General features: G+C 44.6%; 2 protein-coding genes, 1 long non-coding RNA gene, 1 other non-coding gene and 1 pseudogene across 6 annotated transcripts in view; all 5 read right to left on the bottom strand.

Annotated features, from left to right (window-relative positions):
- Synj2 (synaptojanin 2) overlaps positions 1–468 on the bottom strand; it is a 99,186-nt gene extending 98,718 nt beyond the window's left edge. The window contains 1 exon segment of the mRNA XM_027401066.2: positions 206–468. Within this exon segment, the coding sequence (XP_027256867.1) occupies positions 206–332 (127 nt within the window). The 5' untranslated portion in view covers positions 333–468.
- A 5,682-nt stretch (positions 469–6,150) lies between these two features.
- Positions 6,151–8,365, bottom strand: LOC100774185 (annotated as a pseudogene).
- An 852-nt stretch (positions 8,366–9,217) lies between these two features.
- On the bottom strand, positions 9,218–9,290 carry Trnak-uuu. Its single transcript has one exon. It is a non-coding gene; the product is annotated as a tRNA-Lys (tRNA).
- Positions 9,291–12,024: 2,734 nt separating this feature from the next.
- On the bottom strand, positions 12,025–90,483 carry Snx9 (sorting nexin 9). 3 transcript variants are annotated; one of them, XM_035440425.1, is made up of 18 exons: positions 90,265–90,483; positions 54,329–54,415; positions 49,742–49,816; positions 47,813–47,938; positions 41,096–41,261; positions 37,445–37,595; positions 35,240–35,324; positions 33,130–33,255; positions 32,915–33,032; positions 24,468–24,598; positions 22,108–22,211; positions 21,614–21,717; positions 19,548–19,625; positions 18,205–18,281; positions 17,053–17,142; positions 15,339–15,453; positions 14,610–14,701; positions 12,025–12,496 (listed from the first exon to the last, which is right to left on the bottom strand). In XM_035440425.1, exons 1-18 carry the CDS (start codon positions 90,466–90,468, stop codon positions 12,449–12,451), a joined length of 1,977 nt encoding a protein of 658 aa, XP_035296316.1. In that variant the 5' UTR covers positions 90,469–90,483; the 3' UTR covers positions 12,025–12,448. The 3 variants fall into 3 exon arrangements, with proteins under 3 accessions (XP_035296316.1, XP_027256866.1, XP_035296317.1); XM_027401065.2 differs by lacking the exon at positions 90,265–90,483 and adding an exon at positions 89,719–89,959; XM_035440426.1 differs by lacking the exon at positions 90,265–90,483 and adding an exon at positions 88,197–88,334.
- A 4,478-nt stretch (positions 90,484–94,961) lies between these two features.
- Positions 94,962–108,937, bottom strand: LOC107978467. Its single transcript, XR_003482373.2, has 3 exons — positions 108,573–108,937; positions 96,514–97,040; positions 94,962–96,060 (listed from the first exon to the last, which is right to left on the bottom strand). It is a non-coding gene; the product is annotated as an uncharacterized LOC107978467 (long non-coding RNA).
- Positions 108,938–127,763: the final 18,826 nt, after the last annotated feature.

Genomic DNA, 127,763 nt, shown 5'->3' with positions numbered 1-127,763 from the left:
AGCTCTCTGGCGTCCCCTGTACCACGTACTCTCGTGAACAAGCTCTCTTGGCGGTCCCCAAGCCACCGTAGCCCGCCCCGTCGGGGAACAAAGACCTGCTGGTTCCCAGGTCTCCACTAGTGAAAGAGGTCGCCCTCATTAACTCCCTCCTTCCCCGGCGTCGCCCCCGGCGTGGGGAGCACTGGGGCGGGGGCGCGACACTTACCCAGCGTGGCCACCGCGCCGGCCTCGAAGAGCAGGCAGTCGCTACGGCCGCGCGCCTCCAGCAGCACACTGCTGGGGCCCGTGGGGTCCAGCCGCGACAGCAGCCGCAGCCCTTTGCTCAGCGCCATGGGCACCGGGCACTGACGGGAGCCCGGCCCGGGTCCCGCCCGAGGGCGCGCAGGTTCCAGGAGTTTCACTTTGAGCCGGGCTCTGGCGCCGCGGGCTCCTCCCTGTCCTCCTCCTCCAACTCCCGGCCCAGCCGCGCTGCCCGGGGCAGGTGAGGTGGCGCCGCCACCCGGCCGCTCCGACGACGGCCGCGCTCCCCCAAGCGGCGAGGCAGGAGTGTGCGATCCACGGTGGGGACTGAAGCCGGCGTGCGCCCCGAGCGCACCGCGCGCGGGCTGCGTTCACCCGGGCCGGATGCTCCGGGATGGTCCTTCCCGCGGTGGGCGGCCGCGAGCGAAGGAGATTCCACACATTCCTGGCCGCCGAGGAGGCTGCAGGCGCGGGGAGCCTCCCCAGCCCGGACCCTGCCTGGATTCCCGCATCCTTATATGGGCAGCCGGGGGGCTGCGGACTGAGCAGGGGCGGGAAACCCCACCGCCGCCTCCCATCTTCCGGGTCACGCCCGGCGCAGGGCCCCCTCCCCAACAACCCCCATCCGTCGCGTGTGCAACCCCCGATGGGACATTTGGGCCCTGTGCCTCGGTCTTCCGGGTGGGACTGCAGAAGCTTAAAGTGGCCTTCATGGTGAGGCGACGATGGTGACGATTGAGTTCACACTTGTGAGTGCTGTGTGTGCCCGCGCGCATCTGTGCCTCACACACTCCTTAAATGCGGTCTTCTCCCGGGGGCTTCAGTTCACCATCCAAGGCAGACTAAGTGTTTGGAGGCAGCGGTTGTGTTGTGTCTGCGAGAGCAGGGATGTGACACAGACCTTAGTACCCCCATTTACCACGTGACCTTGACCTCTCCGAGCTGCACCTGGCCTTGCCTATGATTGTCTTGTGGTGAACAGTGCTTCTCGCACCTGATGATCTCAGCATGTGTTCCTCCTTAGTGTAGTTTGTGATCTGCAACCTTTAAGCAACCTGAGGCAAGGAAAATCCCTTGGTCCTGGAGTCCCAGTGGGTCCATCCGGATTGATCTGCCAGGGAGGGGAAAGGGCATCTGGATGGAATTGGAAGCACCTTTAAGTGGGTTTGAAGGTTTCTGTTTCCTTTTCTAGTGTGATGGCCCCAGAGGTCCTCACCAGCAAGTTCTCATCAGGCCACCCCGTTCTGCTGTGTTAAGAACAAGAGGGGATCATGCTTGGCCTTCGGAGGCTTGTTCTAGACAGCTTCTTTCTCTGAGGTAGAGATATTACCACTTCCTGTAAACAGTGTGACACTTAAGTTTAGCAAACTCAGCTGGGCAGTGGTGGCACACACCTTTAACCCCACACTGGGAGGCAGAGGCAGGTTGGACCTTTCTGACTTGGAGGCCATCATGGTTTACCGAGGGAGTTCAGGACAGCCAGGGCTACACAGAGAAACCCTGTCTCAAAAACAAACAAACAAAAATACAACAACAACAACAAAAAGTTTAGCAAATTGGCCTTTGTTCCACTTTCCCTTTGAGAGGTCAACAGCTCACCATAATGTGGTATCCCTGGTGACAGTGTCTGTGTACACTCAGATGTATATATGGTCATGTCACTTGCTCATTCTGCTTGAGTGTTTTTTAATGTTTTTGTTTGTTTGTTTGGTTTTTCCAGACAGGGTTTCTCTGTGTAGCTTTGGAGCCTAACCTGGTACTCGCTCTGGAGACCAGGCTGGCCTCGAACTCACAGAGCTCCGCCTGCCTCTGCCTCCCAAGTGCTGGGATTAAAGGCGTGCGCCACCACTGCCCGGCTCCGGCCACTGTTTTTTAATGTTTTTATTTTATGTATATGTTTCCCTACATGTTTGTAATATATACCATGTGCATGCAGTACCCAGGAAGGCCAGAAGTACCCAATAACATGGGATCCCCTGGAACTGGAAACACAGATGGTTGTGAGTGACTATGTGGGTGCTGGGAACTGAACCCCAATCCTCTGCAAGATCAGTGAATGCAATTCACTACTGAACTATCTGCTCTAGTTTTGTCTTCTATTGTTGTGATACATGCGATGAACAAGAACAATTAGGTAGAAAGACTTTATTTTATCTTACAAGTCACAATCCTTCATTGAGGCAAGTTGGAGCAGGAACTCCAGGCAGAGACCATGGAGGAATGCTGCTTACTAGCTTGCTGTCTATGGCTCACTCAACTTCCTATTTTTTTGGGGTGGTGGTGGTGGTGTGGGAGTGTATCCCTGGCTTTCCTGGACATAGCTCTGTGGACCAGGCTGGCCTGGAACTCAGGGATCTGCCTGCCTCTATCCCCCACCCCTGAGTGCTGGGATTAAAGATGTGCTTCACCACACCAGGCTTTCAACTTCTTTTTTAAAATAACAAACCTAGGACCACCTGCCCACTCATGGTGTCACGCACAGTGGACTGGTGCCTCCTACATCAAGCATTAATCAAGAAAATGTCTGTGGCAGCCTAAGGCTCAAGGCTCAGGAACAATGGAAGTTTGCTGTCTTACTGACCTAATATCTTTACTGACCTAAGACCCTGTAGTCTCCTGGTGTCCATCATTACAAACACAGTTACATCGTGGCAGAGTCTACCCCATTTATGTTAGCAGGAGCCATGTGGCATGGCAGGGGAGCTGAAAAATCACTTGTCCCAAAGGCTTGGAAACCTTGTCTGGGCCTGTTGGTTGGTCTGAACAGGTGATAGGAGTGTTGACAGGAATGGCTGGTTTGGAAGTGCGGTTTGGCATTACTTGTTTAAAAAATAAAAGGCATATGGAAAGAATAGTGATAATCACTCTAGACCCATCTACAAACATAAGGCACACACAACTCACTGGGTGTATGCTCCATGACTTTCCAAGTTAGTAGAAACTTCCAGAAGGCAGCCTCTCTGCGGATGGCACCAGAGTCAACCCAAGATACAAAAAAAAAAAAAAAAAAAAAAAAAAGCCCACCCAGGTGTGCTTGGCGGTTGTCACACAGACCACAGTGTGTGTGTTTGTAAGGTTGGACCCCAGAGCTCCTTCTGCCCACAGGGCAAGTGCTTGTCTTTCCTCCTTGTCTATCCCTGAAAGTCAGCAAACCTGTTAGGTGGGGACGGAGGGTATGGAGACTGTGGTTGGCTGGCGTGGGCACCTGTAGCTCTAGGGCATATGGGGACCTAATTAATTCCCTTCTGAGGCTAAGACACAGCGGTGATGGGCTGGCACGCAGACCTTGAGTGCCCTCTGTATCACATCTGGAAAAACAATCCAAAGCTCACAAGCACATGGACTTTCACATGCCAAGAACAGCAAGGTCTGCCTATGTTCAGAACAGTTTAGATTCAGGGAGAACTCCCAGTGGCCAGGGCTACTGTCTGACTGATGTCCAGATTGATAGACGCCAGGCAGAGCCTCCAACAATGCCAATCTGTTCCTAACAAAGTTAGGGGTGATGGGCACAGCTGCCAGGGCCTCCCTGTTGTTTTCTACACAATGGGCAGAAGGACTCCACAGGTGTACCCGTTTGGGGGGGGGGTTATCTTTCCTGTTCTGACCCTCCTTACTGGGAACAGCTGCTTTTAGACTGGGTTGTAAGATCCAAGCACAAGGAAAATTTCACAAAACGTCTTAGAAAAAACCCTGTAGTAGTCACCCCAGAGCAGCATTAAAAGTTACAGGAAGTTACAGGGATGGTGGTGGGGGCACACACCTTTAATCCCAGGATTTGAGAGGCAGAGGCAGGCAGATCTCTCGAATTTGAGGCCAGCCTGGTGTACACAGGGAGTTCCAGGTTAGCCAGGGCTATACAGTGAGACCCTGTTTCAAAAACCCAGCCAAACAACCAACCAACCAACCCTCAGAGCATTCCCTTTGCCTTTACTGGGCAATGGTGGTGCATACCTTTAAACCATTCAGCTCTCTCTCACCCAGAGGCATGCCCATTGCTGTAGGTTCCAGGCCAGTCTGGTGTACAGAGCAAGTTCTAAGACAGCCAAAGCTACACAAAGAAACACTGTCTTGAAAAACAAACAAAACAACAAAAAAGGTACAAAAGTTGGAGTTTCTGGCCCAACAGACCTATCCAGAGATGGCTGGGGTGTCAAGAGTCTGCCTCACATAGGAACAAGCTTCTATCCCAGGAAGGATTAGAGGCTGAGTGCTGACCTCTGGGTACATGAGCAAAACATCATACAATGCTTTGTATTATGTGGTGATTGTCTTTCAGATAAAATCAATTCAGTTAGGTGTACATACACACACAACCAATCAACTATCAATGACTTTTTTTCAGAGACATAGTCTTGCTACTAGCCCAGGCTGTCTTTCCTGCACAAAAGACTAATTAAGACCTGAGAACTGGATGTAAGGCAGCCTAACAAGTGCTGGGATTAGATGCTTTAGCCTGGCTTTCAAACTCTTACTAAGTCTCAAAGCGGCTAATCAGGGACTGGATAGCTGCTCAGCAGTCATCAAGGATTTGGACTAGTTTATTCTTTTTAAGCATACTGGCTTCTTGCTTCATGATTTCAAAATTGCTGCTGCAACTTGAGGTATCACCTGTTTATTCCAGGTAGGTATGACTCCAGGAATTAAAACTGGATGCAACTGTTTGTAAGAAAAAGGCAAAAATCCGGCCACAACTATGGTTACATGGTCTTGGTGAACTCTGACTTCTTTGGTTCCTTTAATAGAGGTGGACAAAAGTAGAGGGCACAGAAGAATGGGTTTGGGTTAAATAACCAGACTGCCACATGAGGCCCATCCAGCACTGGAGAGCAGAAGAAGCTGAGTGAAGTTCTGAGTGAATGTGTATTGCTGACATGAGCGCATCCATGTCAAGAACCCAAGAGGCTCTTTCCACGGGGAAAATGGCAAAGCTTTCCCCATGTCCAAGTGTGTTGATATTGACAGTGTGTGCAGAAATGTCTACCGTAACATTGTACTCCCATGTCTATGGATTGAAGACTCCTACAGATGTTAGCTAACTGAAGGATAGGGTATAGGTGTGAAGCATCTCCTTGCTCCAGGTGTGTACAATAAAGCCTGCCTCCTTGTTCATCTGTGTACAATAACCCCACCTCCCTGTTAACCTCTACACAATAAATAATGGTGAGTTTCTGGGGTGCTGCAGCTTTTCTGCATCAGAGTCCAGTCCACCAGAACCCAGCTATTTTTGTCTGTCTGTCTGGTCTTTATTCCCCCCACACCCCTAGTCAGGTCAAGTGCCTGGAGACCATGCAAAGGTCAGTACACTATTCATCTTTTAGCATAAAGCTAAAGTTAATTTTCAAGCCTTTCTCTGAACAGGTCATAAGAATTGATGTAGCATTGTTAAGAGGCTGGAGAGATGGTTCGGTGGTCACAGGTTCTGGCTGGCCCTCCCGAGGATAAGGTTTGTTCCCCAGCACCTACATGGCAGCTCATACCCAACTGTAACAGCAGTTAACAGGATCCGATGCCCTCTTCTGGTCTCCACGAGCACCAGGCAAACAAGTGGTGCACACGCAAAACACTCATACACATAATTTACAACACTTAAAAGAGTGCAAGATGTGCGAATTAAAGATATTTTCATTTCCTACTGTGGCTGGCAGGTGAGGCGGACAGGTCTGGAGTCTGCCAGTTTGCTGAGGATCACACTGGGCCAGTTAGGCCTGCACAATCCAGCTCCTCACCCTGCCTTCTCACCTCCTCTGCTTTGCCCCCTCTTCTGATGGAGCTAGTTAGGCTTCTAGGGGTTTCCTGGCTAGTGACAGGACATATAGGAAGGTCATGTTGTTTCTTCCAGCTGGGCTCCAAAAACAGGACCCTGTTTTTAGAGATAGTGGCTTCCTCAAACACTCCCTAGCTCCTCCCCCCAACTCTCTCCAGACACTGCCCCTAAGAAAGCCTGCCAAGAGTCATCCCCACCCCACCCTATAGGCTACAGAAGACCTGGTCCCATACCTGTGTGTGCTCCCGTGCTCTCTCCCCTGCCTTCCTTGATCCTATCTCCTCCTCTGGCTTCTTGGGTCTATGATGCCACCATGAGGGATCAGGTGTCACTGTCCTCATATGCACCCAGCTGGCTCTGGAAGGGGGCCCTGGGTGTCTGGAGTGCAAGGTTGGCTGCCTTCCTGTTCTGGGGGGGCACCTGCTTCGGGCATCCAGACCTGCTCTGAGCCCCAGTTGGCTTCCACTTTCAGCTTCTTTGGCACAACCAGGCCGGGCAATTGTGCCCTGCTGGCCACTGCCTTTATCTTCCCTTTGGCCTTCGGCGCCTTGTCCAGGATGGCTGTGGGGTTGGATCTTGCTGCTGCCGGTGGTCGGGAAGGGGGAGCTTTGCCTTCTGAGTCAGAATCGTCCAGAATCCTGCGGTGTCAAGCTTCCTCCAGCAAGGCTGCGGTCTCATGCTCGTCTTCTTCCTCCTCCTGCCCTTGCACTGCTCCTGCGACACGTGGTGCTGCAGTGGCATGGCCTGGAATTCCACGTGCGCCTGCTGTTGGTTCAGGTCCCTCAGCCCCTGCAGGTTTTCCACCACCTCCATCTCCAGCTTCCAGTCCTTCGTGTGGTTCTCTAGGACCTCCATGGGGTTGTTGAGCTCCTCATCCTCAAGCTCCTTCTGTGCACGCTCCTCCTCCTCTGGGAACCCGACCTGGAAGTTGTGTGTGGCCCCATGCTCCACAGTGTAGTCCGTGTTCTCTGGGTCTGTCTTGGAGGTAATCTCCGCCAAGCAGCTGTGCACTTGCTGTAGAAGTGGAAGATAGGACTGTCTCCTTTCGTGCATTGGTACATTCCCCTTGTGTTGGAGGAGGGCCATCAGCCAAACCACATACTGCTGCTGCTCCTTGGATAGCTTGAGTTTCCGGATCTTTGACGGGTCGAAGTCAGGTGTGTAGTATTTGTTTAGAACTTGCCCATCCAGACACCTTTGAATCCTGAGCATCACATAAGCGAAGAAGCAGTTCGCTTTGGTCCTCTCAGTTTATTCGATCTGCTGCAATTCTCTTGACATCACTTTCTCGGCTGTCTTATTGGCTGTAGCTTGCAGGCTTTAGCGTTCTCGTAGGCTACAATCTCTGTTGATCAAGGTCTCAAGTGTGTGCATTCCCTTCCTGAGTGCCACACAGCAGCAACCTCACACTGGAGATTTTATTGGGAGGGAAAAAACCAGGGGACACTGGAGGTCCTTGAGGGAGTGGCCTGATCACTCTTGTGACTCGAGGGGCTTATACAGGGCTATACAGAGAAACTCTTGAAAAAAAAAAAACAACACCCCCCAAACAAAACAAACAAAAACAAAAGTACCCCCTCTGCAGTAGCTGGAATGTAAATCCTAATACGAAAGGATTCCCCATTTAGGAAATGGGAGCCGACAGGACAGAAACAGACTAAGTGCCCATGGTTCTTTAGGGACAAAGTGTAGCTCAGAGTCTTGTCCTGTGTGATAAACCTGTCATGAAAGCCAATCTGCTATTCTCCATAAACATTAGGGTTGTCCAGACATAAACTGTTTCAACACTCTGGACACATCACATACACAAACACTAACAGAAACTGATGCGCAAAGGGTCTGTCCATAATTTCACGTGACGAACTCCTACGTATATGCAAAACAAACCTCAAATAATCCTATCGATTGCTAGGCAGTAGTAGCCCATGCCTTTAATCCTAGCACTCCAGAGGCAGGTGGAGTGCTTGAGTTCAAGGCCTGCCTGGTCTATGGAGTGAGTTCCCAGACAGGTTACAGAGAGAGAGAAACCTGTTAACCAGGTCCCAAGTCTGTAATCACTACCAAAAAAATGAACAACATCCCTGAGTAATAAAACTTCATTGAAGCTTTGGAGGTTTTTAACTACAAAACTTGAAGAAGGAAACATAAACCAATGGGCTCTTTGACATCCTATTTGAGAAACAGATGCATCAGTATATTTGATAGATGTAGCTTCCCTTGTCTCTGAGGTGTCCATCTGATCTGGCTCTAATTTTATTTGTTATGCTTAGTTCTAGAGAATGGCTCACAAACTTAGGCACTGCCCAAAAGTGATGCCCCAAATAAGGATTTTTTTCTTTCTTTCTATTTTTTTTTTTTTTTTTTTTTTTGAGACAGGGTTTCTCTGTGTAGCTCTGGCCCTCCTGGAACTTGCTCTGTACCAGGCTGGCCTCCAACTCAGTGATCTGCCTGTCTCTGCCTCCTGAGTGCTAAGTATAAAGGTGTGCAACACCACCACCTAGCATTTAAGGTATGACCTTGAAAAGACATTGCCTCTGGGAGATAGGACCTAGAAAAGTCTGGTAAAGAGACATAATCTTTTTTTTTCCCCCAAGTTGACTGTCAGATCATAGCTCTATGTATTCCATTTGAAAAGTAGGGAATCATTTATGTTGACTGAAATGGAGAAGCAAATATATCAAAAACACTATTTTCTCAGAAATTTGGCAATATTTTCCAAATCTTTTTTTATATATTTGAATTATATATATTTTATATATTTGAATTACAAACAAGATTGAATTACATGACGATCCCAGTTCCCTTTTCCCTCCCTTCCTCCTCTACCACCCCCCCAACAAAAATCCTATCATGTCCTTTCTTCTAATCTACACCTGACTCAAAATTTCTGCTTCCTCTTGACCTCTGCATCCTTCCTTTTCTTCCCTTCTCACTCTCGTAGCTTCCTCCCCCCTCTTCCCATGTTCTCAATTTTATTTTCTAACTCTTACATCAAATTGAAAAACAGGACTAGGGCTGGAGAGATGGCTCAGAGGTTTTTTTTTTTTTTTTTTTTTTTCCCCGAGACAGGGTTTCTCTGTGTAGCTTTGGAGCCTATCCTGGCACTCGCTCTGGAGACCAGGCTGGCCTCGAACTCACAGAGACCCACCTGCCTCTGCCTCAAGTGCTGGGATTAAAGGTATGCACCACCAACGCCTGCCTAAACACTGACACTCAAACAGGGACTTGAACCCTAGACCCTCAGATTAAAAGTCTGATGTTCTACCAACTGAGCTATCGGGGCGGCTCAGAGGTTAAGAGCACTGGCTGCTCTTTCAGAGGTTGTGAGTTCAATTCCCAGCAACCACATGGGTGGCTCACAACCATCTGTAATGTGATCTGGTGTCTTCCTCTGGTGTGCAGATAGACATGGAAGCAGAATGTTGTACACATAATAAATAAAATCTTAAAAAAAAGAAAAACAGGACTATATATTTCTTGATGTTTACAGGAATGTGTTTAGCCTATCAAAATGCATAAAATCATATGTCTTAATTTGGGCTTGCTGTAATCTTAGTTTGATTTGGAATGCTACTGTAATTTGAAACACTAAATGGTAAGCTGGATTTCACCTTGAAGATCCATGTTTAACTCGTTTAAATGTGAGGCTAAGTGAGCTGTTAAAATCAGTTTTCATTGTCAAGTTCTGGCACATACCTTATTTCTGATATCATAAGCAACTTGAGAGCATGTTGCAAATCATAAAATATTTTCAGCATTTGTGGACTGGAGAGATGGCTCACCAGCTAGGGGCTCTTATTGCTCATTCAGAAGGTGCAGGTTCAGTTCCCAGCACCCACATGGTGGCTAACAATCATTTGTAACTCTAATTCCATGGGATCTGAGCCCCCTCCTCTGCTTCCTGGGCACCAGGCACATACATAATACAAACACATATGTGCAAACAAACACTCATAAATCTAAAAATTACATTTTCAGTATTTGGCCACAATTTAGTCATCTTATTTCCAAAAAGTAACTGATGTTGACATAGCATCAGAACATAGCATCAGAACTTTAAAAAAAAAAAAGATTTTGCCAGGCGTCGGTGGCACACGCCTTTAATCCCAGCACTTGGGAGGCAGAGGCAGGCGGATGTCTGTGAGTTCGAGGCCAGCCTGGTCTTCAGAGCGAGTGCCAGGATAGGCTCCAAAGCTACACAGAGAAACTCTGTCTTGAAAAACAAAAAAAGATTTTATTTTCTATGTATGTGTGTGTTTGCCTACATATGTGTATGTATACCACATACATAAGCAGAGCTCTCAGAGGAACTGGCGTTACAGTTGGAAGCCACTGTGTAGGTGCTGAGAACAAAACCTGGTTCTACAAGAATGGCCAGTGCTCTCAACAGCTGAGCCCTCACTCTAGTCCATCACCATTTTTATGTCACTGAATTACTATAGCTCTTCTGTGATATCTAAAAGTTGATGCAAGGGATTAAGTCAGACATCAACACAAAAGAACCACCGGAGACGAGGAGACACACTGCAGCATTTCCATTTTTCCCTGTGAAGGAGACTCTTCCAAATGCCAGCCTCCACTGGACTGTGTCTGATTTTCACATTCTCTTTTCTTTCCCCAGCTCACAGGCAACTACCATCACTTCCTGCCCCTTCGCATCAACTCTTCTTAGATGCCTTCCCACTTGCCTGGCTCTTTTCTCCTTAGGGCACTTGGGAGGGGGGCTCAGGGCCTCTGAGCTCGTGGTACACTTGCAGGATGGGCAGCAGGTCTAAGGGAGCAAAGTGACTAATGTCAGGAGAGAGGTGTGTTGGAGAAAAGTTCATTCCCTCCCTGGACAACATTCAGCAGCTGGAATAAAAAGCCGTTCATAACAACAGAACCTGGATCACACAAAAATGCCAAGAAGTATTCTGAAAAAGTGGTTTGGGAATTTGCTTTACAGTTTTTTAAACAATTTATTTATATATTGGCTTCTACATGCTCTTACATTTATGTAAAATATTTATACATATTCTTTACAATTTGTACATATATTAAATGGTTGTATCATAAACACTGTTATATGGAATTTTATAAAAGAAAAATCAAGTAGGGAAAAATTACTTATAAAACATTAACAAAAACCCGTGATATTGAGGAACAAGAAGCTCTCATATTCATGTTCACTGGATTTTCTCAGCTACTTATTTTTGGTTTCATTTATTTACGTTGGCCCAGACTTCTCATTCTCTCTAAAATAATCACCAGGTCAGAAAAGTGAAAGCAGTGGATCAAGTCATAAGGCAACTGTGGAGGGGACTGCCATTTACAGGAGGGAGACAGTGTGTGCTCTTGCTGTCAGCCCATGAGCCAGGATCAGGAGCCTCTGACGTTGGGGACACAGCCACAGACTGTCATGCTCCGGTCACCATCAGCTCGACCGCACATCCTTCAGGCTGCTGCCCATTTCAGTTCTTTCCCATTCTCCGGGGTGGGAACAGGTGCTGAACTCCAGTTTCATCCTTTGAGAGAATACCGACCAGCCTGCTGCTTCAAAGCAGGAGGTCACCAACACCTCTTCTATCGTCCATGTGTGCGCGTGCGACCTGGTAGACAGCTGAGCGACTTAGAATGGAGGGGTGGGCGCTCTCGAAGAGGCTGACTGATCCTTTCCCTAAGGAGCTCCTTGGCATAGGAATCAGTGTGGCTACCCACCTGGGGTAGCGGGCACAGAGCCCTCACCTTATCTGACTCGAGGCTCTAGCATAAAACATGCCTTACTGTGAACTAGGAAGGAGTGCGCAGCACAGGAAAACTGACCCCGTGGGCAGCAGTGGGTAGGTGGGGTCTATTCACCAGCTCTGCCCACCAAATGGGACCTGTGGTGGGCCACCCACCATGCACCTTGAGGGTGTAGGTGATCTGGGAACCCTCTCTGCTCCCCCGCTACTGTCAGCACTTGAATTGTAGCTATGCCACTGGAGGGAGTGCAGACTTCTTTAGACAGACAGGGACCCCAAAAGGACTAAAAGTTATAAAAATATATAAAGATATATTTTTTATTCTGGCATATTTCATATTTTTAAGAAAGCAATTAGTATTAATTATCTGACATTGGGTAGAACTGGAAGATCATGGGTAATGTATAAATTACGATTCTGTGTAAAATACCAGGAGGAGGAACCCCTATTTCTCCATTCAAAATCTTGATAAATTTAAGTATTTTCCAAAAATAGACATTTTTCATTGGGTAGCTAATATGTGTAGAAATGAACCAAAGAAGGCCATCCTTAACTAACTATTCATTTAGTCTGGCTAATGGCAGAGACAGGTTTTAGTTAACTTATTTCCTTTTGGTTTTCTTCCTTTCTTTCTCTCTCTTGTGATGGGGAAAAATGGAATTGCATTGGCCCAGGTCAGAGGAAGCACTTCAGAGTCCATGTTGTGTTCTGTCCTGGTCTACATAACAGGGAAGCGGCCGAGGGCCTGCCTCAGCTTTTCTGCGATCTGGTGAGAAAACAGACCAGTTGAGATATTATCACCCTGATCACAACTTCACAGGGTTCTATCCACCCTCCTGAGTTAAACATTATAAACTTGTCAAATACACAGATGGTCTGTTTGTCTCTTCTGTACACACTGGGACGACCTTTGCCACTACAGCCCTGCTGCTCACAGTGCTCCCGACAGTGCATGGGAAATGCCCCTTCCTGGCCCCACCTGTCCATCCAGGCTCTGCTGCATGATGGGGGCTACATTTCCAGACTAGCTCCTTCTCTTCCAGAGAACAGGAGGATGGCTTGGATACTTTGCCTACCCTGACTCCCTTTCTTTTCTGGGCAAGAATGATCACTCGAGACTCCCCATCTTGTTACCACGGTATGTGGAGAATCTGCATCTCTGACAGCCCAGCATGAACTGCGAAACTGTTATGTGCCTGTATCGTCCATAAAGACGCTAAGTGTCCCCTGAAGGCTCAGATTGCTCATTCATCTTGGCATCTTAAACATGTGCAGTAGGTGCTAAGTATACAGTAGGTGCTAAGTATACAGTAGGTGCTCGTGCATGTTTACTCTATGAACAAAAATGTAAGTTTTAATAATTTATATTTTGCTGTAAGACTTGATTATCAATATAGAACCCAGGGCTATTATATTAACCATTTAAATTTATGCCAAGACAGTGGCAAAGTACATGGTTTTCTATTTTGAATTACAAGGTCAATAATTATACATGTAGGGGCTGGAGAGATGGCTCAGGGTTTAAGATGGTTCAGAGTTTAAGAGCACTGTTCAATTCCCAGCAACCACATGGTGGCTCACAACTACCTATAATGAGATCAGGTGCCCTCTTTTGGTGTGCATGCATACATGCAGGCAGAACATTGTGTACATAGTAAATAAATAAATCTTAAAAAATATTATTCATGTATATTTGATAATTAACAAATCAACATTATAAGAACCTTAGGAGCTGCCTTGCTAGTATTTTCTTGGAAATAAATATAACATACTCCACAGCAACTGACATCAACATTTAAAGGACACAGACCCCCATTGTGAGGGAGAACACTTTTGAAGGAATTCATCCCATGACAGCGTCCTCCAAACCAACAGTTGCCAACACATAATTCACAATTATATATAAAGTACATTAAACACAGCCTTTTCAAGAATTCAGAAGGTGTTTCTGTCCCTGTGCTACCCTGAGTGCCATATGCAGGGATGTGAGCTGAGGGCTGGCCTGCATCATCTCTGAGTGCAAGGGGATCAGCAGCATGGATGAGAGAGACAGGACACCTCAAGTGTTCACTCTACAGCTGCAGTGCTGCTCTCCGAGTGTCTGAGTCTCATCTCCACCCACAGGATGTGTGGAAACACTGTACTGGATGAACGCACTACAAGTTCTCAGAATGAAAATGTTTAGAATACTGTTTTTCTGTGGTTTTCCTGAAGAGACTCCTTTGGTAACTGGGAAACCAGGCTGTCCCGGTTTCCTTCCCTAACTGAAGGGGATGGAACATCTGGGTGGTAGGGTGACCTCATCTCATTAAGCACTGTCCCTCTGCATGGAAAGGCTCAGAAAGAAGGAAGCCGCACAACCAGGACTGCTCAAGGCTACAAAACTGGTATCCAATGCCTGCTCCTCAAAGGAAAACTTAGCATTACCTAAATTAGATTGACAGATTTTATCTTATATGTGACTTTTGCCTGTATGTATGTACGTATTTACGTATACATAGCACGTGAGTTGTTGGTGCTGCAGAAGTCAGAAGAGTGCATCAGATCCCCTGGAAATGGAGTTATGGATGTTTGAGAATCCCAATGTGGGTGCTGGAATTGAACCCTGGTCCTCTGCAAAAGCAACAGATGTTCTTAACCACTAAGCCATCTCTTCAGCCCTAGGAAGACTTTTTGACTCACCATTACTCAAAAGGGATGAAGGATATGGAATTCTTAAAGATTTACAAACAAAAAACCATACCACCAAACTCTGTTCACAATGCACCCCCTTCTTACTCAGGAGTACAGATCACAAATAGCTTGTCTCTGTATGGTCAAGGTCACAGCAGGAAGCCTTCTCTCCACATGTGCACAGGCCTGGGCTGGGAGCCACTTACCGTTTCATAGAACTGCACTTGCTGCTCCAGGTAGAGGCGGATGACACTGTTGTAATCATAGATCCGGTTACTGTGGAAGTGGTTCATCTCAGCTACAACAAAATTATCCCAGGGATTAGTTCCCAGCAAGATTTCAAATGACAACATGCGATTTCTCTGCTTGATCTGGCTGGCTTGTTCTCAGAACAACTCTGTTAAGAGCCTGGAAACAGGCAGACGCCAACAGCCAGAGCCACTTTCTAGTAATGGATGGCTGTCATTGATTAGTGTGCTGAACACTGCTGATGGCCTCCAGTCTGCCAAGGCACATGTGTCACCCTTTCACCAAACACAGAGATGGCCACTTACTGCTCTTGTCTGCTCTCACATAGGCAAATCTCTAGAGATCAGCTAATGCTTTCTTTTTACTAGCAGTAAGTCACGCCTAAATGATTCCTACAGTCCTGGGGCACAGAGGTTACACACTTCTGGAAGCTGGAATTTAACAGAACACTATGATAGTAAAGGCTACTAAAGGGGTCTTGATGTCTCCGAGAAGTTATAAGATGTACAGGTTTAACCAAGCTTTCACTCACAGCTATTCCAAGTCTGTCTGTAAAATAAAATGCTACCTGTAAGCAAGACAGACATTCCAAGTTAGCTTTGACTTTCACAGGGGCTCACACTTGGGGTTTAATGCTGCAGGGGTGGGAGTGGCTCTCCACTGGTTACTCATGACCTCTCTCTTACCTTGTAAAGCATAAGACATGGTGCCGACTCGCTTCACCATCGTCTGTTTGTCTTGGGGGGTGATTTTACTAGTTGCAACCAGCTTATCACTTTCTTTTACTTTTTCTATTGCTCCCTGGAAAATACATACATGCAACAGTATTTAAGAAGACAAGCAAAAAAGCACTGATTTAACACAATGCTGACATTCTACAGACTTGGTATTGAAGAGGAAAACTGCAACACTAAGGACAGAGAGTGTCAGCACCTGAGTCAACTTCCTTCAAGTCTCTCGGGAGCAAAGGATGTCACTCTTAAAAATGCAACAGCACTAGAACCTGCAGTTTTATGCACCAGGAGAAGAGAAACAGGCTGTCCGTGTAAGTCTATGCTGCTGGTGTTTCAAGAGTACAGAGGAGAACAGGCTTGATGGCCGGAAAGCCACATGGAGGTGCATGTAGCTGGTACACAGTACACGGGCTCGTATCCTTTCTCTCCTGTTAGGAAACACTGTTTTATGCATTGGTGCTTGAGTGTACACACTGGCTTTATTCTACCTTTTGTAAGAGGTGCTGAATCAGCTTAAACTCCTTCTCAGATGGAAGTAGCTGTAAATGCTGCCAAGGAACCTCATTCCGGCACCACCACACTGCTCATTATTTGTGACTGCAAAAAAAAAATCCTCTACCTTTATGTGTAAACTAGGCTCTGTGCCTAACACTCCACTCTGCTGCTGCATAAATTCTGACAAGGGCGATCCTCCTGAGTGAATACTCACTACAGTACTGAGTTAGCGGAACGACACAAAGGTTGTTTGTATGTGTTGCTCTTCCTGCAGCAGTGCTAAGATCACAGACCAGCCCTTTGCAGAGATTTTCCTAATAAATCCAAGGATCCTCAGGACACTAAGAGTGCCACAGAGGAGCTAGTAACAGGATTAAAACACGAAGATGTACCAAACCACTTATTAAATTTAGTTTTAAAACTTTATTGATGGGGAATGTACTGTGTATGTTTATCTTATTGATTGTTAAATAAAATACTGTTTGGCCAATGAGACAGCAAGTAGATGGGACTAGGAGTCAAAGAGGATTCTGGGAAATGTAGTAGAGAAGTGATGATCCAGGCAGGAAGTGACATAGCAAGAAGACTCATATTTACGCAAAGGAGAAACAGGAAGGGCTCTCTTTTCCCCTCCGCTCCTGCTCCAGTGGTACAATGTGAACCACTGGCAAGGAGGGACGCCAATAAGGCGTCTGATAAGATAAGTCTTATAAAATATATAGATTTATGATAATTAAGACTGAGCTAGCAGATGAGAAGTCCTAGTCATTGGCCAAGCAGCATTGTACCTAACACAAGTTTGTGTATTCATTTGGGCCCTAACTCGGGCGGGCAGCTTGCGTAAAGCGTACACGTGGCGGTGGGCTCAGTGGCTTTTGGCGGAAAGATTTATCGTAACACTTTATGGTGGGCATTATAGCTTACCACTACTTCTCCTTCTTTTTGAGATGGGGGTGTCTCATTTTGTAGTCCTGTCTGGCATAGAACTTACTTTATAGACCAGGCTGGCCTTGAACTTGCAGAGACCTGACTGCCTCTACCTCCTGACTACTGGGATTACAGGCTTGTGCCACCACATCCAGGTAGTTTCTTTTTTCATGGATAAAAGTAACATCTAAACAACTGTGACAGTGCTGTATGTCTGGCAGCTCCTCCTAACACTGGCCCTTACCTTGTGAGCACCAATAATGTCCGGGAAGCAGCCCAGAAAGCCTTTGTATTCGTGGTTGCACTCCATCAGGAAGTGGAGGTCCTTCTTTGGCTGTAACAAGACATAGGCTGGCTGTTACTGGTGGAGGAATTTTTAAAAAATCAAGGAGAAGAAACTAATGAGAAGTGTACATTTGTTCCAAAATTAAAAGAAGTGCCAAACTCTATCCTACTCTTTCCTTCCTTTTTGTCTATCCAAATCCCTGGCTTCTCTAAGGCTACTTATGGTCAGCTAGTTGCTGGCTCTGCCCCTTGATTCAAGGTTAACTTTATTAACAGTCTCAGAGTGGCACAGTGTGATCAAATATCCCACAACAATCTGATTGTTAACTGAAAAGGGGGGCCCCAGCTCGGCAGCACCATCCCTCGGCAGATGGTCCTTGGCTGTGTAAGAAAGCATGAGCTGCAGAGTGAGCCAGCAAGGAGCCTCCATGGTTTATGCTTAGGTTTCTGTCTTCACTGACTGTGACTTGGAAGTATGAGCCAAATAAATCCTCCCCTTCCCAAGTTGTTGGTCAGAAATGTCCTTTTTTTATTACAGTATTCTGCCTGCACACCATAAGAGGGCACCAGATCTCATGACAGATGGCTGTGAGCCACCATGTGGTTGTTGGGAATTGAATTCAGGACCTCTGGAAAAGCAGCCAGTGCTCTTAACAGCTGCACCATCTCTCCAGCCTCCCCAGAATGTCTCATAACAGCAACAGAAGGCAAACTAGAACACTCAATGTTAAGCACTTAGGATTAGTTTTCCTAATAGAAAACAGTCCTTGGGGGCCCCACAAGTATTGAAGAACAATCTAGGCCATTTACCACTGAGCCACAGACCCAAACCTCATTTAGATTTTTTCTTTTGTCTTTTTAAGAAAGGATCTTACTCTGTAACTAAGATCAGCTTAGAACTCACTATACAGCCCAGGCTAGCCCTGAACTCAAGGCTATCCTTTACTCCAGCCTCCCAAGTTCTGGTCTTACAGGTATGAGCTACCACACCTGGATTCACTGGAAAAACCATTATCACTAAAAATTAACAGGAAGCCACAGAAGCAGAAAAGAGGGTGTCTATCAGGATTTAAACAATGGACGTGGGTTGGGAAGTGTGGTTATGAAATACCTGCTCTGCCACGAGGCTGGCAATCTCTTCATACGTCTTCCCAGCTTCTGTTATTGCATCGTTCAGATCTGTTTCCCCTGAAATGAATTGCATGCTGTCTTGTAAACAACTAGTGTTACAAATTTTTTCTTTATACTTACAGGTTTTGATATATACTTTATTGATAGCCTTTAGTTTAGGAAATTTAAAACACCGTCAAAATTGGCTAAACCAGATCTAGAATCAGTTTCTGGTTAATTCTAGTTTTCACACTGCCAGAAGTGAGTGTGATCATCTCTACACCATTGTCTACATCATTCACTCACTCTTCATTAAACAGCTTCTGTAGGGAGAACCCTTTCTTTGCCAAGCCTTTGCTTACTATTAGGTGTAATCTGAATTGGGAACGCAGTGCCAATGCCTGGGTCCTTTACAGTTTCAGGACCACAGTCAGAGCCCACTGTCCCCCACGGTAACTGGGATTAAATTACAAGTTAATAACTCTGGGTGTACAAATGTGTGCTATGTTAATAACTCTGGGTGTACAAATGTATGCTAGGCTTCCTTCCATGGCAATTACTGTTTTTCACCAGCTTTCTTCCTTTGCCCAGGGGAAGGCCCCTCAAATGGGCATCTGAGGCACCCGGCTCAGCTGGCAGAAGAGTGTGCAGGAAGACATGCTTGACTCCTGGATGTAGGAACTGTCCTTAGGCCGTCTCACGATTCTCTTACCAAAAACATATGAGACTCCCCAAGACTACAGAACATTTCATGGGGGGGGGGCATCCTAGCAATCCTTACATTGTCCTACTGTAACCACCCACACTGTCAGGGATGCAGCAAAAGAATTGTCTGATGTAATTAAGACAGCCTTGGGAATCAAGCTCACTTACATGATTTTGAGAATAAAAACTGTTTAGCACTGCTCTGAGACTGTGCTCAACAACACTGACCCACATCTCCTTGGAACAGATGCCCATTTAGAGGAGCTTGAATGGCTTTAAAAACAGCAGTTTTAGTAAAGTGAATGATATTCAAAATACAATATACTAAGCATTTTAATACTTGCCACAGTACCACATGCAATATAAATACGCAATCACATACTAACTGACAGCAATGACAGCCCAGAAAACAGGCAGCTCACAGCACGGTAACCAGCTCACCAGAACCTACTGTGGACATTGCTGGGCCCACAAGACAAAGTCGTCAGGGCTTATGCTTAAGGAATTCTAAGTTGAGCAAACACCCCTTATCCTGATATGCTCACCACACAACACATACAGGTACTGAAGTAATTCAAGAATGTGGACAATTATTATGCTCTTATCAGCAAGAGAAATTCTAAACAAATACAGATGTACCTTGGTAACCACTGGAGCTGAACACTGTTGCTAAACTCTGCAAGGCCTTCCCGATCTTCTGATACTCCTTGGGTAAGGCTGGAAAAGAATCGTTAAGCTCATCAGTCCTCAGAGCAGTCTGAAACGCATCCCACAGTTTCCTGGAAGTGACACATAATAGAAGGCATCCAAAATGATTTAAAATAGTGCCTACTACTTAATGAAATACTGATGAAATGACTTTTCAACTAATGATTTCTTTAAATATGATTTTAACTGATTGCTCAATTAGCAGCGAGTAGTATTATGAACAACCCATCCCCACGCTCATTCACTGGACAGAGCAAAGGGAAAGAACCCATGTACAGGACTTCTCGCTCCAAATCCCACTCCTGTGCATGTAGCATCAAAGTAGTACTCAGAAGAAGTTACTATAGCATCACAGTAGCCCCGGATACCAGAGTCACCATCTCCATATGGAAGGTTTGACAAATACAACTAAGTGTGGCAACAAAGGCTCACCCAGGGGATGTGAGGGCTTCCTAATTCATCCCAAAGGTTCTGGGCTTGGATTTGAGGACCATTCTGGAGAACCCACAGAAGTCCTTAGGCCACCAGGCATCTGCACAGACCCCCTCCCTCAGGAGGCACCTGTGGCCTTCTGAAAGAAACCACTGCTTGACCTCAGCTGCAGGGTAATGTCAGTGACACGTTTACTCTGGATCTATGATTTGCCTGCTTCTGTGGTTAAAGACATTCATGTTATTTGCACACACAGTTTTCACTGTACAGCTTAGAGGTTTGAAAAAAAAAACTGTAAACAAGAAAAGAAGATATCAGCCTGGTGGTAGTGGCAAACGCCTTTAACCCCAGCACTCGGGAGGCAGAGGCAGGTGGATCTCTGTGAATTTCAGGCCAGCCTGGTCTATAGAGTGAGTTCCAGGACAGGCTCCAAAGCTACACAGAGAAACCCTGTCTTGAAAAAAACCAAAACCAAAAACAAAAGAAAGGAAGAAGGTATCACTGAGTTAAACCCCAAACAAACAACTTCCTCTCTCCTCCACTCACAAAGAACAGCCTTGTGTCAGTGTTCCTTGCTGATAATTGTGGTCTGAGTTATTTAAGGCACAGAACTTCCAGCCATCAGACAGAAGGGATTTAATTCTATCAGAGAGCATCCATTTAAAAAGTTTGCTATCTCGGCCTTCTACAAAGGTGCAACTAAAATAACTCATTCCTTTTAAAGTTGAATTCTTTATTTATATTTCCTTTCTCTCTCTTTTGTGTCAGTGCTAGGGACTGAGCCCAGGGTCTCCCTACGTGCTGGGGAACTGGCTCTGCACCATACTCCCTTCCTAGGCTTCATTTACGGGGGATGGTGTCTCTGCATGCTTCACTATTCTATCCGGGGACACCACAGCTGCACAATTCAGGGAACACAAGAAAAAAGCTCAGCAATGTGACAGGACACACATCATGGACAGTAATTAAGAAATTCTTAATCCTAGGGAGGGTGATCAGAGCTGCAGCTGATATATCATGTCCCTCTGAAGTGGCCTAAAGTCTTTCTTTATATTTTATTGTATACATATTAATATCAATCATACTTTCTACCAAGTATGTAGGTTATTACCTAAAAACTATGGCTTTAGTCAAATATGTCACATCCTAAAAGAGGCACATGAAGACTAAAAGGAAAGTCGTGAGCTGGGCCTCATGCCACATGCTTGTGTGTCACTTGAAAGGGTCAAGTCAGACCACGCCTCAAAAATTAAAGCAAAGCAAAACAAAACCAACTAAACAAGAAGTACCCCTCTAAACTGCAGAAAGATTAATTTTCCCAAGGTTACGAAATTCAAAGACCCATCATTAAACTCAATTTAGTGTTTTTTTTTTAATTTTTTTTTTAATGATACTTCTTGAGCTACCTTTGTTAGGCTCAATTTTCTGGTTTTAACTGGTGTGGAGAAGTGAGGTCAGGGCAAGGGTTTGAGAGTGGAACTAGGCAGCTCAATCCTGCCCCTCGTGTGTGGGACAGGGTCCCCATGAAGACTGTGTCACAGCTTAGTCTGGGGGACAGCACTTACGCCCCGTGCATCGCTTCCAGTGCTCCTGTCCCACTGTAAGCAGCTCCTTCACCCCGTCATCCATGGCCTTGGTGAACTTCCCCACGGCATCACACTTCTGTTCTCTGGGACCAGAGACAGCTGTCAGTCACATCAGTAATATCAGAGACAAACACAATACCTAGACTGCTTGAAGCCATGGGTTTGATCCTAAGTGCTGACACAAAGTGATCTGCTTTGTTGGGTGCTGCATGGATGTGGGTGGCTACTGACACCTTGTCTCATCACTTTATTGAAAATAACTAACATTATGCTAACAATGAAACAGAACCCAGGGAAGCAGTGATTAGCCAGCTATGATGGGACTTCCATGGACAACATCTGACTGCAAGCCCCACTCAGATAGAAATTCCTTTCTGAAGATGTAAATTACAGCTGTTGCAGCCCTGGCCCAGACCGTGAGCCAAAGGAAGTATGAGCAGACTGAGTAGCAGGAAAGTCAGGCAATGGCTTACATTTCTATCAAGTCCAAGTCAGGAGCCTCAGGTTCCATTGTGGAAAATATCATAACACCCACCAGCTCATCTTTCTCAGCCTTCCTCTTTCCAGTTTTCCATTCCTGTAAGAAAGAACATGGCAGTGTTGCAGCTGCCAGCAGGGCTGATCCGTTCTTCCAATTCCCTGAGCAGAAGCAGAAGCAGCTGAGGGACTGCTTCCTCTTTTCAGGAAGTAGCATGTCCACCCCTCATCCTCAGCAACACAGGCCGATGCCTAGAAAACCACAGCATTGCCGTACAGGCTGTTCTTAGGAGACCGAGTCTCTTGTGAGTGAACAGACTCAGCCACATTACTTTTGCAGTGGCTTCCAACAGACTGACAAAATTAACTGCTTTAACTCTTTTAAAGATGAGTTTTTTCATGTTGTATGTATGTGGGTCTGAGTGTATGTTCATGCACCATGTACAGTGTCCTCTGAGTAAGAGTGCATCAGATCCACGGACCTTCATTTTTGAAATTGTGTCTCTGGGGCTTGCAGACTGGGTGAGGCTGGCTGGCCAGTGAGCTCCAAGATCCACTTTTCCCTGCTTCCTCGGCTCTGCGATTACAGGAGCCTGTGCCCAAGCCTGACTTGCTTTTTTTGTGTCTGTTCTGGGTCTCCTTAGCCCCACTGTTAAGCCCCTCAGCTACTCTTTCCCTTTGAGTTTTCACAAATGACATCTTAGGTCCTTTTTGAAATTTCTGTCAAATTCTCATAGTCTTACAGATAGGCTCTTTGTGTATTTTCTTGTATTTATTCCTAAATATTTGATAATTTTGCAGTTGAAAGATTTTTTTAACCTAATGATTTGATGATAAAAATGCAATGACTTTATCCTTGATAACCACTTATTTCTAGTGATTCTAGGCAGTCTCAGGGTTTTCTCTATTCACTGTTGTGTTAGCTACTGACAAGCAGAGCATCCCACCATTCTCTAGTCCTACAAAGTCTCTGGCTGGTGAGGAAGCTGTGGTCTCACAAGGATAATGCTTTACCAGGCCCACAGCGACAAACAGGAAAGAAATGAGGCTGGGGGTGGGGGTGGGAACATGACACACAGTGGATAACTCCAAGTTCATTCTTTTTTCTTTTCTACCACTTTTATGGTGAGTTATCAATGCTGTGAGGCAGCTTCATGTAAAACAAAACAACCAATGTCTAAGATTTATTCTTCTTAAGCAATTTGTAAATGTATCGCTTCTCCCAGGCAAAACTCTATGAAATTTAGCAAGGACATCTCTCTCTGAAGGTTCCAATCAGAGATAAGGTATTCTATGAGTAGACGAAAGACAAAAGTAACTTAGTAATGTTTTCCCTGGGTCATACTGTTAGCATTTGCCGTTGCTTCTGAACTGGCTCATGTTTTCACTCTCAGTGTTTTATGAAATTTGCAATACTTGCTCTCTGTAAAGTTACAGAGAAAACAAGTTTGGAGAATAAAGGATACAGTGAGGAACATCGAGGAATCCACTACAAGCTTATCAAGAGACGGCTACTTCCAAAGCTGACAAGGAGGTGCCAAGTAGGAGCTTTGCCTTGGTTTTCACAAGGAACAGATAACCACGGGCAGAGCAAAGCTGAGGGAGCAGGCAGAGAGCAGCATTTACTCTGGTTTAGGACCTCTGCTCCCAGAAGGACTTGGCTCTGGGATGAACAATCAGTCTCTGATTGTACTCTCCTACACGGTGCTTAGGTATCAGGAGACCAAAGACACGGAAGGCTCACATAGCCCATTCGTCTTTAGGCCCACATTGCGGGGTTTATTCTGTCTGTCTGTCTGTCTGTCTGTCTGTCTGTCTGTCTCTCTCTCTCTCTCTCTCTCTGTGTGTGTGTGTGTGTGTACATGTGAGCCAGCACATATGTGAGAGGCCAGAGGTGGGCCTTGGGTATCCCGCTCTATCACTTTTCATCGTATTCCTTTTAGATGCCTCTCACTGACCCCGGTAGTCAGCGAGTTCTAGCAGTTCTGTTTCCACACCACACAGAGCTGGGGTTACAGTGTGTCCACGTGGGGGTGGGGATCTGAATTCAGGTCCTCATGCTGTGCACCAAGAGCTCTTCCCAAGCCCCACGCCCATTTTAAAGAGCACTCTGGAAAATACTGCATCTAAGCACACTCTTCACCTATGCCACCCACAGGGGGCTGATGTCCCCAGTCTACACGACACACTTCCTGCATATGAGATTAGGTTTCTGTCCTTTCTTGTTTTGTTGGGAGGACTGACAAAAAAAAAAAAAAAAAAAAAAAAACACTGCTGTGGCTCCTTCCAGATGTGCATTTTCTGTGAATGTGCCAGCACCCACTTCCCTGTGACCACAGTGCCAGGCGACACCTGCCTTCTCGTCCCGGAAGTTCAGGAACTGCTGGAAAACTTCACTCTCCGACACCACCGGGTGCCGGCACATCCTGGTCATCCAGGCCTGGAGCCGCTCCATGCGCATCTTGATAAATTCCTCCTCAAAGCGACCTACAAGAGACAACACTCACGGTGACACACAGCTCTATCAACTGTAAAGAGAATTAACATGCTGCAGCTCCTGTGACTACTGGATACTAGGCAGAAAGCCATTTGTAACAGGCTCAGAAACTCGCAAGAGGGATGTGTGTATGTGTGTGAGTACAGTGCATGTGCACGATGCATGGAAAGAGCGTGTGTGTGCGAGAGGGCGCATGGAGGCAAAGGAAGCGCTGAGTGTCTTGTGCTATCACTCTGCCTTATTCCGTTGAGACAACATCTTTCACTAACCTACAGCGAGGCTTGCAGGCAGCACGCCTCAGCCATCCTCCTGTCTTCACCGCTGTAGTGCTGGAGAGATGGCTCAGCAGCAAAGAGCACTAACTGCTCTTCAGATGACCCCAGGTCAGTTCCCAGCACCTACATGTTGGCTCAGAGCCACCTGTAACTCGAGTGGTCTGAAACCTCTTCTGACCTCCGTGGGCTGGATCCAGTGCCTCTCATGGGCTCCTGGGTGCGCATCATGCACATATATACACTCAGGTACATTCAAGCGCAAGTGCCTGCACGCATACGCACACACATGCATGCGCACACACAAATTAATTTTTATAAAAGAATGAAATTCCAATCTACCACATTAACAAATACTTTAATTTTGTTGGCAAGACTAACAAAGTTAGCTGCAAACATGTTTCAAAGAACTATTTCAAAATGGAAAACTGCCTGTAGCTTGGAAACCATCCTTAGGCCGGTTTCTGGGCAGGCACATGAAGCTTTATAGGCAATAGAGGTGTGGTTAGTGGAAGTTGCTGTGCCGTTCTTAGGAAGTAAATGACAAACATGCTTAGCTGCAATGTAATAGTCAAGTGTATAAGTACTAAACACTTGCACTCAGACCTGAGCAAGAAGCCCTGAAGCCACACACACATCTGTGACCCAACACATGGAGCTCTCAAAGCACTGGGAGCTAGTGGCTAGCCTAGGTTACCCAGAAAAACCTTACCTACAAATTAAACAAACAACCCTCCCACCAAACACACACACACACACACACACACACACACACACACACACACACACACACACACACACACACTCATTCTCTCTCTCTCTCTCTCTCATTTAGTTTTGTTTTGTTTTTTTAAAATTTTTACACATGTGAATATTTGCCTGCATATGTGTCTGTGTACCACATGTGTCTCTGGTGCCCAAGGATGTCAGAAGATGGTGTCAGATCCCTTGGAACTAGAGTGTTTGGGCAATTGTGAGCCACCACCTAAATGCTGGGAACTGAACCCAGGTCCTCTGCAAGAGCAGCAAGTGCTCTTTACCACTGAGCCAGCTCTTCAGCCCTTCTATTTTGTCTTATAAAGTCAAATGGCAAAGATGATTATCCCTTGACATACCTACCCCAGAGCTAACAGCCATGCTAAAACAATGCTTATTGAGCAACTATTCCTGTTTTAGAAGTAGAGAGCTTGGCAAGCATGACACAGCCAACATCAAATGAGCAGAGACTTTATGCTCTTACCAAACAAACTCAGTATCACCTGACAGCCTAAAGGTGGAAATTATGACACAGCCAGGTGAGGACCTCAAGTAACCCTATCCCCAAGAATCAATAGGAAGCTATACAATGTCAACAAAATAATCACAGCCTGCTCTGGAGATCATTGAAGACAAACAGCCACCTGACAAGTGTCTGCTGGAAAACTGCTCAACTTCCACCAAGAACATGGAGAATTTGTGGCATTCTGTCTAGGGCTGCTCCATCCCTCTGCTGCAATGTACACTCCTCAGAGGCCACACCTGGCAAAGCAGGTTGTGGAGATCAGCTGCAGCATCCTTGCCACAGGAGGAGGCTCACTTGATTTGGAACAAGGGAGATGCCCATTCTTGGGAGTACTGGTGGCCAGGTCAACCTCAGAGGTGAGAGGAAGAGCAAGTGGCTGTGCTTAGCAAAGACGGCAGAAACAAGCACATTCTAGGATGAAGCTGTGCAAAACAGTGAGGACCAGAGGGTGCCTAAGTCACATGCTCCTGCCCAACCAGGAGACTACACATGAGGGACAGAACAGGGTCTAGGTAGCAAGAGAGGCACAGTGTCATTCCAGCTGCACAGCAGATTAAGGCAGCAGGGTTATCTGAGTCCAGAAGTCTGGGACAAACCTGGGCAAAACACTAAGATCCTGTCTCCAGAAAAAACAACAAAACAAAGGACCAGGAGAAAGAAAGGCTGGGACAACCTGAAGGGATCCCAGCTTTGAGTGCCTTCTTCTATTTATAGTTACATCAAGAGATGAAAGAAACTGCATTGGCACAGGCTCTGTCTAATCAATCCCAGGCTTCTTGCCAGTCTATGTGGAGAAGCAAATCTTAGGATGCCAATCTTTACTATACAAACATGAAAACAACTGAGCTGCAAGAGAGATGTTGTTCTGAGATTCTGAGATTGTATAAGGCCAGTTCCCTATGCAAGCAAAAAACCAACAGCAACCTTTGGGAAGGCAACAGCAGAATCCAGAGCTGCTAAAACATAGGGCCAATGTTCATTTAAAACAAAAACAAAACAAACACACAGACAAACAAAAAACCAATTAGAGTTTGGCCAACAAGATGCAAGATAGGATCTGTACTGAAGAAAAAAAAAACCAGTCAGCAGAAATTGTTACTGTGTGTAGCTAGATATTGAATTTAGCTGACAAAAATCAATTTCTGTAAGTATTTGCAAAGAACTGTTAGAAAAATTAAAGCGCAACGTGACAGTAATCAACAACCAGAGACCCTAAAGGAGACAGAGTTGCAGAAAGAATTCAGACAGAAAATTCACATCAGCAATCAGAAGAAATGCAAGATGGCAAAGACAGGATTGGGAGTCAAAAGAGCTCTATTCTTAGACGCAGCAGAATCACACTGCTCAGAGAAGAAAAGAAAGCCCAGTGTCAAAGCAGCCAGGTTGGTGCTTGGGTGGGAAGAAAGAATTAAGGGCTGACTTGTCGTGTGGACAGTGCAGGACAGAAGGCAATGAGAAGTTGCTGGCTGTGCAGCATGGAAAATTAGCAGCTGAGGATCCATGACCAGCAACCTACCCTTCAAAACTATACACAGAGGGGGTGGGGAGATGGCTCAGTGGTTAAGAGCACTGGGTGCTCTTCCAGAGGACCTGGGTTTGAACCCAACATGATGGTTCATGACCATATGTAATTCCAGCTCCAGGAAATTCAATGCCCTCCTCTGGCTGCTATAGGCATGAAGCATGTATGCACGTAGGCAAAAGAGCCATAGTCATAGAAATAAATACATTAAAAAAGAATTTATCAGTCTGAGAATGTGCACTATCTGATTTGGCAACAGCAATCAACACAGTGTGGTTGTAGATGAATGTCGAGGAGTCCAGAAACTAATCATACAGATGGTCAGTTGAGTCTGTACAATCGGGATGCTCACAGCACACAATAACCACAGACAGACACATCAGACACAGATGCAGACCCTCAAACCATCACACTTTTAGGAAGATGTGTCCCGAAGTACAGGTAGACAGAGGCTTCAGACACAACAGCAGGGGCACAATTCATAAAGCCCTGGTGTGCTGGACACTAAGGCCAGATGAAACGCTTTTCACAGGTGCTGGTGTTCAAGGCTAAGTTCCTGGCTTGTGGGACTTGAGGTGGCTGGGTTCACTTGGGTGGAGTGGGTTACCAGAGGTACCCCCTCAATCCACTCTCTGCTCTGCTGTGACAGGCACAGTGAAACCTCTACCACGTGAGCCTACCTTTCCCCTTTAATTAAACTATCTCTTTCAGATACTTGTCACTGCAAGACATTGATTTCTTCAAATTAATGGCTTTTGGTACACATTTTCTAGAGAACAAAAAGGTAAGCTATAGTTGGAGCAAGCATGTGCACATATACACCTGATGGAGAATGTTTCTAGAACATACAGAACAAATTCAGCAATAAAAATAGACTAGCAACAACAACAACAAAGAACCAAAGTTTTGAATAGACATTTCAGGACTAAGTGCATGAGAAGATACTCTACACAACCCACCAGTATGGAATGAAAACAAAAACAAAATACACCACTACATGCCTACAAGACTGGTCAAGCAAAATCAATGAAAAAACAGACATTACCAAGTGTGGGTAAAGATGTGGACTCATGGACAGGTTCCGATATCATTGATGTGGATTCCAAAATCATAGCCAATTTGACAAAGTCATAAGCACAAAGCAAACCAACTGATCTATTGGTTCTACTGGTGGGAATTTACTCCAAAGAAAATTTGTTCATGTTCATATAATAATCTATTTTCTAGGCTTCAAGTCATAATGTGTCTGTAATCACAGTACTGGGGGGCTGAGGCAAGAGGAGTACCACATTGAGGCCAGTTTGGGTTATGTAATGAGTTTCAGGCCAGCCTGAGCTAACAGTGAGCTTCTGTCTCAAACAAAAATAAGAACAAAATATCTATACTGGTAATGCTACAATTACCTGGAAACAGCAAGTCCAAATGGTTTTCAATGAATGAAAGATAAAGAATTAGTGTATCCACACACTCTAATAACAGCAATAAAGGAGAATTTTGATCCAACAAAAAAGAATGAATCTCAGCTGTACTGTTTCCACTCATGATGGATTCTAGAAAAGGCAAAATTACTGTTTTTTGGTGTTTTTTTTTTTTTTTTAGTTTTTTTAAAGTGGCGGGGGCAGGGTTTCTCTGTGCAACAGTTCTGGCTGTACTAGAACTCGCTTTGTAGACCAGGCTGGCCTTAAACTCACAGAGATCCACCCGTTTCTGCCTCTGCTTCACACCTGCTGTCCGAACAAGCAGAATTATAGCAACAAAGAACTGATCAGATATTTTCAAGGGCAGGACTGGAGGAAAGAGTTGGAGATAAACGCTAAGCACCATGAAGCTTTGTGAAACAACAGAGCTATCCTGTGCTGCAAATACAGCAGGGGCTACAAGATTATAAAAGTAGTTATCAAGACTTATAGGACTGTACACCAAAGAATGAACTTACTGCATGTAGTAACCCACTCCACCCAAGTGAACCCAGCCACCTCAAGTCCCACAAGCCAGGGACTTAGCCTTGAACACCAGAACCTGTGAAAAGCGTTTCATCTGGCCTTAGTGTCCAGCACACCAGGGCTTTATGAATTGTGCCCCTGCTGTTGTGTCTGAAGCCTCTGTCTACCTGTACTTCGGGACACATCTTCCTAAAAGTGTGATGGTTTGAGGTTCTGCATTTGTGTCTGATGATTTACTGCAAGTAAATTTTCAGAAAATGCAGCCTCAACTTTCCTCCAGGAGCATACACTCATGAGTCAATCTTCCAGTAAGATGTACCCATCTACCAACAGTGGCACATGAACACCATGGGCTCACTCAAAGCCTCTCGAATCTGCAAGCACTTCCACCGCACACTCAGTAGGAGTGCAGGGCATGTACTATAAAAGCTTAATGGTTTGGAATTCAGGCTCAGCCTTGGGAAATACGGTGGCCTCCTTCAATGACAGAAGAGCCTGGCAGGTGTACAAACTGGGATACCCTGAACTCCTCCTGGAGCAAAAGAATCAGGGCCATTACTATCCAGTGACTGAAACTTACTATTCCTCCTTATGAAAATCCTTCAGACACAACTGGCTCAACTAGGACTTTGCATAGTATTTTATGCTGACCAGGTCTTTATACCAGGTTCCAGAGACTTGTAACCAAGGAGGTAGAAGGGACTTATGTTTATCCATTTTCCATAAGCCTCACCTACATTTTCACTAAGAATGTGAAAATAATCTTTTGGAACCTAAAACATAAGCTGGCTGCTTCTGTCCTGTTTTTACAAAGAATGAAATCTGTGAACAAATGTGTCACCTATGAACTTGCATGGACAAGTGTTGTGATGTCATTTCCCAGACTTCCTCTTCCTTTTCTGGGAGATCAGTGAGGGAGTCTATACACAGCACTAATCTTGTGGGTACCACAGGCAGGAAGAAGGGGAAATAAGGCTGTTGTGTGCCTCTCAGTGTCTTCTGCACGCCTCCAGAATGTGGTCAAAGCCTGACTTTCTTCAGATGGAGACTGCTGTTTGCTTTGCTGTACCATTGTACCATGCCCCTGGCTACATGCGCTGCCCCCCCCCCCGTAAAGACAAACCTTAATATGGAAGGACTGAGAACTCTAGGATGCTTTAAATCAATACTGAATTATTTGGATGAAAACCCTGGTCTGTTCATTTAAGAACCATGAAGTACATGCTGTTCTACTCTATTGGAGAAGAGTATAAAATTCAAGGGCACAGACTGAAATGTATAACACGAAGAAAGAACTAGAATCAAATCTAGAGTTTTAAAAGAAAGCTCTGGTTTAAAGCAAAAGGGATAATCTGAATGGGGTGTAGAGCAGTTTATGAGTATGTTGACACTGAGTGGGATGGATGTGCTATGTATGGAAACACTGCAGCATCACTCTCGGGGCTGCTGGGATGGATGCGCTATGGAAACGCTGCAGCATCACTCATCACAGACGGGCTACTGGAGCAGTACAGCACTCTCCATCCCACTGTGACAATATCTGCAAGTTAATCCAAGCCCCAACGACTTCTTTTAAAACTAAAAAAAATTATCTACACAAAACGACAAAAAGACAAAACAAAAGCTTTTCCAGAGGAAAGTAAACAGAAAACAATGTAAAATATAAAGTTTTAAGGAGTATGACTTATGTATCTTGAAGATAATAATTCTAGCTAAAGGTTCAATCTCATAACTTCAACATAGAAAGCTTCAGGATCAAACACAACCCCCACACCCCCTTAGCAGGACAGAAGAGCCTGTCGGATGCTTTGGGTTCTGTTTCCCTGCTGTGTGCTATGAAGACCAAAGTGCCTACCTGTAAGCACAGAAAAGGCACCCAGGACTAGCCCCCGAGACAGGGTGGGCTGCAATGCTCAAGTCTCACCCAGGCAGTGCCATCTGGCAGGATAAGATGATTTGTGGTCCCTCCCTAAGTTCCCAACTCTTACTGAGGGTTAAGCCTTCTTTGGCCTTCTCTTTGGGAAGGGCCTTGCTTCCTCCCAACCCCTCTGTCCTCTGTCCCAGGTCCTTCTAGATCCGACTGGCTAAGTCTCACAGTCACCCTCCACTCATTCCTTTCTACGTGGACTGGTTTTGTCATGTGAACAGTTTCTACCTCTCTACTGAAACTCTCAGGTTTTGGGAAGCTCAGCCTCTTTATAAATCCTGTGTCCTAAGTTATGATCACCAAGTCCTCAAACACTCATCCCTGGTCCCACACTAGAGGACTCCTGTTCTGAGATGACAGTTTCTAAGGACAGGGGCAACAAACTCTTTCTGCCCAGATGCATGGGGAGGGGGTGTCTGGTGACAGGTGGACTGCTTAGAAGAGAGTTTTTCGTTTTTTTTTAAAGATTTTATTTGTTATGTATACAATATTCTGCTTCCATGTATATCTGCACACCAGAAGAGGGCACCAGATCTCATAACGGATGGTTGTGAGCCACCATGTGGTTGCTGGGAATTGAACTCAGGACCTCTGGAAGAGCAGTCAGTGCTCTTAACCGCTGAGCCATCTCTCCAGCCCGTTTTTCATTTTTAAAAGATAATTTTATTATTTTAAATCATGTGTGTGACCTCGTGCATCTGTGTGTAGGTATGCACACATGAATGCAGGTGCCCGTGGAGGCAAAGCTGGAATTGTGGGCAATCATGGGGTGCTAGAAACTAGCATGGGGTGCTAGTTGGTCCTCTGCAAGGGCGGTGTACATTCTTAACTGCTGAGCACTCGCCAAAGCTTACTTACCACAAGATTTTTAAGGGCAGGACAAAGTGGAAGAAATGCGACACTTTTTAGTAAACAAGAAAAGGGAGAGGGTTTGAGTAAGCAATGAAGAATTCTCCATCATGAACGACCCAGAGGCCCTGGCTTCTCCGTGTGTTCCCCATACACAAAAGAGCAGGGCGGCAGAGCAGTCTCCTGTCATTTGGGTCTCAAGCTTTTGTTTTCATTTTAGGCTGTTCAGATAATTTTTATTTCTAAGGTTCTGTTTCTCACATGTAAAAAAAATGTATTTCTTTTTTTTTTCTGGTAGAAGGAAATAGAGACAATGACTTTTCTAGAATTCAAGGTGTGGACACAGCTCTCTGATGGCAAATTTTACCATAAGTTTCTATGAAATATTCAGGCAAGTTCCACATTTGTCCAGTCTTCACAGGCATGAGTGACCACTTGCACTCTTGCACATCAGGAGTATAACATAACTGGCTCTCCACCTGTCATCTAAAACACCATTGCTCATGCTCACCTGTCACCTGCTTGTCTGGAAGAGAAGGGATCGGAATGGCAGACCCAAATTTAACTAAGAGACGCTCATACAACCAGTCAAAGTGCTTGTATCTGTGGTTTACAGATCGATTAGTGTTCTGCAAAATAAGGGAAAAAAGAACAAAGCATTACGGATGCCAAGTACTGAAAAGGAGAACAAGAGCTGTGGCAGCTTCATTTAGAGCAGGTACTCACGGTAGGTGTTAGCTGATACTCAATGTAGCTCTTCAGACCGTACATTTTGGAACCTTTCCGGGGATCTGCTACCACACAGTCAAAAGTAGAGGTAGGGTAAACCCACATTGGGCCATAATCTCCAACCTAAACAATGATCCAGGACAAGTTAATTCTGTATTTTCTTGGGAAAATGGTAATACAATTGCAGTAAGGCAGGGAACAATTCCTTTCAGAACTGCAGTCCTATGGCAGAAGGGAGGACTGGTCTGTCGTTCACAGACACTGTATCTGCAAAAGCACAGTTGTTCAGAAGAACCCATCCATCTTTTCCATGTGGGCATCTTGTCTCACTCAGGATGAAGAGAAACCGGCTCCCATCTAGGGAGCTGAGCTCAGAAGCACTGCCTCCTTTAGACCACAATTTAAAGCTAAATTGAGCTAACTTCAAGACAGTATGAGGCTGGCCACAGTCTGACAACCACTATTTCAACCCTGGTTAGAAGTAAAAGAAAAGGAAGAAGACCAGCAGTTGGGCTGAAGAGAGATGTGTGAGCTGAGAATTCCACAGCAAGGCCAGCAGGTGCAAGGAGACAAGAATGCCCATCTCATTCTGTCCAGAAGTGGTGGAGGGGATGCAGGATGGGTACAGAAGTCCAGGCAGGGGTCACTAAGGAGGATGGATGACAACTGGAGATGATTAATAAGGCACTAAAGAGATCTCTAAGAATACACAATTAAGCTGCCTCAGGGGCGATGTCCCGGAGGTTCTACTAAGCCTTCAGGACAGCAACTGAGGCCCATGTGGAGCAGCAATCCTCTGTGAAGAGGACAGAGAGCAACTGCCTGGTCCCCAAACTTGCCAGGCCTATATTATCAGTGAGCAATGCTATTTTTTATCCTAAGCACACAATGGGTCTCTGCCCAGGGGTTTTGGCAGATAGACCCCTGTGCCTGAGGGCAGGCCTGACTGACCAGCTTCTCACACAGCAAAAGAAATGGTCTTCATCTCCTGAAGACTCAATGGCTTTCCCATTTCTTTTGCTATGTGAGAACAAACAAAAAGACTCAAATCTTCTTCTTCTTCTTCTTTTTTTTTTGGGTGGGGGAGGACGGGATTTCTTTGTAGTTTTCGAGCCTGTCCTGGAACTCGCTCTGTAGACCAGGTTGGCCTTGAACTCACAGAGATCTGCCTGCCTCTGCCTCCTGGTTGCTGGAATTAAAGGTGTCCACTACCACCTTTCAGCTCAAATCTTAAAATCAAATTACTCAGAAGATAATTGCCCCAAATATGCTGTGAGGGACAAAGGTTACAAGGGGCTTTGGGATATTGCACTTCTATTAGATGGTTCCTAGAATTTTAAGCTTTTTATGGATGAGGAAAAGTAATTAAAAGATCTATTATCATTCCTGGTTATTTTATCACAGGCAGGTGGTTCCTTGTGCTTGCTTCCAGCCATGCAGATTGCATCCAAGGCCTCCACCAGCTACAGGTTAAGTCACTAGGGTTACAAAACAGTCATAGATCTTTTTTCCCCTAGAACTTCACCTAGATAGAAATATATTAACAATCAAAGTATGGGATGAAACTGAAGAGCATTTGTCATATTTAATAATCATTTCACCAAGACAGATTAAACTGTTAATGGTGTCATTAACTCCCAGATTTATTTGCTAGCCCCTTAACTTCAGCTGTCAGCTGGTTTCCTGGAAGAAATCCTATTGTCAGGGTATTGGGAAAAGCACCCTGTCCTAACGACTTGCTCTTCTTTCACCAGGGCAGAAACCAAAATATTCTAACCGAGCTCATTGGCTAAATAAATAAGGCTGGTAGAAAGACAGAATGTAAAATATGTATTACAGTCTAAGACATTTTAGAAGAGAAAAAGTTTTAAAGTGCACAAGCGATGGTTGAACATTAATAGTTGAAAGATAAACATGGAGAAAACTGAGAAGCAGTGACAATCATTAACTTATACTGACTAGTTTTAGCACTCCTAATGACGTTATCAACATGGGACAGTGTAAGCATGCTTAACAACACTTCCAAAAAGACTAGCCTTCTTAGCTCAGGCGTTATAAAACACTTTAATTAGAAATAAAGCAAACTCATGAGAACAAACAAACTTACAATGATGGGGATTTTCTCTTTGGGTTTTGCTAGCTGCTTGGCCAACAAGTATTGTTCCATGCCAGGCTTTGCAAATCCAGGAAACCTGATAATGAACATAAGTACTGTGAGTCTCAGTCCTTCCTCATACAAATTCTACAGTTCTCACCACGTGGCCTCAACACACCAGTTCTAACCTTGTTCTGTCGTTAAGATGAAAACCATAAAGTATAATCAGGTGGCCCAGAGGCCAGTTAGCCACTCAGGGAAGCTTGAGCAGGGGAAGGAAGCATTGGCTCCAGCAGGTGTAGTGTTCACTGGTATTCTGCCTGCTTAACAAGCTGTTACCAATAACAGAGGGACGGGCAGACATAAAGAAGTCTCTCTGTACCCCAGGATGCAGTATGTCAATTTGAGTTGGCTATTTAGAGCAATGGCCACTTGCTAACACGTCCACATCTATTCAGAGTCAATAATTATTAGGCAAACAGCAATATAATATATTAATTTTTTATCATTATCAAGATGTGTTCTCACAATGCTCCAGTATGTTTAGATTTTCAGCTTCCTTTTCTGGCACAAGGTTTATATTCTAGAGCTAGACTATAGCTAACATATCAATGAATTGTTGAAAAGCTGCGGGTACTTAAAAATATATAAGGCTATATGTAGGTCGTTCCGTGTACCACAGAGAGAAGTCTTGGAGGCACAGGTTCAAATTTGCCCGACCTAGTTTGATTTCAGCCTGGAATGCCATTTTAGAGTACAAAGAATCTTTAAAGCCAACCTCTTTGCTTCAGAGACGAGATGACTGGATTGAAACAGGTTATCAGACTCGGTACAAACCTGGGAGCAAGGGCTGAGCAGAGGTAGGGAAGGAGTTAGACTCCTGCGCTGGCCAGGAAACTACAGCTGCTTGTTTGTTTTGTTGTCTCTGCTTTTCAGAGGACCAAGAGATAAACTACATGTAAAAGGGCTTTAAACTTATTTTACATTTAGGCTGAAATAACCACTGGGAACAATGCCCACCACAGCCAATCCTAGTGAGGACGCTGTCTGTAGTCTGGGAGATAAGCAAGCAGTGATGGCCATGACTAATTTTATTACACACCCAGCTGAGCACAAAAACTATGATGGAAGGAACAGGAGACACACGAAAGTGTGTGGTCTAAAAGCTCAATTAATCCCTTGCTATTTAGATAGACTATGGAGGCCCCATTACTCAAGGTACAAGACCTTGACCCTAATCTCTAGATATATGCTAAACAAAGGCTTTCAAAAAATAAAACCAATTCAGACACAGATTAACAACCTCTGAATCCACTTTGAATTGTAGTACCGAGACAGGAATAGCAGTTTGGGATACACTGTATGACTATTGGGAGAAGAGAGTTCACTGACATCATTCCTCATACCAGAATCCCTCGGGGCTGTGTCCACCTTCACAAGCAGTGGGTGGATCTACCCAGAATCCCTCAGGGCTGTGTCCACATTCACAAGCAGTGGATCTACAAGTTCCACGAATGCAGTTTTCCTTATGCTGAAAGAACTCTAGGTGAAACACATCCTGCAGGTCTGGGATCACAAGCTCTGTGTCCTGAGGGCCTGGAATCCTAAGTCTCCCACCTACCAGCTGTGTGAATGTGAAGAGGCTTCAGTTTTCCCTGTAGTAAAACAGGAATCTACACCACAAAGGGACCTAAGGGTGCCCACGAACCACTCTGCACAATGCCCGGCACATGGGAAGTGATTGATAAAACAGTAAAACATTAAGAGACTTGTTATTAACATTATTTTTAGCTTCCTTATGTAAAAATATTTCCTAGTGATACTTATTTTTATTGATGTAAAAGTGATGAAAAGCATTTTGAAGGTAGCCGGCTTCACACTTGCTGCCTATAGTTGAGGACTGTCATGGACCTCAGACTCTCATGCTTCCACTGCCTGTGTGTTGGGATTACAGCTGTGGGCCATGCATGGTAACTGAATAAACACTTCACTCATTAACCCTGTGATGGGACAAAAGCAGCTTCTAATCTATGATTCAAAGGGCATATAAGACTCCAAATTCAGGAGATCACTAATTAGAAAAAGGTAAAACTTCTCTTACATTTCAGTGTGTGTGTGTGGGGGGGGGTAGTGTGTGTGTGTGTGTGTGTGTGTGTGTGTGTGTGTGTGTGTGTGTGTGTGTGTGTGTGTGCATCCTCTGCTCCCCTATAAACTTACTTGTTAAGGGGCAGCTTCATGGAAGAGGCACCTGGACGACTGTTTCCTCGCTGGATACCCCCTGCTTCAGTGGACTCTGAATCCTTAAAGTAAGATGAAGAGGACTTGGGATCATCCCAGTCTTCGTCCCATTCATCATCATCACCAGTTGCTAGCAAGAAAGAAAATATAATGAGATTGCTTAAATTTGAGTAACAACTTCTTGAGCTAGCCACTTTTCAAGGAGCCGAAAAGCAGAGTCCAGGGCTGACTGTTGTGTGGATATGAAGAACAGAGGCTTTTCAGTCAGTCTCAAGGCTTGACCTAGGGATTTGGCTTTTTTTTTTTTTTATGCAAAAGACAAATCCTAACTAAGTTAAACAAGGCAATCAGGTTAACAAACTCTTTAGAAGTGCCTCAATGGACAGGTTCTTCAGTCAGAGGTGCTAGGGAAACTGGATGTCCACACCCAAGAATAAAACCTGGGCCCTTATTTTGCATTATCTAAAAATGTCAACAGAAAATCAATTACTTAAATGTAAGACCACAAACCATAAAACCAGAGGATAATGACGAGAAAAATCCCCTGACATGCCCTTAGCTCTGTGTTTAGGTGTCACACTGAAGTCAGGGAACTAAAGCAAAAATACCAAGTAGGACCACATCAATCCAACAGGCTCCTGCACAACACAGGAAGTAATACTCAGCAAATAAACACACAGTTTACAGATGGAAGAGAATGTATTTATGACCCCCCATATGTGATAAAAGGGTCAGTATTCCAACTATACAGGGAACTCATGTAATTCCATAGTGAAATCCTGGAGAGACTGCTCAGCAGTTAGGAGCATTGGCTGTTCCCAGCACACAAATGGTGGCTAACACTTGTCTGTAACTCCAGTTCCAGGAGATCCAATCCAAGATCCCTCTTCTGGCCTTGAGAGCTTTGCACACTCACAGTGTACAGACGTACAAGCAGGCAAAACACACATACATATAAAACAAAAGTAAATAAAATCTCCAAACTGCAACACCTGCCCCACGACAATTCAATAATGAAAATGAAAACACCAGAAGCCTCTTCACTCAGGACTTGGATTTCATTATCATCCACGGTCAACGATGGCCTGGGATATATTAAATGGAAGGTTTAAGAAAGAATCAGTGTGCAAATCTCACACAAATCTCACACCTTCCTGCTCCATCCTGCCTGGGGTGTGAGCCTTCCCCCTGCCCAGACTGTACACACTGTTGTCTTGGTTATCAGACAGGCTGTGTGGAACCAGAGTGTTTCTGCTCAAGTGATAATGTTAATGATGGGATAGGAAAGTACAAGAATATTGGTGAGGCTAGCCATTGAGATAAATCCAAGAATAGCTATAAAGTCCTTCCTTTAAGTGAAAAAGTAAATATTTTTTACTTTTATAGGAAAGAAATAAAAGTTGTGTGTTGATTATGGTTGCTAAGATCTATAGGAAAACTGAATCGTTGGCAAGGGTGCAGAGAAAATGGAGTTCTTGTAGCTTTGATGTGAATGGAAAACAGCAGAATTATAGAAAGGTATGGAGATCCTTAAAAACTGGAGGGGAAATAAAACCCGACTCAGCTGCCCATTAGGAATTCATATCAGCACACTGCAGAGCTGTCTGTGCTCCAACATTCACTGAAGCAATGACTGCAGCAGCCAGGATGCAGAGTCAACCAAAGTGTTTACCAGCACAGGAACGGTGAAGACATTGTGGAACACACACACACACACACACATACAGACACACACACACAGACACACACAGACACACACACACACACACACACACACTGATGTGAGGTGACCGCTTGTTAATGTCTATAGACTTGGGGAGGTTAAGACAGGGTCTCACTATGTAGTTCCGGGTGTTCTGTAACTCACTCTATAGACCAGGCTGGCCTCGAACTCACAGAGATCCACCTGCCTCTGCCTCCCGAGTGGATTAAAGTGCCACCCTACCCTGAGGGACTTCTGACCTAATGCAGACTACAGCAGTGTCCCTGGTACCCAAGAGAAACCTTCTAGAGGCCTTGGCATGGACAAATTTATTCCTCACAAACTTACAAATAAGCAACAAAACAAAACAACAACAAAAACCCTTAATTCAAAGACATTAAAAGAAAAGGGCAACACCTCTAAAAACAAACTGCTTAACAAAATGACAGAGGTGGAAGCATGGAAGAGGGCAATGGGTGTCCTCTGCTGCTGGGCTCAGGTGTCACCCAGAAGCTGAGAGACCCACGGCAAGGGAGGCTGGCAGCATAGAGCAGGCCTGTATCTTTTTAGTTCCAGAGCTGACATGAACATCCTTGGGGGGGGGGGGAGGCAGGGGGAGGCTTGTACTATGTATGTGTGTGCATATGCACATTTGTGTGGGTGGCACATACACATAGAAACCAGAGAACAACTTTGTATGTTGTTCCTCAGGAAGGCCATCCGTCTTTTTTTTTTTTTTTTTAATTTTTATTTTTATATAAATGTGCATCATGTGCATGCAGTGCCCACAGAGGCCAGCGGAGGGCACTGTATCCCGTGGAACTGAAGTACAGAAACTGTGAGGTGCCATGTGGGTGCTGGGGAATGAGCCCTGGTCCTCTGCAAAAGCAACAAGTGCTTTTATACACTGAGCCACCTCTCCAGCCCTGACTATGTTTTTTGAGACAGACTCTCTCGATGGCCTGGAAGTCACCAAGCCCTAGGGTCCTTCCTGTTTTGATCTCAGTGCCACAGTGCCCAGCAATTTTTTTTTTTTTTTTTTTTTTTTTTTACATAGGTCATAGCTACCTCCTCTGTTTCAAATATCCTTTTTCCCCCTCTTCCAAGATAGGGTTTCTCTGTGTACCCTTGGCTGTCATAAAACTCACTTTGTAAACTAGGCTGGCCTCAAACTCACAGAGGCCTGTCTCTGCCTCCCAAGTGCTAGGATTAAAGGTGTGTACCACCACTGCCCTGGCAGGTGCAAATATCCTTTCTTAATCACTGAATTGCTTCTCCTTCAATACATCTATCTCTCCCCTGCTTAAAGCCCAGAGGCACGAGCCATAAGCAGAACCTCTTGATTCAGTGTTCATGCCTTGGCATTCCCTGGACGACAGGGGAGTCATCTGTTCCAGGAGACTCATGGTGACTCTAGGATTGAGCTCACCTCCAGGGGAAAAAAAAAAAAGCCATGAATGACTGGATGCTCAGAGCCTTCGTCCCATCTCATTCTCTGTGAAGAGGAACCTGGCTGGAGATGAAGTTTCCATAAACCCCCTGGGTCACAGGGTTCTAATGGTGTCTTCACTGGTGAAGGCGGTGCAGGTGCTGGGGCGGTAAGACTGGAGAGGGCCTGGAAGCTCCACCCCTTCCCCACGCCTCCCCATGTACCTCATCTGGCTGCTCATTTGCATTCCTTGATTTACTCTTTGTAATAAAGTGGCAACAGTGAGTCACATGATTCCCTGAGTTCTCTGCACTGTTCTAGCAAGCTCATGGAACCCAGAGGTTGTTGGGAGGCATCACCAACAACATCCTGGGAGGTGCCCACTGTTCCAGAAGATGGTGTTGGTACTGAGGAGACTCTGGGGACAGCAAGACCAGCCTGGACTTCTTGCCTGTCACCCAGGTTCCTGTAAGTCACTCAAGCACAAGTCTCCCCTCACCTGGTCCTTGGTAGGCCTGTGGGTGGCCGAAGGCAGTGTCCCAGTTGTTAGCGCTGTTTCTCTGAGCACCAGCCCCATCTGTCCTGGTGCCCCAGGCATCTGTGCTGTCCCAGTTCCCAGATTTGGGGGCATTCCAGGCTGACCAAGGGTCATTGCCACCTCCAACCTGTGTGGGAGAGGAAAAGGAGAAAGAATACTATGACATCTAAAAACTATGACTCCATTAGCAATGGGCTGACAGGACAACTGAGAACAACAAACATGCTGGTAGAATCAATGGAAATATATTTAAATGTCTATGCCTCTAGCCCAAGTGAAAACCCAGACGAGTGTGCCGAGCAACACCAGCCTGCTCTCACTGGCAAGAACACTGTCTTTTGCTTGCTATGATGCCATTATACCTGCTATTGCCAAGGCCATTTTCCATTGACCTCAGCTGCTTCTAAGCAGGTACTTTAACTGTACTTCTAAGTAGGCTTCAATTTTCATTTTAAAAAATAATACACACATATTTAAAAAAAATTCAAGTGGAAACAAGGATAAGCAGTTGAACAGCAACAGGCCTGTCACTTTAGAATGTCCACCTGGATGTACGGCAATCACACTCCCTCCTTGTTCTGGAATTCACTGATTATGTCTGGCCTCCCTATCTAACCCCTAACCCAGCTAAACTAAGCATTGTTCAACATCCAGGGGCAATCCATTCAACATAGCTGCCTGTCTGAAATGTTGCATCTAAAAGCTATTAAAAGCTGGCAAGACACAGAAACACACACACACACACACACACACACACACACACACACACACACACACACACACACACTGTCTAACAGGTTACTGCCTGGGTAACCTCATCCGGTATTAACAGGAGGCTATTTCAAGCCATCTCCTGAAAGAACTTACAACATTACCTTAAGTGTCTAAGGAAACTAGCCTGTATCTGACTGCCACACCAGAAGGACCTGAGAAGGAACTTGGGGTGGCCACAAAGGTAGCAGTGGTAGGTGTGTATGTTGTACATTCATGAATCTATAACCCAGGGAGCCATGCTCATGACAAATGCAGTCAATGTGTTTAGTAAGCTACTTTCTGAGAAATATGCCCAGGTGACTGTGCTGTGGTACAGCATGCTTATATAAACCTAGGTAGACAATCTATTGTCCACCATGGCTGTCCGGGACACATATGTGCTATGGATGGCCTACCACTCCTAGGGCCATGATAACAAAACCACCAAAGATTAAATCAGACAGAGAGAGAATGATGCAGCATACATATGGCCAAGGGTTTATAGTGAACTTCATGTTCAAGGAGACTAAAACAATGGGCTCTGAAGTTTAGTAAATTACAAACCAGCAAAACAGTCCTTTATCACTATGCTGTACTGTGCATAACCAAATGTACACTTTTACACAATGGGCAGCAGTAGGCTAGCAGTGCCAGTACAAACACAACACAACACACATACACACATACATGAGCATTGCATTCTGTTAGGCCAGTGACGATGTCACCAATAGGAATGTTCAGCTCCATCAGAACCTTATGGAGGTCACTCATGTATACAGCCCATTACTGATGCAAACATGGGCTACTCAGTGCTCAACTTCGTAGATTCTGTGAAAAGGCCAGAGGGTGGGCCAGCTAAGTGGATTTCAAAAAGAGCCAAGTAAGTTTCCCATGGGCACAGTGATTGAGAACTCGGGATCTGATGTTTATTTAGGCTTGAACCCAGTTTTCCTACTTACTAGCTACTTATTATACATAAGCAATTCACCCTTCTTAGCTCCTACACCTTAACAAGGGGACTTGTAACTCTGACTTCCTCGTGGGGTTTTGCTAAGTGTGAACTGATAAATGCACAAAGTACTGACAAATTAGGGATTCAGTAGAGTGATCTTTGTATGTGGGGGTTCACCTGTAATATAAAGAAGCAACACTTGATGAGGCAGGAGGTCTAAGGTTCTGACACCAGCCTGCTATAAAGCAAGTTTTGGAGACTGCCTGGGCTACAGAGTGAGACCCTGCCCCAAAATAAATCATAAGGAAAAGAACGAAGCCAGCAGTTCACTGAGTAGCACACCTCTTCCTTTATGCTAAAAGGAGATGGCCATGGCTATTTCCAAATAGTGTAAATGTCAGGTCTCATTACTGGAGACATTTTTAAATAAAGAGATGAAACTAGCCAAAGGTCTGCTTCCTTCAGACACCCTAAAGAGTAAGAAGGCAGAAGTGAAGCTCACCGGTAGCATCCAACTCCGGGGCTTTGGTAGAAACACTTTCTAGGCCCTAAAGGCCATCTGATCCACTTTAACAAGCTGGGATATAATGACTTCTCTTAAATATCCTTTGGCCACTCATTTCTTTGCTCTCAGTCAATACAACAACCCTTGTGTCTTAAAACCACAGGCTCAACCATACACTAACCCACCCCATTTCTCAGCTAAGGGTCCCGTTTCCCCAGCAGTCATACACTAACAAACTCTGTTTCTCAGCTTCCCTAACCTCTTCTTCCCCCATTCCCTCCTCAGTCATTTCCATTGAGCAACACTTTCAGCCTTTTCTGTTCTGCCCCTTCCTGGTCCCAGGATTTTCTGTCACTCACAGAACCAAGCCCTTTGCCAGAGCTGAGTGCTGGGGCAAATACACTGGTCAGGCCTCAGTAAAAGTCTCAGCTGGCAGCCTGTAGGCCCTGACTCTTTCCATCACAGCTGGCCGACCACGCCCCAGAAGAGATTCCTCAAGTTACTGCATATGAGAAGAATACCTGTCAGGGTTGCCAAACAAATATTTCTTCATGTAGTTATTCACATCTCAAATTTACCTTATTTATGGAAGAAGGAGAAGGAGAAGAAGGGGGCGACTGGCTGAGACTTTCAACACAACCAATCTGAGCCAAAATATTCACCTTAAAATAAAAAGGTACTCAGTGAGAGGGGACAACATACGGCAAAGCTTTTAACCAAAAGTGGAAAACTCAAAACAAAAAGCCTAGCAAGCCACCCACTCACAAACAATACACACAGAAGCCCAACTCTGTGGTAGTGTGCTGTATCTTCCCAAGCCTGTTGTTGGTACCACAATACAGCACCACTGAAGCACTAAAAGTAATCGCAAGCTGCACTCAAGGAGGGCAAATACCATGCATGTCACACAACTGGCAAGGCAGACCCAGGAAAACACACAGCTGAGATTTCAAAATGTTAGGATTTTAACTCTTTCCCAGAGCCACTGGTGCTCAGCTGGAGTAAACACCAGTAAGGTTTTTATCGTATTAGATTCCACTCTGTGAAATGAATGGCATCATTCTCACTTCATAGGTGCAAAAGAAAGTAGATTCTGGAAGTCAAGGCACAGAAAAGGTAATCAAGAAGGACCAACAAGGCCCACGCAGTTCACATTGTCACTCACGCTAAAGAACGATCACCTACAGGAAACTTTTCAAATCACTGGGCACTGTAGGACAGTGACCCTGGGTTACAGGAAACAAGGTGAGACCTACAAATGCCCCGTTCCCTGCCAGGACCCTGCAGAGCCCAGTGGTCTGAGCCTCACGCAGGTGGAGGCTGGAATGATGGTATAGTGAGAGAATGAGCGAGAGCTGAACCCAGGAAGCTCTGGGTCTACAAGTGTCCTGGGTCTAAAGCTGATACCTAATAAATTCTCCCTGAGGACCCTCTGCAAGCCAGAGAAGAAGCATGAGAGGGAAGTCAGAGCATAGTCCTCACACAGGACAGCTCCTCCCAGCCACAGCAGAGCACAGTTCACTTCAGTAGCAAGGCAAACACATCCCTAAGTGATAAACAGTCTTCTTCTCACACTTAGTAAAGCTTAAAACTAAAAAAAAAAGGACATTTTAAAGTAACTTACATATATCATAAGGTTCAAAATATTAATGAGGGTGCAAAATATTCAGCATTGCAAAGTAAAATCAGGAAGTCTGGCATCCAATAAGGAAACTACCAGGAATGAAACAGCAAGGAAATATGACTCATATCAAAGAGCAAAAAACCCAGCCAACTGAAGCTGATCCAGTCAAGTCTACTCAATGTAGAGAAATAAGCTGAATGAGCTCTCACCAGGAGACAAACACAAACAGAGAGAACACAGCAGAGCTCCAGTGGGTTTGAATGCACTGAGCCAATATGAATCCTCAGGCCCATAATGCTATGTAGAAGAAGAAAGAGGAAAACCCATTAGCTACTATCTGAAGAAGCTATAAAGCAACATAGCTTGAAAACTAGCAATTAAAGAGAAAGACTTCTGTATTGATCCTAAACGCTGACTGCTGGGTCAGCGTAGTCAGCCAGCTCCAGCTGATATGGACATGGACAGAAGCAAGCCAGCCTACACCTGCATAAGAAAAACAGCGGTGAATCAGACAATGTTAGTGACTAACAGCAGGTTATTAGGAGAACATCGAGTATCGTCAAATCCACTCCAAGCAGACTACTTTCTGGCCATAAGGAGAAAATGCACTACAGTGGAGGGAGACTGTTTCCCAGACAACTCAGCTATCATCTGGTCTCAACCCTGGACTGACCAGGCACTGTGGATTTTGATGTGATATAACATGAAACATAGAATACCATCTATCATACAGAACGTCTGTCTGGGCTGAGCCAATTTGGTCTAAGTTCCCATGGCCACTCAGGGACTAAGGTGTAACACACGGTTCTGACTGGGCATGAGGCCTTCTCTAATGGCAACTGCTGGCTACACAGCAATGAGCTCTGGCTTCACACTGTTTTTATGTTGTTGCATCCTGCTTCCCATTGACATCTTTGGGGAACCCAGAGCAGTAGGAAGCAGGCACCTGCATCTAACAAAGCAGTATACAGCCTGAGCAGGGCAGGTGCCTGCCGGGAGGACCTGCTGAGCCTGACTCATCATGAGTTCTAGATGTTTAGATAATGCATCTCACACAGACACAGGAAGATGGGTCATGGCCACCATGACTTTTCCTGTCTGCTGAACTGGGTTAGACTCTAGAAGTGGACTATGGTTGAGACTTACTTTCACTGAGGTGGCGTTCTGCTTGACATTTCAACCCAACTAGCAAACTGGTTTAGAAAGGAGACACAGTGTGAGGCACCCTCACAAATGGGCTCCAGCGCCCAAGGTACTGTTTCCTTCCAGAAAACACTCAAAGTCCACCCTCCCCCCCCCAGTCAGTAGATGACTAGCTGGCAAGTCCACTGAGGAGCCACCCTACCACAGATAACCACAGTTTGTGTTACTGTCTTGAAGGAGAGGTCCTGTGTATACGTATTCAAGGCCCCATCTCACTACACACGTGGAGAGCTCCCAGGGCTCAACTTGTACACTATATCCTGCTGCCGCTTGGCCTCACCTGCTGCACTGACCAGCCAGCTACACCCTGATATACAGGCCCCTGCTAGGAAGGAAGGAACCCACAGAGGGAGAACACAGAGCCAGGAACTGGAAACTCGCAAAGCAGGATTTTCCCCAGGGTACACAGCGAAACTGAGGGCAAAGTTAGCACTGACTGTTCACAACAGGGGGCTGTTTAGAGGTTTTTGTTTTGTTTTGTTTTTTGTTTTTTCCTGTGGCTCATCTGCATGGCTAAGACAGTATCAGACATTTCTCACTGATTAAACACTGGACTAGAAAGCGAACTAGGAAACAAGTAGTATGCTTTCACTGACCCCTACTGGGGGGGGGTGGGCATTTTCAATGGAATAACTGAGGGAGACTTAACTATTTCTCTCAAAAAGGCCAGAGGATACAAAGTTCTCTCATGTGAAAACCTAACCATTTCAACTCAAAACACCAAAGGACCTGTACATTTCCCTATTTTGTTATTCAAAGAGCTTGACCTCAGTCCTGCAGATGGATCTCTGGTGGTGTGAGGAGCCACTAATAGAAATATAAAACATACAATATGTGTACTTTCTATCTCTTATTTTTTGTTTTGTTTTTGAGACAGTCTACACTAATAAAAATATAAAACATACAATATGCATACTTTTTATCTCTTATTTTTTTGTTTTGTTTTTGAGGCAGAGTATAACTATGTAGACCAGCCTGGCCTGAACTCACAGAAATCCACGTGCCTCTGCCTCCCAACGCTGGGATTAAAGGTGTGTGCCATCACAGCATATTAAAAATATGTACATTCTTTAACACTCAAGCTCACACTAAGTGCACTTACAGCCAGCAGCACTAACGAGCAGCGTGTGCGGAGTGCCTGGCTATGCTGAATCTTACCTGAACGGCTTCCATGGACAATGAGGGGACACTTACTCTGAGGGGAGGCTAACAAAGCCCTGGTCTAGCCAAAACAGACACTGGCCTCCTCAGTATCAGTTTCCTTCCTTCTTTTTAGGCCCTCATTTGTGTGTGTGTGGGGGGGTGGGTGGGTGTCTGTATTCATATCCTGATAATCTCAAAAGCAAATTTAACTGCTACTTTTCATTTTATTATTAGTTTTGCAGTCTTTAGCAGGCATCTCAGGTGAGTTCTGTGTTAATACCCAGCAGGAATGCCATTCTCCCCTCATGACACAGCCCCATGTCACAGTGCCCCCTCACACCTTCAACCCCTCATGCCACACACACCCTCACACCACATCCCCTCACAGTTACTTTGAAAATGCTTTCATGGAGCAATGACAGCAATGCTGTACCACAAGCTTCCACTCAAGCTTTGCTCTCAGGAAAGGCAGCCTAGGCCACAGGAAGACAGACATACCTGGTTATTGCTGTTGGCAGAAGATGAGTTGGCTTGAGCAGTGCTTGCCGAGAGGGAATCGAGGAAGGCTTGGTCCGCCACAGAATTTCCACAAGAAAACTGATCTTTTCCGTCACTGGGTAAAATCTGAGTGTTGAAAAGAACCCATTCCTTTCAGTGAGTGCTTTTGGGAGGTAACAATCTCTCACAGCAAGACACTTGCATCCTCAGTGCCGTAGACTTCCCTCTAAGTACTGTTGCTGCTGCAGTTATACTGTTGGCAACTTGTATTTTCATTTATACTTTAAACAATTTTTTCCTTGAGATTTCTTCTTTGACTTACGTGTTACTTGGATTGTTTAATTTTCAGGTACTTTGGTATTTTCCAGCAATCCTCCTGTTATTTATTTTGAGGTAAATTTCACTATAGTCCAAGAGGCACTCTGTGATTGATCAACCTATGCATGCGTGCAGGCATGTGTACACACGTGCACATGTGTGCACAGACACACAGACACACACACAGACACACACACACACACACACATTCTGTCTCTCTGTTGGGTGTCTGTGCTAGGGACCAAACCCAGGGCAAATAGTGTGGCACTAGGTTGTGCCCCCAGCCATCTTGTTTTAGACACATTGTACGCTTTATAGTTCAGAACATGCCTATCTTACTTAGTTCATGGTCATCCATCATATCCTACTGATGGACAGCCCTACTGGTTCAACCACGTTCTGACTAATTTTAGCCCGTCAGATATGCCTATTTCTGGTATAGTCTTGAAAGATAAGAAGTTGGGGGGCTAGAGAGATGGCTCAGAGGCTGATAGCAGTCCCAGAGGTCCTGAGTTCAATTCCCAGCAACCACATGGTGGCTCACAACTATAATGAGATCTGGTGACATCTTCTGGCATGCAAGCATACATGCAGATAGAATGCTGTATACACAATAAATAAACCTTTAAAAAAAAAGATAAAGAAGTTGAAACTACCCCTTTTTAGAAGCAAACAGAAGTCTGTAAATAAAGTGGATACCAATGTCAACCTAAATCATCTGTCTTATCCAGTGTAGGGTCTTACGCGTGCAGTGCATACAGCCAGTACAGGATCTGAAACTTTCAGATTGTGCTCGGGGCCTATGAACAGCTGGCAGTGTACGGACAAAGCTATGGCACGTGTGTGTGTATGCAAACACATGTTTCTGATTTCCCAGAGAGTTCAAGACTCCCCACCTCTCATTTTTGACCATGGATAAGAGAACATGGACAACCCCTCCCTGTTCTGTCCTCAGGTCCCAGGGAAGCACCCTTCAGGCAAGTCTCCTCTACACTGAGGAGAACCAAAGATTTTCAGCCCTGGCCCTGCTCCAGTCTTCCTCACAGGTCTATTGGGAAACCTCAGGTTCTGTCTCAAGATGATTGGCAAGTGCTCTGGTTTGAGACCTACAGGCAGCCAGCAGGGGGTGCCAGGCAGCTGACTCAGCAGATGGCATGGCGGCCCAGTGCCTGTGTCTCCCCTGCAGGGTCACCTGCAGGCTACCAGGATCTATCCACCATTACAGACATCCTTGTGTCTATGGAAACAGCTAAAGGAAGTACGGAGCCTACCCCTTTAAAGAATCCATTTAAACTGTCTGCTAATCTACCACAAGATCTGGGCAGCAGGTCCTATACATCAGCAAAAGAAAAATGGGGATTTTCATACAGAAAAGTTAAAAGCTGTTATTCTTGGAAGGAAGTTAATCTAAACATCTTTGTAGCTTAGGCCTGTAGGTTATCCTTATTTGATACACTTTCCATGTTTTATTTAATTATTACTTACTACATTTCCAATGGAATTTGCTTTTAAAATGGCTGCTGTCTTCCCAGCAGCCATTTAACTCATCAACTGATAAAAAGATGCCGAGCAAAGATCAGCTTTAGTTAATCAATGGCAGTACATTCTTACCTCCACATAGTCGGTAGGAACAAGCCCTTGTTCTCCTTTGTTGTTTCTTCCTTCCAGCCATCCACCACCCACATTCTAACAGAAAAGAAAAAGGCAAAAATGACAAGCATTTTATGACTATGGAACTAATACTGTTCAAAATTTTACTCTTAAATCTTGTTTATTACAGAAAATAATATAATCTAACAAGACAAACGAGGCTCAAGAAGTGATTGAATACTTATATCCTTTGTGCAAGTGTGTACACAGACACTTTGGGGGTCGGAGGTCAACCTCAGATGTTACTCCTTGGGCACTTATATATATATTAAAAATATATATATAAGTGTGTGTGTGTGTGTGTGTGTGTGTGTGTGTGTGTGCCTGTGTGTCTGTGTGTAAGAAAGTATTTACTTACTGTGTACATGTGCACACATGTCATGAACTGTGTGATGTGTGGTATTGAACCCAGGTCCCCATGCTTGCAAGGCTAGTGTTTTAGCAACAGACCTGTCTTCCTATTCTTGAATATATTGTCTGTAACAAGATATCCTGGAGAATAAAACTGGGAAAGATAACTCAATAAAAAAAAAGATGGCCATAGAAAATATGATCTTGTAAACTAATCTGTCATAAGGTTGAGTGCAGTCAATACTGTTTGATGGCATTAACATTCCAGGAGATTTTCAAGTTAAAAGAAAAATTTTAAGTCAGCAATGAGGCTAGTGGGATATCTGATAATGTTAGGCAAGTACTGATTTTATTAAATGGCTGGAACAGTATTGCCATTCTGTCTGAAAACCAAGCCTGTTTCTATTTGTTAGAAACACATGATTAGGGGTAGAGAGATGGTTCAGTGGCTAAGAGCATGCGCTGTTCTTAGGGAGGACCTGAGTTCGGTTCCCAGCATCCACACGGGGTGGTTCATGACCATGTGCAACTCCAGCTCCAGGGGGTCTGATACCCTCTTTTGGACTCCACTGCCATCTGCTGCACTTGTGTCCATATTGATCCACAGACATACACTCACACACATTGAAAATTAAATTTAAAAGCACATATGAAGTCTTTCATTCTACTTTTACGTGTACATGTTTGTATGTGCACATCTGTAGAGATGTTTGTGTAGGTGTGGGCAAATGAACACCTGTTGTTCCTCAGGCACTGTCTACTTAGTTTCTTAAAGATGGGGTCTCCTTCTCTCACTGAGGTAGAGTTCACCAAGTAGGCTGACAGGACAGAGCACCCCAGGGATCCTTCAAGCCTGCTCAGCACTGGGGATTACAGCCACTTTCCCGGCTGAGCCTCGGCCTCCTGTTTTGTTTTTGAGGGAGGGTCATAGTCAGTATATATCACAGCCTGTGGCAGTCAGGTTGGCGTCAAACACTGACTCAGGTGTTGTTCCTGCCTAGCTTCCGAAACATCAGAGACTACAAGAGTGTGACAGGAAACCTAGGTTAAAAGTCTTTATGGATGAAATACTATGAAGGCATCTAATCCAGATGGGTCAGCCGAATGGCAGGTGAGGGAATGGAGGAGAAGCTGCGTCACACATGACATGAGATGGGTCATGTGTCACACATGACATGAGATGGATCATGCATCACACATGACGTGAGATGGGTCATGGACTGGTTGCTGACTAATAATGCTGGACAGCAGGAGGAGGAGACAAAGGTGTTTATGAATATATTCTCTCTCAAAAATTGAAAATATATATGCCTCCTTTAATCACCACACATACTGTAATATATTATGTAAAGGAAAATAATAATATACTGTAGTATATTGTGTGTAGGAAAATAATAATATACTGTAGTATATTGTGTGTAGGAAAATAATATATTGTAGCATATTGTGTATAGAAAATAAAAGAATGAGGTAATTTTCAACCTAAAGGAATTTCCAATTTTAAGTGAGAGATGGCAGGCACAGACAGTCTCACTGGGCTTCAAGGAGCACTCATAGCTGACATTAAGAGCTTCCACTCTTTGTGGAGAAGAAAACTTTAATTAAAAATAAACTTGCTGGGCAGTGGTGGCACATGCCTTTAATCCCAGCAGTTGGGAGGCAGAGGCAAGCAGATCTCTGTGAGTTCGAGGCCAGCCTGGTCTACAAAGCAAGTTCTAGGACAGACTCCAAAGCTACAAAGAGAAACCCTGTCTCGAAAAATCAAAACTTTAGGGGTACTAGAGCGATAGCTCAGCAGTTGGGAACACTGGCTGCTCTTCTAAAGAACCCAGGTTCAATTCCCAGTACCCACAAAGAGGCATGGTGGGAGAGGAAACTGGAAGAAGGGCTTCAAGCAGAGCTCCAACACGGCTGAGAGGACAGGGTCACAGCAGGGAAGGCTTGCTCTGGAAGCATGTTTTACTGCGTGTGGTTCTGAAAGTGTGAATGCTCTGTGTATGTATGTGAGAGTATCTGTAATGCTGTATTATAAGAATGTGAGTGTGTGTACATGGTGTGTACAAATGCCGAGTGTGGGAAAGGTTATTTTGTAAGAGTATGTGCATATGAGAAGGTGTAAGTGTATTTGACAGCATGTATGCACCTACTTCACAGCAATGTGTGTGAATATGTATGTAGGTATACACACATGCTCACATGCTGCTGTGTAAACAAGAGTGTTTGTGCTCATCACTGGGGAAAATAAGGGACTAGGTCTGATGGGAGGGGAGGGACACTATAGATGCACAGCAGATCGGAAGCCACTGGGAGGGATGATATGATTAAGCTGGCATTTTAGCCAGGTCATGGACTTAAAGAGACACAGGCCAGGCAGGAAGGCACACGATCCAGGTAAGAAAACAAGAGCTTAGAGCAGGATGCTGACAGCCCAGGCAGAGACCAGATATAAACAAGACTGGGGAGAGAAAAACCAAAGTCTTTCCATGGATACAAGCTGGGAGGAGTCTTATTAGAATGACTGGACAGACACAGAAGCACTGAAAATAATGAAGAAAATTCAGGAGGAAGACCAGGACGGTGTGGGTGGTGACAGGCAAGTACCATGGACACACTAAGTCTGAAGTGCTTGTACAAAGATTTCTGAGACACAGTGAGGAGCACCCATGTGAGCTTGTGCAACCTGCTCAGGCTGCAAATACTATGGGTTTAGCATATATGAGCCAAAAAATAATGACATAAGAATGTTAATAAGCAAAAAGAGGGACTCTGGCAACCCAACACATTCTCCTGCCTTAGATACAATCACTAGACTATGATGGAATATTCAGGAAGAAAAACTGGGGAACAAACCTGACAAACAAGGAGCCTAGGGCAAGAGGCACAAGTGACAGAGGAGTCACAGCAGCTGTGTGGACCCTAAGGATTGCAGAAGGGACTAGGGAGGACATGCCCAGGGGACACAGGCAGAGGGGCATGGAGCCTGTGCTCTCAGTGGTGCCTGGGGGAGGAGGTGAAGACCGGAAGCAGCAGTGGTTAAGAATTTTGCTCACAGCCTGGCGTTGGTGGCACACGCCTTTAATCCCAGCACTCGAGAGGCAGAGACAGGTGGATCTCTGTGAGTTCGAGGCCAGTCTGGTCTACAGAGCTAGTTCCAGGACAGGCTCCAAAACAATACAGAGAAACCCTGTCTCGGAAAAACTAAAAAAAAAAAAAATATTGTAACTTTCTCCAGAGCGAGTGTCAGGATAGGCTCCAAAGCTACACAGAGAAACCCTGTCTTGAAAAACAAACAAAAAAGAATTAAACATAGGTTACTCGCACAGAGATAATGGATCATGGCCTATGATAATTTAAAAATAGAATTAAATTTGCTTCTGAGCACCATGGCAACAAAGATCACCAAAGAAACTCAATGGGCTGCCGGGCGGTGATGGCTCACGCCTTTAATCCCAGCACTGGGGAGGCAGAGGCAGGCGGATCTCTGTGAGTTCGAGACCAGCCTGGTCTACAAGAGCTAGTTCCAGGACAGGCTCCAAAGCCACAGAGAAACCCTGTCTCAAAAAAAAAAAAAAAAAAAAAAAAGAAAAGAAACTCAATGGGCTATAAAGTTGTATTGCATGAAAGGAAACATGCCAACACCTGAAAGCCTGAACAACAGACATGTGTAGAAGGGTGCATATGTGAAGATGAATGTGTGCGCACACACAAGTTCAAAGCTGGTGTGTGAAGATGCCGTCACCCCACTGGGAGCTAACACACACTACTTTCTGGTAATCCAATTGCAGAATCAGGCTGAGAACAGTGAGAGCACTTGGTAAACTAAGTGGTTTAGGCACATCAGCACCACAGTTTCCGTAGTCTATTAAGACACTCAGCATTGTGTAGTCTATTAAAGACGCACAGCATCGTCGTGAAAGAGAAAGCACAGAACTAATTCCAGACATGACAAGGCCTTGAGAGGTTACAAATGTAAGGGGAAAAAAAAAGCAAAAAAGAGGTACAATGAATTCGGTGGTGTACTTGGCCATCTTTAGGATCTGAACCCCCACTCCACCCCCCAGTGCACACAACAACTTCTTACAGCGCCACCAGTATTTCAGAAGCAACAGCTGCAACACTGATGTGAGCTGACGAACTTTTAAGAAGGGAGGCAAATTGAAAGACATTCATAGAGCAGTAAGCACACTGAGCTCTTACCGGGTTTGTAATTGTGATGATCTCTCCTTCACTAACTGTCAGCTCATTGTTTCCAGGTTCAGCAGCAAAGTCATACATAACCCGAGCCTGCAGGGAGTGGACAGGAAAAGGAGAAGTTAGAGATGCATGTCAAACACAAAACCTCAACAACCTTTAGCTTGCCTGTAAACACAATGGGGTGAACCTGGCAGTGGCTGTGGCTGATCAGGAAGAAAGGGAGACAGTCTAAGAGGATGGTCTTCTCAGGAACCCCGATAGCCACACACCCTGCACACACTGCACTTAGAAATTAGTCCTAGGATACAGCTCCAACAGACATGTTTCACAAAGAAAAGGCCATGCGTTTTGCTGGACAGTCGCAAGTAGACGCAGGTGTTTATAACAGGTACACCTGGGAACGGCAGTATTGCTCACAGGCATGCACGCCATTCCAGGTTCACACATAAGAAAACTCCTGTGGTCAAACACTCAGTCCAGGAGCTGGCCCCAGGATGACTTTTGATAACATGGTGTTTCTAACAATTTAACTTGGAAATCTGAGACTCATACATAACAGACACTGACTCTCGACCATACTTCCCACTGGCTCAAGAGTTAGACAGGGCTGCGTATACTAGCCAAGTTACCTAAACAGCTATGATTTCCAAACTTCCAAAGTGGGTAACTCTCACAAGCATGAGGGTCAGAGTTTGGCTCCCCAGCACACATGTAATGCCTGCCAATTCTGACCTGCTTTTAATTATTGCCTTTGGATGGCAGAGACAGGATCTCGGAGCAAGTGAAGTAGCCGGACTAGCCCAATCAGCAGGCTCTGGGCTCAGCTGAGACCCTGCCTTAACTACAGTGAATAGCAACTGAGGAAGACGTCTGATGTCAGCCATAGGTCTCTACATATATATGCATGCATACATAGGCATGCTCACTGGCACCCATGTGCCCAAGTGTGCAAACATGCATGCACACCCCTCACACAGAAGCATGCGTGCATGCATGCAGAAATGAATGAATGAATGAATGAATGGAAAAAGCAGACTAAAGGGAGTTGTCTGTGGTGTGAGGAAGGCTGTGCTTTCAGCTTATTCTACAGGTGGGTCCTTGAGACAGCAATGAAAAATTGTGTTCCCTGAGGCAATGTCAGGCATGTTTCACCAGAGAGAACTATGGTTATAAAAGTGTGTGTGTGTGTGTGTGTGTGTGTGTGTGTGTGTGTGTGTGTGTGCTGCTAGGATCAAAGCCAGGGCACTGCACATGTTAGGAAAGCACTCTGCCATGAACTTATGTCCTTAATGCAGTGTCTTCGTTGTTGCTTGGGACAGGGTCTCTTCCTGTAGCCCAGGGTGGCCCACAAGTGACTGTGGCAGTCTTCCTACTTCAGCCACCATGCCCAGGTTCTGACCAATTTCCAGCTCTAAGTATATGTTTCATGCATTATCTCCCTCCGGCAGTCCATCTAAAACTTGGGGTCACATGTGCCTAGGTCACAGTGTTTGCTTTAGAAGTACCCAGCTATGATGAAAAGGAAACTGGGGTTTCCTATATAGCTAGTGAAACAAGACAGTGCAGTTGCCTTCACTTAAACAGTCTTCATCAAACACCCACCACACAGCAAGAGCCAGCCTTTGGCTGGCCACCGTTTTCCTTTCGCTTCAATCCTAACTATTTTAACAGAGATGAAAGAGTCACAAGCAGTGACTCAAGATGGGGGACCCACTATCTTGAAATACATAAAAAAATAAGACAAACTACCAGGTGAACACGTCATAAACTGGGTGTTTAACAATGCTACAGAATTTAATGGTGCTTAGTGCTGTTGAATGGAAAATTGTTTCAAATTTTTCTGCACACTTGAAATTTTTCCTAAAAAATACTGGAAATGGCAGTGTAGTTTGCCAGTCAGGAAATCCATCAGTCGTTCCCTGGGAGCAAAGAACGGGCTGAGAGACAGGCAGTGGGACAAACACGGCCAGTCTCCTCAGACCAGGACAAAGGACAAAGGAACCACGTGGAGGTACTCTCCTCACACAGCTGCAAAGTAGATACAATTCTGCTTGTCATGTTGTAGGACAGTTTTTGAAAACATGTCACATCACCCTCAATCCTCCGCAATGGGGCAGGAGGAGATAAATGTGAGGGTGCCCTGCGGAAGGAAGTGAGCTTCCTCTCGAGGGGGGCCCAGTGTGCTGGCCAAGCTCTGGGCTGGAGCGCAGCCTGCTGCTTTGTTGCTGCTCCTTGAGATGCTTGCTGCATTTTTCCAGTTCTTCTAAATCCAGTGAGTCCCCAGATAGAGATGCGGAGGCTCCTTGTTCACTAGGTATGATATGGTGAACCAGAGTGTGAAACAGTGAAACAGAGGTGGACACCTCTTCATACTTTAGATGTTAGTGGACATGTCACACCAGGATGGTTAGAATGTTTTTGCCCCTCTAAAACTCACACTGGAACTTAATCCCCATGTCAACAGTGTTGGGAGCAGACCTTAAGGGAGGTACTGTTGGCTCTCAGAGTGTAATGCCACAAAACAGGCCTGTGAGAGGGGTCTCTCTCTCTCCAGCTGTTCTGCCAATGTGAGCAACCAATGCTCTCCCCCCAGGACAAAGTATTCATGGTGCCACTTGGGATGCAGAGTAGGCCCTAACATAGTCTGGAACTTTGACTTCCCAGCTTCCATAATGCTGGGAGAACAGATCCCATTCTTTGTAAGTTACCTGCCTGCCCTCCAGAGTTCTGCAATGGCGGCACAATGGACTAAGACCCACAGGAAAAGTGACAAATGGTGTAAACACGTTTAAAACATGCTTTAAAAACTAGAGATGTTTCTTAGGAAACAGGATGGAGAATAATTTAGGAGAACAAAAAGATCTAAAGCACATTTTAAACAAGCATAAACTGTCAGAAGACAAATTGCCCATTAAGCATCTGCAAAGCAGGGAACCCTCATCACTGAAGACCCCTGGGCAGCCTCATCATCTGCTCCTCTTCTCTTTCCTCTACTAGTACTTGGCTCCTGCCTGTTTCCACACTTTCTCTCCTTGTCACCTGCGCTTTTCCTCCTATCCATCAAGGACAAGATCTCTAATACACGAGATTTGGAAAGAAGCAGACTTTTGAGGGGTGGGCTCTGACAGGAGTCTTAGGGTCACTGGGAATGCACCTCTGAAAGACCCTGGGACTCTGGCCTCATTCTTGGCTCTTCTGTTTGCAGACCATGAGGTGATTCCATCTCGCCACACAGTCTGACCACACAGTGCTGCCTTGCCACACGCCTAAAAGGACAGAACCAATCAGTCACGGTCCAGGACCTCCAAATTCATGAACCAAGATAAGACTTTTCTAGGTCAATTACTTCAGGTATTTATTATAGAGATAGCAGTTGTGGTGGTTTGAATGAGAACAGCCCCCAGAGGCTCACAGACTTGAATGTCTCATTCCGAGTTGGCAGAACTGGGATTGGGAGACGTGGCCTTGTTGGACGAGGTGTGTCACTGGGGATGGGCTTTTAAGTTTCAAAACTTGAAACTTGAAATAGGGGAGCATGCTACTCCTAGTTTCTCTATTTCATTCTGCCTCCTGCCTGTGGATCAGATAAAGGCTCTGAGCTACTACTGCTCTAGCACCACGCCTACCTACCTGCCAGCTACCATTCCACCCATCATGACAATAATGGACTAAATCTGAAACTGTAAGCAAGCCCCCAATTAAATGCTTTCTACAAGTTGCTTTGGCCATGGTGTCTCCTCGCAGCAATAGAACAGTCACTAAGACAATCATAAACACCACAGTATACTATGTAGCAATACAGGGATGAAAACACCTCCATAAGTAGACACAACACAACAAGAACAGTCAATCAAGGAAAGCAAATTGCAGGCTAGGGCATGTAGTGTGCTATGTTTTATAGGTAGAATAACATTTATATTTGCCAGCATTTCTGTAACAAAGCATTAGGTAACAAGAAATGGATTTTAAATTGACTACCTAGCAGGGCAGAAAAAGAAAAAAGTGGGTAAACAGAGATTGTTCAGTATATATTTCTTTTCTCGTTTTAATTTTAATGTATAGATATGTCACTGATTTAAGAATTCTAAATTAAAATGGGAAGCATCACTTAACAAACAAAAAGAGAAAACATGTAAGGATGACCTCAAGAAATTGCCTAGCTTAAAAAAAAAAAAAAAGATTTCACCTAAGAAATACTAGAAAGCAGTTGGTTGCACTCATAGCATTCATGTCATTATGATCCAATGGGCGTATCTTGACAGGCTGGTTGCTACTGTAGCTCACAGGGCCCACTGCTGATGTCTGCTCTCTCCCTGCCGCCTGTACAGCACCTTCTGTACTATGAATGCAAGAATAAGGAGGTGGCTTCCAGGCCGGGTGTGGATGGTAAACAAGAGCAATGCCCATCCCTCACTTAGTACTGGGGTTTTATTTGGCAACCTATTGCTTCTGGAAGAAGCATTACCCTATACAAGGTAAATTGTTTCTGAATGATTAGATTTAAGGCCCACTCCACAGGAGGAAACTCATCTGGTATAATAAATCTAGTCAAGGACTCATGGTTGAGGAGCTCGCAGGCCCTGGGGAGTGAACCTACTACTATCCTTTGGCTAATGGACATAGTATGGAGTTGCCTTCTAGACACTCTTTATAGCCATAGATTAGTGCAACCTTCAGGCCTCATCACACCCCTCTGCCCTCAAGGCTACTTCTTGAATTATATACTCTTTCTATATTAGAACATCACCATGAGGGGCAGAAAGACCACAAGAGACAAAGACTAGAGAAGACTAGGGCAGAACAGTGTCTCTGGACATGAAGAGGTCATGGCATCGGTGAGTTCACAGCAGCCTATAGCTTAAGCCAGTTGTCCCTACAGCATGGGGCGGGGGGAGGCACAGAGAAGCAAGGATCTGTTTACAGTTGACAGCTCCTAGGGAGGGAGAGTCAGGTTTCTTAGCGGGTGTGGTCCCTGGTAGGTTAACCATGCTCCAATGCATGGCCCCACACCCCCATACATGGGCAGTGCTTTTGGCGATTATAAAAAAGAGGAAGAGGAGGGAGGAGGAAAAGGAAGAGAAAGAAGAAGAGGAGGAAGAGGAGGATGAGGATGAGATGAAATTGGACAGGAACATGATGGAAGTAAGAGGACTTGAAATAGGGGAGCATGGCAAATTTAAGTATTATGTATGTATATATGTATGCAGTATGTATGGTATCTCAAGGAATAATGATATGTCTTAAACCAAACCACTAAAGGTAAGATCTAAATGTAAAGTACTGTCTGTCACTCTACTTAGGACATTTAAAATCACTGAAAGCACGACAATCTGTGAGACGCTTCCCTGCCTGCAAGAGCACAGACCTGCCTGACATAACCAGAGCTGGTTGGAAGGAAAACACAGGGTTAAACTGTTCCTGCAGCTCTCATTTCAGTACACTAAATTCTTTGTACTTAGACACACTACATGTGTGTAAATCCTGTGCAGTGGCACAACAAAGATAATCTAATGAAGTTATATACGGAAGCTTAAAACCAATCCTCCTTCCTGGCCACAGGGCTCAGATGCTAAGGTGGGGGTCTTGTTTGTGTTTGAGACAGGGTTTCATGTAGCCTAGGCTGGCCTCACATACTTGTGTGGTTGAGGATGACTCTAAATTTCTAAATACTTCTGACTCTATCTCTAGAGAGCTGGGATAACAGGTGTGTTACCCACACCTGATACAAGTGGTGACAGGATCAAACTCCCGGGCTTCATGATTGCTAGAAGCCAGGTGAGCTACAGTCCATCCTCTGACAGTGTGAAGACAGCCTTGAGGTATTATGCATCTGACACTACTTACACATGCCCTTCACTACCCCTACACACAATCACTAAGAGTACACAAAGAATGGGCAATGCGATCCTTCTCCCAACTCCCCACTCTTATCTCATGCAGTCCAGGCTGGCTCAAACTCTATGCAGCCAAGGCTGACTTAGACTTTCTGATTCAGATATTTTCTATGTCACCTATAAATCTGGAGCTAAGGATTGGCTAGGGCTTTGTGCACATGAAGCTGGGCTACAACATGAGCTCCCTGGTTTTCTACTTAATCTTAGGGCATTCATATCTGCAAATCTAAGACTGTTTACCTTTCAACCCCCAGGGTTGCTAAGAACACAACTTTACTTCGAGTTCCAAACTGAAATTCTGCATTATTTTTCCTGGATGTAAAAGCATGTGTTTATTGCAGAAAAAAAATAATGACAGAAATAAGTTGGAAAGCAAATACCCAAATCCCCAGCCCCAGATACAAAAAGTATAGGATGACATAGCGATTAGGAGCTGCCATTCAGCCGGGCCATCAGTTCAAATCTCTCCCCTGCCTTGAAAACTTGGCTCGGTTCTTTAGCCTCATCCCTCAAATTCCTCAGGAATAAGATAAGGACAGCAGCATGTGCCTTGTGACATGAATGAGAAATGAAGTAATAAAATTAAAGAAGAGAAAAGTGACTTGTTTAGCAGGCCAGTAAATGTTAGCTATTCTGACCTTTGGTTTGTGAAAACCACAACATACACAGTAACTTTCTCTTTTCAGACCACCATGGATTCTGGAATTAGTCTTGGGGTTCCAGCAAAGCAAGTTCTAAGGCTACTGAGACCTGTGGAAAATGCTTCTGGGTTCTACTTCTTTGCTGAATCTCAAGGAGACCAGACCTCCACCAACTGTGTGGTCTGCCAGACCCACCCAAATGTGCTATGTGGTCAGCAGAGCCTGTGCCCAGCTAGCATCAGAACAGTAGGGAGAGGCCCCATGACTGCCTCTGATGGCTGTGAGGTCAAATGCCTCACAGAAGCTGAGAGAAGGAGCTATCCCATACCCAGACAGCACAGTTGGGCAGTGAAGGGAGTCTGGGAGTGCAGGCCTACTTCCGTTAAAGGAGAAACCAGCAGTCACACACACTCGTATGTGAAGTGATGCAGGCTCATTGTATCTCACTGCTGTTCTGACAAGAACCAAATACAAGTGTGAGTATGAGTATGGGTGGGTGCGTGCGTGCGTGCGCGTGTGTGAACATCAAGGTGAGGGATCTATCAGAAGAGAAAACAAACCACGACACAATTAAGCATCATTACCATCAACATAAAATTCGTGAGGTATAAAAACAAGAGGGAGAAGTGATGCAATTTTAAGGATGAAGGCACACTATGAGAACACAGTTTCAGCAACAGAAATGAAAGTTTACGTATGACAGCCTGTCAGTGGGAGAGAATACAAATTGTATGTGAGCAGTGAAGGATACACTGGGGATCTCTATGAACATGAACTATGTGCACACAGGTAGGAACGATGGTGAGGCAAGTTCTCCTAGAACAGGGCCCCAGATCTCAAAGGGCCCCCAGGATCTCAGCACAACTGACTCCATGATGGAAGTGCCATTCAGGCTGTACAACTCCGCACATAGACAGCACCAGCTGCCAAAACTAAAATAAAGGCCTAATCCATCCAAGTCCATATAGTTCTGGGAAAATCTCAAAATGTACTAACCTTGCCTTTTAGCTTCTGTAGATGTGCTTCTGGCTAACTGATCTTGTTAGCTAAAGTTTGTCAACCCAAAATATGGTTTTTGTGCTTAAAAGCTCATCCTGAGGAAGGATCAGTGCTACACTGGGATCCTGAACACCCAGTGTAGTCACAGGTCAGCTAATAAAGACTTCCTACTGTCTTAAACCCATGTCCAAGCGGTTTTCTCTGGTGAACACCCACAACATTTCATTATTTTAAAATGTATGGGAACAGGGATTGAGAGATGGCTCTGCCAGGAAAGATACATGCTCCCTACCTAGCTTAACCCTTAGACCCACGTGGAGTAAGGGGAGAACAAATTGCTCTAGGTTTTCCTCTGACTTCCACACATAGGCCGCCCCCTCTCTCTCCTATGTGTGCACATGTATGGGCGCGCACACACACACACCATAGTTAAAAACATTAAAAATGTATGAGAACCATGAAACTTTCAAAAGGAGGCCAATTTAAAAATACCTTACCAAAAACCCATTAATCTCTCCATAAAAAAAGAAGTAAGGCCAGGCGGTGGTGGCACACACCTTTAATCCCAGCACTCAGGAGGCAGAGGCAGGCAGATCTCTGTGAGTTAGAGACCAGCCTGGTCTACAAGAGCTAGTTCCAGGACAGTCTCGAAAACCAAAAACGAAAAGGAGGAGGAGGAGGAGGGGGGGGGAAGGAGGAGGAGGAAGAAGAAAAAGAAAAGAAGAGAAGAAGAAGGAGAAGGAGAAGGAGAAGGAGAAGAAGAAGAAGAAGAAGAAGAAAGCTAACATGCACGCACTTGGGGAGATAATCACTTTAGCAGCAAAGATAAAACCCCAAAACACAAAGCAGAGCCAACAGACCCCAGCACACTCCTGCAAACAGCGTGTATAGTCCCCAGGTTTCTGTCAGCATACTCCACTCACTTCAAACTCCTAAGGAGACTGTGGAGAAATTATAAGTGGATTTGCCCCACATGAATGTACTGAAACAAATCATGATATGAGAAATAAAGATAAACTTCATTTTTAGCACGTTAAGGCCTCAAACAATAATCGATGACCAGGGACTATGATAAATATTTCAAACATTTTCATCCAACTCTTTGATACAGGCTCAGTATAGATTTCAAACTTGCCCATTAGGTTCAGATACTTCTCCAGATTAAGCCATGCCATAGAAGAAGACTTCAACTATTAGTCTCTAGTCTTCTGCTAATCATCACTGGGCAGGTACATTTAGCCTATTCCTATACTAACTTCTGAGCACTACAATTCCACTTAGATTAAAGAAAGAAATCTAATCTCAAAAAAAGCTTTAAACAAAACTGCACTCAAAAAAGGCATCTATCAAAATAGTCTGCATATCTTGTATTTTAAGCTCCTTAGTTTGCCCCAAACTAAGTCCTCAAACCATGCAAAGACCTCTGAAAGTTGGCTTGTGTAACAGGGAAAGGAGCAGAGGTGACCTAGGCTATAGCAGTCTTCAGTATTTGGAGAGCTGGGGGAAACATCCCCAAATGCATCCACAGGGACAGCCAGCTGGTGAAAGCAGGCTTGTGCTCTGGCGCCTCAATACCCCTGCTCTAATACAACTGGAGCCAGCAGTCCTTGCAGGGGAAACATCAAATAGAATCAAATGAAAAGAGGAAACCCCAAACAGGCCTACTGGGGAAGAAGCACTGTGAGAGAAGGGAGACAGTGTGAGGAGCCCAGCGCAGCTGCCCAGGGGAACTTTGCATTCTGGTCCAGTGGCCAGGAAAGAAATCTGAGCAGAAAGCCCCAAACTGAAACCCCATTGCGCTGAGTGGGAGAGAAAGGAGGTTAGAACCATAGGAGGATGGGAAGCCACAGAAGCAGGTCTCTATGAGTGTGCTGTCAACATTAAGCTATGCACCTAGACAAAACCCTTCAAGTACAGGGCTATTGGGAAACATCCAAACATCACATATCAGATGTAGGGTAGAGTCAGGAGACACCACAATTCCAACTAGTCAGAGAGAAACAGGACACAACACAAAAGCTCTCAGGCTAAATACCCCCAATAAGGCAGAGAGAGCTGAATAAGCAAAGCTACTTAGATACCTTTCCCAATAAAACTTACAAATAAGCTTAGAAAGAATCAAACACCTTGAACTTTAACACCTTTTAAAGAGGGACAACAGAACTGAGACACTCAGCATACCAATATAATGTTTAGTGTCCAACAAAAATTAATGGCAAGACCAAGAAATAAAACAAAATTTGACCACTGCAGCAAAAACATAATTCAATAAAAAAAAAGACCAAGAAATGATAGCGCAAAGAGCAAAGTCAAATCCAGAACATGGGAGGATGTACCAAAGCAGGCATAGGTGACTAGACATACCACAAACCACAAGAATGAGAGCATGGTACTGGCAATCAGTGTGGACCAATGAGTGGAAAGAAAAGAGGCTGATTTGATCAGCTGAGCCTGGGAAAACCATGAGACAAAACCTGCAATCTGACTGGAATCCCAGAAGGATGGACTTGGGACCAGAGAAAGAAACATATGCTAAGAAGCAATACATTTTCCAATTCTGATGCATTCTCAGATTCTAGAGGCTGAATACACCCACCCACAGAGAACACAGATACACACACACACACACACACACACACACACACACACACACACACACACAGAGAGAGAGAGAGAGAGAGAGAGAGAGAGAGAGAGAGAGAGACAGAGACAGAGACAGAGACAGAGACAGAGAGACAGAGAAAAGCTATCATAATCAAATTATATAGAGTATCAGTGATGAAGCTTAAATGAACGGTGGGAAGAAAACTAGACCAGGGACATACAGAAGACTGAAAGATGAAATGACTGCAGCCTTATTAAAACAATAAAGGTCATCTTTAAGTGATAAACAATAAAAAAAAAACCCATCAACTAAGAATTCTAGACCAGAAAACACCATAAAAATGTTGACCTGGCCATTAAGAGATGCCTCAGTAGTGAAAAAAGCACTTGTAGCTCTTGGGAGGACCCAGGTTCAGTTGCCAGCACTCATACGGTGATTCACAACCATCCACAGCTCCAGTTTCAGAACTAACTCCCTCTCCAGCCTTCAAGGGCACCAGGTCACATGCTGTGACAGACCAAACATGCAGTCAGCCAAACACTAATATACACAAAATAAGATTAAAAACAAATATTTAAAACAATGTTGGAAGGCTGGAAAGATCTCAGTGGTTAAGAGTACCTATGGCTCTTAGACCCAACCTGAGTTTGATTCTCAGCACACACAGTCTGTCACTCCAGTTCTAGGGGATCCAACAGTCTCTTTTGACTTCTATGTGCACATACACACACAATTTAAAATAAAATAAATCTCTTAAACTTACCTAAAGACAAAGGACTCAAATCACATTTTTTAAAAGTTTTAAATATTAAAGGTATCACAGATCAAAAGAATGATGCAATCTATGGAAATGCATGAACTTGGGGTGTGGGAGAGCTTAGTGGTTAAGGCGCTCACTCAGAATGATGACCTGGGTCTAGAGCTCCATCACCCACTAAGAGTGGGTGTAGTGTATGCTCCTGTAATCCCAGCACTGGGGAGACTGAGACAGGCAGACCCGAAGGGTTCACTAGCAACCAGCCTAGATGAAACGGAGAACTCCAGGTTCAGAGAGAGATCCAGCCTCAAAAGCAAGGTGCATAGCAACAGGGAGATGCCTCACATCCAGTTTGGGCTTCTTAATACATGGGCAAGCATACCTTCACACACACGCATAAACCACAGCATCCTAAAGAAAAAGATGTTGTACATGCCTGAGTACACATGTGTTTTATAAACAGCTGGAAGGAAGCACACAAAATAATTAATACCCTGCCAATGGACATGTAAGGTAAAAGGGTTTGAGCTTTTACTCCAGGTATTTCATTGCTTGTTTTCTTGTTTGTTTGTATTGTTTTAAATTGTGAATTATAAATTTAAAAAAAATAAAATGTTTGGGCCGGAGAGATGGCTCAGCGGTTAAGAGCACTGACTGTTCTTCCAGAGGAGGAACCCATAGACCTCTGTTCTTCCAGAGGTCCTGAGTTCAATTCCCAGCAACCACATGGTGGCTCACAACCACCTTGAATGAGATCTGGTGCCCTCTGCTGGCCTGCAGGCAGAAGACTGTATACATAATAAAATCTTTTTGTTTTTTTCGAGACAGGGTTTCTCTGTGTAGCTTTGGAGCCTATCCTGGCACTCGCTCAGGAGACCAGGCTGGGCTCGAACTCACAGAGATCCGCCTGCCTCTGCCTCCCGAGTGTTGGGATTAAAGGCGTGTGCCACCAACACCCAGCTAATAAAATCTTTAAAAATAAAATAAAATGTTTATTCACTCAAAAGAGAAGATGATAGTCAGGGTCAGGAATGAAGGCTGTAAAGCAGCACTCAAGCAGCTAAGGAAAAATTGTGTATGAGCCCCAGGCCAGCCTGGGCTACTCAAGGCATCTCAAAACAAACAAACAAAAAACCCCACAAATAAACAACATTGGTGACAAATAACTCAGGTTGCTATTTCTGGGGTCTTCTTCTTCTTCTTCTCCTCCTCCTCCTCCTCCTCCTCCTCCTCCTCCTCCTCCTCCCCCTCTTCCTCCTCCTGAGAAAAGAAAAAACAGTTGTGGTAGCTCATGCCTTTAATGCCAGCAGAAGCAGAGGCAGGTGGATCTCTGTGAGTTTGAGTCAGCCTGGTCTACATAGCCAGTTCAAAGCCAGCCAGGGCTACACAGTGAGATCTGAGAGGGGGGGAGGGAGGGAGGGAGATCAAAGAACCCAAAGCTGGAACCTAGCTCTTAAACAAAGATTAGCATTTACTCAAGAAAAGCTTATTGAGTGGCCATGCTAGTAAAATATCTAGAAATAGCTGTTTCCTAGTGACGGCAGACTGGATATCTTACTTTCCTAAACCTTACAGGTAATTAAGCTGTATTAATTAGTAAATCTCAAAATGTTGGATATGGAGGCTGAGAAATAAAATCTAATAAAAAGTATAAGTATTACCTGCCCTCCAGACTGTAGCCACATGGAACTTATTTCTGCTCTCAGTGTGTCATGCTGCTGGTGTTAGTACTCAGGCATCTGTACTGGCCTGTCCTTGGGGTTCTGACAGGGTACGCCCTCAGCTGCAGCCACTAAGAGCACCACCTGTGCATATTCACTATGTTCCCTTTTAAAAGGGCCCTGCCCGCCTCCCATCCATCTCTCTTTCTCTCCCTCTCTGTCTATTCCTCTCTCTCCCCCTTCTCCCCCTCTTTCCTGCTGCTCCTATCCCCTGAAGCTGGTTTCCCCCCTTCCCATTCCCCTTTGTATGATCCCTTTCCCAAAACAAAACAAAAAACCTCTGCAAAAAGAAAGAAAAAAAAGTGTATTACTGTATTCTATGGTATTTTACGACACTGGAGGGCACTTACAACTTTTGTTCACCAAGAGCTACATGACTACAAAGTCCAGCTTGGCACTGTGTCACAATTCAAAGTCCAGGAAAGAAACCACAAATCAGGAACTTAGGGCAACATGTGGCAGAGTCAACAGAGACTGTGGCAGTTTGACATTTCATCATTTCAAGCTGTATCTCCATCCAAATTAGTTTACAATGACTGTGGTTTGGACTATTTGCAAAATGCAGATACAGTTCTTTTAAAAAAGCTAAAGCCGACTGGGCGTTGGTGGCGCACGCCTTTAATCCCAGCACTTGGGAGGCAGAGGCAGGCAGATCTCTGTGAGTTCAAGGCCAGCCTGGTCTCCAGAGCGAGTACCAGGATAGGCTCCAAAGCTACACGGCGAAACCCTGTCTCGAAAAACCAAAAAAAAAAAAAAAAAAAAGCTAAAGCCAAGATGGTATAGCCACCATTTCACATTCTTACAAAAGGAAGACTGTTTAACAGCTTTTCAGCACAGAAATGACAGTTTCATTTAAATGCAGGTTTATGTCCAAAAGAACTAAAAGCAAGACTCAAACAAATACATGTTGGCCAATATTCAACAAAATGTTATTCAAAACACCCACAGATTGCATGCTTCAGCACGGACGAGCCCAAAAACATTATACTAACCAAAAGTAGCCAGATAGAAAAGGACAAATAGCATGACTCCACTTAGATGAAACACCTAGAAAAAATAAATTCATAGAGACAGAAAGCAGAACACAGTTGCCAGAGAGTGAAAGGAGTTATTATTTAATAATAATATTATACAGTTTATATTTGACTTAATGAAAACATTCTGAAAGTGAGTTTGACAAAGTGTTACTAAATGTGCCTAATGCTACTTAACTACATGCTTAAAAGGCATTAAAATGACAGGTTTTATGTTACTATACATTTACCACTATTTTTTTTTTCCTTTTTGTTTTTTTCAAGACAGGGTTTCTCTGTATGGTTTTGGAGCCTGTCCTGGAACTCACTCTGTAGACCAGGCTAGCCTCGAACTCACAGAGATCCGCCTGCCTCTGCCTCCCCAGTGCTGGGAGTAAAGGTGTGCACCTCCACAGCCCAGCTGTTATTCACCACTATTTTTAAAAGACCATACAAATCAATAAGCATGTACAACTGTGGAAACAAATGGATTAGTTTCCTCCTCCTCTGGAATTGTCCGCGGCCACTGCACTGGCTAGCCAGCACAGAGCACAGGACATACTCACAAAAGGGGCCTGCCAGAAGCCTCAAGGAAAGGTAAAAGTACTTTAAATAGAGTCGTGCATGAGCACACAGAGACAAAGTTCTAACCCTGAAAGCCACAGTCACCTCTGACTTGGGCATTCTGGGAGGTGACACAGACATGGTCATGACACCCATCAAGGAAGCAAAGGAATAAAGAAGCCTAAGCATGTTAATCCACCTGGTGAGTTTAACCCAGTTACATTGAGTACCTTCTCTGGGGATAGACATCAAATATCTCTTTCCACACCTAAGTGCCTTGTTTCTGTACCTTTAAAAGGAGAAACACTTGGGAGGCAGAGGAAGGAGGATTTCTTCGAATTTGAGGCCAGCCTGGTCCACAGAGAGTGAGTTACAGGACAAGCTCCAACCTGTCCTGTCTCAAAAAAAGAAACCCTGTCTCAAAGAGAGAGAGAGAGACAGAGAGACAGAGAGAGAGAGAGAGAGAGAGAGAGAGAGAGAGAGAGAGAGAGAGAGAGAGAGAAATCAGAACTCTCTCGGCCCCATGGAGTCCTCTGGCCATGGGGCTGAGGACTCTCCTCAGTCAGGCTGTGCCCATGGGTAACTGGCCCGGGACACTCGCAACTGCTGACCCTACAAGCTCAGTCTCCCTTCACCTCCTGCAGCAGAGGACATGATCCCCACGTCTTCCTTCTCAGAGACTCCCCCCCACCCCCCAACCCCCCCCACATCCTCCTCTAATTTCCAGCTTCCTCCTCCCCCACTTGGTGTGAATGCAGTTTCCTGAAGAAGTCGGATGCATGTGTAGGGCCTGCACACTAACCTTTCACAGACTGAGTGTGGAGAGGAGGAATGTAGGTCACAGCCAAAATTATCCCGGGCCAACCACCTTAACTCTGTATCAGACCTCGGGTTCTCAAGCACATCACCTTGAAGGGCTGAATACATCCTAACATCTGGAACCTACAGACGCCCTCCAGCACTGCTGCAGCTGGCTCAGGCACTCCCAACAAAGTATCTGGAAAATGCACTGATTTATGACTTCCCTTTGTTCTGTGACCAAAAAAGTTCATGTAGCCTTCTCCCTGGTGAAGGCAGAATACAGTATGTATGCCATTAGAGAAAACTTGAATCCATGTTCCCAGGCCATGGCCATTCATATTTGACTCAAAATGAACTATTTTCTTACTTCCTTTAATGCAGAGCTACTATTTCACAAACTTGACGCTACACTGTAATACATGTTCTCCAGGCCTCTCTTCCTACTGTAATACATGTTCTCCAGGCCTCTCTTCCTACTGTAACACAGGCTCTCCAGGCCTCTCTTCCTACTGTAACACAGGCTCTCTGGGCCGCTCTTCCTCTATACACACTCTCCATAAGGAGAGTCACTGTCCACCTTTATGCTGAGGAATCCTGGCTTATTTTTCAACTCAAGCCTTTTCTCTCAGCTTTAGTCTTACAAATTGCCTATCAGATTTCCATATGCATGACTTAAAGGCATCTACCAAGAGACTGTAACCCTATGTGGGAGCTGAGAGCCTTAACGTGAATGTGTACACAGGATGAAGTTCTGAGAGAATGTGTGCTGTTTGACATGGGTGCAGCCATGTCAAGGATCCATGGAAGGGGCAAGCTTTCCTCTCCACCTATCCCAGGGTGAGGCTCAGAGGGACAGCAAAGCATTCCTCAGGTCTGAGTTCAAATCTTGACAATGTGTGCAAAAACTGGCAACTGTGACTTCTTCCTCCCTCAGCTACAGAGACCCCGAATCAAGACCAGCAAACTCTTCCCTCTATTGTAGAGGATAACCAGATGTGCTGTGGTTCTGGGATGTTGTGTTACAGGTGTGCCTCCCTCAGGGCAAGGGCAGGTCTTGTGACCTGGGATTTTCCATGTCCGTGTGTCTGGTTTCTTTAGTGTCTATCCTTTCTTCTTTCTCTGGCTGCCTTAGTCAGGTTTCCAGGCCTCGCAGTAACCCTGGCCTCTGCACTGGGAGTTGCCCTTCCCAAAGCCACTTCTGCCCCCTCCCTCTGTCCCCTCTTCGAGGCTGGAACCCATTTACCCAGTGCTGTACTTTCTCTGGAGAAGCTGCACCTAAATTTTAAGATGTTTACTGCTAACTAATCTTTCCTGGGACTTACTGAGCCCAGACCATCTGATGACTTCAGACTGTACCAGAACATGCAATGCCTCTTCAAGTCTGTGCCTAAGCTAACACAAAGCATGTACTCTACCATGGTGTTTAACTTGCAGAAAAGTAGTTTGCCCATTTAAAGAACATATAGGAACCAGGTCCAAGGAGAACATGGTTGGTCAAATCCTTCTGGCCTGAGGAAAAACCAAACCAGGAGACACACTCTAGATAACAAATCCCATTCGGCACATGGCTTTCCCACCCACATCTCACTGTAGCAGGTTTCTTCCAAAATAAAGCAGCTTATGCCCTGCCCCCAGCTTTGAGGGTCATAGCTCCTTCATCTTCTCAGGACCCGCCCCGCCCTCAAACAGAACAAATGTCATTCTTATCAACCTGACTTCTGAATACTGGCTTTTGAGTGGTAAGCAGCCTTGGGTCTAGGAAGACTTCCTTAGCACTCTACCATAAAGTCCACTGTCCCCAAGTGTCCCCACACTAGATGGAGCCTCACTACCACGACACCTTAAAGAAAAACCTCAAGGTTGTTATCACTTCTCTCACTCTCATAGAAAGGTCTGGCAAATCTACTCCTTAAATATATCTAAGATCTCGTTTTTTCTCCATCCATGTCTGAGTTCCACAGTACAGACATCATCAACTCCAACTGTCTGAAATGCTTCCTCCGGCTGCCCCACGCTGGCCACTCCTCACCGATTCCACTCTGAGCCCTGCTTCAGAAGGGTCTTCCTGCTGTGGAAACTGCATGTGCCTCTCTGGAGCAAAGCCTTCAGTGTGCAAACTGCATGTGTCTCTGGAGCAAAGTCTTCAGTGCTACCTCAAATTCACACAAGCAGCATCCTAGGACACTGTAGCTGTCAATACCTACCCATTCACTAAATAAGCTAGGTCTGAACATTACTAAACAATCTCATAAACAGGTTAAACATATCTACTCTTGCAGGCCAGGCAGTCCATGCCTATCAGGATAATTAAGAGCACCCTTCTTTGCTCTGGAAGTCTCCAAACCTGTGGGGGAGGGCAGGGGAGATGGCCACCCTACTCTGTACATCGCTACAGCCACTGTTCATTCTCACCCTCAAATATGAATTCCAGACTCACTGAGCTATCTGCAGTGCCACAAACAGAGCAAACCTTCTGCCTCTGGATCTCTGCACATCTCCCCTCTACTTGACTCACCCCTACTGACCTTCCAAGTTCAAGCAAGATTCCACATGCAGGGAGCATTCTATGACCTTCCTATGGACTGCTTCAAACACTCCTGCCCTATCACTATTATTGCTGATGTATGTGTCCGTGTTTCTCACTGAGCTCTTAGTCCACCTTGTTCACAGGGTGGACTACTTGGCACAGCAGGCATAGAAATACTTGTTAAGTGGGTGAATACTTAATCCATCTGCCACAGAGCACAATGTCTACTACCCACACTAGATGCCTAGATGGTTCAAATTAATACATTGGTTTCTACTTCCAATAACTCTAATCTAGTTCAGCTTTCAAAGTATAGAAGGTAGTTTTCTTAAAATGAAACCCTTCAGTTAGGAAACACCTACTTCCTCCAATAGAAAAACCAAAAGCCATTATTTCAACAGGAAACCATAAAACTCTTAAATTTATACACTAGGTTTTATTTCTTAAAAGGCCAATGCTTGCCAGGCAGGCTGGTGGCACACGCCTTTAATCCCAGCACTAGGGAGGCAGAGGCAGGTGGAGTTTGAGACCAGCCTGCTCTACAAGAGCTAGCTCCAGGACTGCCTCCAAAGCCACAGAGAAACCCTGTCTCAACCCCAGCCCTCCAAAAGCCAACGCTTATCCCATATATTTGTGTATATGTGTGCACAGGTGTGTGTTTGCGTATGTGTGCTTTGTATGTATGAGTACATGCTGGTATCTGTGGAGGTCAGAGGATGACACTAAGTGGCTTCTGGAATTGCTCTCCATCTTATCTTTGAGTCAGTTTGTTACTGAGCCTGGTTCTCACCATTTGCCCAGACTGGCTGGGCTCTTAGCTCCAGGAATCTGCTTGTCTGTGTCCTCACCCCAGTGATACAGTTATGTAACTTGTCTTTTTTGCATGGGTCCTAGGACTCCAAACTCTCTAACCACCTTGCCCACCGCCCCCAAACATATTTCCTTTCTTTCCTCCCCCTCCCTTCCTCCCTTCCTCCATTACTTTCTCGATGTTTCAAAACAGGGTTTCTCTGTTTAACAGCTCTGGCTGTCCTGGAACTCACTTTGTTGATCAGGCTGGCCTCAAACTCACAGAGATCCTCCTGACTCTGCCTCCTAAGTGCTGAGACTAAAGGTGTGCACCACCACCTGGATATATTTTTTTAACTATACTTTCTAAACCTCATCCATAGATTAAGGGAAGACTTTTCCCCACAACAGACTTGGTTTTTCTGCTTATTAAGACCACCATAGCCAATTTTAAATTCTGCATTGGAATAAGATGCTACATGGTTGCTAAAGTGATGACCAGTGTGACCAGATGAAATCAAAGGAGCTGATCTTAGTTCATTTTATCAACGAAACATGGACTGACTAGTCAGTTGCTGTAGCCAGGTTCTGTTCTAGGAGGGATAGTGGCAGATAAGCAAACAAGACCCCTTTCTGTTGCAGGATATTTGATTGCACTGTGACATTCTGAGACTGTTAATAAAGTTAACCTTAAATCAGGAGGCGGAGTCAACAAAAGCTAACCAGAATTAGCCATAGAGATTTGAGGACCCAGTATACAATAGGGAGGGGCAGGAAGGAGCAGGGAGGGGCTTAGAAAGATTGTGGTCTTTTTGATGTGGGAAGTGAGGAGAGAGAGGATGAAGTGTGGTGAGAGAGAGAGGGTTAACTGGTTGTCCCTCCACTGCTTTCTTCATCTCTCAGGTTTCTACCCCAATATCTGATTCCCAAGTTTTTATTAATAATAGAACAATTTACATGACCACTTCACCTTCTTGCTAAAAAAGCATTTGTTGCAATGCACCAGGCAATTCCAAGCTGTGGGAAGTTTATTTAAAGACAAGCGGTGTGACAGAGCCTCCTCAGGAAGGGCTAATAAACGAAGGTTGTTGAGGAGGTATCTAGGTTGAAATCTACAGAATGATGGAGCCAGCTACTGTAGAACAAAGAACAGATGTAAGGCTGGGTGTGGCAGAAGGGACACAAAAGCACAGACACAGCCAAGAGCCGCACAAGGCCAAGTGTGAAAACACAGCAGCAGCAGCAGCAGCATAGGAAGGCAGACTCACAGAGGGGTTTAAGGTATCTTACTTAAAGCAGGGCTTCACTGCTTTCTATGCAAATGATCTGGCACTAAAAGAAAAGGGAGCGTCACTAATATCCCTAGGACTGAAGTACCCTGAAAGGAGGCTGTAGGATTTGAGCAGTACTAAGCACAGCTCCAATGGGTGAGACAGGAGGCAATCGGTTACCCAGCCCTCCTGCCTGGCCAGGGGCAGAAGGGATTACTCTCAGCAGACTCGCCTTTGTCATGGAAGCTCATTAATTAAAATGGATGAAATTAATTGTTACAGTTAGAAAACACCTTAAGAATATAGACAATTTAAGATATTCAGGTTTTCCAGAGGTTTATTATTCTGGACAGCTTGGTCATTTTTATAATCCTACTTTTGTTGGTTTTGCCATCTCCTGGGCTTCAGTTAAAGGTTGCAGGCCAGCATAATTATTTCGCACTGTAACTCAGTAACTCATACCCGTGGCTTATATACAAGGCAAGGGACACCAGATACTCATTTCTAGGCCTTGGCTTTTTTGTTGTCTTTTTTTTCCCTCTTCATCCCACCTCTGCATCACAGGGACTAAGGTGTGTATGACCACTCCTGGCTTTGGGCTCAGCTTGCCAGGATCAGACTCACGGTCTCTCACACAAGCTAAGGCCAGGCTACCTCGGTTGTTGGGTTTTTCCCTTTATTTATGGAGAGTGGGGGTGGAAACATGATACTGCACATGTGTGAAGGTCAGAGGTCTGTTCTCTCCTTCCACCACACAAGACCAGGGCATTGAAGTCAGGCTTGGTAGCAAGCACCTTAACCTGCTAGACATTCCTCTAGCCCCAGGCCTCAGCTTTTAACAGGAAAAGGATGGGTTTGAGTAGATGGCCTCATAGTCCCTTTGAGTCTACTTAAAGAATTAAAGTTAAATATCTTCTATGCCAGCATCTAAGAACAGTCATACCAAGCAAGATGGACAGACTCCTTAATGAGTCTGCTTACAGTCACCGCCGTGAAGACTTACATGAAGACTACAGGATCCATTCTAAAAGATGGCTGGAACTAGTACCAGTCTCCTTAACTGGGATTTATTTTTACCACCAGCACTTCCTCTTTAGGACAATTTGTCTTCTAAGGTTGTTGTGCCCAAATTCTGAATCCCCAAATCACCAAGAGGCCCATTTCCATGCAAAAGCAATGAGTTTTTTATTGCAGTTGTTTAACGAGCTAACCCCATGTTAGCTTGGGCCTTTCATCCAATCACCATGGCGGATGGGGGGAGAGGAGGATGCCAAGAAGCCACCGGATAGAGATCTTATAGGGCAGCGTAAGGGGAGAGTCTAGGAGGACTTACCCTGTGTTGATTGGTCAACTGGTTGTTATGGCCCATAGGCCCTCCCAGGGCGGTTGCTATGCTCTGCACATCATTGCTGTGCACTTGTCCATAAAGCACACCCAGAGCCGTAAAGCATAACACTACCAGCTAATTTCTGATTGGTTCCTTGCCACAAGGCAGGCATTTGACCTCCTAGTGACCAAGGCAAGGTCAGGCAAACAGGTTTTAGACTGTCATGGCTGCCAAACGGGGAGCTGGTCCTTTCAGGGTCTCTTCTAAGTTCATGGAGCTAGTGTGAACCTCACCACAGAAGTACAATGGTTTTTTACTGCATCACAAGGTAAGTAAAGGATATTGTAAGTAATGGCTCAGTGGGAACTGGCACTTGCCATCAAGTCTGATGACCTGAGTTCAATTCCTGGGACCCACAGAGTGAAATGAGAGAACCAACTCCCAAAGGTTGTCCTCTGACCTCCACACATGCACTGTGGCATGTGTGCACATCCCCATAAATAATAAAATAAATGTAGCAAAAAAATTTATAAAGGGAGAATTAAGTTAGAAGACTAAAACATAATTTGAAGAGCTTGATATATAAATATATATATATATATGAATATATATAAACATATATATATATATATATATATATATATGAAATAAATTACACCTGGTCCTTCAAGCAAGCAAACAATAGAGAGAAAAGATTATGAGTGAGCACTCCTTACAAGCAAAAGACAGACGGATGAGTCCCTGAGCAGGGTGCATCTAACTATACACACCTGTGTAGCTGGTCATGCACCCTGATCAGATTTCCACAAGATCCTTTTTGCCCCTGCCCTGAATCCTTCCTACAAAGTACGCCCTACAGAAGAACGAAACCAAGACATGAAGGAGCAGAGAGTGACGTGAGGGACAGCGAAGCGATGTATGACGTGTGGACCGGTGAGGTGGAGGTAAGTGGGCACCTGACACAAGGCACTTTGAGCCTCAGAAGAACCTTGTGATGGCAATGTCACTCGTTTCACAGGATAAACAGCAGCTCATCCAACAGCATCAATGCTTATCCAACGGCATGGACAGGACACCCAACTGGATACAGAGACGCTTCCTGAAACCTTAAGAAGTGAAACACAAGCAGTTTCACCCTATACCTTGGATGTCAGTATTGTCCCAAGCTACAACTGGGCTCCATAAAGTTCATGAGAGACAAAATCTTTCCTCCATCTGACTGACTTTTGTGCACTAAGGCTTGAGCAGCCATCACTATACCTAAGACCATGTTCAAATTCATTTCTCTGGAACTTCATGGTTCAATCCTACCTGAAAGCCCAGCCCCATTGCCATGCCCTCTTGGATCACTGTCTTCTTTCACCCAGACCACTGGAGTAAACAGGCTGACGCTCAGAACTTCTGATGCCACCAAAGGACCACATCCTTACAAGAGTCAGCAGGGATAACCTAAGCCAGCTTATACACTTTTACTATTAGAGATATGCATTTGAACTATTGCATAAGATGATGAAATGGGTGAAAAACAGTAACTTTAAAAAACTTTAGAACATTTTTAGGAACCTTCAAAATAAATTGCTAAAAAGCTCACTAAGTATAACCAAGACAACAGTTCAGACAGATGGGTTAATTTCTGAAAAATCTAGGATTCTGTACTCACAATGATTTGAAATCCCCTTCAAATTCTTCAAGCTCTTTACTATAAACTACAAACAGAAGCTTTATGCAATGCAGTGCATATGTAGGTTATACAAAACAAGAACTGCAATCCCAGGAACAACTCAAAGGGAGGACGCTGGCTATCTAAGGACACATGAGCAGATGGATGTGGGCATTAGTTAAAATGAGATGGTCAGTGTTCGCCTTCCATCTCCGTCTCCATCAATTCTGTGAGCAACTGCAGCCACCACCTAGAGGTGAACCACCAGGCCCATCTCCCACCTCAGCTGTATTCAATCTCACTCTGCTCCACTCCCTCAGCATTCTCCTACTGCTGCCCCCCCCCCACCTGAGCTGTGGACCAAGAGCAGCCTTGTCCTGAGGGTTTGAAGTGCACTAGAGTTAACGAGTTAGTATGTGCAACCCAGGTGAAGACAGCGCCATCTTTAGATGATATTAATGACTGTCAGTTGTGTGAACTGTTCATGTTAACATAAAGACAAATTTGCCTTAATGATCATTAAGCAAAACAAACCCAGAAAATAATGTATAATATGTTTACAAGGCCCACAGTAAGACCAAATATTTGCTACTAAGACTTATTAATGTGTAAATATGTTAAAGAGGAGTTTGACTGTATTTTGGGGAAGTCTTCACTTTCATATATGAAAATATTTTCCATGAAATAATGTCTGAAATTTCTTCAAAAATAATGAGGGAAGGGGAAACGTGGGCTAGAGGACTGAAGAAACGAAATTGTCTAGGAGCTGGTCACTGTAGCTGGGAGGTGGCCCATGAAGGTTCACTATATCTTTCTACTTTGGTCTATGTTTGAAATGTTTACAAATAGCTACAATTAAAAAAAAAACTAAAATATGCCAAAATGTTTGGATAATATAGTAACAACTCCATTAATACACTTCCAACAAATCACTGACTGAAGAACAAAGATTCCTTGATCTCAAGATCCTAAACCAGGGTGATGTCATTCTCTAAGGCCTGAGGAAGATTCTGACCCAGTTCTTGGTACCCCAGCTGCTTCCTACCCTGCTCTGTTCAAGACTGGAGGCTTCAGGAGTCAGAGCAGACACCAGCCACAGCAACACTCATCAGGAGAGGAATGCAGCCAAGCCTAACAGACCATGCGTGTGCTGCCTGTGTGGAAACTGCTTCCTTCTTATCTGGGTGGACACCAGTGAGGTCAGGGTGACGGACAACCCGGCTGTAGGCCAAAGGGTCCGATGGGCTACACACATCCACATTCCAGGAAGTGACAGCTTCTGCCTTTTAGATTCAACTACTGGATATATTCCTATTTACTTCAAGACTCTTTTAACTACTAATCAGATACACAAGGTGTAATAGGATGGTCCTCCGGCTCTTCTGCAGCTTACTGAACTGCTTACTTGCAGCAGTGTGTACCAGATACGATCAATTAAGCTTTAAGAAGGAATTAAAGAGTTCAACCCGGTATCAAAGTGAACACAGCACGACCAACAAAGGCAAGCTCAAGAAGAAGCAAAGGAGCCAGTAATTGGGGCATGGTGAAAACTCTCCGATGGTTTCACATTGCCAAATCAATGCAACGCATCAGGCATTGCCTATAGCTCCCTACTGATTTGCTTGGCCCATGGACAATTCTGCACTTAAGCAGGCACTGGCCACGCATGCACACTGAAGACAGTACCTTTCCTCAGAGTTCTGAATGACAGGACCACTCCTTCCTTCAGGTCTCTGTCACCTTCCTGTGGGACATCACTGACCACCATATCTCATGCTGTGTGATACATACCCACCTCTTACCACATGCACTAACTCCTCCCTTCAGCCCCTCCTTCTCATTCTCTGGCCACCTCTTCCTTGGGAGAAAGTCCTGGGGGCAGGGATTTTATTTTATTTATTAGTATTTTGTGTTTTGCCTGCATGTGTGTCTGTGTGAGGGAGTCAGATCCCCAAAACTAGAGTTACAGACAGTTGTGAGCTGCCATGTGCTTGCTGGGGATTGAACCCAGGTCCTCTGGAAGAACAGTCAGCACTCTTAACTGATGAGCCATCTTTCCAGCCCCCTGAGGAAAGTGGTTTGAAAAATTATTTTCTTAGATGCTATTTCCCTCACATTTCAAGTCTTTGGCCCAATAAGTAAGCGATGAAACTACTGAAAGAACAAAACAGCATGAATGACCACAAGACCATGTGATTTTCTGTGGACTCAGTACATGGCTCTGCTCTGCATATAAAGAAAGGTACTGGGGACAAGGCTGGCCAGGAACTTGCTACTTAGTAATGGATGACCTTGAACTTCTGATCTCCCTCCCTCTACAACCCAAATGCTAGGACTACACTAGACTCAACAACAACTTGTAGTTCTCTGGTCAGGTGTATGGATCCTGTGTTGTGTTCTCTGTTTGTAATACTATGAAAGACCACAACCCAATCATAACAACCATTTTTCACTATAAAGCCAGATACATTGGTGAGCCCACAGGGGAAATTTTCCTTTAGTTTTTGGGATCAATTGGTAAAGATAATACTTTGGTAACGTTGCTTTCCATCTTTAAGTGGCTGCTGCTGCTTCCTTCTCCTCCTCTTCCTCCCCTTCCCCACCCTCTTCTTTTTTTCAACCCAAACCATCAGGGCCACAAATCTTGCAAGATGTCATAAAGCAGTCTTTCTAGTTTGGGAGTCTAAAGCTTCTAAACCTAGACAGAAAACACCTGTGGGAATCCTGCAAGAGAGCACAAAGCCCTTCTTTCTGCCTCCTCCTGAAATTCCCACAGGCTGGAAAATGCAGCTGAGGCTACCTCCAAAGACAGTGGAGAACAGGCAATGTCCAAACACAATGGTGAGACCTGGAGAGGCAAACCTACAACTGGGTCTATGCCCCAAATGAACAACTAGTGCACAGCTCTTTCCTGCGCCAGGACAGAAGCATCGAGCCATGCAGAGATCTGCACCTCACACAGCATGGAGCCAGCAAATGGCTCCCTTGTCCTCTCTAAAGGAGGGAAGATGGACAGAACTTCTCAGCTTAAGGAGTACAAACTAAAGAGCAAGCCCGTGGAGGGTTGAGAGGATTGGAAGGCAAGACAGGGTCTTACTCTCAAGGCCAGCTGTGGGTACCTCGAATGTAAAGACCTTCACCCCCAGGTTATGATCAACCCTGGGGCTGGACAGATTATAGTTCACCTTTCCTGGTGCAAGGGGAACAAAATCTGTTGTACATTTTTATAGAAAAGGAGTTTTACTTATCAATATATTTCTTTATTTTGCCCATCTGGATTGTGCAAAATGTACCCCCAAATCCACTCCATTCTGTACACTTTGCAGGAGGGAAGTGAGCTTGCAGCACTTTCTGTAGCATGCTAACCAGACTCATCTGGGACCAGAACCCAGGCTCCTGTCTCTAAGGTAGTCTGCCACTGCTCTACTAAGACACACGATTACTGCATTCTCAAGACATGAATTCTTTTTTTTCCTAAACACAAAATTCAATAGAAATCTCAATCCAAATGAATTTTTATGACATGGCTACAATTACTACAGAGGAAGTAGCAACCTCAAAATTCATTCCATGCGTACACTGCCCCTCATGCAACAGCATTATGGGAAAGCACAATTCGCCGAGAAACACTTAACACCGAAAGGTATTACGGGGTCATTAGTATTTGTGATGGTTTGTGTTCATCGTCAACTTGGCAGGATCTAGAATCAGCCAGGAGACAAGTCTCCTGACACACCTATGGGAAATTACCTTGGTTAAGGTTAGCCTTTGGGTGTGCCTGTGAGGGGTTATCTTGATAGGTAGGAAGACCTGCCCACTGTGGGTGGCACCACTTCCTAGGCTGGGTTCTAGGATTGTATAGAAAAGAGAAAAGCTGCACAGGCACTCATCTCTCTCTACTTCACAATTACAGATGGCATATAACCATCTGCTTCAAGTTCCTGCAGCTTTGACTCTGCTGTTAGGATGAACTGTACCCTTGAACTGTGAGCTGAAATAAATCTTGACTTGCTTTTGTCAAGGCATTTTATCATCGCAACAGAAAAAGAAACTAAGAGTATTTGTGCAGGGTGATGGTGGTGCACGCCTTTAATCGCAGCACATGGGAGGCAGAGGCAGGCAGATTTCTATGAGTTCCAGGCCAGCCTGGTCTACAGAGTGAGTTCCAGCACATCCAATCACACAGAGAAACCTTGTCTCAAAAAAATAAAATAAAAAAAAAAGTATCTGTGAGTCTGTGTATTACTGTAACATTATACACTTTTGAATAACAGTATCGTATATGGCCTATAAATAATGACTCAAAGATTTGAAAACCCCACTGGCTGAGAAAAGAACCCTTTCCCTAAAGAGTAAGTTCTAAGTACTGCAAACCAAGCATAGGATATAAACATACCAAGCATTTTAAGGAAACTGCTTATGTGGCAAGCAAAAAGAGAACTAACTTTAACCATTCCTAAACACCATGTCCTTGTCCATAGGGAACTGGGAATGAGCCAGGACATTAGACTATCTGTCCACCACATGTTCTTCACTGGCTCCTAGAAGTGGCCTAATATGACAAATCCTGCATAAAATTTTAGACTCTGACTAGGAGACTAGACACTTGTGCCTTCTCTGAAATGCACTATCTGTCCTGGAGGAAGGACACTATTAAAGAGCACTTTAAATGAGCCCTCAGTTCCAGCACACCACGTTACTGAAGGCTACTCTCTCATCCAGAGGTAGAGAAAGAGGTCTCTGTGAGTGCTGCCTCTTCAGGTAATACATGCTCTACAGCTAAATGTTCAGATATTAAGAATAAGTTAGAAAGACTGGGTCAAGAGACCTAGCATCCCTAAATACCATATTTATAATGTCTAAAATGAGTAAGAAGGGTAAAAACACCATGGTTTTAATGACCTTGAGAAAAGAAATACCAATTGGGAAGTTGTGAAATGCATACAGTGTACAAATTTGAAAGCTTGGTGGTGACTATATTTTCACCCAAATGCTCACACAAACATCCCCAAAGATGAGATTTATACAGCTGTACACATGTTCCATTGACTTCACTTTCCAGAGTGCTCCCAGGGTACTTGGGTTTGGCTTTTATTCTAGCAGGCATGGCAAGCTAAGTCACTACCAGACTGGAACAACAAAGTGCAATAAAATTTTCAAGGGAAGAGTATTCAATCACATGGCCTGAAGACACACTGCCGAGTCAGCACATGGGAAAGGCTCTAGAAAACTCCAGAAGGGAGCAGACACAGAGACCCCTGAGAGAAACACAGACACTGAGCAGGAGCCCACCCTGTGTCCACCAAACCCTGGCTGGGCTGCGTGTAAGCCGAATGGAGTCAGGGAGGTAAGGGAGAAAAACTGACAGTGACAAGCTAAGGCTGTGAAGGATCCCAGTAAGAAGAAAAGGGAGAAGGGGACAGCAAGGAAATGGCCTGCCACAGGTGTGGAGCAGGGAAGGGGGGAACCCCTCAAGATCTGAGGCCCACATCTGTGCTGTCTGCAGCTGGAAAAACGTGGATGGAACAAGCAAAGAGGTGATGACTCCAAGGACAAGGTGATCCCAGGGCATTGGGATAAACAGATTCTGCCCGAGAAACACAATCTTAGTGTAACAACCAGAATTCACTCAGATCAAGTTCCAAGAAAAAAATAAAATAGCAAAACATATGAGAAAACAAAGCACCACGAGGGAGGATGAGCAGGACAGTGACTTCTGTTATCAGACTCAACCAATCAAAAACTGAAAAGATGAGCAACCAATCAGAGACTAAGGAATAAACACATAGATTTAAGTTGAGCCAAATAGAACTTCTGAAACTAGATCACAACCCAGGCCCTCCCAAGTCCCAAGCTATGCATATAACCCACACTGACACTACAGTGGACTTCCGAATGGTGAAGATGACAGGGTCTTGACAACTGGCACAGGCAAGAGTGTTAAAAAACAACTGTAGCCAATGGCCTCTCAGTGCCCCTGGAAGCTGAGCAATGACAGGTTCACTGTGCTGAGAACAGCTCTGTCACCACTCATGCCTAGAGCGCCTGCCATCTTTAATGGACAGGGAAATGCATTTCATAAATGACCAAGTTATCAACAAAATGCTGCTTTAGTGGGAACCCCAACTGCCCCAAGAAAGGGTGAAGCTGGAAGTGGTGGTACACACCTTTCTTTAATCCCATCACTCCAGAGGCACAGGCAAAGGACTGAGATATAAGAAAAGGCGGGGCATTGGTGGCGCACGCCTTTAATCCCAGCACTTGGGAGGCAGAGGCAGGTGGATTTCTGAGAGTTCGAGACTAGTCTGGTCTGCAAGAGCTAGTTCCAAGACAGCCTCCAAAGCCACAGAGAAACCATGTCTCAAAAAACAAAACAAAACAAAACAAAACAAAAACAAAAACTGAAGTTAGGGGACAATGGTACATCTAAATCATCATTAACTCTATACAATGAAAATGTCTAATTTATTTTCTTTTTTAATACTAAGTAACAACCGATTGCACTAGGACATTTACTACAGTTATATATCTCTTAGGTCATTTTTAAATTCAGAAAGTATGATATTCAGACTTTAACTTAGAAACATTAATAGACTAACGTTCTTCACTTGGAGAGAAAGAGACATATAACACAAGCCCCCCCAAAAGCTAGGGATTGGGAGAGGCAGGTAGAGCTTCCAAAACCCTGAGAGCTGGTAAACCCTAAATCAGCCTGTAAAATGGTTGCCAGGAACAGGTAAATAATCACAAAACATAAACAGGGACAGATAAAAATTCCTAGCTACAAAGATAGCTTGGATCAAAAGATAAAGCTCACCAGGTGGTGGTGGCACACGGCTTTAATCCCAGCACTAGGGAGGCAGAGGCAGATGGATCTCTGTGAGCTTGAGGCCAGCCTAGTCTACAGAGCGAGTTCCAGGGCTACACAAGAAAGAACACACACCCCCGCCCCCGTCCGAAAAACCAAATAAATAAATATATAAAAATGAAATAAAATTCAACCAGTGCTTATGAAATGAAGGCCAATGAGGTCAGATTAACAGTGAAAAACATAGTTAAGGGAAAAAAACTGCAACACTAGCAATAGAGGGTGGCTTCTTGAAAACAGAAGTTTTATCACCTGAGACTATTAAACTTAGAGAAATTATTTATTCTTTTGTTTTATATTTGTTTTGTTTTATAAATTTTAGAACTTCATACATAAGCATGCTGTATTTATAAGTTCCATTCCTCCCTCCATTCTCTCTCCAACCCACCCACTCTGATTCAGAACTCTCCTTCTATGACACCTGAGTACACTCACTGCTGCTCACACATGCCTGTGTTTAGAGCTGACCACTTGAGCCTGGGTAACCTGTCAAGGGTCTTTCTTGTCCCCGAAGAGGCCTAGCCCTGACTCACCCTCCCTCAGCAGCCACTGAATGGCTGGGAAACTCTTCCCTGTGGGTGGGGCCCAATGAATTTCCATCCCCATTGGTATGCTGTCTGGTGTGGTCATTATGCAGGCTGTTTGGGCAACCACATTACTGAAATGTTTGGGTAAGGCTTCCTATAGTGTCTAGAAGACAGCACATCACAGCGGGCTTCCTGTCCTCTGGCTCTGATAATCTTTTTATCCCCTCTCCTGCAACAGCCCATTTTAGGATTTCCACCAACTACAGAATATAAATCAGTAAGGCTATGTGAACAGCATATTTAACAAGTTCAGCCTAATGGACACTCACTAACTACATACATACAGAGAACTAATAGACCCTTTCTGCACACAGAAAACACATGGCCAAATTGCTTCCTAAGTATAAGCTTAGTCTCAACAAATTTCTAGCTACAGTACCAGTTATCAATGAGATTCCTTGAATAACACTTTCAAATGAGAAATAGCCAACCAAAAGACAATGGGGAAATCTTAAGCATAATGCTGACAACTCACAGGTTAGAAACTAACTACCCTTTGAAGTCTCAAAGTGTGAGGCTGGTTCCAGCCATGGTAACACACTAACAATCAATTTTTTTACATATTCATGAGTAGATCCATTGTATTTCAAAACATTACTAATACCTAAGTTGCAGGTATAATTTTTTGCATTGTGCATGTATACTTTTAAAAAGAGTTGCTAACTTAGAGTTGGAGATTAACTATAGCTTTAATAAGTTATAATGTATGGGTCACTGTGTCAGTAGACCATCATTGTGCTCTTCCAAACTGATGCTGGGGACACAAAGATGAGCAAACACAACTCCAGCCTCCAGGGGCCACAGCATCTTAGGAGGCAGCACCAGTTACGGATGCACACAAAATTGGCAGCTGGGAAGGATGGCAGGACCCTGTACCAGGAGATGACCGACATGGGAGGCTTCTAGGAAGTGATGCTCTGGGCTAAGACCTCACGTGCACAGAGAAGGCACACAGGAAGGAACAGCATACAAACCACGTCAGGGCTTTCTTGACACAGTCTCACACCCAGACAGGCCTCAAACTTAGATCCTCATGTCTCTATGTCCCCAGAACTAAGATTCCAGAGGGACTGCTACACTCTGTTAAGAGCTACCAAGTTTTAAGCAGTTAAAGCCAAGCTGTTATTTAATTTTCAGATGATCAATATAAATGCAAAACACAGTAAAAAAAAACAAACAAAAAAACCAGTGTTTGCAAAACTATTACACTTTCTAATCTCTTCCTCCTTTACTAAAAATTATTTCATTTCTATCCTTACAGAATCTTTCTCTGACTGCACATACACAGATATTTAAGACATAAAATACCATTACAAGACAATAATTAGGAAGCATCTCCTACACCATTTTAAAAATTATACAAATCAGCTAGCTATGGTGGCATATGCCTGCTATCCCAGCACTCAGACACAGAGGCCTGCAATCTATGGGAGTGTAACTTGGTCTATAGAGCAAGTTCCAGGCCAGTAAGGGCTACATAGTGAGACCCTGTGTCAAAACAAAACAACTACAAAAAAAGTCTTGTGTGTGTGCATGTACACGTGCATGCATACATGTGTGTACATGTCCATGTATGTGTGGAGGCCAGGAGGACAGAGGTCACATAGGTTGCCTTTCTTGTTCTCCATCTTATTTTGAGACTGTCTAACTGCCTGGAGCTCACTGACTGAGTCATACTGGCTGGCCAGTGAGGTCTTCCCAGTGCTCTAACTACAGGTGTGAGCTCTTGGCTTTCTTTTCTTCTTTTTTAATTAGGATTCTGGAACCCAGGTCCCCATGCATGTGCACTTCACCAACTACACCAATCTCAGTCCTGTAGCATGATTAATAAAAACCCAAAGAAAGACATTGGGGTTCAAACTGAAAAAAAAAAAAAAAAAAAAAAAAACCGAAAAACTGAAAAAGCAAAGCAGCCAAGCCACTACAGAGTCCTTAACTCTACCAAGGCTCAGACCAAAAGGGGTCGATCCTGTCCTCAGCGTGACTATAGACTGCAATGCTCTCCACCAAACCTCAGACTGCACACTGTACTGCACTGGGCCCCTGCCTTCTAGTCCTCTCTAGTGCTGGAGTTAAAGGTGTGAGCTCTGTTTCACTCTCATGTAGTTCAGGGTGGTCTTGAACTCACAGAGATCTATTTGCCTCTGTCTCCCGAGTGCTGGGATTAAAGGTGTAGCCACCACTGCCTGTCTAACTAGTTAGCCACTGTCTAACTAGTGGCTTAGGTGTGTGGCTAACTAGTGGCTTAGCTCTGCAAGCTTTATTAGATCATAACAAAATATCACCACACAGCCCCTCAGCTATAATTCTTAAGACTCTTCAGGTAGGATTTCTATTATTCAAATAAAGAGGTTTTTGCTTAGAGAGACTGCAAGGTTGTTTTCTAAACTGTCCTTATGGATATAGTCCAGTGAAGAGTCTCATCTACCCAGACCTCTAATGTTCCACACTCACTCAATTCAACCAAAAGCTGCATTAACACATATGTGTAATGTCAGGTACTGGGTCTGAAAAGTGAAGTTGGAAGGGGAGGTAAATTTTATTATTCCAGGGGACCATGTAAGCACAAAGGGATCCAAATCAATTAGCAAAGATTAATTTGGTATGGAACTTACAGCTAATCATATGGATATAGGCTAATTGACATTCATTATTTTATGTTCATTTTGACATAAAAAATTCTCAAGACTTGATCTTTGAAGTGAGCTAATGTTTACTCAAATTCACTGCAGGATTATGTCAGAGCATAATCTCAGGAGACATCTAACAGATGTCAAGACAGAAGCGCTCCTACGGCCTGTCGCTGTATTTGTTAAATGAGACATGACTGCTCTCTAAGCAGTGTGCTCACCTAAGCAGAGTTCAGCATGCTACCGAGATGAGAAACAAAACCAGGACCATCCCTTTAAAATGTACAGTCACTGATTATCTGTCCTTCGCAATGAAGAACTGCCCAACTAAAGTTATTCTACAAGATCTCTTTTTTTTTTCTATTATGACTCTACCAAGAGCTCTGAAAAGTCATAAGATTCAGGACAATTAGAGAGACGGCCCAGTGGCTACAAGCACTGCCTGCTCTCTTCCGGAGGAACAGGATTCAGTTCCCAGCACCCACATGGAAGCTCACAACTGTTAACTCCAGTTCCAGGAGATCCAGTGGCCTCTTCTAACCTCCCTGGGCACCAGGAATGCATGTGGTACACAGATGTACATGTGAACAAAACACCCATACACATAAATAAAATAAATAATTTAAGAAATAATGGGACTTCAGAGATACGTGCATTAAGAACAATGAAGACGGAAACTGTATCTGCAGAGAATCTGCTTTTCTGGTAAATACTATGGCAATCCCAGCACTACCTCCTCAAAGGTCCAGATGAAACATTTACCTCCCAACACTTAGCTCTTCCAGCAAAAGCCCGAGTACCACTTGGACTTAAAACATTATTAATAGTCCATCATCATTACTAAGTACATCTGACCACCTTCCTCCATGATGAAAGGGCAGAAAGAGAAAAATCCAACTGTTCAGCTGTAGGAAAGAGAGGGGTGTGTATTGGGGCTGGGATAACCAAGGACGACAACTTTGCTATCTAGAAACAACTGAAAAATGGGGCTTTGGTTTGACATCTGGGAATAGGATAGCCAGAAAACTGCAGCAGGGTTCCCTTCTAATGAGGGCTCCCCGGCCAGCCCTTCTTCAGACAGCAATGGTCTGTCATCCAGTCCACGTGGGAATGCACGCCACCAGAAACTGTGATTGCAAAGTAGGGAAGGGCAACAAGGGCCAGGAGAGCTGGAATTTGCCTCCAGAGAAGCAGATAACCAACTAGGAAATGCTTACATAGGCTGAGAGACTCGTGTTCAATGAGGTCACAGGCAACCCTACTTCAGTACAATGATGCCTGTGTTCTTCACTGGAAACGTTAAGTCCAAGCTTCACCGGGAAATAAACTTCATTAAGCATGCATTAGCTGCTAAGCCAAAGTCGGCATGCCTGCCTCGAGGGGGGGGGGGTTACAAACTGACCCCTACTGAACAGGGTTTATGTCACAAACCACTGTCAAGGCTGCAAGATAACGATGTAACTGGATTTGCAATTTCTGAAACGTTTGGCAAGAAACCTCAAAATCAAATTTCCTTAGAAAATCTTTTGCTTGAATTATGACTTATTTCCAACAAGGTGGTCACAAAATCAGTATGTTAAAGAGATGGCCAGTTGGTTCATGTCTAATAAAACCAAGCAACAACACAGCCCAGATATACTAACAAGGCAATTATTCCAACAGCAACAGTAGCGGGTTCCCTGGAGAAGCTTCATTTCTGTATAAACACACCACCTAAACAGATTCAGAACACGCAATTTATCTGAGCACCAACTTCAAGAGACTAAGGGATATCAGGCACTTCTTTCTGATCTTTCAAACTCCTCAACATTTTTCTAAATTATCCTTCCATAAACCCCCACCTTAAAAAGTTTTCATCAACCCAGAGTGGCTTAGATATTTGAAAAATAAATGTGGGAAGATATGCTGATGTGTGACATAATCAAAACAAGTTAATGTACTACCCACACATCACAGATCATCAGGGGTTCACCTACGGTGCTTCTCCCCACCCGAGCTCCTCATTTCCAAGGCTCAGGCTTCTCCCAGTGGCTGTTTCATGCCCAAGTCACTACTGACATCACATAAGAAAAGGGAACCAGGGAAACGAATTTATGCAGACTCAGACAGCAAAAACGGACTGCTAATTTCACAAACAGTAACATAACTAACATAAGCAAGCCAAGACTCCTGGCCATTGACCAAGCAGGAACCAAAGTTCCACTAAGCATTTCGGGCCTTGGCCCTTTTTGTTGTTTTTCTTCTGCGAGCAACCACGTAGTCTAAAAGCACAGTCATTTCCCTCTTGATACTTTATTCACTCCGAAAACGTCCCATTCAAACCGAAAAGACAGCAAAAACAAAACGAAAAAATGAGAGACTTGAAGGCAGAGGGCGCGGAGCGCGGCTCCCGGCTCCGGGAGGCTGCAGCGTCCTCCCCGCCCGGCTCGGCCCCCTCGTGCGCGGGGCCGCGGTCTGGAGGAGGAGGCAGGCAGGCAGGCGACCTGCGACAGCCTCCGAGAGACCCGCGGCTCTGGGGCCGCGGGAACTTTCCATCCCGGGCGCCCGGCTCAGCTCAGGTGCAAACTTTGCAAAGCCGCCTCCCCGGGAACCCGTCCCCAGCGCTCCTCCGCTTCGGTGCCCGCGGCGGCGGCCCGGGAGGCGGGGACCGACTCGTGAGCGACCGCCGGGGCTCTTCGGCCTCCCTCCGCCTCCCGCCGCGGGGCCGAACGGCCGGTCCGGCCTGCGCGCGCCCCTCACCTTGGTGGCCATGGCGGGCGGTTCCCGGGCCCCGGTGGGCCGGCTGGTGTCCCGCGCCGCGGAGCTTCGGCCCTAGCCGGGCGGGGAGGACGGGTTCGGCTGCGGCTGGCGGCTGCGGTCGGGCACGGCGCGGCGCTCGATCTCAGCCTTGCTCTCGGCGCTCCGGCCCCCGCGGCTCGGCGACTCCCGCCGCCCGCGCCTGCAGTTCCTGAAAGTCCCCGGCTGCGCGGCCCCCGCCCCCGCCGGCCAAGCCTCCCATGGACCGCGGCGTGCGCGGCGCGGCCGGCGGAAGCGCGCCTGGGGCCTCGGCCGCAGCCCGGCCTCCTCGCCCGCCCAGGCCTCCGCCCCGACCCCGTCGCCCCAGGCCCTGTGTGCGGGGCCCACGGCGGGAGCAGCGGCTGCGGAGTCAGGCGAGCAGCTTGCGAGCGGCCTGGTCCCGGCTGAGCCGTTCGCGGGGTGCGGCACTGAGCCTCGGGCCCGGCTCGCTGCCTGCGGGAGGAGAAGGAGGACGACGACTCTGGACGAGTCCGGGCCCGAGCTACCTGCCTGGGATCCCCGGGCCTCGGCGGGGCTGCTGCGGAGGGGTCGGGGTGCTTGGGGGCTGACGACCGCGAGTGCCACATAGACAGCCAGCCCGGGCCGAGCAATGGCTTCCTGCTCCCGGGCTGGGAGATCCTGCCTCCTACATGGAGTTTCCCCAAGGCTGAGGTCTGGCCTGGGCTTCTTGGCCTGGACGCTTAGGGACTCCATTCTGAGATGACCCACTTCTGCCCTTTGGAGCATTAAAAAAAAAAAAAAAAAAAAAAAAGCCTCAGAGGTTTGAGGGAACAACCGGTCTCCTTAAGTTGAAAGAGAAGTCCAAAGTATAACGTCTTTAATTCAGAGTAGTTTGTCCACAGTTGATTCTATATGGATTTTATTAATAAACGGGTGACATAAATTGAGCAATGAGATTTTTCACAAAAGTCGCCCCTGCAAGATTTGCCTTAGTTGTTGCAATAGTTTAATACATTATATTTTTTATTAAGGATACATATTCTAGGTAAATAAAGTCGATTCTATTACCTCAGGAAGTTGTTATTTAAATTCACTGTCAGATTTGTAGCTTCTTGGTCTGGGGGTTGAAGAATGAAAGACAAATATGTATGAGCCCTTGGGTTTGCCACCCAGCGCTGGAAAAAAAAAATTTTTGACTCCCCAGAGAGTTAGGTAGTTACAGCCAATAATAGTGTTTAGGTGGTACTATAGAGTTTTCTGTGAATGTGTGTATATTGAACTCATGGTCAATGCTATAGTCAGCCACGGTTATATTCTTAAGTGAGCGAGTGTGTGTGTGTGTGTGTGTGTGTGTGTGTGTGTGTGTGTGTGTGTGTTATGTGTATGTGTAGTGCTGGCTAGTTATGTCAATTTGACAAAGGGTAGAGTCATTTTGGAAGGGGGAATCTCACTTGAAAGAAAAGCTCCTCCAGATTGGCCTTCAGGCAAGCCTGTGGTACATTTCCTTGATTGATGAAAGACAAGTACCGCATCTGGGCAGGTGTCCCGGCGGACATAAGAAAGCAGACTCAGCAAGTCTTGGGGAGCAAGCCAGTAATCAGCACCCCTCTCCACAGCCCCTGCATCAGTTCCTGCCTCCAGGTTCCTGCCTTGAGTTACTGCCCTCATTTCCTTCCTAGATGGAAACTGTGATGTGGAAGGGTAAGCAAAATAAACCCTTTCCTCATCAAGTTGGTTTTCATGGTGTTTTATCACAGCAGTGAAACAACTAACACACACACACACACACACACACACACACACACACACACACACACACACACACTGGGCATGGGTGGGTACATACATATAGCACGTGTGGAGTTAGCTCAGAGGACAACTGGTAGGAGTCCATTCTTTTCTTCTGCCATGTGGGTCCTGGAGATCAAACTGAAGTGGTCACATTTGGCAGCAGGTGCCTTTATCAGCTGAGCCATCTGGGCAGCCCAGACTTGTCTTTCTAAGCACAGGACAAGGAAAGTCATTGAGAGCCTTCTTTCTGCATACTAGACTTGAAGCCTCCATCTCACTTAGCCCTTTGAGAAAGTTATTATCTAATTACTTACAATGATGAACAAAGGATGGCTCAAATAACTTAACCTGAGTTGGGAATACAAAATTGGAAGTAACTACAGCCTTGGGCCCAGCAACTTCTAGGAATGCATCCTGTCAGACTTGGGCAAGTTAGCAAAGACATTACCAAAGCATTTTAAGACAAACTAGAAAACACCTATATACTTGTTAATAGGACTGTCCCGATAAATAAGGCAAATTTATACAAATTAAGTTCTTGGAGGTTCATAAATTGATAAGACAATCACTCCTTTATCTTCACACATCCCTGAATTCAGACAGTCTCAGACTGGAACTATCTGAAAAGAAAAATTGTATCTGCACTGATCATGTACAGACCTCTTTTTCATGCATTATTTTCTAAACAAAATAACAGCAATTTATCTACCATTTGCACCATACGTAGTTCAAAATACATGGGAGGATTCAGAACAGTTCTATGCGAACACTATGACATCTGTAAGTGGACTTGAACATTTTCAGAATTTATGCTCATAGGGAGTCTGGTATCCATCCATCACCAAAGGCAAACAGTAGTTTGAATATTGCCAAAGATGAAAAAGAACATTGTGTACAGTACAATCCATTTGTGTGAAGAACATAGAAATAAGAGGTACAAGTCCAGAAAATCCTGGAAAGTTTAACCCAATACTATTAGCCATGCTAAGAAATTATTTTAAAGCATGAGTTTATATATTAAAAAATATTTAATTTGTATAAGTGCCAAGGAGTCATTGGCCCCCTGGGACTAGTGATACAGATGGTTGTAAGTCATCATTTGTGTGAAATGAACCTGCACCCCTGGAAGAGCAGTCAGTATTCTTAACTACTGACATCTCTCCAGCCCCATTTTAAATTCAAATTTTATGTTTATTTGTTTTTAAGACAGCTGTCCTGGAACTCACTCTGTAGACCAGGGTGGCCTTGAACTCACAGAGAACTGCCTGCCTCTGCCTCCAGAGTGTTGGGATTAAAGGCGTGTGCCACCACCACCCAGCGTAAAAAGTTTTTTAATTTACTTTTTTACTTGGTAAACAAGGAAAAAGTTGTTTTAAAATTTTTTAAGGAATAAATAAATAAAAACCACTGCTGTGTAAGATGCCAACATTTGAACACAAGGAACACTAGAAATATTCTTTCAAGTGGAAAGGCTGGATATACCTCTTTGCAACAATTCCACATGCATGTTTTGATGGGAAGGTACAAAGTTCAAGTGTCACACCTTGGAAGACAGGCTCTCTAGAAACCTGTTTGTAAGTTCAAACGGCTCAGGCATCAAGTTTCAGCTTCTCCCACCTGTTAAATAGGAAGTGTCTCCCCCAGGCTCATGCATTAAAGGCTTCATATCCTGTTGTAAGAGAGGTGATTAGATCATGAGAATGCTTAGCTAAACTAACGAATGGATTAATCTATTGAAGGATCCGTAATTTAATTATTATGCAGTAAAATTTTCTAGAAGTGGGGCCTAGTTGAAAGAAGTAGATCACCAAAGCATGTTGTTGTAGATTATATTTTCTTTGCTTTTGTTTTTGAATAACAGCTCATGATTTTTTTTTTCCCCTCATAACAAAACCAGCTGAGAGCTGGACCTCTTGTCACTTTCTCTTCTCACCGCCTGGAAGTCACAGTGCTCATATCTCAGAGTAGGAAGCATCCTTTCAGATCTGCAGATGGGCTCACACTCAGGTCTCAGCACAGTCAGCAGTTTGAGTCCTTTGTGGAAAATGGGCTTAGTCGGCCCACCACAGCCACTGTTTCCTGTCAGAACACTGTGTATTCCCTGGACATACAAAGCATGCTTGCCTTTCTTGAAGTGGTGGTCACTTTGTGGGGCTGGTGCTTGCCACATATCTTGTAGAAAGTCAGATGGCAGGTGGGTCTTAGGAATGTTCACCATATCAGCACAAGGGGGAAAAAAGCAAGGTTGTATGGTGTCTGCTTCCTGGCCACCACAGGTGAACAGTTGTGATCTATCATGTCCATCTGACGATGACGTTTGACCTTATCACAGAGACAACAGCAATGTGCCAACTGACCTCGGACTGAAACCATGATTCAAAATGAGTCTTTCCCCTTTTTATTATTTTAGGTGTTGGTAACTGTGACAAGACACTAGCATACCATGTGAATGATTTCTGTATTCCTGATTTTCTTTTTAGATTTAACCATGGAGAATTGATAAGCAGTTATCAATTTGGGGATTACTCAAAAAAATAAATAAAACAACAATAGAACAGCTATACGATCCAATAATGTCATTTCTGAGCACATATCCAAAGAGAAATTTCTGTTACCGTGTTCATAGCAATTCATACAATCAGAAGACATGGAGCCATCCAAATGTCCATCAATAGATGATTCTTTAAAAATAAAAAGGATGTTTTGTCATCTGTGACAATATGCAAGAGCCTGGAGAACATTATGCTAAGTGAATTAAGCCAGAACAATTACTGTATAATCTCACTTTTTTTTAGAATCCAAAAAGTTGAACCCTTAGGAACAAAATAGCTCTAGTAACTCTTTGGAAGATCACCAAAGGCCTGGAGTGGTGAAAAGAGAATATTGGTCAAAGGGTATAAATTTCAGATCTGCAGAATAAATAAATTCTGGAGATGGAATACTCAAGAGCGGGGTTATAAAGGAGGATGGGCCCCATAAACTCATATGTTCGAATGTTTAATGGTTGGGGCACCTGATTGGAAAGGATTAGGAGGTGTGGCATTGTTGGAGGAGGTATGTCACTGTGTCTATTGCTATGAAGAGACACCATGACCACAGCAACTCTTATAAAAGAAAAACATTTAATTGGGGTGGCATACATTTTCAGAGGTTTCGTCCATTATCATCATGGTGGCATGCAGGCAGACATAGTGCTGGAGAAGGAGCTGAATGTCTTACATCTTGACTTGCAGGCAACAGGAAGTAGTCTGTCTAACCTGGTGTGGCTTGAGTATATATGAGACCTCAAAGTACACCTCCCACAGTGACATACTTCCTCCAACAAGACCATACCTCCTCCTAATAGTGCCACTCCCTTTGGGGGCCATTTTCTTTCAAACCATCAAATTCCCCTCTCTGCCCCCCTAAGGCTAGTAACCATATCATAATGCAAAAAATGCATTCAAAAGTCCCCATAGTCTATAACAGTTTCAATTTTATTTAAAAGTCAAAAGTTCAAAGTGTCTTCTGAGATTCATACAATATCTTAACTGCAATCCCCCACAAAATTGTGGCTCTGCTTCTTCCTTGAGATCATTGTTGCCTTGATCCATGAGGGAGGAGGGAGCAGAAGCAGAGAACAGGTTCCAGGCGGCTGTGGGTATGATAGAGACAGCACTCTGGGAGATGACTTCAGTGAATCAGCTGAACTTTATTCCAGAGTATAAAGAATATACAGGGTTGGGAAACCTGGGGACAAACCCTAATTTGCATTAGGTGGCACACCTCTATCATAAGGCTTCATATGTGGCAGCAGGGTCCTATAGGAAGGCTCCTAGTCTTAGCTACCATATGTGCAGCAGGGGAGGCTTTTAGCAGGGAACTGTGCCAAGGGTCATGCTAAAGATAAATCAGGCATCCAGGCTTAGAGACAGTTTTCAGATAAGGTCAGTCCTCTGGGCCCAGGGACATTCTCCCCAGATAAGGGCAGGTAAAGGACAGGAAGTCTCACTGGGCAGGGTGGGAGTGGGGGAGTCCCCATGTCATCAAGCTTTGGAGAAAGCTGCCAGGCCATGATAGGCTGCAACCTCTGACCTGCAAGGTTTCCCAACATAAAATCAAAATTAAAAGCAAAAATATACTTCCAACATATAATGGCACAGGATATGCATTACCATTCCAAAACATAGGGAAGGAACATAAGCAAGGTTGAAAACCAGCTGGGCAAACTCCAAACTCTGCATATCCATGTATTATGTCAAAGTACTCCAGATCTCCAGTTCCTTTCAGCTTTGTTGACTGTGACACACTCCTTTCTCTTGGGCTGGTTCCACTCCCTGTTAGCTGCTCTCCTCACTGCTCTGGCATCTCCAACCTCTTTGGGTCTCCAAGGCAAACCAGGCTTCAACTTCACAGCTTCACTCAATGGCCTGGTTAGGCCTCCATTCAGGGATACCACTGACACATGCCTGGTCTCAGTGGCTTTCCTTTCATGCAGAGGCAAATTCCATAACCCCTTTCTTCTGTCCTTAACTCCAGAATCACATGGCTGGAGTTGCCAAGTTCTGCTGTTTGCTGGGGTTGGAACATGGCCCTGTTGTTTAATTACATCTTCACCAGCTTTCCACTTTCCTTCACCACCTAAACTGGGCTATCCTTGAACTTTCTCTGTAGACCAGAATGGCCTCAAACTCAGAGATCTGCCAGCCTCTGCCTTCTGAATGCTGGGATTAATGGTGTGCACTACCACAACCAGCTCTAAACTTTTCTTTTTCTTTCTTTCTTTCTTTCTTTCTTTCTTTCTTTCTTTCTTTCTTTCTTTTTTCTTTTTTGTTTTTTGAGACAAGGCTTCTTTGTGGCTTTGGAGGCTGTCCTGGAACTAGTTCTTGTAGACCAGGCTGGTCTCGAACTCATATACTCATTGCCTCTGCCCCCCCCCACCCCCAGTGCTGGGATCAAAGGCATGCACAACCACCGCCCGGCTATTCCATTTCTTAATCTGTTTATCTCCTTGAACACGGGACTTACCTCTATTCTACTTCCTGGTGTTCCTTTTCTCCTTAAATATTTTTTGTTGCTCATTGCTCCTTTTCATTACGTGTCTTCATTAGACTCAACATTAGTAGCCACACAACAGAGTCTATTCTAGGCTGTTTTAAGATTTCCTCTACCAAGGCAATTAATCAAAAAATTCACTTTAGTCTCAGACAAACTTTTCAGACAATGTCAAAAAGCAGCCACATTCTTTACCAAAACATCACAAGAAAAATTTCTAGGCAACATATTAAAATTCTCCTCCTCTGAAACATCCTGAGCCAGCCCCTCACAGTTCCAGTCACTCTTAGCACTACTGTCTTCCATTCTCCTACTGTATGGCCCATCAAGTGGTGCTTAAAGCCTTCCACTGCTTTTCTAACCCCAAGTACCAAAGTCCAAATTCCTTCCAACCAAAGGCATGATCAGGCCTATTACAGCAATACTCCAGGCCTGGTACCAACTTCTGTCTTCCTTAGGGTTTCTATTGCTGTGAAGAGACACTATGACCATGGCAACTCCTATGGAGAAAAACAAAAAACAAAAAAACATTTAATTGGGGTGGCTCACATTTTCAGAGGTTTAGTCCTTTGTCATCATGGTGCCACATGGTGGCATGTTAGGAGAGTGGTATTCACTGTAAGCTGAGCAAAGACTTTGTCTCCTGGTTCCCCTTGTCACCCATTGGTACCTCTTTCCTTCTGCCTCTCTTCCTGCCTTTCTTTAGTGTTTGTTCTCCTTGCCGGTGCCCTTCCCTGAGCCTGCCCTGGAACCCTGGCACTGAGCCAGGCATGCCAAATGCAAGCAATTACTCCCAGCATAGGCTCCCATTTGCTCCCATCAGTGGGGATGCAGAAGACTAGTGAAGAGCCTTGGGCTACATTTGCTGTGTGCTTTGTGCTTTTGCTTTTGACACGATGACACTGTAAAGAAAGAGCTAGAGCCACAGCCACAGAGCCTCTCTGTTTGCTTTGTTCCCTTTTAATCCTGTGGAAGGAAAGGAAGAAAGAAAGACTCCCCGGAAGCCTGTGCTAGGGACAGAGGTGGTAATAGGAAAAGGATATCCACTAACTCTTGCCCTGGATGGTCAGGTGCAATATACTGCAGAAATTAAAATTTTTCATTATTGTCATTTGTAAACTCTTTGGCTCCAAACTCTACTGAAATGAGTTTTTTTTTTTTTATTAAGATTTTTAAGAACTTGCTGCTGTTCTTTTGCTTAAATTACACCACAATGGACCGTGAACCAGGAGACTCAATAAACCCATGTGGAATTTATTGGGGGAATGGAACAGGGAGGGGGGACAAAGGCAAAGTGGGGAAGAAGGAAGAAGGGGCGAACATGTAGAAAGTGCTCGCTTAAAAGGGAAAGCTTGCACATGCATACAGAGTCCTTACGCAGCCTTGACGCATGACATAGCCATGACGTGACCACGCAACACAGGGCCCTTTGAACTGTATAATTATCTGCCTGAATGGCGGTATGTGTATCCCGCCCATTGTCAGGGGGCAGGGTCAGCGTATTGCCAGGGTTCCAACACTTGCATTTTCTTTGACACAGTTTTAACAGTTCAATAAAGCAGACAATTAGTCCCTATCCCATTGCTCTTCTCTCATTGGTCCTCCTCCCTTCCTTCCTCCAGACTTCAGGCCTTGACACTAAGAGACTTGGGTTCTCCACTTTCAAACCAGTCTCCAACCACACTTGCCTTGACCCTCAAGCATTGCATCTCCTCCACAGAGAGGACCAGGCCGGGTTTCTTGAGTGTGCAACTTACCTAGCTAGCTGTATGGAGTCCTGGAGTCCTACACTTAAATAAGACCTGTACACATCTAAGGCTCCTGGTTCACCTCAGTTTCCTGAACTGCACAACGAAATTAAAAATGGTGCCTACCTCAGGTTGTTGCATGGATTACAAAAGGTAATTGTGGTGGTTTGAATGAGAATGCACCCCATAGGCTCATTTGCTTGCATACTTGGATTGCAGTTGGTGGAACTGTTTGGGAAGGATTTGGAGGTGTGGCCTTGTTGGAAGAGGTGGGCTTTGAAGTTTCAAAGACTCATGCCATTCCTCCCAGTATCAGTCTCTGTCTCTGTGTGTGTGTCTCTGTCTTTGTCTCTCTGGTTGTCTCTTTCTTTCCCTCCAACCTGTGGATCAAGATGTAAGCCCTCACTGTTCCCTGCCACCATGCCGTTATTCTGCCACCATGAACTCCAATGCTCTGAGACCATAAGCCCCAAATTAAATGCTTCTTTGTTAAGTTGCCTGGTTCATGGTGTTTTCTCACAGCAGTAGAGAAGTAACTATGACAGTAAGGCATGTAAGAGTTGGCATGTTTGTATATATCAATGGTAAATAATAGTTATTATAGTGTCTATTTCCTTCTCTGGCAAGTCTATGCTTATGCTGCAGCAGCTCAGAGCCCAATTAAGTGCAGATCAACTAATGTGAAAGGAACAGGGGACTATGACACTCTGAGGGCTGCTGTGGAATAGGATTAATGATGCTGGAGGTTTGGAAGGGCAGGGATACTGCTGACCCTGGGGGGACAGCCTAGATGCAGCCATTGGACAGAGGGGAGTCTGTCTGTTCTTCCTCCCACTCTGTGCCATGAGTTTACTGAGGTGAAAGTGAGTCTCAGTGTGGTGGTTATAATTCAATGTGTGGTGGTTATAATTCGATGTCCCCCAGAGTGTTTCTCTGAGGACTTGATCCTCAGTCCTCAGTGCTGTTTGGGTAGGTTTAGGAGGTGTGGCCTTTTTGGAGGAAGTACATCCTCCAGCTGGGGGTAGTTTTTGAGGTCTCAGGGCTCCTTGCCATTCTAAGTTTGTTCTGTTTCATGCTTGAAGGTCAGGATGTGAACCCTTCAACTCTCAGCTTCTAGCTCTAGCTGCCATGTCTGCCACCTGCCACCATACTGTTGCCCCCGCCACTATGAATCCTAACACTCTGGAACCCCACGCCCAATAAGTACTTCCTTCAATAAGTTGCCTTGGTCATAGCGTTTTATCGCAGGATTGAACAGTAACTAAGACTCGGTGACCCTGAGAACAGGGAGTTCTCCTCATTAAATGTTGACTTGGCACCTGTAGCACCTGTTACAGGTGTCAGAGATAAAAGTCTCTGCTCCCTTTGAACCTTTCAGTGTGCAGAGCGGGGGTTGGGGGGGCAATAGACTACAAATGTTCCCAGTACTTCCATAGCGCCCTGCAGAAAAAGAAAGCAGATATTGTTATAAGGGCAGGTGAGCAGGAGAGCTTGTTTTTCTGTAAGGTTTTCCCTGGGTGTCAGGCTAGCTGACTATGTCAGAAATGCGTACAGCTTTGTGTTCTATTTGATGGAGTGGTCCGTTGTTTTTCACTTTCGTTGCACTTTGAGTCTTTCTTCCCTTTTCCTTCTGAACCCTTCTCATGCTGGTGTCTGGGAAACACAGGGTTATAGATAGTAATAAGCTAGAGTGTCTAGAGCATGAACAAGATGATCAGAACTGCGCAGGTCTGGAAGGGACCATAGAAACAGCTGGAGGAAAATGAAGACTATGGACAGAGAACTGGCCCACCATGAAAACCGGGGCAGAGACCATTTATGCCTGGGTCAGTACTACATGCTTTGTTGTATTTGGAAGGCTAAGCTATGAAATGAGGGAAGCAATGCTAAGACTGGCTCAAGGGTTGGCTCCCCAAATGAACCCTCAGCCTACAGGATCCCTGTGGTACCCTGAAGCTCCGTCCTAGGATACAGCTTTGATGGAACCATCGGGGATAGACAAGAATGAACCCTCGGATGCATATCCAGGGATTGGGCACAGGAATGAATAATTCTGGACAGAGGCCATTTTGCCAGTATTGAACCACAGGACACGGAGAGTCACATTTAAAGCTTGCTCTCAGTTGTAGAAGGTCAACATCTATGACACCATTCACTAGACTGACAGGAGGACATTTGCCATTACAGCCACGATTTAGCTGCCCCACAGTGTGAATTACACTCTGGGAGTTGAGTTCTTCCTCACACCATTAATCAGAATTCTCAGCCACTGCTGAATGCTGAGTGTAGAGCAGATGGCCAGACCTTGCACGCAACAGTCTTTGGCTTGAAACTCATTTCCACCTTTTAGCATCCACGTGAGCTTGCATTCCTTCATGTTGACCCATTTGTGCTCAAGTGACTGGGGAGAATCTGTGAATCCTAGAAAAGTAGTGGAATAAAAGATATTCTAGGGTGGTGGTGGCACATACCTTTTATCCCAGCACTCGGGAGGCAGAGGCAGGGGGATCTCTGTGAGTTTGAGACCAGCCTGGTCTACAAAAGCTAGTTCTAGGACAGCCTCCAAAGCCACAGAGAAACCCTGTCTCGGAAAAACAACAACAACAACAACAACAAAGATATTCTATGGGGGGGAAAATCTTGATCCATCACACCCATTTTCATCATTGTCTGGTCATGGTGCTGTGACAGATTATTATAGATTGGCGGACTTATGAATAACATACATTTATCTCTTATAGTTCAGGAGACTGGGAAGGCCAAATCCAAGACTCTGGCAGGTTTCATATCTAGCAAGGGCCTGCTTCCTGCACTCATCTTATTCGTGAATAACTTAGTCTAAGCAACAATGGATGGACCCACCTCTGAACGTTACCACATCTGAACAGAAATCCTCCAATCTTCTTTTTAGGGAATGCAAGCACCCAGCCTAGTGACAGTCCCCTGAGTTTGCTTTGAAGATCAGTGCCACCTCCTTTGACTGGAGCAGCATTGTGTTCTAATAGATTTTGGCAGTTATCAAGAGTATCATACCTGTGTGTCTCCCATGAGATATCACATTGCCATTCTCAGCTCTCTCCCATGTATCCTGTTGTGTGTCACACAGTAGTTCCAGCACACATGTAACTCATACCCACTCCTGGCATCTACCTTGGTCTGGCATCTCTTTCTGGCCCCTTCTAGTCATTCTTGCCTTTCTTCAATTGTGTTTTGTCTCGGTCCCACAGTATATGCAGCCCCTTGCCTAATCTGCCTACTGCCTCTGCTCCAATTCCTTAGAATTTTCCCAGATACTTTAGCAAATTCTCTGCTCTTTTTTTAAAAGCAAACTTTGTTACTTTTGATATATGTTGTTCATGTCCATGTACATGTGTGTGTTAGTGTGTGTGTTTGTGTGTGTGTACTGTGCCCTAAGTGTGGAAATCATAAAGCTTATGAGAGTTCCAGGGATCTAACTCTGGTCTTTGGACTTGGCAGCATTGCTGTGACCTGCTGAGACATCTCACTGACCCCAATTTTCATGTTTCTTAACAGAAAAATTGATGATGCAAGAAAATGTCAAACTATAAAAGAATTCTTGTAAGCAAATAAACACATAAAAACTCACAATTTGAGTTAATACTAGCCTTACATTAGTTTCAAATAGGCAGTGAGTATTAAAACCTCCAGTAACATATGATTCTTAGAAATAGTCACTACCTACCTGCTATCTGCCCATACCAATGCTTGGAAAGTAAAGGTGTAGTTTTTCAGTTGATAGCTGTATGCTCATTTGCTGGTGAGATACATACAAGAGCCATGGCCCAGACCTTTGGTGATGGTGAGTCTGGCCCACTAGCTGCATTTTTTTTATCTTATCTTATGCCCAGGCCAGTTTTTGAGAGACTACAATATGCCAAGAGCTATGGTAGATAGGTCAAAATCATCACGAATGTGTTTTGTGTGTTCTTAATGCTTGGACTACGAGAAGGAAAAGAAGACGCCCATCCCAACACCATGGAGACAGTTCTGTCTGGCTCTTCCTAATTGCTTAGCCAATGGCCTCTGTTCTTCTTGCAAACAGAATTGACCTGTTATGGAGTTGAGAGCCACTGGGGAGAAAAAAAAAATAAAAACAAAACAAAACAAAAACTACCTGCATTTCAGAGAACCTGTGGTTTTAAAAGTAAAGATGACAAAAATGGTAAAAGCAGAACAGTTCGGGAGAAACAGTCAAACCACACGGTTCCCACCTCACACCACAGTACAGCTGTCCCAGCGCTACCTAGCAGCCCAAGGCCCAGTCTAGACCACCAAGGCCAACCCAGGCAGCATCTTGTTTTAACAAATGTAGTTGTTTTAGGAGACAAAGGACCTGGTTGGTCCCTTGTACAAAGCCAGCCTAGTGCATCTATAATAGACTAAGTTGACTGACCTGAAGGGGAATGGGTGCTTTTGAGTTACCTCCTTGGGGATTCAGACAGTGAAGATCCCTTGTGTGTAGCCCAAGGCACCTAATGGAAGGACGCAAGTTCTGTTCCGGGTGGACACAGGAGGAATCTTAAAGGCCAGAGTAAAATGAAAATTGGAGACCCTTATTCAAAAAGATCAGGTTAAGAAGGCAGGGTGAGCACATTAAGCCAACCATGAGGCCTCTTGTCCCTTGCCCAGTGAATGGTACAGGTCTTACACCCGAGGTGTCAGCTCTGACCCATGTTGCTTGCATAAGAGCTCATTGTCACCTATGATTGACATGACCAGGATATGTTAAGAAAGGGTAGATTTAAAAGGTTGATGTAAACAGGTACATTTTTTATTGCTTTTCAAGGTGAAGGAATAGCTTGGGTGAAACTCAACTTTGAAACAAACAACTAGATTGTATTCCCTGAAGCTAGGCAAGCCAGGCTTCCCAGGACAGAGGTTGCTAGAAAGGTAGGCAGAGGGCAGATCCTGTGTGTTGGAAGGCAAATCTGACAGTATAAAAGATAAGCTTGCTGCCCACCCTGGTAAAGAGACCCTTTAAAAGGCCCTTTTGTGTTTGGTGACATTTGCTCACATGAGGCATATGACAGCACTATCCTGAAATGGCTCCTCCCACGAACAAACATGGAATAATGAACACAATCCATAGGTAGCTATTGGTTTGCTCTGAATGGCCCAACAAACCAACCGAAATTCATACGGAAGCCCTACACACCACTAAGCCGGAACCGCTTTATCCAACCCCTCAAGAAAGCAGCTGAGAGAGAAACAAAGGCAAGACCCAATAAGGCAGGCTCAGTCAGCCTTCTAAGTATCTACCCATCTAACAAAGTTCTGACAAAGGACCTTAAAATGACCAACCAGCCATCTGTTCTGTTTCCCATTCCTTGGTCCTCTTCTGTCTTTAAAGTCACTCCCACCTCAGCATGTCAGAGTCCTCATTTTACTTTATAAAAGGAGATGTCACCTGGTCCTAGATTGCAAAAAATACCAGTGAAGAGGTTTAGGTTAAATTTCTTGTAATTTTCTCTTCTCACAGTATCTGGTGACCATGAAGGGACGTGGCTGATAATTCCTGAGACCTCCTGAGGGTCCCAGGAGAGACTCTGTTGTCCCCTCTTGAGGTGCCCTATCTTCCTTGTAGAGCCCTCCTTCCATCAGACTCTGCTACTCTTGTGTTGAGACCCAGTTTTCTCTGGCTTTCAAAGGCAGGGTTAGTTTGTGTGGTGAGAGGCTATATGGCTTTTCAGAGTTGTCGGGGACAGTGGCTACTGACAGGCAGCAGCCACACTAGCTGCAGGTAACACCTGAAACCTTAGCTGTCTGACTGCGTCAGACGGAAACTGGAAGAGGCGTTTGGATCTGAGCTTCCAGAACTTAGCAAATGTCTTCCATCCTGTCTTCATTGTTTCTCTCATTCCCTCACACACACATATCATCACCATCACCAACAACAGCTCTGCTGATATTAAATTTCCAGGGCAGTTGTTTTTGTGCTTGGTGATAGGAACTCATTTTCAGTTTCTTAAATAGGGTTAGTCAGCTGTAAGTTCGTCACTAAATGAGTAGGCCGTCATTTCCCTCTGAAATGCATTGCACTACCTGTGTGGGTGTGGTGCCGACCTCTTTACTAGATTCTCTTGGTGAGCATATATATATCTGTATCAATGTCCTGTTGTTGTAGTTACTTTTTCAAGTTTTTTGTTTTGTTTTGTTTTGTTTTGTTTTTTGTAACAAGAAGTAACTCTAAAATTTCAGTGGTTTAACACATTTTTTTGTTTTTTAAGTTTGGAGAAGGCGTTTCATATTCTCATTCAGGAATTCTGGCTCTCCCCTTTGGTGTTTCTGCATTCTAAAGGTTTTCAGTGATCACTAGCATCTGGTGACATACAGGAAGAAAATATTTACTTTGGTTGTATTCAAACACTTGGCCTCTTGTAAGCAAGGCAGGGAATGCAGTCCAATTGGGTGGCCAGGGGAACAGAGAAATGAGCCTGGTAAATACATAGTCCACCCTCATCTCGAAAAAGACCTAACATGCTGTCAGAGCTGAATACAATCTCCCCTGATCTCATGCTGCTTTTTCTATTCTCCCTTTCATTTGCTTTCACGTGTTCTTAGAGAACCCAGCTTCTAAAAATAGCCCCCAGTGGTTCCTATTGCCGATGTGTCTCCCGCACAGGCTATCAGTAACTCCACAGGCTCCGGTGGAACACAAGGGGATCAATATTTGGACTGCACAGAAGCACCCCTTAATCCCAGCACTCAGGAGACAGGCAGGCAGATCTCTGAGTTCATAGGCAGAACCTGTTTCAAAGCATATATTATATAGCTATATCCCTAATTTTTTTCATGTGCATATAGCTAGGAGACAAAGATGGTCTTAAAAGTCCATAGGGTTGGGTAGAGAGCACCATGCCTTAATGAAGATATTTGTTTTTACCAAGATGTGTCTTCTTGATCCTTTGTCCCTCTTCTCTCTCCTTCTCACCTCCCTTCCCCTCCCCCCTCCTCTCTTCTTCCCTGCCCCTCCCTCCTCCCTCCCCTCCCTCCCTCCCTCCCTCCCTCCCTCCCTCCCTCCCTCCCCTCCCTCCCTCCCTTATTCCACAGCCTTGTAATCCTTATGCTTCTGCCTCCTGAGTGTGGAATCTCCTGTGTGTCACTATGCTTAGCTACTACTTCTAATTTTCAGTCTAGTTTATCTCATTTCCTTTTACACTTTCCATCTTACCTTAGGATTAATATTGAAGATATTAACACACACACACACACACACACACACACACACACACACACACACACACACACACTACACAGGCATTACAGAGATCTCATTTATCTTAAGGCTTTTGCACTTAGGTGTATAATTCATTCTGAGCTAATAACGCTTATATGGTTTTAGGTAAAGACTAGCTGTATGGATAACTCTTTGGATACTGTTTACTGAAAGGACTTTCACCCCAGCGAACTACATGGACAAATTTTTTGAAAATTAATAAAGCATGGAATTATGAGGTCTGTTTCTAGACTCCACCCATCTGTTGATCTATAAGTACAATTTTGTTGAACAACTTTAAATACTACAAAAAATACTTGATAAAGTCAAGGACCTAAGCCTGGGGATTTCATTAAGGAAAAATGTTGAGTTAAAACTTCAATTTCTTTAGTGGATATAGGCTTATTTATATTTCCTTTGAGTTAGTTTTGGCAGTTTGTGTATTTTTAAAAACTAGTATTTTATCTAAGTTATCAAATCAATTGGCATAAACTTGATAGTATTCCCTCATGAATCTGATTATGCTTACTTTTGGGTTTTTTGTTTGTTTGTTTGTTTTGTTTTGTTTTGAGACATGGTTTCTCTGTGGCTTTGGAGACTGTCCTGGAACTAGTTCTTGTAGACCAGGCTGGTCTCCAACTCACAGAAATGCTGGGATTAAAAGCATGTGCCACCACCGCCTGGCCTGATTTTGCTTACTTTTTTTTTTTTTTTTTTGAGATGGGGTCTCTCTATGTAGCTCTGGTTGTCCTGGAACTTGCTGTGTAGACCAGGCTGGTCTTGAACACCCAGAGATCTGCCTGCCTTTGTCTCCTGAGAGCCAAGATTAAAGGCATGGGCCACCACACATGGCCTGATTTCTGACTTTAACCTTGCTTACTTTTTCATCTTTATTGGTCTATGTTGCCATCTGGGAAATTTCTTGAAGATCCAAGAATTATCAGTTTTATCTTATCTCTTGTTAGTCGACCAATAAAATTTCAAATTTTAAAACTTTCTTTTTCCATTTCTAAAAGAAGCTATAGGTATTTTTCTTATCACATGGCCCTATTTTTTAAAAAGATTTATTTTAAATGTGTGTGTGTGTGTGTGTGTGTGTGTGTGTTTGTACACATGCATGTATAGGGTCCCTGGAGGCTAGAAGAGGACATCTGGATTCCTCTGGAATTTCAGGTGGTTTTGAGCTACCAATGTGACCAAACACTGGTTCTCTGAAAGAGTAGCAAGGTCTCTTCTGAGCCATCGTCTCTCCGGCCACAAATGATCCTATTTTTAAGGATGGCTCTTGTCCCTCTGAATGTGCACATTTGGAGCTTCAATATTTTAGGGGACTCTGGGTTAGATATGTTTTGTGTGTGTCTGTGTTTGGCAAAGTTGGAGGAATAGTTTCCCTTTTGTTGATAGGAGAGCTTATTTGGGGTCCTAGTTTATTTAGAGATTTTAGTTCCAGGTCCTTGCTACCTGTGAACCCATAACTACCTTTGCTGCCTTTGAGCCTTAAAACTGTTGGGTGGTGGTGGTGCATGCCTTTAGTCCCAGCTCTTGGGAGGCAAGCAAAACAGAGGCAGGGAGATCTCTGTGAGTTCGAGGCCATCCTGGTGAATTCCAGGACAGCCAGAGCGACACAGAGAAATCCTGTCTCAACCAAACCAAACAAAACAGACAAACAAACAAACAAACAAATCTTATGTCCTGTGGCCCACATCTTTAATCCCAGCACTCAGGAGGCAGTGGCAAGTGAACCTCTGGGAATTTGAGGCCTGGTCTACAATGCAATTTTGGGGGCGGGGGGACAAACAACAACAAAAAACATCCTATGTCCATCCTTTGCCAGCATTGAAGTGAAAAAGAAAGCTTTGTTTAGATTGATCTATACATGAAATGGAATCAAAATCTATAATTATTCCAATTTTCAGATCATCTAAATATTTTGTTGCTATGATAATCTGAATTTCAATTTCAAAAACAAAATTAAGTGTCTGGGAAGTTGGGTCAGAAAATTTAATTCTCCCAATTCTGAGATCTTCTAAACATTCTGTTGCCATGATAATCTGATGCTCCATTTCAGGAAATGAATGTCTGGCAGTTGAGTTAAACCATCCACTTTTGACTACATCAAAACAGAGGATTGGCTTAGATGCCGTCCATTGTCCATCATCACTCAGTTCTAAGACTGGTCCAGAGTAGCAGACAGATGGATGCTTGATTTGTTTTATATTTTTAAAAATGAGATTCATTTTAGAGTTACATACTTCATGGGCATTTAGAGAGAAATGTTAAGACATTTCCTTCATTTTTTTTTCCATTGAAAATTATGAAACTAACATTATGCTCACTGATACTTGCTTCACACATATTTTTCTCTACAGTTACCACTCTGGAAAGTTTGAGTCAGAGTTACCTGTTGATGATGAGGGGTTCTGGACCCCACGGCCCATGCAGGAACAGAGGGACAGAAAGCAAGAAGAGGTAGCTTTACCACATGGAGCAGAAAAGAAAGCCAAAGAAAAGAAATGCCTATTTTTTTTCTTTACAATGTGTTTTCCTTTAAAAACAATTTTTTTTTTAAGAGCAGCTCAATTTCAGCCAGATGTTCTTCCAACTGTTTATCTGTCTAGTCAAGAATCCGATGAAAGAAATAAAGATGACTGTATTAATTGTTGGGATACTGAGATCAAATAAAATATTCATATACATATTCACACACATATATTACACATTCATATACAACCTGCAACCCGCAGACCACCGGTGGGATGGATGCCTGTTAGTGTGACAGTCATTCATCAATCTTATCTCAAAACCCGGCCTGCAGCCAGGAGCAACTGGTGGTGTGTGAAGCTGTGATACCAAGTCCTGGTCTTACATATCTGGGAATGATCCAAACCCAACACAGAGCCTGCTGAAGGACTGGGGAGATGTGCATGTGAGCACATAGCAAGAAAGGCAGAGAGCACAGTCATCTGTGTGCACAATGGGGCAGGACACAGGCATGTGAAGAAACACATGATCCAGGGAAGCAGGATAAAGGCTAGCTTTAGTTTTACCTCCAGAGTTTATAGTTTCCAGCTTTCTGTTGGTTCTTTGTGTTCTTTCATTCTTGTGGTGGGATACAATGCACCCCAGAGAGAGGAGCAGGTAGGTGACAACCCAAAGTGCAGTGTGTCTGTTCCTTAGCATTCACATAGGAGAGTCCCCAGGTAAGGAAGGAAATGGAGGAGAAAAGAGCCACTAGGATTGGGTGTGAGTCCAAGTGGAGCATGCTGGAACCCGGGGTAGAGTGATGGCCTCAGGGATGGAGAGGTGTCAGTGATGACAGTTTGGGTGACTGTTTGGAAGTGGGGAATGAGACAGAGGGAGGAGACAGGATGAAGGCCTGCTTCCTGGCTTGGGTAACTGGGGAGCATGCAATGCAGTTACCCAACATGGAAAAGGCTGGAAATGGAAAAGTACTGGGCAAGAAATGCCTTTGGGTGAAGTCACAACACCTCACTCACTTGACTCATAGCTTCTAAATCTCACAGAAACTTCCTGTGGAGCCTACAAATTCCTTTGCAAGGAAACAAACAAAATAGGGGGGGGGTGCTGTTATTTATAAATGTAACTGCCAAGCATTTGCTTTTTTAAAAGGCTGTGCACTTGTATCCTTCCTATTCTAGGGTACCCTGCTTCTCACTAGAGCCAGCACCTCCATTCCCATACTCTTTGCAAACCTGGGATTCACCATATGTTGTTGTTGGGGGTGGGGTGGCGGGGAACTTGCTACTAATGATTGAACCCTAGGGCCTTGCAGATACTAAGCAGTCTTTACTACTGTTATACTCCCAGTGGCTAATTTGGTGTGTGTGTGTGTGTGTGTGTGTGTGTGTGTGTGTGAGAGAGAGAGAGAGAGAGAGAAAGAGAGAGAGAGAGAGAGAGAGAGAGAAAGAGAGAGAGAGGGGGGGTAGAAAAAGAGAGAGAGAGAGGAGAGAGGACAGAGAGGAGAGAGAGGAGACGGGGGGGGAGAGAGAGAGAGGGAGAGAGAGAGAGTGGGCCTGGCTTGAGTGTCTGAAACCTTGAAGCCCACCCCCCTCTAAGAAGGTCACACCTACTCCAAGGCCACATCTCCTAATAGTGCCACTCCCTATGAGCCTATGGGGGCCATTTTCATTCAAACCACCACACATGGGTATGCAAGTGTGTGCAGGTGTAAGTGCTTATAAAAGTCAGAAGTCAATGCTGGGTGTCTTCATCAGTCATTGTCCATCTTAGTTTTTTGATACAGGGTATCTCACTGAAGCTGGAGCTCACTAGTAACTTCTTAGTCCACTATGTGCTACCCATGGATTCCACCAGTGGAGTGTGGTCAACCTACCAGGTGCCGTACCCTTGAAGAATAATGATCTTCCGGATGGGGGATGTCCTTCTGCATATATGTTTATCTTATTGGTTGATGAATAAAACACTGATTGGCCAATAGCCAGGCAGGAAGTATAGGTGGGGCTACCAGATGAGGAGAATTCTGGGGAAAGGAGGCAGAGAGAAGCAGCCAGGGAGACTCCATGCTGTCAAAGGACTAACATGCTGGATTATGGGTAAGCCACAACCTCGTGGCAATACATAGTTTAATAAAAATGGGTTAATAATTAAGAGCCAGCTAACCAATAAGAAGCCTGAGCCATTGGCCAAACAGTTTATAATTAATATAAGACCATTTATTTGGGGCTAAATGGCTGAGGGAAAGAAACTGTCTACATCTTTCCCTTTTCCAGGAATTATCAACTGTTAATAACTCCTCCTTTCAGGGTAGGGACTCATGAGCTCTTCCCCTCTCCATATTATTTTAAGTGGTTGCTTTGGATCAATCCCTGGCCTTTATAAGCACTGACTCTACTCTTAACCAAGCCCGGCCCACTAGTTAGTTTTATATGTCAACCTGGCTAGCAGCCTGTAGTAGTCTGAAATTTGGTCAATGACAGTCTGGATGCTGCTTTGAAGCTGTTTCTCTTTTCTTTTCTTCTCTTTTCTTTTCTTTTTTCTTTTTTCTTTTTCCCCAGAGACAGGGTTTCTCTGCATTGCTTTGGAGCCTGTCCTGGAACTCACTCTGTAGACTAGGCTGGCTTCAAACTCATAGAGATCCACCTGCCTCTGCCTCCTGAGTGCTGGGATTAAAAGCGTGCTCCAGAAGCTGTTTCTTTTAGGTGTTATCAACTTTTAAATTTGTAGACTTTGAGTAAAACACACAAATATCCATAATGTGGATTGGCCTTCTAGTCAGTCGACAACCTCAATAAAAAAAGATTGATCATCCCCCTAAGTAGAGGGAGCTCTTCCAATAGGGTGGCAATACCTACTCTTTCCTGTTCCTCTGTCTAGCCTATGGTTCTCGTGTGTGTGTGTGTGTGTGTGTGTGTGTGTGTGTGTGTGTGTGTGTGTGTGTGTGTGCTTGCACATGAGTGCATGTGTGTTTTGTCCTTGCTCAGTCCAGGGATACACAGAAAATAGACTAACAGAAAACTCTCACTGGCAGTTTCAACAGATAAAGAGAAGGCAGTGTACGGTTCTGAGAGCATTTTGGGTGACTCCATATGAATCAGTTTGCCCCTTGCCTGACATGATATCATACACAGATTTTAAATTAGCTTACTCAGAGAAGTGCTCTCTGGGTATTAATAGGACCTTCTGATGGGCTGCTGGGCCATTTTGCCTTCTCTCCAGCAACTCATTGCCATGTGGTTTCACAAACGAAGGATTCGAGGTACATGAGAGTCATTTGCAACCCAGCCACATATACCCCAGGTTAATGGAAATTTCCCAACTCTTGGCATATGGCTACCTCCTGTAATGCCCAGTGGTATTGCAAGTTCTTACATTTTTGTGTATCCTCATGAGTAAACTAGTGGGAGGTGCAGAGATGATCCAGTAAGCCAGCTGTGGAAAACACCATCTACATTGACCTCAAATGCTGTCCCTATGTCAGCTAGTTCTTCTTAATCTTTATTTTCAGTACCTATTTTATGACTTTCAAAATCTGCTCAGATGTGAGCAACTGAAAGTAACTTGAATTAGCTTAAATAGAAAAGGGGAACTATCACCTAAGAACACAAGAGTTTCATGGAGCCTGGGGGTAAGAAAATATAATTGGGTCTCAATAGGGAAGTGCAAAGCTTTTAGGACTCTCTGCTTCATGTTTTGATTTCCCTCTATAATGTTTCATAGAGATGAATAAAAACAAGTGATCTCAGCTGAGTGCTGAGTGCATCCCACAAGAACCCTTGGAGACGGATATTTTTCAAATCACCTTTACTATACATGAAAGGAGTCTGTGACACAGAGAGGTAGAGGTGCCCACTGTCCCCTTTAGGAGGTGGCAGATATGAGTTTACAGCTCAGCAAATTTGTTCTGGTAAATGTCCCCCTAAATTCTGCATATTGATGTGGATCCAGATTAGGGTGACACCCTAGAGCCTTCTCTTTGCAGGACCCAGCTGCAGGTATTTGAATACCTTCGGTGGTGGTCAGAAGGTGGCAGGGGGAGATGAGGAGCCCATTGGTATGGCTATAACTGAGGAAAACATGGTCTGTGAAACTCTAAGATCTGCTTCTGTGGGAAATTTCCTGTTGGCAAAGTTTATGTCCCCTCTACCATTCGAATCCAACCAAGCAGCCTGCATGGCTACCTTGGAGGTATTTGAGGACTGAAAACTGGGCTGCTGGTATTCTCCAGTCTCATGACTGCCTCAGTACCTCCAACACCCTACTTCCTGTTTTCACAGTCTCCATGCACTGTGTGAGACACCCTTGACATGATTCCCAGGTTATACACATCAGAGCAGAGGCTCATGTCTGCCCACACCCACCCTCCTTCTCATAAGACTATACTGTAATGTTCCCTGTTGTCCAGAAAAATATTCCCATTAGAGTGTGTGTGTGTGTGTGTGTGTGTGTGTGTGTGTGTGTGTGTGTTGTAGCTACACAGCTACCCACATAATTTAAAATATATGCAACATTTCAATTATAAAATTAAGTAACAGTGAAAGGGAATTAATTTGTGACACCATTGTATAAAGGCTCAGGCCTAGCTGGCTCGCACTTAATGAAGTGGATGCTGGCTCATTGCTTATCACAAATGTTTACATTTATAAGAGGTAAGAAGACCAGAAACATCATTGTGGAGAAAGTATAGAAAATGAAAGAGTGGAGGGATAAGGATAAATAACAGGCCACAAATGTTTCTAGCTGATGAAAGAAAAAAGAGGCAAAACAGTCAAAGGCATGGGTTGTGCTGAAGCCAATGGCAGCCTGTCAGAAACAAGCAACTTTGGGATCCTCACAGGTGAGCTCCCAATTCACATGAACATGGGCTATCAGAGTGTCTTTTGATATGGAACAGCATCTCAAAAGGAGTTATTAGGAATCTGTTTCTTAGACTGAGCCCCTGGATCAGAGTCATGAGGCTTTGGTGATCCTAAGTTTCAACAGGAAAAGGATTTGGGGTAGGAAGTCATGGCAGTCTGCTCTTCCTGAGCTTAGAGATACGTAATTAGTCATGAATCTCCAGAGAGCCAGAAAACCACACACACACACACACACACTCACACACATACTTATGTACACATACTAACACCACATACATACACCATATATACTCATACATACACTCACAACCCTACACACACACACACACTCATGTACACACACTAACACCACACACACTCATACACACACTCACAACCCTACACACACGCACACACACACACACACACACACACACACACACACACACACACACAGACCTCAAAAGGAAAAGAACAGAAAAGGAGGATAATAAGAAAATTTTCCAACTATCCTTTGAGTGGGGCTCCTTAATAACAACACATGGAAAAGCATAAGGGGGCTCATGGTATTTTGGAATGGAGAGAGCATCTTGGACTCCACAGTACAGATGCCTCCAGCCCCCCTCTTTCCAGGGCACAGAACTCAGGCTGCCAGCAGTGAGATTCAACTGCTTTTGTTATAGTTGTCTACTTTTCTCACTTTAGGCTGAAAACCAGGGGAAACTAATGGCAGAAAAAGTTCTTTTACTAAGTCTCGTTCACAGACCCATCATGGTGTTTGGTGTCTTCTTCACAGCCACAGCCACAGGGCTCTTCCAGAGGGGACACATAGTGGCCTGTGAGTCTCAGAACTTCCTGCTTTTCATCAGATTAGGGAAGCCCTGGGAGGACTTCTGGTGGCATCTGTTTTCCTTTAGCTCCTACTCAAATTAACACAGTCCTACGACAAAGCACAAAGCAGCATGTTTGGGGATGACATATTCTGATAACACACACACACACACACACACACACACACACACACACACACACACACACACACACACACGGGTGTTACTGTTGTCATGTATATGACATCTACTTTGAGCCAACCAGGCTGATATTTTCTGCTTATAAAGTGCAGAATTAGGGAAGTTCTTTCAAGGAAAACAGAGAAGCTGCAGCCTACACAAATTCTATTATCTCAAGTCTTATTCTTCCTGTGTTACTTATCACTAGAGCCCATTTTCCACAATCAACCTTTCCCAGATAATCTGATGAGAAATGAAAGCCATCTGCTGGAATCAGTAAACATGCTCTGCCTTGGGGAGGCACATGAGCTGGGCTGAGGCTTCTGGAGGGCAACCTCACAGACAACCACACAGGGCCACATAGCCATCTAGAGAGGTCTCAGATGGACCACTGAGAAGAGGTGTGCATAGGGTACCCAGTTTTCAGTGATCTGTGCCTTATTCACTGGCAACCTAATAAACCAGTTGAAGATGGGGAATTCCATTGCTGAGTGGTTTTTTTTTTTTTTTTTTTTTTTTTTTTTTTTTTTTTTTTTTTGTTTTTTTTTTTTTTTTTTTTTTTGAGACAGGGTTTCTCTGTGTAGCTTTGGAGCCTATACTGGCACTCGCTCTGGAGACCAGGCTAGCCTCGACTCAGAGAGATCCGCCTGCCTCTGCCTCCGGAGTGCTGGGATTAAAGGCATGCACCACCAACGCCCGGCTGCTGAGTGTTTTTTAACCTTGAAAACCATAAATAGCATCAGATTAGCCCATCTCTAACACTGGGTGGTTCTCAGTCCTTTTGAAGCACCCTCTCATTGTCTCAAGGTCCCGGTTAAACAGTATGTTGTGCTGGGTAGATACACAGGATGGACGTGACCTGACAACTAGGGCCACAACTCTAGAATACAGGTGAGTAGCATCTCTAACTGACTCTAGATTTAAAAGCAGTGTTTACATGCTGCAGGAGCAACATCGCCTTCAATGGCAGATTTGCCTGTTCTCAAGGGTAGGAGTTGGTGGTGATGCTTCAAAATGGCCTAGGCAATGTAACACTGTGCAACACTAGTTGCCAGGTTAAGTAAAAAGACAAAGACAAGAGGCTCAATTGAATTTGACTTTCTGGTAGATAATGAAGACAACTTTAATTTGTATTTTTACCGTATGTTTATGAAGAGTTTGATTGTAGGTATGTCTGTGCACACTACAAGTATGTAGTGAGTACTGGAGGAGGCCAGGAAAGGATATCAGATCATCTGAACCTGGAGTTAAGGGCAGTCGTGAGCCACCATGTGGATGCTGGAAGCTGAACTTGAATCCTCTGCAAGGGCAGCAAGTATTCTTAACTGCTAGTCCAGCCCCAGTAATTTTTCCAGAGTGATGTTGGGAGACACCCTAGCCCCGCCCAATAGCAACCCGGACAGGTGCCAGGTGGACCCGGGACTCGCCCATAAGGGCGTGGTGAAGGAAAGCCGGGGTGACGTAAGGGAAGGTTCTTAAGGGCTGCACGTGGAGACCCTGGCCCTCTTCTCTCTGGCCGCTCTAGCTTGGTTCAGGTGACCTCGCTCTGGCCTGCATTTTGCTCTGGTGTTTTCCTGAATAAAGAAATCTTACCATCACGGACTATAGGTCATCTCTGAGCACACGCAGTAATCATAAGAGAGTGATGTTTCATGTAACTGTTGTCGGGAAGGCAAAGCATGAAAATTGTTTCCCTGTGACTTCTCTGAAATTCACATTTAACTGGGAGTACTGGTAAACCCAACAGGCAATTTCTGACAAACTGGACACAGTTCTGGCCCTGGAAGGCCACCTTCTAGGCCACATCCTCCCCTGAGTCCATGAGTCCATCTCTGGGAGGATGGAGACACACCCAGGCAGGGTCACGTTCACAGGTCACCTCGAGAGTCACCAGCAGATGATGCTCATAAAGTCTTCCTTCTGAGAACACCCAGGAAAACAGTATTTAGCTTTATCAGCTTCCTGTGGTGTGTGCTCTCTAATTATCCATCAGCTGTGCCATCAACATCCTGTTAAGGTTCACACTGCTTCTTCTGTCTTTCTGCTTAGAGGAAAAAACTGAAGAGCCTGACTCCCAGGATGCCCAGAGAGGACTGCCAGGAGTGGGGTAAAGCACCAGGCCAGGGCTCAGTACCCTGAATAATCAAAGAACTGAGGGAGGTATCATCAGCTCCTATCTCAAATTGTACTACAGGACTATAGTAATAAAAACAGCTTGATATTTGTGGTCAGACTTTTTTTTTTTTTTTTTGAGACAGGGTTTCTCTGTGGCTTTGGAGCCTGTCCTGGAACTAGCTCTGTAAACCAAGCTAGTCTTGAATTCACAGAGATCTGCCTGCCTCTGCCTCCTGAGTGATGGGATTAAAGGCATGCGCCACCAACACCCAGCTCCTAAATAGTTCTTATAATTTAAATTAACCCATATCTTTTAACTTACATTCTTTCATGTGGCTTGGTTACCTTTATTCTAGACTGCCCATCCTGCTTCTTGTCTGTCTGGTGACTTTGCACTTCTCCTTCCCAGTGTCCTCTGTAAATCCTGCCTAGCTATTGGCCAATCAGAGTGATACATCTTCATAATGTGCAAATCTATTATTCTACATCAAGTATTGGCACAAAACCAGACATATTGATCAATGAAATAGAACTGAAGACTCAGACTTAAATCCATACACCTATGGACTCCTGATTCCTGATTAAGAAGCCAGAAATACACACTGGAAAAAAGACAGCATCTCCAGCAAATGGTGCTGGACAAACTGGACAACTACACACAGACGACTCCAAACAGATACATACTTATCAGTCTACACAAAACTCAACGCCATATGGATCAAAGGCCTCAACCTAAAACCAGATACACTGAACCTGATAGAAGAGAAAGTGGGGGAGAGCCTTGAATTCATTGGCACAGAAAAGGTGTTCTGAACAGAACACCATTAACACAGGCACTGAGATCAACAATTAATAAATGGCACCTATGAAACTGAGAAGCTCCTGCATGGCAAAGGACACCGTCATTTGAAGGAAGTGGCAGCCTACAGAATGGAAACATATTTTTTATCAACTACACATCCAATAGAGGGCCAATACCCCAAATACATAAAGAACTAAAAACAAAAAACAAAAACAAAAACAAAACTGTACATCAAGAAAACAAATAACCCTATTTTAAAAATGGCATACAGATCTAAGCAGAGAGTGTAGAGGAAACATAAATGGTTGAGAAACAAAGAAATGTTCAATATCCTTAGCCATCAGGTAATGATTTCAGCTTATTCTGTCAAAATGGCCAAGATCAAGAAAAAAAAAAATGACAGCTCACAGTTGTGATGATGTGGAGCAAGGGGAACACTCGTCCATTGCTGGTGGGACTGCAAACTTGTACAGCCACTGGGGAAAACAGTGTGGCAGTTCCTCAGGAAGATGGGAATTGATCTACTTCAAGATCCAGCTATGCCACTCTTGGGCATGTATCCAAAGGACATGTCATCCTACCACAGAGACACTTGCTCAATTATGGACATTGCTGCTCTATTCATAATAGTCAGAATTGGAAAGTACCTAGTGACCTTCAATAGAAGGATGGATAAAGAAAAGTGGTATATTTACACAATGGAGTATTACACAGCCATTAAAAATGATATCAGGAAATTGGCAGGTAAATGGATAGAACTAGAAAAAAATTATCCTGAGTGAGGTATCCCAGACTCAGAAAGACAAAGTTAGTATGTGTTTGCTTACACATGGATATTAGCTGCTAGGTCAATGTCAACCAAGATATAATATGTAGAACCACAGAGTGTCAGTTTAGAGGGACTCGGAGCGTGGCACTTAGATCTCCCTAGGAAAGAGAAATAGAATAGTTATTGATGGTGGGGAGAGGCCTGGAACAGGAGGATAAAGTATGAAAGGGGATGAGGGGAGGAATATGGGGAGAGACAGCTAAAATTAAAGGCCATTTGAGGGTAGCACAGAAACTAATATAGAAGCTAGTTCCGTGTGTGTGTGTGTGTGTGTGTGTGTGTGTGTGTGTGTGTGTGTGTGTGTGTGTGTATGCAATCTAAATGAAATCACCAAATAATGGGGGAGACAGAGCACCATCTGTACATCTCTTGTGGCCCAGTGAAGTTTCCAGTACTAGGAATGGGTTGCATTTAACTGAGTTGTTGGCCAAAGGGGTCCCCTGTGAACCCCCAAACAATCCAGGCTGTTGCCAACACTATATTGATCTCCACACACTGACAGCAAGGCCCTATTGCTGAAGACAACATCTACACACTCATTAAACATGGAGAAGTTAAGCTGGTGCCTACATAGAGGCTTCACTCCTATGTGCTACTGTCTTTGGTACAAACAAAGGAGAAATTAATACCAACCCAACTATAATCACTGATCTAAAATAGGGTTCTGCCTGCAAGATATGCTAGAGCAATGGTGACACAAAGCTTGTAGGAATAATCAACCAATATTTGACTTAAGGCCAACTCCACAAGATAGAACCTATGCTTGGAAGACCAAGAATCAGAAATTAGCTGCCAGGTGGTGGTGGTGGTGCACACCTTTAATCCCAACTCTTGGAGGCAGAGGCAGGAGATCTTTATGAGTTCCAGGCCATCCTGGTCTACAGAGTGAGTTCCAGGACAGGCTCCAAAGCTATAGAGGAATCCTCTCTCAGAAAAAAAAGTATCAGAAACTAAATAGCCCAGGGACCTAGGGGAAAACCAAATACTACTGTTATACTAAAAATATGTAGCAATAAAATGATTCCTAATGACATTTTGCTATACTCATAGATCAGTGCCTTGCTCAGCCATCATCAGAGAAACTTCCTCCTGCAGTAGACAGAAACAAATACAGAGACCACAGACAGGCAATATGCAGAGAGTGAAAGACATCTGAGCACTCAGCCCTAAATGGGATGTCTCCATGAAGTCCCTCCCCTCGGGGCTCAGGGAACCCTATGGGAGAGGAGGTGGAAAGAACTTAAGAGCCAGAGAGATGGAGGACACCAAGAAAACAAGGCCCCCTAAATTGACAGGATTGATACACATGTGACTCACAGAGACTGAGGTAGCACACACAGGGCCTGTACTGGTCTGCACCAGATGGGCCCTGAAGCTAAAAGAAGAAGTGGACACACAGCCTCCATCTCTCACCCAGACACAATCTCCAGTTAATAACCACTTGCAAATGAAAGTTTAGTTTTCTCCAAGGGAGTCTCACTGGGAAAACAAACTACTCTGAAAGGCAGACTACCTATGGCCAACAGAAAGTGAACTCAATGGCATCTTTGGAAGTTCCTTGTCCTGATGTTGTGTCAGGATGGTAAAAAAAAAAAATGTTCATCTTATTTTTTATTTTTATTTTATTTGGATAAATAAAATATATCCTACAGGTCCTTTGGTTATATATTAGGACTTCCAGTTTAGTTTTTTTATGGGATTCCCAAGTGTGTGAATGAGAGGGTCTCTGCATCTATATATGTCTCTTGTGCCTTTTTTTGTGTTTTGTTTTGTTTTTTCCTTCTGTTTGCTCATTTTGTCTCATTCCAGTGTGTTTGTTAGTTCTATTTTATTTTATTATTATACTTCTAAGTTTGTTTTCTAATGAGAGACAGAAAAGGGGTGTATCGGATGGAAGAGGAGGTGGGGAGTAACTAGGAGGAGTAGAGAGAGGGGAAACCATAATCAGGATATATTATATGAGGAAAAAATCTATTTTCAATAAAAGAAAAAGAAGTATTTTGTGTAGTGACTTTAGTGGCTTTACAGACATTCTTCAAATGATCAGTAGTTCATTGGATTTGAAGTTTGAGTAATGCCTTCTCTTTCCTCACTGAAATGCAATCACAGATGTGTTCATGAATTTTCTTATAAACCTTTTCAATCATAACATTCTTTCAGATCAAAACTTATGTATTCTATGATATTCCTAGCCAAACAAAACAAATAATTCATTTTTCAAAAGTCTTCTCATTTAAAAACATTTATGTTTATTTTTTAGTTTTTTTTTTCTCCACTGGCCTCGACTGATTCATGGAAAATTTTAGATTGACTTATGAAAGGAAATGAAAGTTGGATAAGGAAAATTTCTGTTTCACTCAATCAGGGAACTCAAAGCTTGTGTTATTAAAGTATGTGTCCTCAATGTCTGCAAAGAAAGGATACAGTGAGCTCTCTCTCTCTCTCTTTCTCTCTCTCTCTCTCTCTCTCTCTCTCTCTCTCTCTCTCTCTCTCTCTGTGTGTGTGTGTGTGTGTGTGTGTGTGTGTGTGTGTGTGTTTGTGTGTGTTTTTTCTATGCTCTGCTTTCAAGAACTTTATCCACAAATTAGGCTTGACGTACAGATACCAATGACACTAAGCTGTGTCCAGGCTCCTTCTCTGTACTCTGGACCTGCCTGACCGGACAAATAAATGCAGTCTGGAGGCTTTGCATGGAATCCATGGACCATCAGCCAAGTGAGATTTTGCATAAACATGGAGACCTCAGGTGCATCAGTAATGTCATTTGCAGCCACACTGCAGAGTGAGAATGCAGGGTTACCTCTTGTCTAAACTGTTAAGTACTGTGATGTGGCAACAGCATACCTTTAAACAAAATGTGGGGCCCAATAGTACAGCACTCAGGTCATACGCCAAGGAGCCAGCCTGCACTAGGAATGTGTTGTAGTCAGGGTTACTTTTGCTGCAATGAAACACCATGACCATAGCAAGTTGGGGAAGAAAATATTTATTTGGCTTTTGCTTCTACTTCACTATTCATCATTGAAGGAAGTCAGGATACAAACTCAAACAGGACAGAAACCTGGAGGCAGGAACTGATGCAGAGGCCATGGAAGAGTCCTGTTTACTGGCTTGCTCAGCTTGCTTTCTTATAGAAAGCCAGGACCACTGCCCACCTCCTCTCAGATGACTCCAGGCTGTATAAAGTTAACTTAAAATTAGCCAGCAAAAAATGTCCTTGCTGCTTTCAGATCCTAAGTATTTTCTATTAGCAAGTGGATGATGGATCCCCAGTTCTTGCCTTACATGTCATCCTCCACCAACTTCCATGGTGTCTGTGGCCTTGACTCCTCAGACATTGACTTCTCCCTCTCCTTATCCTCTGTGGCTCACTTCCAGGCACTCTCTCCTATATCCATCTGCTTCCCATTTTGCCCAGCTCAGAGCTGAAGGCCTGTTCTCCCATTTTTGAAGAGCCTTAGCATGTTGCTATTGATCTTGGGCAGAAGGTAAAAGACCTGCCTATGAGCTTTATTGCCTGCCTCTTTCTGCCTCAATCCCCACCCCTTCAGTATCCTTAACTCACACTGTACTTTCCTCTGTCTTTGCTGTGTCTAAACTGTCCTTCTGCCATGCTTTCTTCAAAGAGGGATACTCTCTGGCTTCACAGTTACAGACCCTGTAACCTCTGCCTACATTATCCTTTCTGTCTTCACCTAGAGTTATGGTTTGAATCAATTGTTATGTGGTGTGTGTGTGTGTGTGTGTGTGTGTGTAGTGTAGTGTAATTCTTGTTTAGTGTATTTCCTGTCCATGAAAGTAGTACCTGACATTGATTTGTTCCCAGGGTACATGCATTGTAATAGAACTCTACAAGTGTTTCTGGTAGAAGGATGGATGAATTCAAGGATTCCTTGGGAACTTAGTATCATGGAGGGGAACTCTGTTGTCAATTAACAGTAAAGAAAATGTGTTTGCTGGTGCTGCCAGGGCCTGAGAGTCCCATAGAAAGTTCTAAATGACTATAGCACTATGGAATTACAGTGTAACTTATCTGACCCCATTTTGCTCACTGAATATCTCTCCTGCCTATGTTGGTATTAGCTATGTTTTAAACACATTTTATTTTATTTATTTATTTTCCAGGGAGAGGCTTGCCATATTGCACATATAGAGATCAGAGATCATCTTTCCAGAGTCAATGGTATCTTTCTACCCTGCAACTCCCAGGAATTGAACCCAGGTCTTTAGACTTGGCTGCAGACATCTATTCACTGAGCCTTTCACCAGGCCTAACTATGGTTTTTATGGCCGTCTCTGATTATGAGTGTCTTAAAATCCCTTTATATTTCTAGCTGGTATCCAAACACACACATTACTTTGGTCATCAAGACAAGCCCTCCTCAGCGAAGTTTACTTTTTTAAAGTTGCAGGCAAGAGGAATTTGCTGTTGGGGTTCATTTTCTTTGCAAATGTGTTTCCTCTAGTTGGAAAGAGGAAACAGATTTTCTCTCTGTTCCACCCACCATAGAAGACAGGGCGTGGAAAGGAAGTGAGGCAAGGTGTAAATAGAGTCAAAGGAACCTCTTAAAATGTATATAAAACTTTTAAAAAAGGAAACTCAGCCACTGATGACCCCCGAACAGGCGATGTTAGTAACCAAGGAGGCTGTTGCTCATTGCTCTTGGGGTCCAGAGTATGAAAAGAGTAAGTCTTGCCTTTGACTCCAAGGCCATAGCTGTGCAAAGCCATGATTCCAGTTGCCACAGTGTCAGCTATCTCCAAACACATTTTAAAATTTTTTTCCTTCCATTGTATTTGTCACCAGCCAAAAGGGCAAGAAAAGAAAAAGAAAAACATTTTTGAGAAGTCTACAAAGTAGATTAGTCAGGGATTGGCTCATAGTTAGGTTGGAGGGTTAGTGACAGGATGGGCCAGATAAGCACTAGGGACAGTGACCAACTATCCTGGGTTGGCTGAGAGTTCACACATATGACACATCCCATGTTTCTGCCAAGCACCAATGGGGACTGTTAGCTTAACATTTGTCAAGAAGATCAACTTGGACCTGAAATCGGCAACAAGGCCCTAAGCGAGTCTGTACTGTGTCACCTTAACAATCTGTAGAATGAAGCCCCTTTTGTTTTCATTTAAAAATGATTTGTGATTAAAGAGGAAGCAGGATCCTGGTTTAAGTTGGGATTCAGATACATTTGAACGCTCAGGAATTGTTCCCTTAACTTGCAATCGAATGCAAATTTCACTTCCTAAAAAATCCAAATACAGTACTAACTATTAGGCAAAGATGATCAATCTTTCTGCAAAATGATAACCCAGCAGGAAAACCACTGAGGAAAAGACACATGGAGGTTCATAATAATAGGAACACCTCACATGGATATTTAAAGGTGGGTATCTGTGTTTGGGGTGTGTGTGTGTGTGGGGGGTATGTGTGGTTTGTATGTGTGGGTATATATGTGTGTGGTGTGTGTTTGTGGTATGTATGTGTATGGTATGGTGTGTGAGTGTGTGTGGTGTGTGTATGTGTCTGGGGTATATGTGGTGTGTGTGTGTGTGTGTGTGTGTGGTGTGTGTTTATGATTTGTATGTGTATGGTATGGTGTGTGTGTGTGTGTGGTGTGTGTATGTGTCTGGTATATGGGGTATATGGTGTGTGTGTGTGTGTGTGTGTGTGTGTGTGTGTGTGTGTGTGTGTGGTGTGAGTGTTTGAGCCTGTGAAAGTGTGTAAGCACCATTATCATTCTGATTAAGTGGCCCAGACTGGCATACAGGTCTAGTTGTCTCTAGAGTCAATAGTGTCCCTTCTCCGGCTTTGCTGTATCCCTTTCCCTTCAAGGAGGAAAAAGTGTTTCCCACGGCTCTATCTCTCACGAAAGATCCACAGGAGGGGTCTTTTCATGCCAGAGAGCTAACTGCCTTCATGGAGTGGCATGAGAAAGGCCAGCCAGCCCAGCTGCTTTTTATTTATGGGGTTTTTCTGAGTTTCTCCTGTAGATAACAAAGAACATTCATCTAACTAGGCAAAGAGGCCTACAGCAGGAGAATGGCAACAACAACATCAACAATAAAGCTGTCTTTATTTGGTGCTTGATTGCCTGATGCAGTTACTTGCATTTATTTTCCAAGCAATCCAGTGAGGAGGGTGAGGCTCTGAGGAGTGGCTGAGAGGGCTCTACCCCAAGGCTAATCTCATAGTTGGAGTTCTTTGCACTTCATCACATGGTCATTTTGAGACTTCTCTCCTTTTACAGTGAGGGGGACAATGATCCACTAAGGTAAGAGCACTTGCTGGGTTCACATCCTTGGCTTTAACAGGGAGGGCCAGATCTCACACCCTTGCCACAGGAAGCCTCTGAACAGACAGCTCTGAGCCAGTGCCTGCTGCAATGCAAGGCTTGGATGTCAACAATGCCTGGAGTTGAAGCCCCAGGGAGAGAGATATGATTCCAAGCCACAAACTTAGACTAAATGGGACTGTTTTAGTCATGAGACAAAAAATATCCCAGGGCAAAACAAACAAGGAAAAAGACAGAGCCAGGACCAAGCTGAATCCAGGCTTCTGGACCAGCTGGACTGATGGCTAAGAGCCGCAGGGATTTTGTCGTTTGGGTCCAGAGCCCAGCTTCCATTGGTCATCGGTGCAAGCCATGGACTATAGGGCTTGGGTGTGGGAAGCACCCAAATTGACACATTGCAAATCCAGTGATGGGAAAGATTTATTTGTCCCATTTCATTCTCTAGAAAGGCCATTGAATGACCAAGCCAGACAGGATGAACACTCCAGTTTACAATGCATAGACAGGGACAGGTGACATATGTCAGTCCAACCCCTTATTACTGTAAGCAGGACAAATGACTTAGTAGCTGTCCCTGTGTGTTTTAGAGGTTAGGGTTCAAAGCAAGTTAGAATGAACTCTCATAGTGACTTCTAAATCAAGCAAACCCATGCTGCAGTCAGTGCTGAATTAGTGACAAGATACAGAGCCAATTATTTCTTTCATTAAAAGTCTTCTGTAAAATATGGGTGTGTTGTAAATGCTGTCTTGATGATTGCAAGAGCTCTTTAAATACGGCTTCTACAAGATTTTTTCTAGGCATGATTTAGTGGGGAAATGTGCTCCCAATCATCCCGTGGGCCCAATGCTTTTTACTAAGGGGTTTGAAGCACCCAAGGATACAAATAGGCATTTCCCAGCCAGCATCACACTCCCTCCCTGAACTCCCTTATGAGTAAATATGAGTTTTTCTTCTAGGGATTCAGGATGGAACACGGACAGACGTGACAATTTTGGCTCTCGTTTTAGTATGCTAACCCAATGTAGTCTAAGTCCTTTCCCTCTGGAAAATTACTCAGCTACATTCAAACGACTGAAAAAAATAAAAAATAAACCTCAAGGCCTGTACAGCTCTGCAGGTGGGCGGGGTGTCATTGTGGACAAATCTGCCAGCTAAATTTCAGATCTAGGTCTCTGTGGGGGAGAGTAGGGTTGGAGGCTGCCCCTGAGAGGCACCCACATTCTGTGTCTAGCTGTCCTGCTAACTCCCGACTTTCCTCCTGTCTCCACACATGGACAACAGGTTTCCAGCAGCTTCTGTTACTATTTTGGTTAGTTTGCATTATTTCCATGGAGACTATTAAAGCACTGGATCTGTAATTATATTTTGCAAAGGCTATTAGGCACAGCCAGCACATTTTACAGCTTGTGTTGCAAGGCTGTAGGATTTTGACACCTGGTTATCTCATTCCATACAGTACCAAGGAATGTCTTAGAGCCAATTGGCCTCCATGAGGGCTTGTCAAGGCCACTCCCCTGTCACAACATTCCTGGTTCATTCCTACTACAGAGGCAGGGTTTTGTGTCTCCCCTGTGATGGCTCTACCATGTCAACACATGATTCAGGGTTAGCTCAAGGAAAATACAGACAATCTAGGCAGGTGCTGTGTGATGGTTACATCCTCCTCCTGGGTAATCTTGGTCTTGTTATCAGACTTCTGAGGTGGAAAAGTGACGTACTGAAACTGATTTACAAAAACCACATGCAGCAACCAGTAGTGTTTTTAGCCCCAATGTGGTTACAGCCTACTTCCTCTACACATTATTAACAAAGGCTTTTGAACATGGCTGGGGGCAGAGAGCCAATTTATGGTGGGTCAGAAGGAAGTCTGTTTTCTAGTTACTGCTTCGGCAACTTACGTCTACTCCTTAGCTTTTTTAAAATTAAGACTTAAAAATTTTACTTATGTATATATGTACAATTATGAATTTCTCTGTGTGTGTGCCGTGTGTGTGTGTCACCTCCCTCGGAGGCCAGAAGAGGGCATTGGATCCTGTTGGATCCCCTGGAGCTGTGGTTTCAGGCAGGTGTGAGCACCCAATGTGGGTGCTTGGATCTTCTGGAAAAGCACAAGCTTAACTGCTGAGCCCTCTCCAGACCTGTATGGTTCTTATTAAGGAGGAGCGAACGTGAAGGTTGTGTTTTTCTGTATCTGTCAGTCATTCCTAGGTAAAAGCCACTGAATATGAGCAGGACAGGAAAGTTCTAGAAGGGTGCAGGTATAGGAAATGACACAACAGGCTATTTTTGACCCAGAATTTCAGAGTTAAAACTAACTTCATTCTGTGCATATACAAATAGAATATAAATTTGCATTACGTGGGCATGGAGCTTTCCGAGGCAACCTTGACATTTTGGTATGTCACCGTCTCCAGTGAGCCTTGACCTCTGCTTTCCGCTTTCCTACCTTGTCAGCCTTAGAAATCCTGCCTGCCAAGATTCAGGTGGGCTCCGTGAATATAGTGTTTGTAGAACAATCAGGGGTGAGGCTGAGCAGCTTGTGGACCACCCTAGAGATCTAATGAGGGGAGTTGTGGGTTTGCCAGTTAACATAGAGAGACCTGGTCTTGTTTCTCAACCCAAGAAGTTTCACACCACCACACCTTAGTGTTTTGAGGAATTGTGACTTAGACAGACCGTCAAGTCCACAGGCATCAGATGTGATTAGGGGTCCAGGTAGTTTGAGTGGCTGGAGGAATCAGACAGGTTCACAGGCAGGGGTAAGTCAAGGAGAAGAATGGGTCCATCCAGCAGGGATGCTCACCTGCTTTTTCTAGGTAGGAAAAGTGAGTCACTAGATTCATGGTTTCCTGTCTGGGCTGCCCCAGGCCATGTGCATGTTTCAGTAGATCTGACTGGCTGTCCCCTTGTAAGCCTCACCTTGCCTATGGTAATTGAGGGAGTAGGACCTCTCTCCACAGTGACCTATCTCTACTTGTGCCTATCTAAACTGCATAGAGAAGGTCTGGAGACCTCTACAGAAAATGTCTTTGTTATGGGCTGGCCTGGCCTGGAAACCCATGGCAGCTGTCTCAAGCCTCTTCTATTTTACCTCATGTCAGAGGAATCTCAACCCCTCTCCCCCAATCCCTGAGTATTCAGGAGACAGGAGATGGACCATGCCTGGGAAAGGTGATAACTTGTCAATCAATATTGTCCTTATGCCACCACCATCACCCTCCTTTGGGAAGGGCTTCCCACCACAACCCACATGGCTTTGGATTTGATCTGACTGGGGCGATGAAGAATGAAGAATAGAATGGTATAAGTAATGTACCAGCTGGGACCCAGCGGCCATGCACTTGGATGGAGACATCATACCAGCAGTAGCCCTGAAACTCAATGTGTTTATTATATCCAGCATCTATGAAGACATGGACTAGCTAATCTCTGTGAGTGGTCTCTGTGGGAGAGCAGTCTCAGGCTGCAGTCATCTGGGATGAGGAAGCTGTGGTTGGTACTTTCTGAATTCACTGGTTTTAGCTGAAGGTCAACTCCATTAGCATCCATACTCAGACTATACTCATTCCCACGGGTTTGAGACATTGGTGTCTCTCTAGGGCTGTGCTTCTTGCAGAGATTTGTCATCACAACTTCCCAGTTGTGTGTGGAGTGGGAGGGGAGGATAGAGCATATCTCCCTGAACAGGCATCCTTGGCATACTCAGGTCCTCGATCAAGTGACTAAGAAGAGGCAAGATGCCTGTGAGCTCTTTGCCCTGCTGTTTGCCTAAATCAGCACATGAAGACACAGAGGAGGAAGCTGCCCTGTCCCCCTCCCATTAGGGAGCACAAAGGTTGACACTGAAGACAACTTTGGACCTTACAGGG

Source organism: Cricetulus griseus, chromosome 2 (assembly GCF_003668045.3).
Source record: "Cricetulus griseus strain 17A/GY chromosome 2, alternate assembly CriGri-PICRH-1.0, whole genome shotgun sequence".
Classification (NCBI taxonomy): domain Eukaryota; kingdom Metazoa; phylum Chordata; class Mammalia; order Rodentia; family Cricetidae; genus Cricetulus; species Cricetulus griseus.
This window is presented reverse-complemented; position numbering and strand designations above follow the sequence as displayed.

What these genes read in the sequence shown, in the direction of transcription:
- Snx9 (XM_035440425.1), bottom strand. Translation starts at nt 90,468, where the DNA reads ATGGAGTCCCTAAGCGTCCAGGCCAAGAAGCCCAGGCCAGACCTCAGC. An exon ending in ATGAAGCTGCCCCTTAACAA is followed by an intron (nt 35,325 to 37,444) that starts GTAAGTTTATAG and finishes GTTCATTATCAG; the next exon opens with GTTTCCTGGATTTGCAAAGC. An exon ending in CAGCTCCAGTGGTTACCAAG is followed by an intron (nt 18,282 to 19,547) that starts GTACATCTGTAT and finishes AATTCATTTCAG; the next exon opens with GGGAAACAGATCTGAACGAT.